The sequence below is a fragment of the Saccopteryx bilineata genome, chromosome 3 (genome assembly GCF_036850765.1).
Source record: "Saccopteryx bilineata isolate mSacBil1 chromosome 3, mSacBil1_pri_phased_curated, whole genome shotgun sequence".
NCBI lineage: Eukaryota > Metazoa > Chordata > Mammalia > Chiroptera > Emballonuridae > Saccopteryx > Saccopteryx bilineata.
Window position 1 is genome coordinate 269,892,960 of NC_089492.1, and position 129,233 is coordinate 270,022,192.

The 129,233-nt window shown below is 43.6% G+C and overlaps 3 protein-coding genes and 1 long non-coding RNA gene across 4 annotated transcripts; 2 read left to right on the plus strand and 2 right to left on the minus strand.

Moving 5' to 3' along the window:
• Positions 1-2,285: 2,285 nt before the first annotated feature.
• Positions 2,286-15,199, minus strand: LOC136331414 (uncharacterized). The gene is made up of 4 exons (XR_010730481.1): positions 14,826-15,199; positions 12,271-12,581; positions 6,720-6,783; positions 2,286-2,460 (listed from the first exon to the last, which is right to left on the minus strand). It is a non-coding gene; the product is annotated as an uncharacterized lncRNA (long non-coding RNA).
• Positions 15,200-15,279: 80 nt separating this feature from the next.
• Positions 15,280-23,078, plus strand: FABP3 (fatty acid binding protein 3). The gene is made up of 4 exons (XM_066269830.1): positions 15,280-15,437; positions 19,022-19,194; positions 21,287-21,388; positions 22,796-23,078. Exons 1-4 carry the CDS (start codon positions 15,365-15,367, stop codon positions 22,847-22,849), a joined length of 402 nt encoding a protein of 133 aa, XP_066125927.1. The 5' UTR covers positions 15,280-15,364; the 3' UTR covers positions 22,850-23,078.
• A 682-nt stretch (positions 23,079-23,760) lies between these two features.
• On the minus strand, positions 23,761-76,808 carry ZCCHC17 (zinc finger CCHC-type containing 17). Its single transcript, XM_066269829.1, has 8 exons — positions 76,718-76,808; positions 61,821-61,941; positions 53,411-53,468; positions 48,136-48,236; positions 46,788-46,879; positions 39,842-39,942; positions 37,919-38,061; positions 23,761-24,662 (listed from the first exon to the last, which is right to left on the minus strand). The coding sequence occupies exons 2-8, from the start codon at positions 61,884-61,886 to the stop codon at positions 24,501-24,503; spliced, it is 723 nt and encodes a 240-aa protein (XP_066125926.1). The 5' UTR covers positions 61,887-61,941; positions 76,718-76,808; the 3' UTR covers positions 23,761-24,500.
• Positions 76,809-76,998: 190 nt separating this feature from the next.
• Positions 76,999-119,804, plus strand: SNRNP40 (small nuclear ribonucleoprotein U5 subunit 40). The gene is made up of 10 exons (XM_066265104.1): positions 76,999-77,187; positions 81,938-82,067; positions 84,139-84,232; positions 85,878-86,043; positions 99,868-99,990; positions 110,040-110,160; positions 111,976-112,058; positions 113,845-113,906; positions 118,299-118,402; positions 119,298-119,804. Exons 1-10 carry the CDS (start codon positions 77,044-77,046, stop codon positions 119,345-119,347), a joined length of 1,077 nt encoding a protein of 358 aa, XP_066121201.1. The 5' UTR covers positions 76,999-77,043; the 3' UTR covers positions 119,348-119,804.
• Positions 119,805-129,233: the final 9,429 nt, after the last annotated feature.

Sequence of the window (129,233 nt, forward strand, 5' to 3'; positions counted from 1 at the left end):
GGGGCAACTCTGGGAGGAGGTTGGGCCTGAGCGGGACAGCGCTCCCCGGGTCTGTGATATTCAAAGAGATCACACATGAAGCCAGCTGGACGTCCAGGACTCATCGGCTGGGCGGGTTTTCTTCATTCTTATCAGTGACAAAGTCATAACCCAAATCCATGTGAACTATCCATTATCTAACCATGTCCACTGTCGTCAGTAAAAATTCCTTAATTATATATTTAATGTTTGTAAAAGATAAAGAAATGTGTCTCTCACTTAGATGTCTTCTAAATATTGAGATGATAATAAAAGACAATCGCCTCTATTACTGCAGTCTGGTGACCAGCCAGAGCCCCTGGGGCTGTTCATGGGTCTCAGTCAAGGTGATGCTGCAACATAATCATCTTTATTTTTCATTTCACAAGCAGCCCTGAGTTGTCAGGGGCAGGCCCTGGGAACCACGGGTCCCCGGTGCCTGCCACACTCCTGGTACTGAGCCACTGCAACAGCTGAGAGAGGAGGCTCTCTGGAGTAGACACTCTGGGTTCAAATTCCAGCTCCCCTACTATCTATGTGATCTCAGACAAATGATTTAACTTTTCTGTGCCTCAGGGTCCTTATCTGTAAAACAGGGATAAATTACAGTGCCAACTTCATGCCCTGGTGGGGTCAGCTGGGCCTGCCCAGCAGGGAGGGGTCAATCTCCCCTCTTCCCAGACTAGGCTGTTCCCTGAACCTCTCCATCATGACTTCCCATGAGGAAAAGTTAGTCAGGAGTCCTGGTCCTGATTCTGGCTCTGCCTTCAACCCATTCTGGGACCCTGGACAATTGATTGCTCCTCTGGGTCTCAGATTCCCCATTTGTAAACCAAAAAAATTGGATGTTATGACCCCTAAGTTCCCTTCAGCACTGTTAACCTACCTAACAGTTTCTCCCTGCCTGCTCCATACAGCGGTACCCTGGCCCTGGGCCAGCTCCAGGCCCTGCCCTACTCTCTGATTCCAGACAGTCACTGACTCCTGGAGCTGGGAGCATATTGTCCCCTTAGAGAGATGGGGAAAGTGTGGCCCTGAGAGGGGCCAACACACCCCAACTTAGGAGTAGAGCCCAGGCTCAAACAAAGTCCTCCTGCCAACCCCGCCCCACCCTAGCCCAGCCCCTCCACACCTGATGCTGTGCCCACCATCACTGCCTCTTAACTACAGGCAGGATTCTGTCTCTCTTGGGAAACTCAGCACCCACAACACAAGCTCCTCTCACCTCCCCCAACTTTCCTCCAGTCACAAATGGGAAAGGGATATCATCACTGTGCTCGTCCCTCATTGTACCGATGGGGAAACTGAGACCTGGATTGGTGCGGTGGCTGCTCCAGATCACTTAGCCAGGTGGCCAGGAGCCTTCTGACTCCAAGTCCCATGGTTTCCCTCATTTCTCCTTTTATCCTTCTACTCCAAGCTGTGCTAAGCTCCCAGGGGCCCTGGAATCTGGGGGCCTGTAGTGGGACCACTGTTTCTTCATGGGAGGTGGGTGGTACCCAGTCCAGGAATAGAAGGGCAACTGGAGAGGGACTAGGCCTGTATGCCTGCTCTTTGCCACAGCTGCTTGGATACCATCCCCCCACCACCTTGCCCCCCTGCCCCCCTAGCCTGCTGCAGAAAGAAAGGCCAGGGTGGGGCGGCCAGGTCTGTGGAGGCCCAGAGATCCGTTCAAGCCCCAGGACCACACAAGTAGATTCCAGGCTGGCTTCCACTGGCACGGCTCCCTTTTATTTGTTTCACCTCCTGGACTTGCACCTAAGAATGTGCTTGAAGACAGGATTCTCTGGTGTAAAAATAGTTCTTAAATCACAGCTCCCCCCACCCCCCATAATACTCAGATGGGGTAACAGCTCTAGAGGACAAGCTGTTTGTTGTAGGTCACAGACCAAGGCGAGGAGGGCTGCTTGCGGGGATCCGGTCTCCTGCCGCCCAGATGCATCGCCTTTTCCCCAAAGCTGCCTTTCAGGTCTTCCCCTGAGCAGGGCCAGAGTGGGGGCTTCATGAAGGCCTGGGCAGGGGGCTGACTCTGGGGTTCAACCAACAAACTCTGACAGCCAACCTGGGGGCCTATGCCATGCCCTGGGAAGGGAACAGAGGGATGAGTTAGACACCGTGCCTGCCCCCGGCAAGCTCCCCACTGGGGCCTGAACAGGAGAAGAATGGGTCTCTCCCAGTGCTGGGATTCAAATAGCTTAACAACCGGTTCTCTGCCCTAAGGACCGTTTTAAGTATAAAAAAAAACAATATGCTGAAAGGTAGCTTATTATTTCATGCATTTAATACTTAAATAAGAACAATAAAAAAGGTACACAAAACTCGATTATGTCATAAGAGTTTTAAAATATTAAATAATACCTGACAAAAAAACAGTAAAACTGTTATTTAAGATATTTCCATATTGCTTCTTGATTGGCGTCCTCACTTGCAATTTCTTTTCACCTGTGGACGGAATGAACATTACTACGGGGGCTTAGAATACGCTGTTGCGCAGATGAACGTTCAAAAAGAGCGAGGAATATTAGTTTGTGATTTCTACATTGGGTAGCTGCCAGGCGCCAACCTTAGAAAGAACCCTGATGACAAGTACCATTTTAACAACCGGTTTGCTGAACTCAACAAAAAATTAGGTATCAGTGCTGCTGAACTGGAACAAACCAGCTGAATTCCACCACTGGTCTCTCCAAATCTAACTCTAGACACCTCCTCCTGCCCTTTAAGCTTCTTGTTTCCCCCGCCAATGAGCCCTCAATCTTACCACTCTGCCCTTTTCCTGAAGTTGCTATGTCTCCCCCCTCCTCCCACCCTAATCTTTCTGGGCTCTTCTCCTCTCTTTCCCAAGTTAGCTCTATCTCACCCTAACAGCCTGGGAAAGTGCCAGATGAGGAAGACAGGACAGGGCAAGTGGCTTAGTAGGACGGTGATGCTGCCCCTCCCCCGGAGGGGTGGGCTGTCATCTTCTGCCACCCGTCCCTCCCTGGCGCTCAGCCCTGCAGGTGCAGCACCATTCCAGAGCCAGGACTAACACCTAATTTTTTAAAAAAATTTTATTGATTGATTTTAGTGAGAGAGGAAGGGTGAGAGAGATAGAAACATCAATATGTTCCCGTATGCGCCCTGACCAGGGATTGAACTGGCAACCTCTGTACTTTGGGAGGGTGCTCTAACCAGCCGAGCTATTCAGCCAGGGTCTAACACCCAATCTTTGCAGTCACGTGGAGGAAGACGGGAAAAATTGTCTCCAGCTTCCACACAGGAAGACCCAGGTTGAGAGATGGGCAATGGTGGCTGGAGGCCGGGGGTCACACAGCCGTTATCAGTCTGAGCTTGGCTTCAAGTACCCTTGACTCAAAACTAACCTCCCCTTACTGCTCCTGGGAGAGCTATTGTCCTGTGAGAGAAAGGGGTTGTGGGCTGCGCTGCCTCTGAAACGTCTAGGTCCGGGGATGTCTTTCCTCAGGCCGTTTATTCTTGAGTTTCCTCTAAAATCAACCTTTCTTTGCCCGGGACCCCCATGCCCTGCTCCCAGCACCTTCCGCCTCAGCTAAACCCTTGGTTTAAGGGATGGGGGCTGAATAGTCCCGGCTGCCCTACCCATGCACCAGCCCTCATATGGGCGCCCCAGCTCTGCCAGAGACTCAGGTAGTCACTGTCCCCAGCACACCCCCTTCTCTTGGAAAACAAAGACAGCTCTGGGCCTCAATATATGCCAGGCTCTCCTCTAAGACTTGCTGTGTTAGCTCACTGTACTCTCAGGTGAGGCCACGGAGGCACGGAGAGGGTAAGTGACCTGCCCACATAACCGGTAAGTGGTAAGGCAGGACTTAAACTCAGGAAATCTGATTTCAGAGAGAGACTGTTAACCACTGTGTCAGAGACCTCCACGCTCTCCTCTTTTCTAGACTAACGGGCAGCCCCAAATGATGACCATGTTTCCCAACCTCACTTGCAGCTAGATGTGGCCGTGTGCCGAGAGAGAGGAGGTGTGTACAGCTGCCAGGTCACGCCTTTAATTAGGACAGGTGAGCCCCTCCCCTGTTCCCCACTTCTGGCTGCAGGCATGGGCGAGCAGACTGGGACAGCTGCCACAGCCTCCTAACCGGTTTCCAGTCCAGCCTCCACACAGCGGCCAGAGAACTCTTTCCATAACATGAGTCAGATCACGGTGTTCCCCTACCCCAAGCCCTCAGTGACTCCACATTGCCTTCAAAGATGGGCAAGGTCTTTTCTTGTCTGGTCTTAAACTATCTTCCCAGTCTCTTCCCTTGACACTTTTATCCTCTGTCCTCATCCCAGATCAATCGTCAGGAAAATCGCATCTTTCCTTAACAATCCTTTCTTCCTCTGCCTTCCCAATTCCTCTTCCCACACCTGGCAGACTGCTAGGTACCCTCTGAGACCCAGCCCAAAGTGGTATCTCCTGTGTGCATTCTCTCCTGACCCCGCTAGCAGACTGAGCTGCTCTGTCCTCTGGTCCTCCATGGTCCGTGTATAGCCCTCTGGGATGGTGACAGCCTTTCTGTCCTGTCATGGTCTGGAGACGCATCCATCTCCCATCTTTACAAGGGTGAAACCAAGTCTGGGTTATCTGTTGGTTGTCAGTGCCCTGCACGGGCCCAGGCACCAAGCCAGCAGCAGTTAAGTTCAGTGAGTGATAGATAGAGAATGAATGTAAGTGTGTGTGAGTGCGTGTATGTTTCCTGGGTTGGCTGGAGGTCCAGGCAAAGGAGACAGGGAGGACATCTAGAAATAGCCTCTTCCCGGGCCCGAGACCAGACCTGCTGCCCAGATAAACTGGCCCTGAGGAGGAGGTGGGCAGAGACGGAGGTGTGGTTCAGGCAGCTGTGACCCTGATGCCCTCTGGGGTCAGCTAGCCAAGGCAGATGAGTCCTGCCTGACTTGGCAGCCAGTCCTGGCAGTCAATCCTCAATGACCTCAGTGACCAGGGAGTATTTCAGGCTGGGGCTGAGTGTCACCTGCTCCCTTGGCCTCACAGCTTATAGGGCAAAGGGGAGGCTGCCAGTCTACCCACTGAGGAGGGGGCAGGGACACTGGAAAAGTTTGTTCTCTCTCCTTTCCGGCCCCACCTCACTCTCTTCCCCACTCGGAAGTTCTCTCCCTGAACCACCAAATGCCAAAGTTTTAAGGTTTAAAAGGACCATCTGGCCCAAACCCTTCTATGGAGATGGGACCAGTGACAGGAAGAGACTGGCCCAAGGTGCAGAGCAAGGCAGGCCGAAGATGATCACAGGGAAAGGCAATGTGGAACAGCAAGTGGTAAGCCATGCAAGATCTAGAGCCAGTCTTCCTGGTTCCCATCAATAAATTGGGGATGGGGACAGTAGTGCCTACCTCACTGGGTCACTGTCAGGATTATAGGAGTTGTGAGAAAGAAAGCTGCCAAGTCTAGCCCAGCACCTTGGTAGGGGCTGTATTGATGAAAGCATTCCTTTTCTGTGCCACACGGTGCAGCATACAAAGCTTCTCAATGCCTGCGATCTCATTCGTTCCTTCTGACAACCCCGAGAGGTACATCGCTATCCCCCTCACACAGAGGAGGAGATAGGCAGAGAGACTGACTGGCCGAGTTCACGCAGCTGGTATCAGGCCTCTCAACTAGCCTGCCCGGGGTCTTTCCAGCTCCTCCCGCCTGCCAACGCCAGCTCATACACTGGATCCTCAAACGGAGACGGGGGCCAGAGAACCAAATGGAGAGCCAGCACTTGGGTCCTGATGTCGTCCTGAGCTCCTCTTATCCCTACACTGGATGACTCCATTGCAGAGAGGACAACATTACCCATCTGACATCATCCCTGCTTGACTCAGATCTCATTCTGCTGATCTCTTGGTCTTCCCACCTCCTACCCCTAGAAGGGAAAATCTCTCACCATAGGCTCCAGTCCTAGTTATCCCGGTCCTTCCTGTAAATGACTCCTTTCTTTTCCTATCTAGTGCTTCTGTTTACTACAGTGCCCAGGGGTGCTTCCCCCCACAGACCCCCAGCCACCCCCCATACCACAGGCCCCCGAAACAGCTCAAGCCAGGCCAACAGCCTTGGCTCTGCACCTGCTTCCTGGAACACACCTGGCCCCAGACTCCTGAGGCCGAGATCCACTCCCTGCCAGGCCCCTGCAGGCCTGCCAACTCGCCTCACCTAAAGACACACAGTGGCCACCTGTCCCCACCAACCAGGCTCACCAGGTCTCCTGGAAATGCCTCAATCTTTCCAGAATCTGGAGTAGGCTGCTGCTGAATGAAATGCACTCTGGCGAGTGACCATTGAATGATTTGTTCCAATCATAGTTTAGTTTAATATTATTTTTATCCTTGCACAGGCAAATTTTTCATTTGATAGAGCAGTAGTTTGGGAACGGAGCAAGAGGCAGCCCCAAGTCTAGGACTTGGTTTGAGTACTTCCTGGGAACAATCCTGTCCCCAGAGCTTGTTTGGAGATTTTAGCAGGGGAGTGCAGCCACCTGTATACCGTCCACTGAAGACCAGTCCTCTCCTCTATCTGAGAAGGCTGTCCTCTTCACACAGGGAGCGGTGAGGAAGGGGACACCTGCCTAGCCAGCCAGATCAGCCGAATCAACCCTGGCGATCAATGGGGTGACAGATACTGCAGCCAGATCGCCCTTGCATCCTGAGAGCTTCCATTGAGACTCAGGCTACACCTATGTGCCCAGAAAGGCAGCTCTCACCTGGGACTACTTGGGGCCTCACCGCACACCGGAAATGGCCCAGTCTCACGGCCCACATGGAGGACTGAAAAAGAGGACATGAGAAAGGATACTTTGTCAGGAGGAAAGCTGAGAATAGTAGCAGAATTTTCAAACAGAAAGAATACTGAAGAGGACAAGTGGCTTTCTTTGCTCTAGAAACTGTCCACTCCACAAATCCATGTGTTGGGTAAACCAAAAAAAATTTTTTTGACAGAGATAGAGAGAGAGAGTCAGAGAGAGGAACAGCTAGGGACAGATAGGAAGGGAGAAGAAAGAGAAGCATCAAATTTTCGTTGCAACTCCTTAGTTGTTCATTGATTGCTTTCTCATACATGCCTGGGGCGTGGCTATAGCAGAGCAAGTGACCCCTTGCTCAAGCCAGTGACCTTGGCCTCAAGCCAGCAACCATGGGATCATTCATGTCTATGATCTCATGCTCAAGCCAACAACCCCACGCTCAAGCTGGTGAGCCTGCGCTCAACCCAGCGACCTTGGGGTTTCAAACCTGAGTCCTCTGTGTCCCAGTCTGATGCTCTATCCACTGCACCACCGCCTGGTCAGGCAAACAAATATTTTTTTAAGTTTGTTCAGTTGTAGTGGGGCAGTGCCACGTGTGTACAGTCTATGGAAGGCTGCGGGTGCTTGCCTTCAGGGCGGCAGATTGTGCATTACAGATTGCCTTCCTGCCTCTGTGGGAGGGGTGGGAGGGGCGATTGTTTGCTGGAGAAGGGTTTTTTCCCCAGCCTGTTTTGCTTGGGAGTGCTGAGGCTGGTGGGGGCCTGTGAGGTGCTTGGGAACCCTGAGAGAAAGGGAAGCAGTCTTCCCTGCCTGTTTGCTTCTCCATCATTATGAGACTCTAATAAACAGAATGGCTCACCATCCTCTGGCTCCACAGTTCCTTTACCTTCTGCCTGAATCCAATAAGCACCTGCATTGCCACGATGGCAGTGGTCACTGACCTTACACCAAGGTCCGGGTTCAATCTCCAGACAGGACACATATCAGAATCAACCAATGAATGTATAAATAAGTGGAACAACAAATAGATGTTTCTCTCTTGACTGGGTTGCTCAGTGGATAGAGCATCATCTCAGCATGCTGTGGATGCAGGTTCAATCCCCAGTCCGGGAATGTAGGAGAAGCAATCAATGAGTGCACAACTAAATGGAACAACTCAGTGGAACAATGAGTGGATGCTTCTCTTTCTCTCCTCTCCCCTTTCCCTTTCTTCCTCTCTCTCTCAAATCAATGGAAAAAATTTTTTTAAATAGACTAAATAAACCTGACCCGGTGGTGGCACAGTAGGTTAGAGCATAGGCCTGGGACACTGAGTACTCAGGATCAAAACCCCAAGGTCGCCGGCTTGAGCGTGGGTTCACTGGCTTGAGCACAGGTTTGCCGGCTTAAGCATGAGATCATAGATATGACCCCATGGTTGCTGGCTTGAGCCCAAAGGTTGCTGGCTTGAAGCCCAAGGTCGTTGGCTTGAAGCCCAAGGTCGCTGGCTTGAGCAAGGAGTCACTGGCTCAGCTGGAGCCCCCTGGTCAAGTTACATATGCGAAAGTAATCAATAAACAACTAATGTGCCACAACCATGAGCTGATGCTTCTCATCTCTCTCCCTTCTTGTCTATCTCTGCATATTTGTCTCTTTCTCTGTCTCTTTCACAAAAAAAAAAGAAAAAAGTAACTAAAAAATGTTAACTAAAGAAGTAATGGTAGCCCTGGCCAGTTGGCTCAGTGGTAGAGCGTCGGCCTGGCGTGCGGGGGACCCGGGTTCGATTCCCGACCAGGGCACACAGGAGAAGTGCCCATTTGCTTCTCCACCCCCCCTCCTTCCTCTCTGTCTCTCTCTTCCCCTCCCGCAGCCAAGGCTCCATTGGAGCAAAGATGGCCCGGGCACTGGGGATGGCTCCTTGGCCTCTGCCCCAGGTGCTAGAGTGGCTCTGGTTGTGGCAGAGCGACGCCCCGGAGGGGCAGAGCATCGCCCCCTGGTGGGCAGAGCGTCACCCCTGGTGGGCGTTCTGGGTGGATCCCGGTCGGGCGCATGCGGGAGTCTGTCTGACTGTCTCTCCCCGTTTCCAGCTTCAGAAAAATACAAAAAAAAAAAAAAAAAAAAAAAAAAAAAAAGAAGAAGAAGTAATGGCTAGGGAGGAAGAGTATTCTAGGTAAACAGCAAGTGAGAAACATGGTGCCCCTACAAGTACTAAAGGTTGGAGTGATCTAGAGAGGTGGGCCAGAGCCAGAGGGCCATGGGGCAAGGGATGGGGGTCTTAGGCTGATGGCCCTGGGCAGGAGGCTGACAAGAGAAACAACTAACCTTTGTATTGCATGCCCAGGCTTACCTTACCTTATCTTCCAGAGGCCTTGGGAGGCCTCATGGGTATTTTGCAGATAAAATTAAGACTCAGAGAGAGATAGTGATTTGCCCAAAGACACAGCTGGTATGGAAGTAACAGAGGCAGACTAAAACCCAAAGAGTCTTACTCCAGAGGGAGGCCCTAAAGCCAGAGAGATGAATAGATCATTCATTCATTCATTCATTCAACATCCATTCATGCCTACTTTCAGCCAGGTACTCTTCTTGAAGCAGGATTTCAGTAATAAACTAGGCCAGGGGTCAGCAAACTCATTAGTCAACAGAGCCAAATATCAACAGTACGATTGATATTTCTTTTGAGAGCCAAATTTTTTAAACTTAAAGTATATAGGTAGGTACATAGTTATTAACTTAATTAGGGTACTCCTAAGCTGGTCTTTGAGTCACACTCAAGGGCCCAAAGAGCCGCATCGTGGCCACAGTTTGCCAACCACTGAACTAGACCACTGAAACAGATAAGACAAAGCTAAAGAGTTTGGGCCTTATTCTGTCAGCAACAGGAGGTCAGCTGGTTTCCAGAAGGTAGAGATGACTGTCCCTCCACCCTGAGCTGCAGCCCCTCCTCCCAGAGCAGGGAGAGCCATTGTTTTCTTTCCAGGGAGCGTTCAGCCTCAGGCAGCAGCTTCTGGGAAGCCAGGCAGTGTTGCGCACACCTTTATCTTTCACCATCTTTTGTCCTCTCAGACCCACAGTATCTAGAACTCTTGGGGAACTAGGAAGCGACTTCCTAGTGGCAGCAAGAACACTCCATTCCACCCACAGTGGCTGCAGTCCCCCTGCATTGTGAGCTCAGGGAGGTGTGGACAGAAAAGGGGTTCTCTTGAAGTAATCTCACAGGGTGATCTGATCATAAATTCCAAACTGAGCAAGTCATGTGGGTAGTCACACCCCATATCTTTGCCTTAAGCAAGCCCTATCCATTGCTGGTGTGCATCTAGGTTAATGCCTCTTTGAAATGCCCCCTTCCAGACTCCTTTTTTGTTTAATTTATTTTTTTGTGACAGAGATAGAAACAGAGAGAGGGACAAATAGGGACAGACAGAAAGGGAGAAAGATGAGAAGCATCAATTCTTCCTTGTGGCACCTTAGTTGTTCATTGATTGCTTTCTCATATGTGCCTTGATGAGTGTGTGTGGGGGGGGTTTATAGCAGAGCGAGTGACCCTTGCTCAAGCCAGTGACCTTGGGCTCAAGCTGATGAGCCTTGCTCTAACAAGATGAGCCCGCGCTCAAGCTGGCGACCTTGGGGTTTCAAACCTGGGTCCTCCACGTCCCAGTCCAATGCTCTATCCACTGTTCTACCGCCTGGTCAGGCCAGACTCCTCATTTTAATGCATAATCACCCCTCAGACCCCTATTTCCATTTTTTTTTTAATTATTATTTGTTGATTTGAGAAAGGAGAGAGAGAAAAGAGGAAGGACCAACTCATAGTAGTTGCTTCTCATATGTGCCTTGACCAAGCAAGCCCAGGGTTTCAAACCAATGACCTCAGCATTCCAGGTTGATGCTTTTTTTTTTTAAATTTATTATTATTATTATTTTTTTTTTTTTTTGCATTTTTCCGAAGCTGGAAACGGGGAGGCAGTCAGACAGATTCCCGCATGTGCCTGACCGGGATCCATCCAGCATGCCCACCAGGGGGCGATGCTCTGCCCCTCTGGGGCATCACTCTGTTGCATTCAGAGCCATTCTAGCGCCTGAGGAAGAGGCCACAGAGCCATCCTCAGCGCCCGGGCAAACTTTGCTCCAATGGAACCTTGGCTGTGGGAGGGGAAGAGAGAGACAGAGAGGAAGGAGAGGGGGAGGGGTGAAGAAGCAGATGGGCGCTTCTCCTGTGTGCCCTGGCCAGGAATCGAACCTGGGACTCCTGCACACCAGGCCGACGCTCTACCACTGAGCCAACCGCCAGGGGCCCAGGTTGATGCTTTACCCACTGCGCCACCACAGGTCAGGCAGACCCCTATTTCTAAAGCATGACAACCTTCAAGAAAGCACACAATCTGCCTGACCAGGAAGTGGCGTAGTGGATAGAGCATCAGACTGGGATGCGGAGGACCCAGGTTTGAGACCCCGAGGTCGCCAGCTTGAGCGTGGGCTCATCTGGCTTGAGCAAAAAGCTCACCAGCTTGGACCCAAGGTCACTGGTTCGAGCAAGGGGTTACTCAGTCTGCTGAAGGCCTGCGGTCAAGGCACATATGAGAAAGCAATCAAGGAACATCTAAGGTGTCACAACAAAAACTGATGATTGATGCTTCTCATCTCTCTCTGTCCCTGTCTGTCTGTCCCTATCTATCCCTCTCTCTGTCCCTGTAAAAAAAAAAAAAGAAAGAAAGAAAGCACATAATCTTGACTATTTTGTGATCCCATTCCCTCCTTCTTTCTCCCACCTCTATGTAATCTTCCTTATGTTCCCTCCTTAATCTCAAATGCACAAAAGAAGCTTCAAACTTATTCTCCAAAAGCATTTATCTCAGTCTGCTGAAATCTTGCTTCTAGGAGTAGCCTCTATTTGGCACAAGTAAATTTTTGTAAAAATTCTCTGTAGGTTTAGACATTTCTTACATTGAGAGAGGGCAGGGGTCATGGCTCTCCTGTTTATGCTGGATTGCCACTGTGCCCAGCACAGTGCCTGGGCATAGGAGGTGCTCCATTAAGATTGGTGGAATGGATAAATTATTTAAAGAGAGAAAGGGAGAGATGACGATACTCCTCTGCAGTATCTGAAGGCACTCAATGACCTCAGTGGGGAGGAGACTTACTTAGCTCAGTCTGTGCACCGCTGGGACAAATGCACTGGGAAGGAGAGCCAAAAGGGAGAAGGAGGGTTGCCATTCTTGAGTATTAGTGTATGTTAGGCTTTCTGTATGTTATCTCTTTTCATCCTCATAACAGCCCAGAGAAGTAAACGGCCTTCCTCCATCTGGAAGGAAAGGAGACTCAGAAGGGGGAAGAGACTTGCTTGGGTCTGTCGCTAGTAAGTGGCATGCTTGGGATTTAGAACCAGGCCTCATTCCAAAGATACTGCTTCTGAATACACCATGTACCAAGGGAAGATCTGGAGGATGTGGAGAAAGCTGACGATTCTGTGGCAGGCAGATACACAGAGCCCCACCACCAAAACCAATCAAAGAGAAAAATTCCCAGTACTTGCCAGAGGGGTGGGGGTGGTCAGCATTCACAGTCTCAGGCCCTGAAGGGGCAAAGGGGGTCTTCCATGTCCCTGGGTCAGTGGAGCCTCCAGCTCAGATTCTTTGGCCTTTATCTCTGGCATCTCTTCCTGTGCCAGCAGCACATCCCCCAGTGGAGGCATCCAGATGGCAGGGAGGGTCCAGGGAACAGCTGAAGATGCCGAGTAGGCCTCTCTCCCCCCTCCCTATGGCCCCATGGATCACCCGGTGCTGCCGGCCCATCTCATTGGCTCTCTCCTGGTTACTCATCTCTCCTCTTCTCCATCTTCCCAGCCTGTGGTTGCCATGGAAATGGAGAACAGTGACATCACTTTAGGGCAAGGGCTGGGAAGATGCTGCTCTTGGCAGGGATTGGTTTTGCTGCCTGCCAGATGTTACATCCACATCTGGACCTGCCAAAGGCAAGAATCGGGGACAGGGTTCATATTCCCTACCCTTGTCCCTCTTTCCCCAAATGTAGTGAGCATAACAGGGCAAGAAGGATACAAGTAACCGGAGGGATAAGAAGACTGTACATACTTAAAAAGGAAGATGAGTACCAGGTGGACAGGAGATAAAGTGTGGCTTAGGAGTCAACTTTGGTGACTCAGGTCAGCGTGTGGTGGGGACAAGGGGGTAGGACAGCAAGAATAGTGGGTCTCAGGTTTGTCTAGAGTTCCTCAAAGCACCACGCTGTCCAACACAGACAGGGCCCAAAAGAGGAGCAAAAAGACTTTCTGGCAGTATCCCCCTCAATCATCCCAGAGGTCTCTACAACCCCTTCCTCACAGCTGCAGCAGTTTCTAATTCTCTCTCAGAAGTAAGAAAACTGAGGATCAGGAAAGCAAAGCCGTCTCTCTGCCTTGGGTGGCCCAGCAGGTGAGAGACAGAGCTGTGACCACAGTCTTAGGACTCCTGTACTATCCATGGAGGTAACAGCAGCAGCAGCAGCAGGAGCAGCGCAGGAGTGAACATAACTTTTAAGTCTACCGTGCTCAGCATTTTAAAGGCATCATCTCATCTGATTCCCAAACACCTCTACGAGATAGTCATCAGCTCCATGTTCAAGATGAAATGGAGACTTGGAGTAGCTTAAGTGAACTGCCCACAGCCAAAGAGCTAGAACCCAGTGGAATCAGAATTGAACAGAGACCTCCTGCCAGCCTCAGCTCTTCACCCCTGCAGTATAAAGACATGTAGGGAGACAGCGCTGGTCCCTGTGTCTCCAGCCACTCTGAGGGAAGATGCCCTGTGTCTAAAGGCTGTGACCTTGAGTTAGAAATCATAGCACTCCTCCTCCCTGGGCACCTGCTCTGGCAGTGAGGTCACCAAGGCTCCATGCCCAGCCCTGAGGCCTGTCCCTGCAGCTTTGGCAGAAATAGGCCCCCTCGTCTTCTGGCAAGTGGACCTATCCAAAATAACTGAGACCTTGAGGGGGAGAGGGCTCTTCCTCTCTGGCCTCCTTCCCAGACAGGGAAAGGGAAGTAGGGGCAGATGTTCTCCATGAAACAGAGGCCCAACGAGGGGGGTGGGGTCCTGCCACACTGTAAATGTGTGGAAGAGCTGGCAGGCGCCCAAGACTGCTGGGCCTGCAGCTCCTGCATGTCCCCCCAGGTGGACCTGTGCTGGCTGAAGTTGTTAGGCACCACTCCCTTAGGCTGGGCCTCCTTCTATCAGGAATTTCCTTACACCTCCAGGTCTCTCGGAAGTCTCCTCTGAGCCCCCAGATCAGGCCAGGCTTCCCCTTAAAGCCACCGCATTAGTTTTGTGTCTGCGCACCCAAAGGTGAGCTCTGTGAGTGTGTGTCTTATTCGTGGTTGTCTCTCCAGAACCTAGCCCAGGACCTGGCACAAAGTAGGCGCTTTAACAACCAAAATGAGTGGCTCCTCTTAAGCTTTCGTTTGCTCCTCTGTAAAACAAGGATAATATCTACATCATGGACTTTGTTTTCAAAGTTCAGTGAGACAATGTAAATGCCCTCAGCATGCCATAAATATCAATATAACATAGGTCTTGTTAACGGTGCTTGTGAACTGTAAAGTGTCAAACAACCACGCAGCATTCTCCTTAAATGAGGTGCCTGCTTGTAGGTGTGCCGAGGTCAGAGAAGGGCAGCAGGTGGAGGTTCCAGCAGTCAGGCAGGTGAGGGACAGAATTTCTGAAGAAGGCTGAGTGGGGGAAGGACCGCAGCATTTGCCCCGCGCTGTGCGTCGAGGTCAGAAAAGCCTGGAGCATTGGCAAAGTGAATGGGGAGCTGGACTGTTGGGTGGAAAGGCGCGCGCAGGACATTCCTCGGGGAGGGGCAAGCACGTGTAGGGCGGTCATGGCGGGTCGGGCCAAGCTGTCGCCGCCGGAGCAGGCGGAGGGCACGGAGATAGCTCAGCCACCGATGGTGCCCTGGTGACTCTCCCCGTCACTGGGCAGTGGGGAGTGGTAGGAGAGCGCGGGTTCCAGAGTCAGCTAGACCAGGCTTGCATCCTGGGCTGCAATTCACTCTCATTTCCTGCGACCTTGTCAGTTCCCCTCTTAGTCTCCTCACCTGTAAAATGAGGAGCAAGATGCGTGCGCCGCGAAGAGTCAGCCTGAGCTTTCCCTTTGTAGGCATCAGACCAAGGGCGAGTTTCTTTCCTCCTCTAGTCCTCATCTCTGCTCTAACTCCAAGCTAGGGAGGAACTGGGGGGTGGAAGACGTCCGTGGCGCGCGCCCCATCTCGCGGGCACCGTGCCCCTAACAGCTTCCTCCTTAGATTCCAAAGAAGGCGTTGAGACCGGGGAAGGGAGCCGGTACTGCCAGCCCGGGCCAGGGACTCGGAGGCCAGGCACCCGCGCTGACGCAGGCTAGCCTGGCGCCACCGGCTGCCCCCTCCGCTTCAGTATGCTGGGGGATGGGCGGACAGCCCCTGAGGGGAGAGCTGCCAGCCCGGGGCTTCCTATTTCGGGAGGAGGGGGTGTGGGCCACGCCTCGTCACGTGATGCAGGAGTTATTTAAAGCGGCAGCGCGGGCTGGGAGCCTCGGATCCCGAGTCTTTCAGCGCCGGCTTTGTCGCTTCTTTTTTCCTCAGCCTAGCCCAGCCTCACCATGGTGGACGCCTTCGCAGGCACCTGGAAGCTAGTGGACAGCAAGAATTTCGATGACTACATGAAGTCAATCGGTGAGCAGAGCTGGGGATGCTGGGCTGGGGAGGGGCTGGCTGTTAGCCCAGCCCGCGCCGCGCTCGGTCCTGGCTGGTACCCTGCACGCCTGCCTGCTGCATCCCTCCTGGTCAAGACTGGGGAGTAAGGGGTCGCGGAGAAGGTGACAGCCTGGATTAGGCATGCGAGGCTTGTTGGGAGGGGGCGCTCATGGTCTGAACCTGGCGTGCAGGATTCCCAGGTAGTGAGGCTCAAGGAAGCAGATATGCCAGTTGATGTGGGGGTTGAGAAGTTCTTTCAAGGAAGGGGGGTCTGTGTTCTGGAAGGTTTGGATAAAAAGAGCATTGATCGAAGGGGTGGGAGGCCAGCTAGGGGAGGAAAAGAACAGGAGCACGAATGGTTTAGGAATTGGAAATTGTGAACACAGAAAGGAAATGGTGTGGGTAGGGAGCGCAGTATGGCCTACAAAAATAGGGAATTCCCAGGAAGAGGAAGATAGAAGAGTGGGTAACCCAGGCAGTGGGATATGAGGAGGTGAGACAGAAACCCACATGGCCATAACTTCTGCTTCTCCTTGTTGGGGTCGGGAAAAGGATTTCCCCTAACCTAGAGGATGCCCTTTCTCACCAGCCAGTCTCTGACTGTCCTGCAGTGGTGTGTAACCAGGCTTTAATCTTGTCATTGAGCCAGTGGTAAGGTAGGGTAAGAGGCCCCAGCAGCAGCTATAACCCAAGGCTTAGCCACTCACTGGGGAGTTGTCTGGTGGGAAAAGCCATTGGACTTCAGGGTGCAGCAAAGGATCTTGGAGCAAGGCCAAGACCTGTTAAAGGCAGGGAGAGGCTTAGGAGGGTGTGGTGTTGGGATGTAGAAGGGTAGAAATTCAAAGAATATTATCCGTGAGATCCTTGGAGATCCCCATACCTTGCTTAGTTCAATAGATGGAGAAACAGACCCAGAGAAAGTAGAAACTTGTCACAAAAATTCCGCAGCAGAGCAGAAAACCTAGATTTCTAGATCTGCAACCTAGATCAGTTTTCCATGTGGGTCCTATGGGTGGGAGTGGTTGGGACCGCTCATCTAATGACTGACCTCAGCCCTTCCCTTCCTGGTATGTGCTTCAATGGAGAGGGTAACACCATGACCTGAAAACCCCCAACTATGAGCTTATCCTTCATCTCCAGGCTGGGAGACAGGGAAAACTGGAATGTTGTTTGTGGCTAAGCAATGTTCCATGCCTTCGTTCCAGGGAAGGTGGGCTGGGTTATGGCAGATACCAAAGAAAGGGGGAAATAGCTGTTCCAGGCACCTCTGACCTCTGTTCCTAACCCATTCCTGAAATAGGGACTGCAAGTGTTGGCTCGAGGGCTGCCTTAATGCTGGGCACCATGTTCAGCAGCTCCTGAGCCCCTGTTGGGAAAGTTGGAATACCCAGGGTTAGTTCCTCCTCCCATGCCTCCCACAGCAGACATTCAACTGAAAACCTGGTCCCTGAAGTGACTGCTACATCCTTACCACTGCTGCTCCCTTATTTTGCCCCAACTTGGGCTAGGGGGCAGAGTCCATCCAAATTGCTTTTCTCATTGTACTGATAGACTGAGGCCCATCGGGGAGAAAGACTTCTCTTTAGCTCTCAGTAAATAGATTTAACTTCATTTCTAAGTAAAACCTACCTCTTCCCAAGTCTTCTAAATTCTGTCCGCCCAGTCATTCTCAGTTCCTCCTGGCTTAGTCCCTTTCGCCCTCTCCAGAGGATTCCTTCCTCAAACACTCCACCCTTCCAGGTAGGTCCTAATGCAAACAGAACCTGTATAGTGATAAGGCCCAGCTCTATAAGGCCCAGCTCTCTGCTGAGTGGAACTGGCCTGACTCACTGACAGCAGGGGTGAGGCCAAAGTCCCTAACTGGCCAGGCAGGGTGGGCCAGCTGCAGGGTAGCTGCAGAGGCTGTGCCCATCGGTTTGCCCAAGGGCTCTCAGGGGGGCAAAGAGGCCCAGCCTAGATAGTGCCATTGATCACAGGAGGCAGAAGGGCCTAGGAGGAATAGAAAACTGTTTTGGGGCCCTGGCCAGTTGGCTCAGTGGTAGAGCATCAGCCTGGCGTGCAGGAGTCCCAGGTTCGATTCCCAGCCAGGGCACACAGGAGAAGCGCCCATCTGCTTCTCCACCCCTCCCCGTTTCCTTCCTCTCTGTCTCTCTCTTCCCCTCCCGCAGCCAAGGCTCCATTGGAGCAAAGTTGGCCCGGGCGTTGAGGATGGCTCCGTGGCCTCTGCCTCAGGCGCTAGAATGGCTCTGATTGTGGCAGAGCGACGCCCCAAGGTGGGCAGAGCATCACCCCCTGGTGGTTGTGCCGGGTGGATCCCAGTCGGGTGCATGCGGAAGTCTGTCTGACTGCCTCCCCTGTTTCCAACTTCAGAGAAATACAAAAAAAAAAAAAAAAACCCACAAAACTGTTTTTGGAGCCTTAGATTTAAATACAGGTCAATTCCTTACTCTTTGACTTTGGGCAAATCACTTCACTCTCCAAGTCTGTTTTGTAAAATGTGGATAATAAAACCCACTGTCAGGAGCACTAAAGTACAATAACCCATGGAAGGCGTGGGCTAAGTGCCTAGCTGCCAACAAGCTCTAGTGGCCAGACACATTTGAGGACATTACACACACCACCTCGCCACACTGGGCTGTCCCTGCCTTGCCTCTGCCCTCAACATAGACTGCTGTGGGCAGAGGGGCCAGGCAGTGATGGTGGGAGGTTGGAGACAAAAGGAGAGATCACAGGGACACACTTTAGACTTTGCCTAAGAGCTTTGTTCCACACTCTTGCAGTTTGGGCACCTTGGGCTTTGCCCAGCACCGAGGGAAGCCATGCTTGGGTCAGCAGAGGTGTCCCCCTAGGGCCTTGAGCTGGGAGCCAGGAAACCTACAATCAAGTCCTAGCCCTATCACTTTAGGCCTCTCCTAAATCTGTACAATGAGACAGACATGCCCTTCTGCCTAACTCCTAGATCTCTGGGATAGGAGGCTTTGAAAATGTCTCAGTGCCATATATGGGGGACAAAAATACTACTGCATCTCTGGGTAAAACTTCCAAAGATGGAACACTCTTATCCCAAAGCCTTGGAAGGCAAAGTCCACGTTTCTTTCTTTAGCCTGCAGCTTGCAAGCTGCTCAGGTGCCAGGTAAGGGAGCCTGTGCTCCAGCCTTGCTGAGCATTTGAGCTCTGCAGTCGCAACTCAGATTTGTGACCCTAGGCTTCTGCTCTCAGATTTTGCATCTGTAAAGTGGAGATAATAAATCAACCCTTCAGGAAGACTGGAAGAATTGAATGAGATAACACATGTGTACTTCTTACCACAAATAAAGCACTTAATAACATTCTAATTTCAGCTCTGGCACCGACTTGCTGTGGCATGCCTGTCCCTTAAGTTTTCATCTATCCAATGGGATCAGTAGTATCTCTTCAGCACATAAGACTGGATTTAAAATGGCCATGCAAAATCTTGGAAAGTTCTCATTCCTTTCTGACATCCAGCCCAAGTTGTTCATTGAGTTTCTTGTACCCTGCCTCTGTGTGGGCTTATATACACATAACCCTCTCTCTGCCCTCAGGTGTGGGTTTTGCTACCAGGCAGGTGGCTAATATGACCAAGCCTACCACAATTATCGAAGTAAACGGGGACACTATCACCTTAAAAACACAAAGCACCTTCAAGAACACAGAGATCAAATTTAAGCTGGGAGTGGAGTTTGATGAGACAACCGCAGATGACAGGAAGGTCAAGGTGAGTCAAGGAATGGGACGTGGGGAATGGAGGACGTGGAGACCCTGAAGGGGAATACGCTGTTGGTGTTGCTTCCTGTTGTACCGAGGGGTAGAGTGTAATGGGGAATTGAAATGAACAAGGGCCATAAAGCCTGTACAGTGATGGAATGTTCCCGTGCTAACTGCATGTTATTCCTGTCCCCTGGTTTTCCTCCATTCCTGGGAAGCATCTACCAGCTGCCTCTGAGAGTAGGCTGCACAGAGCCAGGATGTTCTTCTGACCTCACTATCTACTCCAGCTCTAGCTGGGTGACCTTGTGCGTGGCATGTGATAACTCTTGGTTTCTTTCCCCTTCCATGGATGGGGAAGTGGTGTGGCCATAGCTGTTATACCTCAAGTGCTTTAGGAAAGATGCCCAGATGTCAGGCCCTCCACTGAGTTAGCAGGTCATCCTGGTCTTCAGCAGTAACAGAGGCAGCTGCGGACAAGAAGGTGAGACCTACTCAGATGCTTCCTCTCCTCCAACTTCCACCTTCCAGGCTTAGACAATGACCCTGAGGAAGCATTTCCTTTTTTTGAGAGAGGGAGATAAGGGGAAGAAATGGGAAGCATCCACTCATAGTAGTTGCTTCTTATATGTGCCTTGACCGGGAAAGCTCAGGGTTTCAAACCAGCAACCTCAGCGTTCCAGGTCGACACTATCCACTGCGCCACCACAGGTCAGGCTGAGGAAGCATTTCCAGTGCTGCCATCCACAGGCAGGACAAGCTATGATCTGGACAGGGTATTGTCTTGGGTATTTGTAGTGTCTCCTAAGCCTTAGTTCACCTCCTCCCAGGGAGGGAGAGGACAGCTATTCCCCAGTTTCAGGGCTTGTCACCCTGTCTTGACATCTTGCCTCAGGCCTCCCTTGGGCTAGGCATGGAAGAGAGAAAACTAAGGGGCTTTGACCTCTACAGGGTGTCCCTACAGTGGTAACCCCCACCAGACCCTATCATTCAGCTATTTCCTCTTCCTCAGCTGGTCCTAGGAAGAACAGGGGAGGGTCTGGTCTCTTCTTTGTGGAGGAAGCTGGAGCCCAGCCCAGGATCACACAGGAGGCAGGCAGGAGAGCTGGGATGGTGCCCAAGGATGGCAACCTACCTGGGAGAGAGGTGGCTGACCCTACCACATGCCTGTACCTCCTTGAGTTAGCCTACCTTCTTGAGGGACAAGAAGCGCAACTAAACACAGCATTCATTCTCTGGGATGCCTGGTTAAAAATAATTTGCTCTGAGTGGGCAAACACTAAGAGAACAGGAATAAGGGGTTAGGTAGTGGTTAGGCTGCCCCCTGCCCCCTACCCAACCCCAAACACGTGTACACGTACCCTTCTCAGATTCTTCTACTGAACTTGCTGTCAGGGTCCCTTCGTCTGGCCTCGAGCTCCCAAATTCCTAGAGGAGACCTGGGAGAGGTGCCAAGTGAGAACCAGCTGATGCAGGCTGGTAGCACCCAGAAGACTATGTGGGCATTTGGCCAAGGCCGTGGAACACTCCAAGGGCACCCAGTCCTAGGACCTGGCAGTTGCTGCCTGCGTGTCAGCTGAAGGGGTCACATGATGTGGTGTGGACCAAGAAGAGGGGCAGGAAGTCTAATTTTCTAATACTCTTAATCCCAAAGGGTCTTTTAGACATCATGCATGATCACCACTAGGCCAGAGTCTCAGGACTCTCCTTCTCACCAGTCTTCCCCAGGGATATATATATGTACATGCCCCTTACATCTTAGGGGCACTGGGGCTGTGGCATCACAGTACAGGATAAATGCCAGTCAACACTGGTGCCGCTTCTCAGAGCCAGACTGTCTGGCTCTATTACATTGCCTGCCTCTTCCAACATGCCCAACACCTGAAGGCCCCTCCCCCAGCCAGGCAGCAGTGGAGCAGAGACTGATGGTGAGCCAGACATCCTGCAGGACTAGGTTGGATGTGGGCTGCCTGAGCTCTGGGTCTAGCAGCATGATTAATTTGGACCAGAGGCTGAGGCCTCCGTGGCCCAGTGACCAGACCGCATGCTGTCCCTCAATCCTGGCTCAAATCACAGCTCAGTCCTCTACCCTCTTTCCACAGTCCCTTGTAAAGCTGGATGGAGGCAAACTTGTTCACCTGCAGAAATGGGACGGCCAGGAAACAACACTTGTGCGAGAGCTCGTTGATGGAAAGCTCATCCTGGTAAGGACAACTCTGGTGAATAGCTGCCCCTTCAGCCAAGCCTGCTGTAGAAAGCCAAGGTCTTCCCCTGGTGACACTGGAATCTGGGGCGATGGAGGGTGAACAGGTCAGGGTGGTGTTAGGTGGGGATCGTTTGTGTAGTGCTTTGGGCTCACATCTCAGGCCTAGGTTCAAATCTCAGCTTACAGACTGTGTGACTTTGGACAAGTCACCTGCAAGTCCAACTGTAAACATAGGCTCTGATAACACAACTCGGTAGGCTGCTGGGAAGTCTGAATGAGACTGGAAACAGAGCACAAAGCATTACTGACATGGGAGGAAGATGGCAGGTGCGCACAGCTGTTCCTCCGGGGTTGCGGCCCTGTCTCACCCCAGGGGTGTGGAAAGCAGGGCCAGATCTGACCCCAGTCCGTAGGAAAGGTTCCTGTTCCTGTCACAGAATTCCCTCCTCCCTCTCCTCCCTACGCCTGTACTGCCACATGTGAAGCCTTCCGGCACTGACAGGCTGGTGACTTGTGGGACACTGACTGACAGACGTTACAGTCCTTTCCACCTCATCCCAGCCCCGCCTCCTCTGTCCTTCTCACACCTGGCCTCTAGTGCAAGTTCCTGAATACAGCCTGGGTAGGAAGTGATGACCAGGGTAGCAGCTCTGTCTGTTTAGAAACAAATTTGGGGACTTGGAAAATGTAGACTGAACACCACCAGATCCAGGGGCAAAGGGGTGTCAGCTACCCGTGGTCTCTACCTCCTAAGGCCACTGGGCCTCAGGTTTCCACGTCAGCATCTTCACGGCAGACCTTGGGTCAGCGTAACCTGCTCGCCGCAGTCTTGCACTCACACAGAGCAGGGGTCCTTGTAGAGCTAAAACTGAGGTGCCTGCCTTGGGGAGAAATGTGGTACACAGGACCAAATGCTCATTGGGCAGCCAGCTGGGTGAGAACATGATGGCAGGCTGGATGGTAGTGGCTCAGGGCTCTGACCGGGGACCTCCCCAAGTTAGGGAAGGAAAGGGGAGGTAGTGGCTTGCATAGTCCTTCTCTAAGAGTCCCTGGATATTTGTATTCACCTATTTGTCTACTGTGCGCTAGGCACCATCTTGGGCATTAAGGAGGAAGGGAGAAGAATGGTGCAAGAGGAAGAGAAACTCTGGAATCTTGACCAAGATACTTCCTCTCTCAAAATTCATTTTCCTAAATCTCTAAAAAGAGGGATTATATGCATAATTTAAAGACCTGGTATAAGTATCAGGAAAAAAAATAGATGTAAAGTACTTGGCACATAGTAGGTAGTCAGTAAGTGAAGATTATACTGGGAAGAAGGTAGAGAGCTCTCCCCATCAGAATGGAGTGCTCCCAATATGCCTGTGCTCGCACCCTGCCCTAACCAGACTCTCTTTCCTTCCAGACACTCACCCATGGCAGTGCAGTTAGCACTCGCACTTATGAGAAGGAGGCATGACCTGCCCACCCTTTCACTGTCTGCTCCTCTGCCAACTGGCTACCCCCGGACTCAGCACCAGACTGCCTCATTTTTCCTCTGGAGTTTTGTATGAATCAGCTTGGCTGGGGAAATTCTTCTGGGGTCAGGTGCACCATCCTGAATACAGTTCCAGTTCCCATTGTGTTTGCTTTTTTAATTGCATCCAAAGGGTGCTCTGAGGTTAATAAAGCAGAGCCACTTGCCTTTTTGCCTTTGGTGACATAACTGTGGGAGTCTTTTTCCCTGTGTCAGAGAGTGACACAAACACCCACCTGAAGGTCACTCAGGAAGAAGCACTGGACGAGACTGAAATGACCAGTCTCGGGGGACAAATGGTAGCTGACCACCTTACGCATACAATAATACAACTGTACCTACACCTTCCTCTCCATGGCCAAATGAGCTAGTCCAACCTGGAACAATGATCAGTGGCAGGGCTTCTCCAGGCTTGGCCGCTGAACTATCACCTCTGGCCCATCTGTACTGAATGCCCTTGGGCCTGGACTTGCTCTTCTCTGCAATGCTGTGGTCTCTCTTTCTAGAATGCAGGCTCAGGACAAAGAATCCAGGCTTATGCCATGATGGTAGGAGAAAATGCCCATCAGCCAAGATGATTACTGAGCTCCCATCTATGCCCAGGGCATCACTCAGTTACAGATTCTCACTGCTTCTCTAATCAGCTCTGGGACAAGAGGTCATCTGATCATTACAGAAGGGAGGGCTTACAAGTGATCTAGGAAGGCTGCGACCTGCTAGTACATCTGACTGCACCTCAGCTGGGCCTCTCTCCACTGTCTAAGGTGACATATTAAATGTTTTTCTGTCGACGCATGTAGACGCGGTGACCTTTAAGTCTGTAAGTTACCTGGGAAGAGGCATTACAGCAGTAAGAACTTTCAGTAAGTTTAAAACCAAACACACTTCCATTTAGTGCCAGGAATTTAAGCAGAAACATGAAATATAACCGATTAACTCACAGTAGTAAACACAAAGCAATGATCTTGGCTTGAAGTGTCGTTTCGTGATCTGGCAGAATGTCACACACAAGCTCAGTCACTGCAAACAATGGTTTTTGGCTGTTACTTCTAGCATAGTAGAATCACGTTAGGGGGAATGGAAAAAGTGAGCACCACTTTTTACCATGTTCTCCCTCAGATGCCAGTCTCCCTCCACCTGCCCCTGTGTGGGATGCAACAGAGATCACCCACAAATTAGCACAGGGTAAACCAACAGGGAGAGGCCAATCTCTCAGTTCTCCAACTACAGCCAGACTCACCTCCACAGCAGTAACTGTGGCTCTAGCCTGGACTCCTGGACAGGAATCAGGCTCTGGCAGTGGCAGCTGGAGAGGGTAATAGGACCTCCTACCGAATGAAGGAAGTTGTATGAATGGATGGGTAAACTGCAGGGGTCACTTGCAAATGGACCAGGAGTGACAAGGAAACAACTCGTTCAGGCAGATGCCTTTGATATCTAACTCCCAAACCTGCCTGCTGCACGAGGGGAAGCCATCTCCCATGGGAGACAAGTCATGGGGTGGGAGGCCATAATCACTACCACGTCTGTCTAGGAGCCAGGGCCGCAAGGAGTCCTGGCTCCTCCTCTCAGCCACCCCCTCTACTCTGCACTCTCACTCCTTGTGCTTCTTCTTGTGCTTCTTCTTCTTCTTCTTCTTCTTTGCTGCCTTGCTGTCTTTTGATGAGCGCCTTGCCCTCTTGCCTGAATCACTCTCAGAATCTGAGCTGTCAGAGTCAGATGACTTCCTGTCTCTATGTTTCTTTTTCTTCTTTTCCTGAAAAGAAAATTTAAAAACTCAACATTGTATGTGTGTATTTGCTTTAGAAAAATCATGACATAATCAATAGGGGACCACTTAATAAATTATAAAACAAAAAGAATTAAATCTTCAAGCATTAACAAGAAAAAAGCCCAAAGCAAGTAAAAGGATGAAGTCTCACATAATAGTATATATCCTAGTGAGTTTAAAGTGTGTAACATATAAGCACGCATACCATACAATGTGTATGTATACATATATTTATATATACTTGTACATATCTTTTAAAATTTATTCATTGATTTTAGAGAGAGAGGAAGGGAGAGAGACAGAAACATCAATCTGCTCCTGTATGTGTCCTGACTGGGGACCAAACCTGCAACCTTTATTGGCTGGCACGCTAACCAAGCAAGCCAGCCGGCCAGGGCCTATACCTGTTCGTATTTAAAAATACACAGGAAACAATGGAAGGGACACAAAGTGGTAACAAGTATAACTTTGGGAATGTATTAAATAAGGAAAGACGGGTTTTCTCACTTTTTTACTTCACATAATTCGGTCCAGCCCTGACCAGGTACCTCAGTTAGTATTGTCCCAATTCACCAGGTTGTGGGTTTGATCCCTGGTCAAGGCAGAGCGAAGAATCAACCATTGAATGCATAAATAAGTAGAACAAATTTATGTTTCTCTCTCTTTCCCATCTCTCTCTAAAATAATTTTTTAAAGTTCTGTTCAATTTTATTATTCAACGTTTATTTATTGATTTTAGTGAGAGAGGAGGGAGAGAAAGAAATAGGAACGCTGATCTGTTCCTGTGTGTGCCCTGACCAGGGAAACCTCTGTGCTTCGGGACAATGCTCTAACCAACCAAGTTGTCCAGCCAGGGCCAGTTTGATTTGTTAAAATAAGCATTCATTACTTTTCTTTTTCTTTTTTTAGGTGAGAGGGGGGGAGATAGTATGTGCCATCAATTAATAAGGCTCTACCTGCTGCCTTTGAATATTTATCATTTCTAACTTTCACAACCCTAAGAGGTTTTATTAATAAAAAAGTTCAGAAAGAACTTCCTCAAAATTACCCACTACACCATGCTGTCAGAGTAACAGTACAAAATCATACGAAGGATGGGAGGCAGATTCCCAGGCTTCTGTGGGATGCTCTGGGCAGTTTTCAAGTTTTGCATAAACACCCTTGAATTATAAATGTCTGTATTACTTTGGTAAAGTTTCTAAGAAGAAGGAGAAATTATGGGAAGAGAAAGAAACATCAGAGAGCAGAGAGAGTGAGGCTCCTGCTCCTATAAAGCTTTCCAACCAGCATCCTGAAAGCTGCAAGTTTGTCTGAGTGATGCACCAGGCAGGTCATAGAAACTGGCTGTGAGAAATGGTGGACAGAACACCAAACCAGGTGTTAGACACAGACTGGAGTTCTGGCTTTGCCACTTATTATTCTGTAACCTTGGGCATGTTATTTCACCTTGCCAAGTTGCCTCAAATGTAAAACAGATAAGAATAGCAAAAAGAGAGAGAGAGATAGAGAGGTAAGTCACATGGCTGTGATTAAGATTTAACAAGATAGTGTCTGTGGCTGGAGAAGGTGAAGCCACTTGCCTCAGATCACACAGGCAGGGTTGGGATCTGCACGTGGATCACAGGACTGGCACTCTCCTGACTCTTCCTCTGTAGCTCACAGCCCCTCTTCCTATGCAGTGTTGGCAGGCCTCATGGTATGATGATCAGAACAACAATTTTGAAATAGGACAGAAGTTCAGATTCTAACTATACCACTTACTCACTGTGTGACTTGGAACAGGAGACTTATTAACGTTTTTGAACATTAGTTTTCTTTTCAGTAAATTGCAAATAATAAATATCTACTTCAAAAGATGCTATGAGTACTAAACAAGGTAAATTCTAAACATCATGCCTGATACAGGGTAGACACTTAGGGGTAGCCAGAAGTATTTTATTATTCTCTCATTCCAGAGAACTCCCAGAATGTTCTGACACTCTGGCTATGTATCTATGGCAGATGAGTCAAAGTTTTGAGGGAGATTAAACCAAAATTTTTTCTTGGAGTCTAATGGAATATAGAGAGAAGAAGCTTCCTAGGCCCCTATTACCAAGCTATAGTAACCATAGCTAGAAGAAGCTGAGAATTGGCAAGTCAATGGTTTGGCTTCTGGTACTGCACCTTCCTATGTGGCAAGATCACGGAAGCCCATCATAAGCTGTACGGGCCTGGGAGTGTCGCCAGGTTCTACTCCTTCAGTCAGGCAGCATCCTGGGGAAGTAAATCAGCAAATGCAGAGTCTGTCACTTTTCCCCTCAAGTCCCCCCCAGCCTGGAAAAATAAATGAGGAAAGAGGAATAATTCTTTCTTATATTCAACTAGCTCTCTAGTTTATTAAGCTCTCTGCATCCCTTATCTTATAATAACAATCTGGTAAGGTCAAAATTCAGGAATCATTAGTCCCCTTTTACAAATGAGAAAACTGCAACTCAGAAGTAAAGTGAGTTGAGCCACACTACCGTGATGAGACTGTGGTACTTTCTTACTCCAAGTCTGGTATTACTTCCACTTTGCTCTCTCTCAAAGATGCAGAAGAAGGAAAGAGAAAAATCATTTGAGAACCCGGGCATGCTGAGATGTGTACTCTACTTAGCAAGGAAGACTACCAGACCTCAATCTTGATGCAAAACCTCTTTTGCAACCAATGTAAAGAAATCTAGTCCTCCAGCAGATGGCATCATTTTCATTGTGTGTCTAACACTGAGCTAGAGAACAAAGAATCGCTTCAGAAGTTGTAGTTCAAAATGAAAGTTGGGAGCTGAGGTGGAAGAAGTTGGACAGCCAGAGGTAAAACTGGCTGCTGGCCGCTCAACTGCATCAAGGAGGAAATAGAGAAGACAAAGGGTAAAGAAATGACCCAGGGGGCGAGCCCTTGGCAGACAGGCCAGGAGGGGCACGGGAAAGAAACCACTGCTCAAAGCTGTTCTCTAGGAAAGGCACAGATCCCAAGCCACGTACGCTGGCCCACCCATTTTCTCTACAGTTCTGAAACAGCAGAGCAGCAGCCCAGCGTAAGAGAAAAATAAAACCAAACACTGAGAAAAGGGAATAATGGCAGCCAACATTTATTGAGTACAGGGGGTCCTCAGGTTACTACAGTCTTGACATACATTTTGAGTTTATGACACTCACTCTCATAAAAACTTTAAAAAATTGAGACATGAACATTTCAGCTTATGCTGTTAGCATCGTACCTACGAACTACATGGGCGAACTAGTGCGTAGGCAAGCTAGTTTGGTTGTGCGCGGTGGCGGAAGAATGCGCAGTGACGTGACATATGAGTGAGGCTTGGCACCCCCCAGTATGCCTACCTATGCCATTTTGGACTATTAAAAGCACAAATGTTCCTTCTGTTTGTGTCAGGGTGTGTTTTGACTTACACCCAAATTCGCGTTACATCACTGTCGTAGGAACAGAACTGTGTTGTAACCGAGGACCCCTGTATTTCCTTTTCTACATGCTAAGCTAGGCACTTCTCACACATTCCTCATCTAAGCTTCACAGGAAATCTATTAAGTGGGTATAATTATCCCTATGTTTTCAGGAAAGAAAATTACAACTTCAGAGAGGGTGACTGAGATTAAAGTCACTTGCCCAAGTGGCAGAACCTGTATTTGACTCAGGCTGGTCACAGCGTGAATGTTCTTTTCAGCCCTGTCTAGATTATAGGCAGTATCTAACTTAGCACTTCCCAATTAAAAGGCACTAATTTGGCCAGAAATCAAGCAAGCAAGCATTTATTATTTTTATTTAATCTTAAGAATTATTCTTGAGAAATCATTGATTATTTGTGCAAGAGAATTTATTATTTATTTATTTATTTATTTATTACAGAGACAGAGTCAGAGAGAGGTATAGATAGGGACAGACAGACAGGAACGAAGAGAGATGAGAAGCACCAATCATCAGTTTTTCGTTGCAACACCTTAGTTGTTCATTGATTGCTTTCTCATGTGTGCCTTGACTGTGGGCCTTCCGAGTAACCCCGAGTAACCCCTTGCTCAAGCAGACCGAGTAACCCCTTGCTCAAGCCAGCGACCTTGGGTCCAAGCTGGTGAGCTTTGCTCAAACCAGATGAGCCCGCACTCAAATTGGCGACCTCAGGGTCTTGAACCTGGGTCCTTGGCATCCCAGTCCGATGCTCTATCCACTGCACCATCACCAGGTCAGGCGAGAAAATTTGACTCTCAAATTGATTTTCTAGAGTAAACTTTTGGTAAATAGGCTAGAAGGTGATCCTTGATAGAAATGGCCTATAAAAGGCAACAGCTTATCGTAAACTAGAAAAGGTAAGACCAGAAGAAAAAGTTTTATTAATCTCACATTTTAATTAATTAATTAAACTCACAAATGTTTACTGAACTTTACTCCCTACAAAACACTTTAGAGACTCATAATTACATACAGTGTTGCTTAGGAGATGAGAACACACAGATTTTTTAATAGAATTCACATAAACAGAGAGTAATGTTTGCATTAGTAGGAGATGCAAAGTAAACACAGTTATTGAGTGGAACCTGGCACCATTTCTCCAAACCTAAGCCAACCTAACCGGGCAAGGGAAGTAATAACTCCTTACAATCATATGGTACACTAAGTAAATACTTATTGAGCACCTTCTATGAGCCAGAAATACCTAATAATTAATTTGTCTTTTCATAAATTAGGGACCAGGAGCCTTCAAGAAACAAATGATTTAATCAAGGAAAGACTAATTAAGATACTAGGCAGTGCATGGAAGTTATGTAAGAGAAGTACAAAAAATAGGCCACTGACACAAGGGAAAGAAATCAGTTATATCCAGGGAACTTGAGGACGGCTTCATTGAGGATATGGATGTGTTGCGTTCTCAAAGGATGAATATGGCTTTGGCAGGTAGACGGTGGTGGTAGTGCTGATGGAAGATGGGAAGCGAGAGCCTTCCAGCCAAAGGAGACCGAATGTGGCAAATGCTTGAAAGATCTTTCGAGTGACAAATTATCCTGTGTGGCTTATTATGCACTGGATCCCATCCCTTCTCTTTTACTCAGTGTTGGTCCAGGAATTGTCCCCTCTCTTTTGCATTAATTTCCCCCTCTTTACTGGCTCATTCCCAAACAATAAACAAACAAAACCTTCCTGAACAACTATTTTAACCAGGTTGTTACCCCATCACCATTCTACCGAAACAGCTCTTGTCAAAGTTATCAATGACCTCCACAAGGCCAAATCCATGGTCAATTCTTGGGCCTCATTTACTTGATGAGTTGCATTTGACACAGCCCATTTCTCACTTCACTTCCACCACATTCTCTTACTTTTCCACTGACTTCCCTGGCTGTTCCTTTTCGGTCTTCTCTGCTGGTTTATCCTCCCTCATCGCCATATTTAAAAGTTGAAACTCTCTGTGGCTCAAGTCCTCACACTCCTTCTCTTTCCTATATTTACTCTCCAGGTGATCTTATATATGAACTTAAATACCATCTATATGTAGATGACTCAAAATTTCTGTCACTTTTTTTTTAACTGAAGTATAATTGATTTACAGTGTTACATTTGTTTCAGATGTACAATATAGTGATTGAATATTTATATACATTATAAAATTATAACTATGATAAGTCTAGTTACCTTCTGTCACCATACAAAGTTGTTCCATTTTTATTGACTATATTTCTTCTATTTTATAACTCTGACCTGGGCCTCTCCTTTAACTCTAAACTATACATTTAACTGCCTACTCTTCACTCCATGTGGACATCTGACAGGCATCAACTCCTATGCCCTGCCTCCTCCCAAACCTACTCCCCTCCAGCTTTCTTTCCCATCTTCATAGATAGCATCTCAAAGTAAACCCCACCCCTATACTTGCTTCTACAATCCTTCTCCTTTTAACTCAAATCTTCCAGTCAGTCATCTTTATTGTTCTCTCTCCTGCCTCACATCCAATCACTCAACAAGTCCTGTCAGCTTCAAAATAGAGCCATACTTCAATTACCTTTTCAACACCCCTACCACTACCATTCTAGCCTAAGCCATCACCTCACCTGAATTATTAACACTGGCCATCAACTGCTCCCACCCTTGCTTTCTGACCATCTAGTTTACATATAGCAGCCAAAATAATTCTCTTAAAAGGTAAGTTAGAGTCTGACCAGGCAGTGACACAGTGGATACGGTGTCAGACTGAGATGCGGAGGACCCAGATATGAAAACCCGAGGTCACCGGCTTGAGTGCAGGCTCATCCAGCTTGAGCGTGGGATCACAGACATGACCCTATGGTTGCTGGCTTGAAGTCCAAGGTTGCTAACCCCCCCCCCCCCCATCAAGGCACATAGACGAAAACAATCAATGAGCAACTAAGGAGACTAAGGAGCTGCAACAAAGGATTGATGCTTCTCATCTCTCTCCTTCTTGTTTGTCTCTATCTATCCCTCTCTCTGTCATAAACACACACACACAAAAAGGTAACTCAGACTAAGTCTTCCTTCTATTCAAAAACTCTAATGACATCCATCTCACTGGAAGTGAAAGCTGAAGTCCTCATATTCTCCTAGAGTTTCCTCTAACTTCCTCTTTTCTCACTCCACTCCAGCTATGCTCCAGCTACACCTTACTGTTCCTTAAACACGCCTAGCTCACTTGAACATCCAGCTATTGTACTTGCTGAAATGCTCTCTTCACTTATGAACAGCTTGCTTTCTCATTTCCTTCAAATATCCACTCAAATGACACTTTATGAGAAAGGCCTGCCCTTACCCACCCTATCTAAAATGTCACGTCATCTATCTCTCCTGCCCCCATTCCAGTACTCCCTATCTCTCATAACCAAATTAATTTTTCTCCATAAAACTTATCACTACTTGACATATTAGTATTATTTTGTATTTGGTTTACCAGTTTACCCTCTGTGACCCAATAAGTATATAGGTACGTGGAGATTGGGATTGTACCTGTTTTGTTCACTATTGTACCTGCAGTGACTAGAACAGAGCTGGGCACACAGTAAACACTCTTTTAATGATTCAGGTTGGAATTCAGTGAGTGTGGGAAGGGACTGTGAGAGATGACACTGGGAAGTTGGACAGACTGTGAAGAATCTTAAAGGAACAAGACTTTATTCTACAAAAGAGGAATCACTGAAGGCTTTTGCACAGACACTGGACAACTCTCTGTGCTTGAGCAAAATGGGCTCAGGACTGCCAATCTCTCTCAGCTAGGCACCAGAAGTGGCTCTGGAAAGAGCCAGCACTGTAGCCAAGAGATGACATTCCTATTTCTGTTCTTCTAATTATAGTTCAGCAGAAAGTAATTATAGTAGTCACATCAAAAGAAAAAAATTATATTCTGGATCAAATATACCTAACTTCACTATAATCAGTGGTCAGCCTGATGCCCAAGGCACATGCTTCCTCATAATATAGCACTGCTTCAGAAAGACTCATGACAGCATATGGTAAGTGAAAGAAGCCAGCAAAGCACAGACCACAGGTTCATGGAAAAATGATCCAGGGCTTCACTTCAAAAACCTCTACTCCTATTTTGCCAACCGCTTCCTATTCCATTTCCATTTGCAACACAGTTTCCTCTTGTTCTAATTATACCCAACAAAAATGACTTACAATTTTCAGACACTGGAACAAAAACTGTCATGGTACCAAATCTGTACATAGAACTAAACTAAATGCATACTCTAGAGTTTTGGGCAAGGGCATATATTCAATACATGTATAGTTAATAAAAAAAGTTGAGGGGCTCAGGGCTAGAAGATCTCTCACTCCTGCCCCTGCTCCCTTCATTATCACCTACCAGCAGCAGTGGAGTCACTCCCTATTACTCTTCAAACCGAGGGCAGGTCTCACTGAGCAATGGAACCTGAGGAGCTCCAGACAGCAGAGATTTTTGGATTCTATCTATTCAAAGGTAGCTAGCACATGCCTATTATGTGCCAAGCATTATTTGGACCAGGTGACATACTTTCTTTATCCTGGGCCATTTCCTGGTCCCGCAACATGCCTAGCAACTTCTCCTGCCTTTGAGGCTTTATGTTAGACATCCCCTTCCACCAGACTGCAGAAACAAGTAGGACATGAAACCGTTATGTGAAGAAACAAGGATGAGAATCCAGTAGCCCATTCCTTCTGATTCCAGTTCTGTATGGCCCAGTCATACTTCACTTCCTATCGTTGGATTTCTATGATTTCTATGAGGTCCAATAACCCTTTAGAGTGTCTGTCCTATGCCACCAGATATACTTTGGCTGTTTATCATTCTCCCTGTGCTTGAGTGTAGGTGCTATATACAACCTTTATTTCATTGTAAGTCAGTTGTCCATCATATATGCCTTCCACACACTAGGCATTCCTGCTACCCACTATCCTATTTGGCAACATGGGATGTGGAAGCAAATCCCTTCAGACGAACCTACTTGGTTCCACATCTGGCTCCCAGAGTCAACTAATGCTGGGAACAGGTATCCGAATCTGCCACTCTTATACGCTCCAAAACATCCATCTCAGGGAGAAGTTCTTACTGTTAAGGAAAGCCTAGCTCATGCTGGAATCAAAGATTTAGTGGATAAAAGAAAACAGACAGGGGCTTAGAATCTTGATTTACGGTTGTGAACAGAATTAGGGCAAAAGATAACAAGGGTAGCTGCTGATGGTGCAAACACTAGCAAAAAAAGTGCCTTATTTGTCCTGATAACTCAGGCACCTAACACAATACACAACAGATTCGTATAAAGCATACAAGTAAATAAATAATTGAAAAGCTAAAAGAATTAGTGAAGTGAGGTAAAACTGTGAGATAATACCTGCTCTGACTATCTTACAGAATTATATAAGGATAAAACAAATTAAAAATATGAAAATATTTTATAAATTGTAAATGCTAAACAAAGATAAGGCATAAAAGATAATGACAAGATTAAAAATATAAGGTGAAAAGATAACGCTAGATGATATCTTGGGAGAAAAGAGTACAAACCAGAATCCTAGAACATTTTTTAAATAAAGTGAACTCATGAGTCAGAAGTTCACATACATGCAGGCATTTTAAAAAATAATTAAGTTATGATGATTATTACTGCCATTGTTCATAGACCATTCTTCTACTAAGTGAAGAGTGATGGAGGGTAGGATAATGACTAAGCAGCTCATAAAGAGATTTATACCTAGCAGATGCTTAATAATTATTTTGGTAAACTGAAATAAGTATCTGAAAGCAGTTAGAAACAAAGCAATAATGAACTGTACCAGGTGTGTTAAGCAATGCAAAAACAACTTAATCAAAGACCAAGTGAGATATCCACAGAATCACTTTAGGTTACCATTTAGATCCTAAAAGGTTAAGAGAAAGAAAAATCCCTGGAATATATAAATAGAATCACAGTTAAAAATCTAGTTCTACTAAAGAATTAAAATCACCTGTTTGCAGACATGATCTTATACACAGAAAACCCTAAAGATTCCACAAGAAAAACCTGTTAGAACTAATAAATAAATTCAGCAAAGCTGCAGGATTCAAAATCTATAGCCCCAACCAAATCAGCTGCATTTCTATACATGAACAATGAACAATCCAAAAAGGATATTAAGAAAACAATTTCATTTACAAAGCATCAAAAAGAGTAAAATATACTTAGGAATAAACTTAATCAAGGAGGCAAAAAGACTTGTACTCTGAAAACTACAAAATGCTGCAGAATGAAAGGCAATATAAATAAATGAAAAAACATCTGTGTTCATGAATTGGTTAAGATGTCAATAATGCACAAAGCAATCTATAGATTTGATATGACCCTATCAAAATCCCAATGACACTTTTGCAGAAATAGAAAATACATCCCAAATTTCATATGGAACCTCAAGGGACTTCCAAATGCCAAAAATAATCTTAAAAAAAAAAAAAACAAAGTTGGAGGACTCCCATTTCCTGATTTCAAAACTTACTACAAAGTAAGAATAATCAAAACAGTGTTGCACTAGCATAAAGACAGACATTAGATCAATGGAATAGAGAGCCAGAAATAAACCCAGGTATAAGATCAAATGATTTTTAACAAGAATATCAAGACCATTCAATAGGGAAAGAACAGTCTTTTCAACAGTGTCCTGGGAAAACTGGATAGCCACAGGTAAAAAATAAGAAGTTGGAACCTTATTTATTATCACACACACACACACACACACACACACACACCCAAGACAACAAAAACCCCTCAAAATAGATTAAAAAAAAAAGAACTAAATGTAAAGAATTAAAACTACTATAACACTCTCTCTCTCTTTTTTTTTTTTTTTTACAGAGACAGAAAGAGAGAGAGAGAGAGAGAGAGAGAGAGAGAGAGAAACAGACAGACAGACAGGAACACAGAGAGATGAGAAGCATCAATCATTAGTTTTTTGTGGCAACACCTTAGTTGTTCATTGATTGCTTTCTCACATGTGCCTTGACCGTGGGGCTACAGCAGAGCGAGTGACCCCTTGCTTGAGCCAGCGACCTTGGGTCCAAGCTGGTGAGCTTTGCTCAAAGCATATGAGCCCATGCTCAAATTGGAGACCTCAGGGTCTTGAACCTGGGTCCTCTGCATCCCAGTCTGATGCTCTATCCACTGCGCCACCGCCTGGTCAGGCTACTATAACACTCTTAAGCTTTGCCTGACCAGGCGGTGGTGCAGTGGATGGAGCGTCGTTGACTTGGAATGCTGAGGAGCCCCCAGGTTCAAAACTCCAAGGTCGCCAGCTTGAGCACTGGCTTACCAGCTTGAGCCGGGGGTTGCTGGCTTGAACATGGGATCACTGACATGACCCCATGGTCACTGGCTTGAGCAAGGGGCTTGGCTGGAGCTCCCTAGTCAAGGTATGTATAGGCATGTATGAGAAACAATCAATGAACAACTAAAAGTGCCACAATTACGAGTTGATGCTTCTCATCTTTCTTCCTCTCTGTCTCTGTTTCTTGCAAAAACAAACAAAAAAGAAAACACACTACAGATCAGCACAATCCCATTTTGAAAATTAAGAAAACAAGTGAGAGCCCAAAGTTACATAGCTGGTAAGTAGCACTAAGGGCCTCAAAACCACATTTGATGGACTCCAAGGCAGTGTGAGGTACCTGTGGGATACCAGTTAGAGATGTGGAAGTCATCAAGGCAGCTAAAGTCTTAAAAAGGATGTGATCACCCAAGGAAGGAACTTTCAGATTAACAAATTATTATTAATATACTTGGCTAATTCCTATAATGTTAAAACAGGCCTTTCTCTTCACCTATAAAATGAAGATAATACTTAATTTGTAGGTAACGCACACCTAGGGAAAGGACTTTATCAGTTTTTGTATTCCTAGGTTTGTATGTCTGTAACAAGTTGACAGCAACAAAAGTTTGCTGAAGCGTTAAACAAAACAAAATAAAACAAAAACCCCAAAACTTAGTAACTGGCCACATTTAGAAAAATACTACACAACATGAGAACCATATTTCCTGACCAAACTATAGCACAGTATTTTCATTTCATGCACTGTTTTTCTGCACCACAATGTCTTTTTTATGAATTATTCTGCTCTAAGTAGTAGAAAGGAGAAAAACTCAGTGAGACAGACGCTCTTATCCACCGCTGGGTATAGATGAGGACCTTCCTGAAATGACAACTTGATAAAATGTATCAAGAGTCTTAAAACACTAAATCAGTGATCTTATCTAGGAATTTATCCAAAGAAAACAATAGGATACATGGCCAAAAATTTAGGTAGGAAGTTATCAAAATATCCAACAATAAAAAAAATTATTAGCCCTGGCTGGTTGGCTCAGTGGTAGAGTGTCAGCCTGGATTTGATTCCCAGTCAGGGCACACTGGAAAAGCACCCCTCTGCTTCTCCACCCTCCCCCCCTCTCCCCTCCCACTTCTCTCTCTCTCTCTCTCTCTCTCTCTCTTCCCCTCCTGCAGCCATGGCTTGATTGAAGTTGGCCCCAGGCACTGAGGATGGCTCATGGCCCCCACCTCAGGCACTAAGAACTGTTTGGTTGCTGAGAGCAATGGAGCAATGCCCCAGATGGGCAGAGCATCGCCCCTTGGTGGGCTTGCCAGGTGGATCCCAGTCAGGGTGCATGAAGGAGTCTGTCTCTGCCTCCCCTCCTCTCACTGAATTAAAAAAAAAAAAGAAAAAGAAAAGAAAGAAAAATTATTAAATAAAACATCATACAGCCTGACAAGGCAGTGGCACAGTGGTTGGAGCGTTGGACTGGGACGTGGAGGACCCAGGTTTGAGACCCCGAGGTTGCCAGCTTGAGTGCGGGCTCATCTGGGTTCACCAGCTTGGACCTAAGGTTGCTGGCTCGAGCAAGGGGTTACTCGGTCTGCTGAAGGCCCGCGGTCAGGGCACATATGAGAAAGCAATCAATGAACAACTAAGGTGTCAAAACAAAAAGCTGATGATTGATACTTCTCATCTCTCTCGTTCCTGTCTGTCTGTCCCTATCTATCCCTCTCGCTGACTCTATCTCTGTCCCTGTATAAAAAAAGAAAAAATCATACAGCCAAATTGGGTAGAATATCATATGCTGCTGTTAGGTTTTTGAAGAACACTTAAAGATACCAGAAAATGCTTTTAAAAAGTACAATAGAAAAAGAAGGATATAAATTATACCTAATATGACCATAATTTTGTATTTATATATGTATATGTAGTGTTATATGTATATGTGTCTGTAGATATATTACTACCTAAAAAGATTAGAATATACCAGATACTATAAGAGTTTCCCTAGATGGTAAGATTACAGGAAGATCCTAATAAGCTTTATGTTTTTTAGTATTTCTAACATATCTACAAAAAAAGTTCTTCATTTTTTTATACCTTATACTATCTATTTTCTTTTATTTTTATTTTTTATTTTTTTGACTGATTGAGAGTGAGCAAGAGAAGAAGGGAAGAAAAAGATGAGAAGCATCAACTCATAGTTACTTCACTTTAGTTTTTCATCGATTGCTTCTTATACGTGCCTTGCCCAGGGAGAGGGGCTACTCAAGCCAAGCCAGTGACTTTGGGATCATGTCAATGATCTCTCACTCAAGCGGCCACCTTGGAGTTTCAAACTAGGGACCCCAGCATTCCGGGTCGATGCTCTATTCACTACGCCACCACTGGTTAAGTTCATTTTCACTTTAAAACAAAACAACAAAAAATATGACAAAATAAAAGCAAGATAGTACTCACCTTCTTTCTTTTTCTAGAATTCTTAGTGGGGTCAGGCTTCTCAAACTCTGCTGACTTTGCCTCTTCCTTCTCCTCATCCTCATCAGGTATCAGAGAATATCTGGTCCCACCTGGTTGCATGAAACAATCCTTTGCAAAGTGGCCTGCAGAAGAGAGGTGGAAAAGGTAGAGAAGGAAGAAGCAGTCTTTCCACTCAGCACATGGATCCTCCCCAGTGGCTCCTGGAAGTGGCTAGCTGGTTCAGGAAGTATTACTAAGGTCATTCAGAGCAACTATTGGATTCAGAGCAGATTTTCTGTCCCCTCAAGATGGCATTGCTTACTCAACCAGAGCCAGACTAGCAGCTGGCCCTAAACACTGCTGTGGAAACACTGGCACTGCTCTGGTAATGGCAGAAGATATGAGGATGCAGGTTGGTGCTGCCCTCTATTAGCAATGGAGCTTAATAATTTTTCAAGATTTGTAATTTATTCCTGACAACAAATGGCTGCTCCAGAGAGCAGAATGCTTCACAATAGGAGCCAAGTGGCGGGCCAAGGCCCTAAAGGAAGATAGCTGTTAGGCAGCTGGCAGGAAGGCAGCCCAAGCTAACACACAGAGACAGGCACAGTCAGTCACCTAGGGGCACTCAACAGTCAGACTGTCAGGTCTGCCAAGGGCCTTAGAGATCATCAAATCCAGTAATGCATTTGCAGAGGACAGGAAGGCACAGAGTACAGAAGTAGCTCAGGAACAGCAGCAGAACTAAAACTTACCTGGGGGTCTTGTGCCTTCCTGACCTGCACTCTTTCTGCTGCATCAAAACCAACCACCTTTGGCCCAGCCTTTGCTCACTGGGCCAAAATCCATCTCTCACTATTCTTCTCTGCCTCAGGTAATACCAGCTGTACACAGATGAAGGTAAGAAGTCCCCCCCCCCCAACTGAGCCTGCAGTGCTATTGAGGGCCCCTTTATCAGATGCTACAGGGCTGGTTGTGTCTGAGCTTGCTGTAGATCCTATCTCAGGGACACAGAGAACTGGAAAAAATCATCAAAAGTAACACCTAAACTACTATGTAAGTCTGAGTCCAGAAGCTGGATGGTGCCTGGATGAGCAATGCAACATGGAGTTTTCTAAATATCTGGAATGCTCCCACAATTCCCTTGAGGAGGGAATTTTATTTTTTATTTTCCCTTCCTCCCTCTACATTAGTAATAAATAGGGGTTTAAACACCACTACCTCAAGCAGGGCAAAAGTATGCAGCAAGGCAATGTGGAAAAATCAACAAGGCTAGGGAAATGGAAGGCTAGGGAGAAGTGGTGACAAATTGAGGTCACTCTGAAAACGAGAAGTTGGCAATCCCTCTCATTATAGCTCCAATAAGGAAGTCAGGCTGAAAGAGCTCTTTAATATTTGAGTAAGACTAGAAGAAACCTGAGGAAACACAGCTAAAAGGAAATGACTAGCTTGTGTTCTTTATTACTAAAAGGATATTGTATTCAGAGCTCTGAAGTTAAAGAGATGAGCAAGAGTTTAACTTCAATCTTTATGGAATACATTTCTAAGTTGCTTAATTCTTGCAGCAGAATAATGGTTCTTGGAGATATAAAACTTAGAGTGCTAATCATAATCCAACACTCTTACCTTACTGGCCTAGAACCAGGGGCCGTGCTTAGATAGGGCACCAGCTGCAGAGATGCAGGGAAAAGTGGTGATGATATATATAGTATCACCACCAGGGCCAGCAGTAGGGCTAGCATTCAGAGAAGGAAACAGAAAAAATAGCAAGCCATGAACTCTGATGTAAGTCTAGTAGGAATAACAGCATGAGGCCATCACTTGGCTTAAAGGCAGGATGAATTAAACTCACTAGGCTGCTCATCCAGTCAAGGGTCCATCCACAAGGAGAGAAAGACTGAAGTGGTAGAGGCTGCACCTTACCTTTACAGCCACACTTCTTGCAGGTAGTGTTCAGGACAGCCTCGAGGGTGATCTTCTGCCCTGTGTAATCCTGGAAGGACCGCCTCCGCCTCTCTTCTTGCCTATAACGAAAAGGATACTGTGACTGTTGGCCTTCTTAAAGATATGGCCAGAGATACTACAAGGTAATGGTGTATGTTGGTTTTTTGTTTTACTTTTGGCAGGTAGAAGGAAGAAAGAAGGCGAAGTGTTGGGCATAAGGAGATGGGCATTAAAGGTAATGGTGTGAAATACACAATTTTTTCATTCAGGATCAGGCTCTGAATAATTATAAATGAAATAACTTCATTTCACTGATACACAGGAAATAAAGATATAATTCCCACTTATTAAGTCCTCTACAAACCTCACAAGGTCACTCCTGGGTTTAAAAAACCTTCAAAGACTTCCTGGAAAGTCAAATCCAAATTCCTTACTTTGGTGCTCGAGTCCTTTCAGTCTGCCTCTAACCTACTTTTCCAGCGACATCTATACTTGTACAATATGTTCTAGTCAAACCAGACTATTTTACCTTCTCCAGATGGTTCACTACTTTTGCTCATGCAGTTCTCTCTGAAATGCTCTGCTTCTCCTCTTCCCTCCCACCTCCCCGCCCCCAAACACTGCCAGGCTCAACTGCTCAACTCTCCTTCAAGTCTTCTTTCCTGAGCCGCTCAGTGAGAATTCACCCGTTTGCATTCCTACAGCACTTTTAAAATTTTTTAAACTTTTGACCAAGGTATAATATACATAAAGAAAAGTGTTCATAGCATACAGCTTTACTGATTTTCACAATTTGAACATACCCAAGTAACCAGTACTCAGAAAAAGAAACAGAACATTATCAGTACCTCAGAAGTCCCTCTAGTTACTATGCCTCCCCAATGGTAACCACTGTTCTCATTGCTAACAGCACAGATTAGTTTTACCTATTTTTTGTAAATTATATAAATGGAATCAGAGACTATAGACCCTCCTGTGTTCAGCTTTTTTAACTTGTTTGTGAGATCCATCCATATTGTTGTGTGTAGATTGTTCCAATTTGCTATATCTTCTTGCTGTTGATGTAAAGTAGTTGAATAATTTCTATTATGAACAGTGCTCCTAAGAACTTTCTAGCACACATCTTTTGGAAAAAAGCCTAGCCCCAGGTAGGAGTGGAACTACTAGGTTGCAGGGCATCAGCTTTAGTAGACACTTCCAGACAGTTTTCCATAGTTTTCTACAGTGATACTCCTATTAGCAGAGCCTGAGCGCCCCAGTTGTCTTAGCTCTTACTTTTTACTTTTACCTGCACAGAGAATATACTCAAAAAATGTTGAATTGAAGAGTATCACCTCGATCACTCACTCTTTCAAGCTTTAACTGTATCCTATATACACTTCAATCCCAGCACAGATCACACTTTATTGCACCATATATTTGTGTTTCTGCTCTATATCATGAGCCTTTTTTACAATATTTTCCTTGTGACTGTTTTCCCGGCACCTTACCCCAAGGTGTGGCAAGCAATAGCCAGTAATAAATATTTATTGAAATTCTTTTGCTCTTCACCTAAAGTGTTTTTCTTTTTAAAAAAAGATGTTTTTTTATTGATTGATGAGCAAGCAAGCGAGAGAGAGAAAGAAACATCAATATGCCGTTGCACCCATTCAAGCATTCATTGGTTGACTCCTGCATGTGCCCCGACCAGGGATTGAACCTGCAACCTTGGTGTATGTGGACAATGTTCCAACCAACTAAGCCATCCAGCCAGGGCTAAAATATATTTTATTTTTATTTATTAATTTATTTAGCAAGAGAGGAAGAGAAAGAAAGAGAGAGACAGGAAGGAAAAGATGAGAAGCATTAACTCGTAGTTGTGGCAACTCAGTTGTTCATTGATTGCTTTCTCATATGTGCCTTGACTGGGGGACCTCCAGCTGAGCCAGTGACCCCTTGCTCAAGCCAGTGACCTTGGGTTTCAAGTCAGCAACCACTGGGCTCAAGCCAACAACCATGGGATCACGTTGATGACCCCACACTCAAGCTGGAAACCCCGCAATCAAGCTGGTGAGCTTGCACTCAAGCTGGATGAACCCGCACTCAGGCCGGCAACCTTGGGGATTCAAATCTGGGACCTCAGCGTCCTGGGTCGAAACTCTATCCACTGTGCCACTACCAGTCAGGCTAAAATATATTTCATTTACCTGAATCTCTTTAACTTTAAATTCCGACTTCACCTAAGATTTTCTAACCATTTGCCAGGTCTCTACAGAATCCAGCAAAAACAAAGAACTACTTTGCCAAAACAGCCAAATTACCCAGAGAAATGCAGGATAACAATATTAAAGCAGAACAAAGCTGCCCACTTCACATTATCTTAGCCAACATTTTTATGGGACATGCAGGCTCAAGAGAGGAAATGGAAAGGACAAAGATATTCCATATTCTTATCCAGTTCATTCTTTAAAGTATAACTCAAATATCAATCTTCTATAAAATGCTTCCTGCTACCACAGGCAGAGTTCATTACTCATTTTGTTCAATTTGTCTTCATTTTGCCTCACTCCTTGTGCCAAGTACAAGACTTCAAAGGTAAAGTCCATATCTTATTCTTTTCTATATCTAAGCAGAGGGCATATTGTCTAGCACAACATGTTCAAACAATGAAAGTGTTCTACAAAGCTATGCCTGTACTATTTACTGTTACGTCTGCAGCTACTAAGCACTTCAAATGTAGTGATTGAGGAACTAGATATTAAATTTATTTAATTTCAATTAATTTACCTTTAAATACTGGTAGCCATGTGGAGGCTACTCAGTTGGACAATAAAGACAAGCATTGATTTAGATCCTGAAAATGTCTGCTCTAATCTCTAGCTTTTGCCCCAGAAGAATCTTATTCAAATGATTGGGGTCTGGTATGAGTCATGTGAGACGGTCCTTTCAAAGAGTGAAGCTTGAGTAACAAAAAACAAAGGCAAGGGGAGTGGAAAGGGAAATGGGGAGTTCCTTATCAACGGACATAAACTCTAAGCAAGATGAGCAAGCTCTAGAGATCTAACGTACAACATTTTACATATAATCAACAGTACTGCATGGCACACTTAAACATTTGTTAAGTGCATAGCTCTTATATTAAGTGCTCTCACCACAATAACAAAATGTAAAAAAAGAAAAATGGCAGGATCTTAAAGACGTAACTTGAGCAGTCACAAATTCAATAGCTTTCAGATGTCCTTATTTGTAGAGCTGCGTTTCAAGTGGTTGTGAGTTGCAGCTTAAGCAAAACCTCATTAAAATTTATTCCAATACTCTGTATGTAGATTCTAATATACTACAAGTCAAATCATACTTTGCACATAACAAATATGTCATTCACCACATGTCTCCCTTTCTGTCCTCACTGCCATCGTGCTATTTTAGGCTTCATTACATTTCACCAAAATAGCAATAATCCCTTCACTGGTCTCCCTGCCTCCAATTTTCCTCTTCCAATCCATACAGCACACATAGTTGAATTAATCTTTCTTTTATCAGTTCAGCTAATAAGTTGAACCGGTGTTAGTACTAGTGATATGGGTAAGTATATTAAAATGATAGGACCTGATCCTTTTCCTCAAGAAGCTTACAGTCTAGCAGCAGAGGGAGACATCTAAACAGATAATAGTGTGGTGAATCATAAATGCTCTTTTTAAAGACTATGATATGCTGTCTAACTTAATTAGAAATTGACTTTAGCCCCTTTGCATTTGCAGAATCACTTATTAGATGACCTTGTTAATTCCTTGGGGCCTGAGGAGATGAAATATAAGAGGACGATATTTTGATGGAAAACGAAAGGCAGCTAACAAACAGGTGGCTAGCCAGCCTGAAGACAGTGAGCGTAACAGAGTAAGGCCAGAGAACGGGGTACCTAGAGGGAAGAGTCTGACCAGAAGCCTCTCCCACTCAAAGGCTTTACACAAATTCACATTCTCTGACTGATCTACAAAGCGCTCCACAATTTTACCCCCAATGTATCTTTCAAGGCTTACATTCTACCCTCTTCTTTCCTTAAACAAGATTCCTGAATGGTCCATGTGCTTTTCTGCCTCATGTCTTTCACCAGACCATTTCTTCTACCTGGAATAGCACTCCTTCCCCTGCTGCCTGACAAAAAGTTTATCCATTCTTCAAGACTCAATGCTGCTGCTTCTCTGATCATCAAGGCCTTAAATCAACTCCTCCTCTTCAAGCTAATTCCTAGAACCCTTTTTAAAAACCATTCTTTTAGCATTTATTATTTGTTGCCTTGTAGTCAAGTTATTTGCATAATTATGTCATTATACTACACAATAATGTCCTAAGGCAGAAACTCTGATATTGCCATTATACCTCAAACACAGAATATGAACCCAATAAAACACTTGTTGAATAAAGGAATAAATGGATGCACTAACTAAATGACTGTTACACATCAGGCACTATGGGAGATAAGAAGTGGCCCCTGTTCTCCTGGGCCTTATACATTCTTTCAAAAGAAGATAATCTCAGATATTAAAAGAAAAACAAAGAGATTTTAGAACAATAACTACAAGTAGCTATTGTAAGTTAAGTTTCTATTATAGACTAGACAATATGCTAGGTTCTTTACAAACAAGATTTTATTGTAATCATTCTATCATTTCTGGGATGTAGGTGTCATTATCTCCATTTTATAGTGAAGAAGTTATGGTTCAGAGAGGGTAGGTAATCTGCTCAAAGTCATATACAGTACCACTTTGGGGCAGAACTAGGACTCTCTTTGATTCAAGTCTGACTCTAAAAGCTGTTATCATTCTACTATGCCATGATTCTTTCCTGAATGCAGCTCTAGAAGCAGTCTACAACAAAAGTTCCTCTTCAGCCATTTGGTTATTACTAGAAACAGACTATGTATGGAAACATGTACAGCATAAACCCAGGGAGCCCCTTCCCTTCTCTACCATTGTTTTGAGAAAGAAAGGTAGCTCTTTTACCTTACTTTGTATTTTACCCATATGAGGGTGCTTTGGAAAATTTCAATGCTTTTTAATAACTCTGAATAGCTTAGAATTATTTGAAGTAGAAACAATTTATCTCAATGCAATCGGTAAGTACCAGAATTAAATAACATTTCTAAGCTGTTATAAAAGATTTCTACTGTAAATGGAAAGTGTTTTGTCAATAATCAGCCCTACAAACATGTCAATAGAGACTAAACTACAGAAATTCAAAAAACTCTGTAAGTCACATGCAACAGCTAGAAGTACCATGTGGTGAAAGGGCAATAGCTTTAATGTCAGGAAGACCAAGATCAAAGATCCTAACCCACTATAATTTGCTATGTAACCACAGGCAAGTTGTTACCAAGCATCAAGCCAGAAACTAGGGATATAAAGTAAAATAGAACACCTACTTTCACAGGTTGTTACGAGAATTAAATGCATTAATGTTGCATAATACCTTGCACATACTATGTATTCTAACTTCCCTTCCTTTTAAGTAAAATTCCTTCATATCCACAGTGATTTCACTAAGAATAAATGTGGGGTTTGCTTGACCTACAGTGGCACAGTGGATAAAGTGTTGACCTGGAACACTGAGGTCGCCAGTTTGAAACCCCAGGCCTGCCCAGTCAAGGCACATACAGGAAGCAGCTGCTATGAGTTTGATGCTTCCTGCTCCTCACCCACTTCTATTTGTCTCTTTCCTCTCTCTAAAATCAATAAATAAAATCTTTTAAAAAATTTATTTAAATGAATAAATAGCCTGACCTGTGGTGGTGCAGTGCATAAAGCATCGACCTGGAATGCTGAGTTCAAATCCTTGGGCTTGCCTAAGGCACATATGAGAAGCTACTGCTACGGGTTGAAGCTCCCGCTCCTCCCTCCCTTCTTTCTCTCTATCCTCTCTCTAAAAACAAACAAACAAACAAACAAACAAATGTGGGGTTTCCAAACTCTTCACCATCAAGATCCCATCAAATAACATTTACTTTTTTTTCTTGTTTTTTAAAATTAATCAATAACATAACAGCCACTGAGTTACCTGCTTAGTATGAGCTAAATTTGCATGATATTTTTACCATCAAAAGCAACAAAATAATGTCATGGTTAACCTGAGGATAAATGTATGATTTTGGCTGGCTTTTTGAAACTGGAAACAGTTCATAAACCCCCAAGATTCCTTTTCAAGCAATTTTAAGGATCTGGCAATGCCTAGTTAGAAATCGCTGGTGTATATTTTCTCAAAGAAATACTTTGAGACAGATGGTAAATTCCCTGTATTACCAGACATTATCCTACATAATTAGAAAATCTTCCACTCCTAAATTAAAGGTCAGAAGAACCAATGAAAGAAGGTGGTATATTCAGAATACAGTTATCTTAAACTACAAGCATCTAAACCTCACTGGAACTGCTGCCCCTGCTTACCTTACCCTCCCATTCGAGCTCTACCTTTTTCAGTCCCAGTGCTAGGAGAGAGGCAAATAGCAGGTGCTTCATGAATGCTGTTGGCTCACCGGTTAACGGGCAGAAGCAGAAAAAGAGTAAGAATAAGGGGAAGGAAACAAAACCAGCAATGGAGCATTTCAAGTATCTTTAAGGTTATATAACTCATTAATATAACAATCTATAAATGGCAGGGTTCCCAGGTCAGCCTGATTCACTAGCAGTGGTCGGCAAACTCATTAGTCAACAGAGCCAAATATCAACAGTACAATGATTAAAATTTCTTTTGAGAGACAAATTTTTTAAACTTAACCTATATAGGTAGGTACATTGTTATTAACTTAATTAGGGTACTCCTAAGCTGGCCAAAGAGCCACACTCAAGGGGCCAAAGAGCCACATGTGGCTCACGAGCCGTGGTTTGCTGACCACTGAACTACAGCATTCTCTGGTTTAAGAGTAGAATTTTAGTCTTTCCGAACCTTTACCTACTCAATGATAACGTTGTTGGGGTCGAGGTCCTTCCCAGTCCCTTGGTTGACAACTTTCATGGAGAGGGATACTTTTATTCTATCATTTTTTATCTGAAAAAGATAAAAGCAAAGTCACCAAAGTTTACAGTACATCATTTAGACTTCTGGTCTAGGATTATCTAAGAATCCAACTTTTTTCATCATATTTCCTTTTCCTTTGGGTCTCAGCTCACACACCACCTCGTTCTTGACTACTTTACCTAAATTTATCACTCATATTGTTTGACTCCATTACAGTACTTACCATAATTTATAATTATTTTTAATTTATATAAGCTCTATAACAGCTGGAGTCATCTGTGTCTGGTTTGCCCTTGTATCCCTCAAACCTAGTGCATATTAAGCTCTCAAATATTGTTGAATAATATTTTTCAGGCCTGTCTCCCCTGCCACCCTCTGGCCGAAGAGCAGGCCTCAGTGCATGTACATATTTGTACATATTTCTCCTGTGGTCTGCCCACACCCACAGCCCACATGCCCTCAAGTGAGATGTTAACAGGGTCTTTCGGAGCTTTCTCACTTCCCTAAGGGTGCATTGTGCCAGGTATTAGGAAACATGACTGTAAATTCTATGCTCTTTTTGCTTTGGTTCAAACTGAAGTGTACCTGGCAAGAATTCTCTAAAGTTTATGAGAAAACTATTAAAGACTAGTCCCATAGATTATTTCCTTTTCTCCTTTTAGTTCTTTAAATTTTTTTGTTGTTGTTGTTTTGTTTTTCTTCATATCCACCATTTGGGTAGACTTCAGGGAGGGAATTTTTTTTCTTTTTTAGTTGATTTGAGAAGGTGGGAGGGAGAGAGAGAGAGAGACAGACAGACAGACAGAGACAGATAGGAAGATAGATCTGTTCCTGTACGTGCCCTGACCTGGGATCGAACCAGCAACCTCTGTGCTCTGAAACAACGTTCTAACCCCATAATGGCAAACCTTTTTATAAAAACCGCCCACTTTTGCAGTGCTGGTCAACCTGGTCCCTCCCGCCCACTAGTGGGCATTTCAGCTTTCATGGTGGGCGGGAGAAGAATAACCAAATGGCACCACGACTGGCCCACCTTGAAAGCTGGACAGCTAGTACTTGTTGCACTACACCCCTTGTATTTCACACCATTCCTTTTGAGTTTGCAGGAGAGGCAGCCAGAAGGTTTAAACTAAGGTTAGACTATGATGGCAGGATTCAAAATAAGGTTCTCAACCACAGTAAACATATACACATTCACCACCATGAAATACCAAAAAAAAAAAAAAAAAAAAATCCCAGCTTTTCCTAATCCTTTCTAACCAGACAGAAGTTGCACAGAACTTTACCTCACGACCAATAAGCTTCACCCATACTTTGTCTCCAACATCTACTATCTCAGAGGGCTTATCCACACGACAGGATGACATGTGAGTTCGATGAACCAGACCTGGGGAAAAGAAAAATAAATAAAATAAAGCACAAGATGTGTCTGGTATTATACTCTATGTCTGCTATATATACTCTACATAAGAAGGTAACAGTAAGATGCGAGTTGGGGATTCACTGAAAAAAAATGTTCATTAATTTAAAATTGCAAATTAAAACAATTTGAGATCATTTTTTATACCTAATAACTAACAAGTAATCTTTTTTCAAATTATAAGAGAAAGTTTACAGAGGTGGTAGGGGTGAGCCAGCTGGGTATGAGCTCAGGAAACAAGTCACAGGTGCAGAAGGAGGGCCCTTGGAGCTTAGATGAGAGAAAGGCAAAGGGAACGCCCCAGGGGGAAGAGGAGGGGAGGGAAAGGCAAGGGCACGCTTCCCAGAGGCAGAGCACATGAGCAGTCCCTAACAAATATTCTTTAAAATAATGCTTAATGTTAGTAAAATGTTATACAATAACTATATTATACTTATATAATATGGTAAAAATACAAGTTGGTAAAAATTTTTAGAGCAAAGGGCATAAAGATGATTATACCTTTGATGCAAAAATATCATTGAAATTTTTCCAAAAGAAAAAAACCTCATAGGGGCAAAATCTCATGGGCATTATAAAAATACTGGCAGTATTATTACCTACAAAGGTTAAAAATAAAAATTAAAAAATAATCTAAATTACCAATAATTGAAAAATAGCTTGGTAAACTGGTAAATCTATCAAAAGCAAGAGTAAGCAGCTATTTAAGTGACAGTTACAGAAGATAAGTATGATAGATGTTAACTGAAAAAGAAATATAAATAAGGTACAATTTTTAACCTATTAACTTAGCAAAATATTTAGGAAATAATACCAAAAGTTGATAAGAGTATATTAAAATAAGAAATATTACTAAGGCTAGTATAGATTTTCAGAAATCATTTAGCAACGGCTATCAAAAGGAATAAAATATTTAATAAAATCAATTTTAGAAGAATTAAAATATGTAATAACTATTAAATAACTTAATAAGGACACTTAATAAAATATTTATAACATATCTGCCAAGGTCCTTTCCTAGGAGAATACCTTCATTACATTCTAAAGTAATCTGGTCAGTCCGCGTAATTTGGTTGGAGCTGATCAAACCCCCAACCGTGGACACATGACACAGGCTTAGTCAGTCAATGTACTTTACCTCCTGGCCACAGTAATTGATTGGTTCAAGGACAGATAGACACAGGACACCAGCTAAACCAAATCATCTTTCTCAAGATTTGTCAGGATTATAAACCACAAGAAGTTACCAATGCCCATCTTTACCACCAGGTGGCAAGAGTCAGCCAGAGGGAAGCAAAGAAGAGCATCAGCAATCAAGAGACAAAGCCTTGAAGGTGTAAATAAAACTTGCTGGAAGCTGTGTTTATCCTGCACTCCCAGCAAAATTCACAAAACAGTCTGATGGGGCGGTGGCGCAGTGGATGGAGCGTCGGACTGGGATGCGGAGGGCCCAGGTTCAAGACTCCAAGCTCGCCAGCTTGAGCGCGGGCTCATCTGGCTTGAGCAAAAAAAAAAGCTCACCAGCTTGGACCCAGGGTCGCTGGTTCGAGCAGGGGGTTACTCGGTCTGCTAAAGGCCCGCGGTCAAGGCACATATGAGAAAGCAATCCATGAACAGCTAGGGTGTCGCAACAAAAAACTGATGATTGATGCTTCTCATCTCTCTCCATTCCTGTCTGTCCCTATCTATCCCTCTTCTCTGACTCTCTCTCTGTCTCTGTAAAAAGAAAAAATAAAATAAATAAAAAATAAATAAAAATTCACAAAACATTTCTCAATTGTTTATGTCCCTGCACCAAGAGTTCTGACTAGTAATTAATTTGATATACAATCACTTCCGGGACTCTGTCCTAAAAAAATAATCTTATTGTACACAGAAAAAGCTATATGCATCTGGGAAAACAATCTACATCAAAATATGCAAGGTAGGAGGGGCACAAAGAAAACCAGTTAGAAGGTGATGGAATACAATTGGGCTTTGGGTAATGAGAATGCAGCATAATCAAATGTCAAAATAACCTAGAGATGTTTTCTCTGAACATATGTACCCTGATTTATCAATGTCACCCCATTAAAATTAACAAAAAAAATATGCAAGGTAATTTTAAGAAATAAAAAATTAAAAACAACCTACTATCCAGCAAGTGTAATAGTTAAATGAACTATAGTATAGCCACTTGATAGTCCATCAAAAACGATGTTCAAAAGATTAAATAAAAATATGTCAATGATTCAGTTTTAGTTCATCTTTATTAAATGCCTACTATGTGCCAAGAACTACAGGCAATTAGCATTTTTCCATGTAAATAACAAAATACAATGCAAAATTGTATAATGTGATCATAAATGCTTAAAATAACTTTTATTTTTATAATTTCATTTAAAAATTAAATTTAACAGGGTGACATTGATCAATGAGTACACAGGTTTCAGGTAAACATTCCTATAGCATTTGAACTGTTGATTGTGTTTGTGTACCCATCATTTTCCATCACATTTGTCCTTCTTGCTTAAAACAGATTTTCAAAAATTACAAAGAAATGATCCAAAATGTTAAACAAGGGTATAGAATTGCAGGTTTTTTTCTTTTGCTTATTTTCAAATGTTTTATTAATCATAGAGAAAACTACATCTATTCTGAGGAAATCAAATATAATTAATAATTATTTTAAATGAATATATACCAGGAATCAAACTAAGAAAAAAAAACTGATAAAGCAAACAAAGATTTATATTTAAAATAATCGTCCTCCCTTAGAGTTCTTGGCAAAATTATTAACACTTATTGGCCGGTCAAGGCACACACAAGCAACAAGCAAGCAGTGAACAATTGAAGTGAAGCAGCTATGACTGATACTTCTCGCTGTCCACAACCCTCTGTTAAATCAATAAATAAAATCTTTTAAAAATAAAATAAATGAAAGATGGAAAAATGTTTATAAGTCATTAAGTATAAAAATTGACAAAAGTGAATGTATAATCTTAATCTCAGTGTTAAACTTTATGTGGATATGTAATTATAAAGAAACACACTAAGCCTGTCTGGTAGTGGCATAGTGGGTAGAGCACAGAGCTGGGATACTGAGGTCCCAGGTTCAAAACACTGAGGTTGCTAGCTTGAGTGCAGGCTCATCAGGCTTGGGTGCAGGATCATCAATGTGATCCCAAGGTTGCTGGCTTGAGCAAGGGGTTGCTGGCTTGAGCAAGGGGTCACTGGCATGGCTTGAGCCCCCCAGTCAAGGCACATATGAGAAGTGATCAATGAACAACTAAAATGATGCAACTACGAGTTGATGCTTCTCATCTCTCTTCTTTCCTCTCTCTTTCAAAAAAAACACAAAAAACAGAATACCAAAATGCTATCAGTGCCTATCTCTGTGTGGTCATTTATTCCCCTTATTTTTTCATAAGCATGCAATCATAATGTAAAATGATATGTACACATTGATTGAAATTATGTAAAACTATGTCTCATATGGACACAGACAAAAGGAAATATAAAAATAGGTATACTAGAGTGTAGGAGTTTTATAATAAGGCATTAATGGCTTATTATGAAAAAGCCTTGATTTATAGGGTGAATTAAACAAGGGAAATGGTCCAGTGCTCAGTTTTTAATGTAAAAGTCAGGTGCACAGCTATACATCTAAGTCTGTAGCTCAGAGGAGGCATGTGAAATGGAGATGTAAGTGGAGGAGTCTTTCAGCATGTAGATGCTTATATACTAAAATATATTAACCAGCCTGACCAGGCGGTGGCGCAGTAGATGGACTCGGATGCCAAAAACCCAGGTTCAAGACCCCGAGGTCGCCAGCTTGAGCGCGGGCTCATCTGGTTTGAGCAAAAGCTCACGAGCTTAAACCCAAGGTCTCTGGTTCGTGCAAGGGGTTACTCGGTCTGCTGAAGGTCCGCGGTCAAGGCACATATGAGAAAGCAATCAATGAACAACTAAGGTGTCGCAATGCGCAACAAAAAATTAATGATTGATGCTTCTCATCTCTCCAGTCCTGTTTGTCTGTCCCTGTCTAGCCCTCTCTCTGACTGTCCCTCTGTCTCTGTAAAAAATAAATAAATAAATAAAAATAATTAAAAAAAAAAAATATATATATATATTAACCAGATTGTCAGTTTAGTGATTGGTTCAGGGACAGACACGTTCACCAACTTAGTACTGTACCTAGCTAAATCTCTTTGAGCAGGCTGCCAGTCTCTAAAACTTGCCTTTTCTACTTACTACAATTGTTTTTTTTGGGTTTTTTTTTGCATTTTTCTGAAGCTGGAAACAGGGAGAGACAGTCAGACAGACTCCCGCATGCGCCCAACCGGGATCCACCCGGCACGCCCACCAGGGGCGACGCTCTGCCCACCAGGGGGCGATGCTCTGCCCATCCTGGGCATCGCCATGTTGCGACCAGAGCCACTCTAGCACCTGAGGCAGGGGCCACAGAGCCATCCCCAGCGCCCGGGCCATCTTTGCTCCAATGGAGCCTTGGCTGCGGGAGGGGAAGAGAGAGACAGAGAGGAAGGTGCGGCAGAGGGGTGGAGAAGCAAATGGGTGCTTCTCCTGTGTGCCCTGGCTGGGAATTGAACCCGGGTCCTCCGCACGCTAGGCCGACGCTCTACCGCTGAGCCAACCGGCCAGGGCACTACAATTGTTTTGAGAAACAAATAAGATTATAGATGTGAAAGAGATACTCCAAAAATGTTCAACAAATGCCTAGCAACATATGAAGAAAACTTAAAGCATTATATATTATATAGATAGATTATACTACTATTTCCTTTCCATGTGCCATAACTAGAAAACTCACAATGTTAGCCTTAGAGAGTAACTTGCCCTCCCCCAAATCCTAAGACCAAAGGTCAAGTGACTTGCCTAGGGTCACAGGTAAAATCTGGGGAAGACCTGGTTCCATAAGTGAACCCAAGAAGCTATACCCCAACCCTCCCTCCAAGTCAGAAAGCACCATTCTTCTGAGGTAAGGCCTGCTAAAAATCAACTGTCATTGCTTGTCTATATTCATATCACTAAACAAAAACAAACCTTCTGCCTAAAATGTAGAGCCTGTAATTAGGATGTGGTGGGGGTGATAGCAAAGACAATGTAATGGGAAGGCTGAATTTCATGTTATAGGTTCCCACCTTGCTTCCGACAGCCTGGAATTTTGATAAAGGCTCCATAGTCTGTCACCATAGCAACCTACAAAGACAAAAAAAAGAGAAAAAAATCAATGTCACAGAAATGAGACTCTCTTCTGTAACAGTTAACCTAGTCTTCCTGAATTTCCACTTGATATTGACTGCCTCTGTCTATCTGCTGCAAAACTGCCTAACAGTAATATTCTGTCAAATATTCTTTCTATTCTTTTAAAAATTTACACTGACAGGCATGTGTGAACCCATTAAAAACACTAGTGAGATTGGACTATTGTCAGATGGTATGACAGTACCTAGGAATGCCTACATCCCATGCCTATTAAAATCTCCAGGCCCTGGCCGGTTTGGCTCAGTGGTAGAATGTCAGCCTGGCATATGGATGGCCCAATTCAATTCCTGGTCAGGGCACACAGAAGAAGCACCCATCTGCTTCTTTACCTCTCCCCCTCTTCTCTCTCTCTCTCTCTTGCTCTTCCCCAACTGCAGCCATGGCTTGACTAGAGCGAGTTGGCCCCAGGTGCTAAGAATGGCTCCATGGCTTCTACCTTGGCACTGAGAATAGCTTGGTTGCTGAGCAACGGAGCAAAGCCCCAGATGGGCAGAGCATCACTCCCCAGTGGGCTTGCCAGTTGGATCCCAGTCGGGGTGCATGCGGGAGTCTCTCTCTGCCTCCCCTCCTCTCACCAAATAAAAAAAAAAAAGAGAGATCTCCAGAGAAGTATATGAATAAAAGGAATAAAGAGCAGAAAATCAGGTACTAAAGTTACATTTTATACTAGCTGGACTGAGACCTCCAATCTCAATACAGAGAACTTTAAAATTTGGGAAACATGATGTAGGACACACCCCTTTTTCCTAAACTTCAAATCATACCAGACCAGCTTGGGCCTTGTGGCTATTTTGGTTGAAGCATCATCCTGATATGCCAAAGTTGTGGATTTGATCCCTGATTGGGGCATATGCAAGAGTCAGCCAATGAATGCATGAATGGGTAGAACAACAAAAATTGATGCTTCTCTCTCTCTCTCTAAAATCAATCAATAAATTTTTTTTAAAATCAAAGCAGACCACATAGCCTGCTCTAGTTTACTTTAAACCAGAGTGTGAGTTTTATCAAGATAATCAGAGAAAAAGCCAATACATAGATATCTGACAGAAACTGAAAAGATACAATAAGAGAGAGAAAGAGTTGCCCTAAAGTCTTATACAGTCCTAAAATGGAGGGAATAGATGTTTGACCAGTCTGTATGTACTATGTAATATGTAACAGTAATAAAAGGCCCCAATCCCTGGCCAGATAAATCATTACTCCTGACTACCTCTCTCTCCTCCCCTCTCTTCTCTAGCCCACCCCCCTCACCTATGGATTGGGATTAAAGTTGTCACTACATACGATGTTTATCGTAAATTCATTATTATTTTCGTAAGGTGTTCAATAAAATCTTACATATATAAACTTTACTCTTTTCAGTGAGTTTAATTAGTTGTTCACTGTTTCAGCTTCACCACAGCTACAAGGGGATGTAATAAGATTACCCCTGCTGTACTGTTATTTATTAATATATACTGAATACCCACTACATGTAAAACACTATTCCAAGTGCTTTACATAATCCTCATGACAACACAGGATTTGGTACTATTATTATGCTCATCTGATAGGTGACAAAACTGATGCATTGGAGAAACAAAGCAATCTGACCAATATTCAAAGCTAGTGAGTAGCAGTGCCATGACCCAAACCCAGAGAATTCCAACTACACTAGAGCTGCTCATGGGTTCTCTTTAACTACAAATTTCTAGCAGGCAAAAGCAACATGACAGTTGGTATCTGCTCCTGGCAACAACTTTAGGAAGCATAAATGGTGGGTTCCCATGTTGCAGATGAGGTGAAACAGCATAGGTATAAAAAGAGCACAGGCTTTGGAGTGAAAGATGTGACTTCTAATCCTAGCTCTCCACTTCTTACCCGTGGGATCTTGGACACAATTGCCTTTCAGGGCCTAAGTCCCCATTGAACTCACCTCGCTTCTGCAGATAACAAGTGATGATGTACGTAAAGCGCCAGGCACTGGTATCTGGCACCCAACGTACATTTAATAAATGTTCGATTCTAATAACTTACAGTCCAAGACACTGAAGCACAGAAAGTAGTGACTACTGAAAAGGCATACAACTAACTATATACAAGGTAGGCACAGATCCTAGGTCCCTTGACTCCTACCTAGTCCAGTGCCCCCTCTTCACCAAATAGCATCATTACTCACTTAAATGTTAGGATAAAAATAGATTTAAATTTCCATTCTCATTTGTTAATGAGGATATTGAGACAGAGCACTTGAACCAACTCTCCAAGACAGAGGATTATAAATGGGTTAAGAACCAAAAGTTCGGCCCTGGCCGGTTGGCTCAGTGGTAGAGCGTCGGCCTGGCGTGCAGAAGTCCCGGGTTCAATTCCCAGCCAGGGCACACAGGAGAAGCGCCCATTTGCTTCTCCACCCCCCCTCCCCCTCTCCTTCCTCTCTGTCTCTCTCTTCCCCTCCTGCAGCCGAGGCTCCATTGGAGCAAAAAATGGCCCGAGTGCTGGGGATGGCTCCTTGGCCTCTGCCCCAGGCGCTAGAGTGGCTCTGGTCGCAACAGAGCGACGCCCCGGAGGGGCAGAGCGTCGCCCTTGGTGGGCATGCTAAATTCACAAAGCAATTTGTTTTCTGGAAGACAGGACCACATAGATAAAAAAGATGACTTTAAAATTTTAATTATAATAAAAGTCCCTTCTTTCTGAACCACTTTGGCTCCAGGGTTCTAAAAAGAGGGCAAAGATGTCTCATATTGTGTAACAACATTATTGTAACAACATTATTAAAAGATATAACAATCTAGCCGGTTCGAAACCCTGGGCTTGCCTGGTCAGGGCACATATGGGAGTTGATGCTTCCAGCTCCTTCCCCCCTTCTCTCTCTCTCCCTCTCCTCTCTAAAATGAATAAAATAAATAAATAAATAAATAAAATAAAAAAAATAAAAGATATAACAATCTAATAAACTTAAAAGTAGCATCTGGAAATTGAAGCCCAAATCACATTGCTGTTGTAAATTAAGACAATCTCACTTTTCAATCCTGAAGTTCCAGTGTCACATTATGATCTTTTGAGGAAATATTTTAACAGACCTTAATTTGGCCTCTCCCAAAAGGAAAGGTTAATGTGCTCCAGAATGGATGCACTCAACTACTCAGTTAGGAAAAGGCATTCGTGACTATTTCCAGCACCAGGTGTTTCCTTCACTGTGTCTCCCAGGGTACAGTCACAGTTAAAATGAACAGAACAGCACCTGCTGTAGATGATCACAGTCTGCCCTTGTGTCCCCAGATTTAGTCAAACAGCTCAGGGGGAAAAAATTCAGTAATTAATTATCTCAACTAAACTCAGGGCTTGGCTAAAATGAATTTACCATCTTCAGATTAGAGGTTGCTTCACCCTTGAAACTAGTTATCTCCATAAAGTATATGAGAAAATGAGGCTCAAAGACATAAGTTACTTCTGCAAAGTCACAAAGTTAGAAGGTAGCATGGCCAGGCAGAGAACAAAAGGATTTTTCCTTTCAGACCAATGCAATTTCTACCTTACCAACAGTAATCTCCCCACATCATTTATTTTCAAACACAAGGAAAGTTAATTTACAAAGCCACAGAGATAGAAAAAGTGAGCCAGCTGGGCTGCATGGGCTCAGGAAATAGTTAAAGGCAAAAGAAGGGCCCTTACTGCTTAGGAGGAAGAAAGAGAGCAAAAGTACAGGTCTTGAGGGGAAAGACACCTGTGTGCTCTAAGCACACACCCTGGGGAAGAAGAGAGTGGGAAGGCCAAACCCCAATTGCCAGTGCTATGCCTGTATCCCCAACCATGCTTAATGGACAAGAGAAAGGTGAATACTGGCCTCTCAGCTATTTGGTCACTGGGCCCCTCAGCTCTTCTCAGCTCGCTAAAGGGAAGAACTGCTAGAATATGAACTGCACCACCAATTTCTTCAATGATAATAGGACCTAAGAGACTTGGGATCAATTTAAATCAAATGTTTACTGAGTACCTATATGCAAGGTGCCATGTCACGGACTTTGAAATAAAAACAACTTAAAAGCCTGACCAGGCCCTGGCCGGTTGGCTCAGCGGTAGAGCGTCGGCCTTCCGTGTGGGGGACCCAGGTTTGATTCCCGGCCGGGGCACATAGGAGAGGCGCCCATTTGCTTCTCCACCCCCCCCCCCCTCTTTCCTCTCTGTCTCTTTCTTCTCCTCCTGCAGCCAAGGCTCCATTGGAGCAAAGATGGCCCGGGCGCTGGGGATGGCTCCTTGGCCTCTGCCCCAGGCGCTAGAGTGGCTCTGGTCTCGGCAGAGCGACGCCCCGCAGGGGCAGAGCATCACCCCCTGGTGGGCAGAGCGTCGCCCCCTGGTGGGCGTGCTCGGTGGATCCCGGTTGGGCACATGCGGGAGTCTGTCTGACTGTCTCTCCCCGTTTCCAGCTTCAGAAAAATACAAAAATACAAAAAAAAAAAAAAAAAAGCCTGACCAGTGATGGCACAGTGGATTAAGCGTCAACCTGGAATGCTGAGGTGGCCAGTTCGAAGCCCTGAGGTCTCTGGTTCTGAGTGCAGACTCATCAGTGCAGGGTTGCTGGCTTGAGCAGAGGATCATCCACACAATCCCAAAACTCGCCAACTTAAGCCCAAAGGTCACTGGCTTGAGAAGGGGACACTGGCTCAGCCCCAGTCAAGGTATGTACAAAAAACAATCAATGCACAACTAAAGTAAAAGGAACTATCATATATGTTGATGCTTCTCACCCTCTCTCCCTTCCTGTCTCTCTCTTTCTCAAAAAAATAAAGACACCCAGCCTATATTAAAATGAATTTGAAGTAGCTGCCAAGATACATGAGACAACCATGACCTCTGATCTCCAGTAACTCACTCTTGGGACATACACATATATAAGTAACAATACAAGACAGACTATAATTAATGTCATCATAGGGAAAAAATGACTGTGGAATAACCTCATTTACCATCTAGCTTCCTCCTATGCCTCAATTCGGTCAAGAGTTCTCAGGTGGGTCTTTCAGTTTCCCCAATGCACTTATGTACAGTTAAACAATCCCAGCTACAGTGGAGCAGAAAGTAGACTTGGAGAGAGAACTTTAAAATCCCAGCTTCACCATTCATTAACCATTTGGACATTACCTAACTTCTGAGAATAGTTTCCTTACCCATAAATAGAGTTAACAATTTCTTTGAAGAGAGTAAATTACAGAATGTGTGAAAGTGCTGATTTATATTAGGCTTGCATTTTTTAAAAAAATTTTAATGTAACCAGATTTTCTTTATAAATATTAGGCACTCATAGCCCTAGCCGGATAGCTCAGTTGGTTAGAGCCTTGTCCCAAAGTGCAGAGGTTGCTGGTTCGATCCCTGGCTAGGCACATACAGGAACAGATGTTTCTGTCTCTTTCCTGCTCTCTCCTTTCCCCTCTCTAAAATCAATAAAATAAACTATATATATATAATCCAACAAACACTCATGAAATGTTTGTTGGATCAATAATTTGAAAAAGTTTACTTCCAATTTATCACGAAATTTCTCTATCCTTAATTCTAGTCACTTCTAAACCATCATTTTTCAAAATGTGCTCCTGAAATACTAAGCTAGAACAATAATAAAGTTCTCTTGCTACATTATCTAGCCCATCCATCCTGATAGTAAGATATAAAACCTACACTAATACATCCTTATCTCATATAAGAATAAAAAGCTATAGGTCAGGAGTCACTTGATTAGAAATCTGAGTCAGTCTGTGGAGGGCAGAGAATTCTTTCTTTTGTGCAATACCTGACAATCAGGGCTTCATGATCAGAAAAATCCATTTCATCTCCAATATTACCACTTCCTTTTCCTGAGCCTTGTTACTTTGACCTATAGGAGTTCTACAGGCTTTAAAAGACAAAGGTTCTAGCCTGCCTAGGCGGTGGCGCAGTGGATAGAGAGTTGGACTGGGACGCAGAGGACCCAGGTTCCAGACCCCAAGGTCGCCAGCTTGAGCCCAAGGTCGCTGGCTCGAGCAAGGGGTCATTTGCTCTGCTATAGCCCCCGGGTCAAGGCACATATGAGAAAGCAATCAATGAACAACTAAGGTGCCGCAACAAAGAATTGATGCTTCTCGTCTCTCTCCCTTCTTGTCTGTCTGTTCCTATCTGTCCCTCTCTCTGACTCTCTCTCTCTCTGTCACAAAAAAAAAAAAAAAAAAAAAAAAAGACAAAGGCTCTAAGAGCAGAACTGTTTACTATCTGTTAGAATTTATCACCCTTGGTATCTTGACTGTTATATTACAAGTTGGGATCAACTTAACAGAAGCTAAGAGCCACAGTTATCTATAAACAACTGAGTCATAAAATGTGTCTTCAAAGGCTTCACATTATTAGCAGGTAAAAAACATTTGTTTTACCACAAAAAAAACACAAAGTAAATATCAATGCTTTAAAAATGATATAGTTAAGCCTGACCAGGCAGTGGCACAGTGGACAGAGTGTCGGACTGGGATGCAGAAAACCCAGGTTCAAAACTCCAAGGTCGCCGGCTTGAGCACAGGCTCACCAGCTTGAGCGTCACCAGCTTGAAGCCCAAGGTTGCTGGCTTGAGCAAGGGGTCACTCACTCTGCTGTAGCCACCTGGTCAAGGTACATATGAGAAAGCAATCAATGAACTAAGGTGCCACAACGAAGAATTGATGTTTCTCTTCTCTCTCCCTTCCTGTCTGTCTATCCCTACCTGTCCCTCTAACTCTGTCACAAAAAAAAAAAAAGATACAGTTAATACTATAGGCTCTCATTAGACTTTGAAAACAGTTTTTTGGCTGTATTTCTGCTTCAAGAGAGGAAAGATGATGTTAATGAATTACTGCCATGTCTCCAGCACTGTATTTTTATAGATGACAGCTTATTTAACCATCATGGCAATCCTATGGAAGTAGTTCTCTTAATTTAATAAATAAAAAAGCTTAGACTCAAACATTTAAGTGACGGTATCAAGGATCACACAGTAAGTAAAAGAGCTAGGGCTGGAATCCAGGTTTTGTCTTGTTCAAAAGCCTCTACTTCAAAAACAAATAAAATGCTTTCCTCCTCAAAGTTTGTTCATTCATTCATTCATTCATTCAGTAATCAAAGATATATTGAGAACCTATTATTTTCTACCGACATACCTAGGATTAAGATAGACAACGCTGAACAAAAGAAGCAGAGCTCCTCATGGAGCTTAGTGTCATGTGAAGAAGAGAGACATCAAACAATGGCACAAATAAATGCAGGATGAGTTTATTTACTTATGATGAAAAAAGATCTGAGGAAATGACATTAGATCTAAGACCCAAAAGAAAGAGAAGTTAGTGGGAAAGTAGGGTTAGAAGCAACAATATGTGCAAAAGTCCTGAGAAGGAAGGAAGCTTAGAATGTTCACAGAGAAAGGAAGACAGTGGCTGGGGAACAAGTAGAGTAGGACAAAACAACACTGTCAGATTAGATAAGGGCTAAGTCACGCAAGGGTCATGAAATCAAGTTTGAATGTATTCAAGTATAATGAGAAGCTTAGAAAAGTTGTGAGAAAGCTACATAGTCCAATCTTTTAAAAATGATATTTTGGCCATGATACAGAGAACAGATTAGAGAGGAATGACAACAGAAGTAGAGATCCCAGTAAGGGCCAAAGAAGAGATGAAGAGCTTGAATTAATGAGGTGCCACACAGAGTGACACCCTGGAGGGGCAGAGCATCGTCCCCTGGTGGGCAGAGCGTCGCCCCTGGTGGGCGTGCCGGGTGGATCCCAGTCGGGCGCATGCGGGAGTCTGTCTGACTGTCTCTCCCCGTTTCCAGCTTCAGAAAAATACAAAAAAAAAAAAAAAAATTAGGTGCCACAATAAAAAAGTATACAGACCACAGATATATCTAGGAGGTAGAGATGATAGGACTTGCTAATGAACTGAAAAGGAGGGAAAATCAAAATCAAATCAAGAGGAAATATCAAAAATGATGCCAATTTTTAGCACAGGTACCTGAATAGACAGTAGTTCCATTTGCTGATAAGGAAAAGACTAGGACAGATTTGATAAGAAAATAAAAAATTCAGTTTAAAACATAAACCAGAGGTGCTATAAGATATCCAAATGAAGATGTCAAGTTTACAGCCAGAAGTCTGGAGCATAGAAGGGGTACAGGTGCTAGCCACATGCTCCACTAGCCCTTTCCATTTAAACGGTAATGCTCAAGATATTCTCAAGCGGACAGGTGCTCCAAACCCAGCTGCTCTCACCTCAATATATACTTAACAAACGCTAAGTTTTCAAAGCCAAAAGAATATACCTCTCCTTGGAAAATAGTGTATAGAGCAGGCAAGTTCTCCATGGTCTCGGGTCTTCCTGAATTCATCCTTAATGTCCTATGGTTCCTCCATATCTCTTCTGCTAAAGCTAATTCAAGTGTCCTGTCACAAAGAAATAAAACAAACAATAATTTGAGAAACATGTGACTTAAGGAAGAAAAGTGTAGACAATCCAAAGCTAGCTGCTACAAAGTAATAACACAGATTTAACACCATGTACTTTTACTCAAACCTCTTTTGTCTACTTTAATTGTGGGGAGTTTTGGAAAATTTAATCTTATTTCTTTTTAATTTGATACTTACTCAAGGCTATTAGTTTACTGTTTTCATTTTTATTTTAGTGAGAGAAAAAGAGAGAGACAGGAAAGGAGAGAAATGAGAAACATCAACTCGTAGTTACAGCACTTTAGTTGTTCACTGCTTCTAATACATGCCTTGACCAGGGCTCCAACTGAGCCAGTAACGCCTTGCTCAATCAAGCCAGAGACCTTGGGCTTCAAGCCAGCAACCAGGGGATCATATCAATGATCCCACACTCAAGCCAGCAACCCCATGCTTAAGCTGGTGAGCCTGCGCTCAAGCCAGATGAGCCTGCACTCAAGCCAGTGACCTCGAGGTTTCAAACCTGGGACCTCGGCATCCCAGGTCGATGTTCTATCTACTGTGCCACCACCAGTCAGGCTGTTTCTTGTTTTTTTATTGCTATTGTTGGTATTCTTTTGCCAAGGGAAGGTTTTAGGGATAAATGTATATGGATCTTTTTAAAAAAAGAAACAATAATAGTAAAAAAAGCCAACAACTATCAAGCACTTACCATGTCCAGGCACTGTGCTAACTAAGTAAGCACTCAACATGCAATATCTCACTGAATCTTCAAGTCTCAAGATGTAGGTTCTGATATTATCATATTATATAGATGAGAAAACCAAGGCTTCCAGAAGGCAAATTTCTATGCCTATGTCAAAAAGCCAGGAAATGGTGGAGTCAAACTATTGCTGTCACCAGAGTCCACGCTTTTAATCATTATATTAGGTGTTAAATTTAAAGGGGCTTCAAAAGACAAATAGGTTACTTTTCTCCTGATAAAATTAAAAATACACATGCTCCTTTTAAAAGTTCAATTTTTACCCTGGCCAGTTGGCTCAGTGGTAGAGCGTCAGCCTGGCGTGCAGAAGTCCCGGGTTCGATTCCCGGCCAGGGCACACAGGAGAAGCGCCCATCTGCTTCTCCATCCATCCCCCTCTCCTTCCTCTCTGTCTCTCTCTTCCCCTCCTGCAGCCAAGGCTCCATTGGAGCAAAGATGGCCCGGACGCTGGGGATGGCTCCGTGGCCTCTGCCTCAGGCACTAGAATGGCTCTGGTCACGACAGAGCGACACCCCGGATGGGCAGAGCATCGCCCCCTGGTGGGCGTGCCGGGTGGATCCCAGTCGGGCGCATGCGGGTGTCTGTCTGTCTCCCCGTTTCCAGCTTCAGAAAAGTACAAAAAAAAAAAAAAAGTTCAATTTTTATTTTAATTGTTTATATCTCTTTTATGTTCAGTGGTCTTTTAATGGAATCATGAAATCATTAATTGCCATTTTCTTAATATATTTTAGCAATTCTTACATATATACATATATACCCATATCTTTTTTTAATGCTTACATTATAACTCATTGTTTTTTTATACCAAATTTATATAACTATTGATATTTATGAATCATGTTAAAATACAGATTACAATTCTGAGGTGATGCCTTTACAGTTTCCACAAGCTGCCAAGTGATACTGATGCTGCCTTAGTAACAAGTCTTACTGCCTTGGAGTTGAATGGAACCTTCCTTAGAGGTACTCTTGTTCAGCCTACTGGGTTGTTGCTCTTTTTTACTTCAAAAGATATTTTATTTGAGTAACGCATATTCAATATGAAAAATATGAATGCAGAAAAATAGAAAGAAAAATTTTAATCAATGAACTTCTCTATCACTCAAAGACAATGTGTTAACTGTGAGGTCAGTTGGCAATGGGAGAAGATCACATAAGGAACCAGGTCCAGGACTTTGGCTGGAACCACCCACACCCATGTCCGCCAAAAGAAACTTCCCAGAAACACTTTGGAAAAGAACGATTGTCTGTCAGCCAATGATATTTCACCATGTCATATCAACCCGACCACCCTACCGACGCTATAAATTACCCCCCCCCCAAGTGGGAGAATCTGTGTGACTTCTCTAGCCCATCTCTCGGACCAGAGAACCTCGTCTGGGATATGCTCTACTAAATAAAGCTTTTGTTATTCCACATTTGGTGGCTACGCCCTTTCTTCCTCAGTGGGGAAATACCTTACATTTGGTGCTGAAACCCAGGAGGAGCTTGAAGTCTGCAAGGGACAGCTCCGCTCCTCTCCCCTTCCCTTCTGAGGAAGAACAGGATCTCCGACCTCCCACTCACTTTGGCACGTGGTACAGTCAGTCCCCTGCCTCCAGCCTCCCCTCAGTTCTTTCCACGGAGACTCCCTGTCCATAATCGCAGCTATTTCAGGGACCTCTTATTCCTTCCAAGTGTGTGTGTGCCTGTGGAGACGTCCCGGACACTCCTACTCTACCTGACTGTCCGGTGGCCAGAGCTTGAGTTGCGGGGCGCGAATTCTCATCTCTGACCACTCTGAGACTGGGGGGGGCAGCCATGGGGGCAAAGGAATCTAAACCTGACTCTAAAACACCCCTGGGGTGCCTTATCCGGAATATCTCAAACATTGATCCCTCCCTAAAGAAGAAGAAACTAATATTCTTCCGCAATGTGGCCTGGCCACCACATACCCACTGGATAACCAGACCAGGTGGTCTCCTGAAGGGACTTTCGATTTTAACACCCTTACTGATTTACGAAACTATTGCCAAAAAACTGGGAAATGGTCAGAGATCCCTTATATTCAGGGCTCCTGGCATTTGCGCTTCCATCCTAATCTCTGTGCTGGCTGCTCTACAGCGCATGTCTTTTTTGGCCAGAGAAACTTCAGCTAAACCCTCCACTCCTGATCTTTCCTCCTTCACTGATCTCCAACTATCTCTCCCTTCTGCACAACCCCCGGGGGCGCCCCTCTCTGGCCCCTCTGTGGACCTCTTCTGCTCAGGTCTCTTCCCTCCAGGAAGCCCCCTCCCCTGCCGGCCAGGAGCCCCTCCTTTCTCCGCTGTTCTTAAGCCCCTCGTCCATCAGGCCCTTCTCCACTGGACATTGGCCCTCACGCGGGTTTACAGGGCTCCTGACCCCATGGCCCAACCCCGGTCTTCTTGCAGGAAGGCCTGGCCCTGTCCTGACTCCAGCTCCAGTGTTTCCGGCTGGATCTGGGTGCCAGGCTCCCCAGGAGCCCCCCTCCTCTTATTCTCAACCCAAGATCTGATGAACATGGCATTTAAGGGTTTTTTGGGGTTTTTTTTTTATATTTTTCTGAAGCTGGAAACGGGGAGAAACAGTCAGACAGACTCCCACATGCGCCTGACCGAGATCCACCCAGCACGCCCACCAGGGGGCGATGCTCTGCCCCTCTGGGGCGTCGCTCTGCCGCGACCAGAGCCACTCTAGCGCCTGGGGCAGAGGCCAAGGAGCCATCCCCAGCGCCCGGGCCATCTTTGCTCCAATGGAGCCTTGGCTGCAGGAGGGGAAGAGAGAGACAGAGAGGAAGGAGAGGGGGAGGGGTGGAGAAGCAGATGGGCGCTTCTCCCGTGTGCCCTGGCCGGGAATCGAACCCGGGACTTCTGCACGCCAGGCCGATGCTCCACCACTGAGCCAACCGGCCAGGGCCGCATTTAAGGTTTTTAATGGTCAGGAGAAACAGGCCGATGCTACTCGCCAGGCCCGCGTGCAGCAGAAGGCGACACTCTAAACCCAGGTTCTTGTGGCAGCCCTGAGGCCAGCAGAGCAACAGGGGCAAGGCATAGAAGGTGACCGACCCAAGTCCGGGCCGCAAAGAGGAACCCCACCAGGAGCTCGCTTTAAAAACAGCAAAGAGGGTCACTGGGTCTGACAGTGCCCTGCCTGAGGCTGCTCACTAAGCCCTGCCCTGACTGCAAGCAGCTCAGTCACTGGCAGAGTGATTGCCCCCTTTGGGCAACAGGCTCTTCCTTGGCGCCTCTACATGGAGGACAAGCCACCCAAATGGGAGGCCAAGCCAGCCAGGCGGGCCCATTGCTCGAACTTCTTGGCCTCATGGACGACTGCCGTGACCCGGACTCGGAGACCCCCATCACCCTCGCTGAGCCCAGAGTAACACTGCAGGTAGCAGGTAAGTCCATCTCATTTCTTGTGGACATGGGGGCTACCTTTTCTGTTTTGCCATCATACTCTGGACTTCTAGTTCCCTCACAGGTCTCGATTATAGGAATGGATGGGACCCTGTCCTTTCCTCTTCCCACACGACCCCTGACATGCAGTTCCCCTTTTCGCACTTGTTCTTAGTTATGCCCTCATGCCCTGTACCCCTTCTGGGATGGGACATTCTACAAAGTCTCGAAGCCACTATCCAGCTGACAGCATCTTCCCACCTACTCCTACCACTCCTGACTGAAGGCTCCCCCACTACTACAGATCACCCTAACCTGGTCACACCCCGTATTCCACCAGATATTGCCAACCCTCAATTCTGGGACACTTCTACCCCTGTGGTAGCAACTCACCACCCACTTGTACACATCCACTTGAAGAATTCTTCCCAATTCCCATCTAGACCCCAATTCCCTATTTCAGCAAGTCACCACCAGGGCCTTAAACCAATAATTACCCGCCTCTTAAACCAAGACTTACTCATCCCCATGGACTCTCCCTGCAATACCCCCCCCCCCATCCTTTCTGTTCAAAAACCTTCAGGGGCTTATCGCCTCCTACAAGACTTACACCTAATCAACAAGGCGGTAGATCCCCTTCATCCAGTAGTCCCTAATCCCTACACATTACTGTCACACATTCCCTCAGACACCACTCACTTCACGGTCCTAGACCTCAAGGATGCCTTCTTTACCATTCCTCTACATCAGTGGTAGTCAACCTGGTCCCTACCACCCTCTAGTGGGCATTACAGCTTTTATGGTGGGCGGTAGTGGAGCAACCAAAGTATAAATAAAAAGATAGATTTAACTATAGTAAGTGGTTTTATAAAGATTTATTCTGCCAAACTTAGTGAAAATCCGACATAAAGTACTTAGTAAGTATTATTATATGCTTTAACTTGCTGTAACCCTGCTTTATAAATTTTATAAAGTTACTTCCCTACTTTATAAATCACCATTACTGTGGAACTGGTGGGTGGTCAGAAAATTTACTACTAACAGAGATACAAAAGTGGGCGGTAGGTATAAAAAGGTTGACTACCCCTGCCTTACATGAACAATTCTATGAATATTCCAAACCACATTTTCCAGAGCTCTTCCTTTTTACGTTGCTGTGGATTTTTTAACTGAATTTATTGGGATGACATTGGTTCACAAAACCATACAGACTTCAAGTGTACAACCCAATAAACATCATCTGCACAATGCATCATGTGCCCATCACTCCAAGTAAAGTCTCTTTCTATTCCTATTCTCCCACCTTTGCCCACCTTCACCTACCCACCCCCAGTCCCCTTTCCCTCTGGCTGTCACCACACTGCTGTCTGCGTCTCTGTGTTATAGGTACTGTACATGTTTTTCTGCTTAATCCCTTCACCTTCTTTCATCCAGCCCCCCAAACCCCTACTCCCTGACAACTGTCAATCTGTTCCTGTATCCATGCCTGTTTCTATCTTGTTCATCCGTTTATTAGATTCCACATATAAATGAGACATATGGTATTTGTCTTTCTTTTACTGGCTTATTTCACTTAGCGTAATAATCTCCAGGTCCATCCATGCTGTTGTAAAAGGTAAATTTTCTGTTTGTTCTTTTTTTCTTTACAGCCAAATAGTATTCCATTGTGTACCACAGCTTTATAATCTACTCATCTCGTCTACTGATGGGCACTTGGGCTATTCCCATATCTTGCCTATTATAAATAACGCTGCAATGAACAAAGAGGTATATATATTCTTTTGAATTAACATTTCGAATTTCTTTGGATATACTCCTAGAAGTGGAATCACTAGGTCAGAAGGCAGTTCCATTTTTAAGTTTCTGAAAAAACTCCATACCGTTTTCCAGGGACTGCACCAATATGCATTCCGACTGTGGATGTTGTAGACCCTGGGGTGGTGGGTAGGTATCCCTGTGATGAGGTAGGGGTAGGGCGGTGGCGGGGATGGCGCCGTAGCCATGTGGGCCCACGCGAAGTCGCCCTGGCCGGCCTCCAGGTTGTAGGTGGGCGGCCCCTCCGCCTACAACAGTTCATGAGGGTAAGTCCCTTTTCTCCACATCCTGGCCAGCACTCGTCTTTTGTTGATTTTTTGATGATAGCCATTCTGACAGGTGTGAGGTGATATTTCATTGTGGTTTTAATTTGCATCTCTCCGATAAGTTATGTTGAGCATTTTTTCATGTCTATTGGCCATACGTTACATCCGCTTTGGAAAGGTGTCCATTCAGGTTCTTTGCCTATTTTTTAATTGTATTGTTTGGGTTTTTTTGGTGTTGAGTTTTATAAGTTCTTTATATATTTTGGATATTAGCCCCTTATCAGATGTATTATTGGCAAATATGTTGTCCCATTTAGTGGGTTCCCTTTTCAATTTGTTGGTTTCTTTTATTATGCAAAAGCTTTTTAGTTTGATGTAGTCATGTAATTTTTTTTCTTTGCTTCCCTTGCCCAAGGAGGACATATCAGCAAAAATATTGCTATGAGAAATGTCTAAAATTTTACTGCCTATGTTTTCTTCTAGGATTTCTATGGTTTTATTAATTACATTTAAGACATATCCATTTTGAGTTTATTCTTATGTATGGTGTAAGTTGGTGGTCTAGTTTAATTTTTTTGCACTTATCTTTCCAATTTTCCCAACACTATTTACTGAAGATTCTCCTTACACCTACCCCATATGTTCTTGCCTCCTTTGTCAATTATTAATTGACCATAAAGGTGTGCATTTATTTCTGTGCTCTCTATTCTGTTACATTGCCTGTTGTTATAGCAATACCATATTGTTTTGATTATGACAGATTTGTAGTATAGTTTAATATCAGGCAGTGTGATCCCTACAGCTTTGTTTTTCTTTCTCAAAATAGCTGAGACTATTTGGGGTCTTTTGTGGTTCCATAAAACTTTTTGGAATATTTGTTCTATACCTGTGAGATATGCCATTGGCATTTTAACAGGAATTGTGTTGAACCTGTAGATTGCTTTGGGTAGCATGGACATTTTAATGACATTAATTTTTCCTATCCACGAATGCAGTATATGCTTCCAGTTATTTGTATCTTCCTCAATTTCTTTCTTCAGTATCTTATCATTTTCTGAGTACAGGTCTTTTACCTCCTTGGTTAAGTTTATTCCTATGTAGCTTATTTTTGTTTGTTGCAATGGTAAATGGGATTGTCTTCTTAATTGCTCTTTCTGATAGTTCATCATTGGTGCAGAAAAATGCCATTGATGCCTTGCCTGTGGTGGTGCAATGGATTCAATTGTTGACCTGTAATGCTGAGGTCATTGGTTTGAAACCCTGAGCTTGCCTGGTCAAGGCACATATGACAAGCAATCAGTCAACAACTAAAGTGAAACAATTGAGTTGATACTTCTCGCTCCATTCCTCCCCCCCCCCCCGTAAAATCAATAAATAAAATCTTTTTAAACAATGCAACTGATTTGTGAATATTAATTTTTGTATGCTGCTACTTTGCCAAATTCATTTATTAGATCTAGTAGTTTTTTGGTGGACTCTAGAATTTTCTATATATGGTATCATGTCATCTGCACATATGACAATTTTACTTCCTTCTTTCCAACTTAGATGCCTTTTCTATCTTTTTATTGTCCAACTGCTATTGCTAGTACTTCTAGCACTTGGTTGAACAGAGAGTAAAAGCAAACATCCCTGTCTTATTCCTGATCTAAAGGGAAAGAAACACTTTTAGTTTTTGTCTATTGAGTACAATGTTGGCTGTGGGTTTGTCATATATGGCCTTTACTATGTTGAGGTATGATCCTTCTATTCCCACTTTGCTGATTTTTTATCATAAATGGGTGCTGAATTTTATCAAATGCTTTTTCTGCATCTACTGATATGATACTGTGATTTTTATCCTTCATTTTGTTTATGTCATATATCATGTTTATTGATTTGCAAATATTGTACCAACCTTGCATCCCTGGAATAAATCTCACTTGATCATGGTACATGACCTTTTTAATGTATTGCTGGATTCAGTTTGTTAAAATCCTGAGATTTTTTAGCATCTGTGTTCATCAGGGATATTGACCTATAATTTTCTTTCTTTGTAGGGTCTTTATCTGGTTTTTTGGAATTAAGATAATGCCAGCCTCATAAAAAGAAGTTGGAATCTTTTGTCATCTTGAATTTTCTGAAACAGTTTGACAAGGACAGATGTTAGTTCTTTGAATGTTTGGTAAAATTTGCCTGTGAAGCCATTTGCTCCAGGACTTTTGTTTGCTGGGAGTTTTTTGATTACTGCTTCAATTTTACTAGTTGTAATCAGTCTCTTCAGATTTTCTGATTCTTCCTGATTCAGTTTTAGAAGATGGTATGTTTCTAGGAATTTGTCTGATTTGTTGGCATACACTGTAGCTGTTCATAGTATTTTCTTACACTCATTTGTATTTCTGTGATGTCAGTTATTTCTTTTCTTTCATTTCTGATTTTATCAGTTTGGGTCCTCTTTTTTTCTTGATAAGTCTGGTTAAAGGTTCATCAATCCTGTTTATCTTTTCATTGGTTTCATTGATCTTTTAGGTTTTTTTTTTTTAGTCTCTGTGTCATTTATTTCCACTCTGATCTTTATTACTTCCTTCCTTCTACTTATTCTGGCTTTGTTTGTTATTCTTTTGCGAGTTCTTTAGGTGTAGGGTTAGATTATTTTCTTGCTTCTTTAGGTAGGTCTGTAATGCTAAGAACTTTTTTCTCAGGACTTCTTTCACTGTGTCCCATAGATTTTGGGTTGTTATGTGTTCATTTTCATTTGTTTCCAGGTAACTTTGATTCCTTCTTTGATCTCACTGTGAACCCATTCATTGTTTAATAACATGTTATTTAGCATGTGTTTGAATGTTTCTCAGGTTTTTAAAATTGTAATTAATATCTAATTTCATACCATGTGGTCAGAGAAGATACTTGATGATTTCAATATCTTGAACTTAATTTTTATTTTCTGTCCTAACATACAGTCTCTCTTTGAGAATGTTCTATGTGCACTTGAAAAGAATGTATAATATACTCTGCTGCTTCAAGATAAAATCAGTCTCCTGGTTTGGAACAGAGAGGAAACTAGCAATCTAGTGGCTCTCAACCGTGTCCCTTTACTCTACTGGGTAAATCACTGCTACATAAAAATTAAGCTACCAGTACTGTCCTCAGCTCTTTTTTCCTCCCCATTACACTTGACATCATTAAAACTAGAAACTGTTTCCCTAGGTTTTTTCCATCTCTCTGTCTCTCTCTCTCTGCCTCTGTCACAAAAAGAAAAAGAAAAAAAGAAAACAAAACAAAAAAATGGATTCATAAAATATGAAAGCTGAAAGGAATTATGGAGATTATTCAGTTCATTATTCCTATTTAACTAAAAATAAATTAACAGAGATCAAGCCATGCTGGTACTAAATGCCAAGACTAGTACTTACTCTACTATCCTATATTGTTCTTTCAGTCAATAATCCTGAAGGTCCCTTCCTAGTCCTCTAATAAAAATTGCTAATATTTGAATACTTACTATTTGCCATGTATTAACCTAAAAGCTTTACATGTTTTAACTAATTTAATTCCCTTTTGACCACCTTATATAAGATAGAAAATTTTCATTGCCATTTTACAGATAAAGAAACTAAGACACAGAATCTAAGTAACTTCTCAAAATCACAAAACTATGAATGATACAGATGACATTGAAATCCTATTTACAAACTTTTTTTTCTTCCCATTTTAGACTATGATTCTTCTGAATATGCCCTTATTTTGAATATCAGCATATCCTTCAAATCTCCAGGGCCTAGACCAATGTAAACCACATATAAATTCATAACTGTCTACTCCAGGGGTCTCAAACTTGCGGCCCACGGGCCGCATGCAGCCCGCCGAACAATTTTGTGCGGCCCGCAGACTAATCCACGAAGTTCAAAATATTTTGGATAAAATTAAACAAGTCTAGGGGCCTACTTGTATTTTTCATTTCTCTAGCATCCTAGCTAGATATTAGCTTAGTTAACAGCAGTTGTGATGCGAACTACAGTTTCTGGTCGTTTTGTGACACTGAGTAAACTGCATGTATGATTGTGCTTGTTGTACTGATTTTTTTTTGTTTTCAACTGCAGTGAGAAAAGTGTTGCGTAACAGTTGCCTTTTGTAGACCTAGTGCGGCCCGCTGAACGGCTGTGATCTTGCTCTGCGGCCCACATGCTGAGTTGAGTTTGAGACCCCTGGTCTACTCAAATACAGAAGTACTTATTTTACCCTATTCTAAATTATTAAATTCATCAATTCAGCACATTTATTAAGTTTATATATCAGGCCCTTTGCTAGCACTTCAAAAACCTCCTTTCAATCCTTAAAACAATTGTACAAATAGGTAACCCTGTATATACGAATGAAGTTACTTGTCTCTTTCATAGCTAGAAAGAGACAAGCTTATGTTGTTCCAAAGGCCATATACACTTACCACTAAACCATCAACACAGTTCCCTGTCCTCATATACTTCATAGTCAGGTAGGGATAATAGTGACCAATTAAATGCAGTATTATCAGAGCTAAAATAGTGAGATTGAAATTACTAAGAAAACAAAAAAGAGAAGAGCTGGGGGAAGCAGGGAAGTTTAAAAGGTGAAACTTTTCATTAATAATAAATGGAGCCTGACTGGGTGGTGGCGCAGTGGATAGAGCGTTGAACTGGGATGCGGAAGACCCAGGTTCGATACCCTGAGGTCGCCAGCTTGAGCACGGGCTCATCTGGATAGAGCAAAAGCTCACCATTGGACACAAGGTCACTGGACACAAGGTCGCTGGTTACTCGGTCTGCTGAAGGCCCACGGTCAAGGCACATATGAGAAAGCAATCAATGAACAACTAAGGTGTTGCAACGAAAAACTGATGATTGATGCTTCTCATCTCTCTCGCTGTTCCTGTCTGTCTTTCCCTGTCTATCCCTCTCTCTGACTCTCTCTCTGTAAAAAATAAAAATAAAAAATAATAATAATGGAAGTTCTCGCCTGACCAGGTGGTGATACAGTGGACAGAACGTTGAACTGGGATGCTGATGTTTGAAACCCCAAGGTCAGCCCTGGCTGGTTGGCTCAGTGGTAATCAACCCAGTTTGTGGATTTCCCGGGTTCAATTCCCAGTCAGGGCACACAGGAGAAGCACCTATCTGCTTCTCCACTCCTCCCCCTTATTTCTCATTCTCTCTCTCTCTCTCTCTCTCTCTCTCTCTCTTCCCCTCCTGCAGCCATGGCTTGACTGGAGTGAGTTGGCCCCAGGTACTGAGGATAGCTCCATGGCCTTCACCTCAGGCACTAAAGAGAGCTCAATTGCTGAGCAACAGAGCAACACCCCAGATGGGCTTGCCAGGTGGATCCTGGCCAGGGCATAAGTGTGAGTCTGTTTCTGCCTCCCCTCCTCTCACTGAGTTAAGGAAGGAAGGAAGGAAAGAAGGGGAGGGAGGGGAGGGGAGGAAAGAGGAAGGAAGGAAAGAAGGGAGGGAGGGAGGGAGGGAGGAGAAAAGAAGGGAGGGGAGGAGAGAGGAAGAGAGGAGAGGGGAAGGGAGGAGAGGGAAGAAGAAGGGAGGGAGGGAGGGAGGGAGGGAGGCTTAGCTGGAGCTCCTGACCCCCCAACCCTGGCATATATGAGAAAGCAATCAATGAACAACTAAAGTGATGCAACTACAAGCTGATGCTTCTCATGTCTCTCTCCCTCACTTGAAAAAATAAATAAATAAATGGAAATCCTCTAGCAGAGAATACTGCTCTTTTACCTCACTAGAACACTGATCTATTGTCTATTTTCTTCCAAACTATCAGTCCTCTCCATTTTCTTCACTTTCCTCCCTATCCAGCTTAGATTCCATAGTATATCATCCAAGCAATACTGTAATCTCCTTTAATTTTGTCTTTATAGTTCACCTATATGACAAAATTCTTATATTGGTGGAGTACAGTTGTAAGCATCAGAAGCCAATCTAGCTAAGTAAAGCAGAAAGAAACATATTGCTAGGCATTATGTGGCTTAAAAAATTATTAAAAGGGCTATCAAAGCAAGCTCTGGCAGAACTTCCAGGAACTGCTAATCCAGAAAGCAACAGTCTTTGCCACAATCAGGAAAGTCGTGGCTATCATTACAGAAAGTCACTAAACCAGAAAGCTGTTGAATAAAGAAACTCACTGCCTCTGCTATGATATCTGCCAGCAAAACTGGATGCCTCTCACCCTCCTCTCCACACTTAACTCAGTTCCACATCCAATGCCCATCTCAGGTGCAAAGGAGTCCTAGAAATCATTTTTAGTGTCCCATAAATTTCAGTAAGAGAAGGCACATTAGAGATGGGAATGTTTATTAAGCAAACCAAATACACAGTTCTTGCCATAAATGGGTATGCTTTCTCCAGGATGGCACAAAATAGCCTGATATTGCTGGGGGGGGGGGGAATATGATGTCCAACCTCAAATGGGTTCTTAATTCTGTAATGTCTACATTTTCTCTGGTGAACTCATTCTCCCACACTCTATGATGACTTCCAAATCTTCTGCAATCTTCTCAAATCTCTGACCTCTCAATCTAAGTATATGATTCCACCTCCTACTTTACAGAGAAAATAAGCTATGAGAAAAAAAAACCTCATTTTACCAATACCAAATATACAAACAACTTATATCTATTGCCTTCATGTCCTTCCTTTCTGTTAAATGGAAAAAAGTGTTCATCTTCCTAAGGCTACTCCCTCCCTTTAACTATACTTTGGATCTCATCCAATTTCATGTTCTCAGAACACTACCAATGCCCCAATTTCTCTCTTGTATATTCAATTTTTTCATCACTCTTTCAACTGGATCTTCGGTGACCTCTCACCTCCTTTAGCTCCCATGTCTTCTCCTCTTCTTTACAATCACATGTATGGAAAATACTTAGACTCACTGCCTCTACTTCCTTGCCTAAATCTTTGTCTCACATCTGGTTTCTGGCCCATCACACCAACAAAATAACTCTCACTAAGGATACCGTGAACTCCATGATAATAAAACCAATACATTTTATTTTTCAATTCTCATGTTATTTAAATTCCATGAGTTTCTGACACAGACCATTTCCTAGCTTCTGAGACAGCATTCCTCTGATCCTGCTCTCTAGCTCTTTCTTCTCTCTCTCCGATAGGTGCATGCTCCTATTCTTGGCCATTAAATGTTGGAACTACTCAAGGTTCTGACTTAGGTGATCTTACTCACACCCAGGGCTCAATTACCACCAAACACAAATTATTCCCAATTTTGTATTTCCAACAAAAATCTCTTTTCTGACTTCCAAAGCCTATTTCAAACTGCCTCCTGGATGTCAATATGACTCCTTCCTTCTCCTGCCCCAAAAAAAGAATCACCCCCATTGCCATAAGCCAGAAACCTAGGAGTTACATTGAAGCCCTCTCTTTTCATTTTCTGAACCCATCCACCACCAAGTCCTACTGATCTTACCTCCCACATATCTCTAGAATCTGTCCAACTCTCCGCAGTTCCACCAATACCTCAGTCCTGTCAACAGCTCTCACCTAAGTGCATCTATCTCTCCGCCATCTAGTCACACTACTGAGCCTCTGAGGGATCAAGCCCTCTCCCCCACCACACAATTCACTCCCCATCAAAAATAAACCAACAACAACAACAAAACTCAGGAGTCTTCCAGTAAAAGCTACAAAGTTTTGCAAGGTCGGATCTCTACCGCCTCCAGCTTCATCTTGTACCATACTCCCCCTCATTCTCTTTGTAATGGACACACTGGCCTCTGTGCTTTTCAGTCATTTTCCTTCCTTTATCACAGGGCCTCTGCACACGTTACTGTGGAGTAGTCTGCCTTCCTCTCTTCAACCCCTCCCCCCATCAGAATTCTTCCTTCAGTATCAGTTCAGCATCTTTTCCTCAGAGGAGCCTTCCTGCTTATTTCAGGCATTCAACACACCCGGTGCCTCTCCTGGGTACCACTTATTTTACATTCCTTAGTGACATATTTTGTTCAACACTTGTTTTCCCCACCAGGCTCGAACCCTTGAGGTCAGCGACCACGTGTGGTTCGCAATGCATTCTTAATAAATATCAGTTGTACCATTAAGGAGAAGGCCTCGTTCACAGGTACGAGTCCAAATTTCTCAGTAAGACTGTGCTCTGCAGAGGCAGGCGTCGGACATTTCCTTCGTCTCTGTCTTTCACCGGGACATAGAGCAGTCCCTAGAAAAAGATCGGCAGATACAAGTGGGCCTCCTCAGACAGGGCCCTAGTGCAGGTAGAGGGAAAGGCCTTTTCTCCTGGGGCAGAGGGACGGGGGTAGTGACACAGGACTGCACACGGCAGGCGATCGCTTAAGTCCGCCGTCGAGGGCCCCCGGCAACCACAGAGACCCCAGAGCTCTGCTCGAGAAAGAGAACCCAGGTTACCGCATCCCCAAGCTGGGATGTCTGGGGCCGCCCTTGCCCTCTGTAATAAATACTTCAGCTGAGAAGGGCCAGGCTCACACCACACAACCGAGGCACCACCTCCAGATTCCGCAGTTGCCCGCCCCCGACCTGCCCCATACTCACTCAGCGTCAGCTCCAGGTCTCCGGACCGCCGCAGCATTGCGCGAAAAGCCAAAACCCAGTCAGCGCGCTATCACCCACAAGACACAGCGTGACCAGGCGGGACTCCAGCTCCATCCACCAATCCTGGAATCGTACTCCCGTGGCATCGGAAAAGAGCTGGCCAATAACAGGAGATCATCCAGGGGGCATTGCAGAGGGGAGTATTGGGAGCCGATTGGTTTCTCCAAGCCGGAAGTTCTAGGGGAAGGACTAAGTCGGAACCAATCGTGTGGTGCCTGAGGGTGTCAGCGCGGTCCGTGGCAGCGTTGGGGACAGTGGCTACCGCCATGATAGAACAACAGAAGCGTAAGGGTCCAGAGTTGCCGGTGGTTCCTGTCAAGAGGCAGCGACATGAGTTACTATTGGGAGCGGCGGGGTCGGGCCCCGGAGCGGGACAGCAGCAGGCAGCTCCGGGAGCTTTGCTGCAAGCGGTGAGTGAAGTAGCCCGCGGCCTTCGGCCCTCAGTTCATCTTCCTCCTCTGAGCGCTGCACCGGGTAATCCCGCACCGGCCCTTTCTCCGCACTGCGCGACAGAACGGAAATCTCTGCCTGTAGTTAAGGCAGAAAACCTCTGTAAAAGCAGCCGATACCCTGCGGAAGTGGCGTTAGAATTAAATTGAAGGATAAACTCCACGTAGAGGCTGGGGTTTTCGCATTCTAAATCTTCCAGGAATTCGGCATGGAATAAACGTTAAGAAAAGTTTGGGCCCTGGCCGGTTGGCTCAGCGGTAGAGCGTCGGCCTAGCGTGCGGAGGACCCGGGTTTGATTCCCGGCCAGGGCACACAGGAGAAGCGCCCATTTGCTTCTCCACCCCTCCGCCGCGCTTTCCTCTCTGTCTCTCTCTTCCCCTCCCGCAGCCAAGGCTCCATTGGAGCAGAGATGGCCCGGGCGCTGGGCATGGCTCTGTGGCCTCTGCCTCAGGTGCTAGAGTGGCTCTGGTCGCAATATGGCGACGCCCAGGATGGGCAGAGCATCGCCCCCTGGTGGGCAGAGCGTCGCCCCTGGTGGGCGTGCCGGGTGGATCCCGGTCGGGCGCATGCGGGAGTCTGTCTGACTGTCTCTCCCCGTTTCCAGCTTCAGAAAAATGAAAAAAAGAGAAAAAAGAAAAGTTTGGAGTGTGGGTGGATGGATGATGAATGAATGGATAAATTAGGGAGAGAAGGAAGAAGATTAATGATACTGGCTCGCTTTGGGATTTTGGGCAAGTTGCTTTTTCATTTCTCTGCACTGTCATTAAAACAACTGAAAAATAGTTAACATTCATTAAGCCCTTGTATTAAGGTTTTTTTTTAACATTGACTATTAATGTAGAGTAGAGTATTCATTTGTTGTTCCACTTAGTTGTGCGTTCATTGGTCGCTTTTTATGTGTGCGCTGACAGGGAATCGAACCCACAAGCTTGCTGTTTCCCGACCATGCTCAAGTAACTGGTCAGGGCCTCTAAGTGCCCTTTTTTTTTTCTTTTTTATGAAAACTCCATTAATCTTGGTACCAACCTTAGAGTTAGGAACTGTTGTCCCATTTTGCAGATGGGAAAACAAACACTAGTAGTGATAGAAACAGATTTTAAACCTAGAACTTATGTTCTTTTCTACATTTCTTGTAGGATAGAGGTAGTGATCACCCTTCCGGGCTATTAGGCTCAGATAAAGAAATAGTGCCCTCGCTCTCAACTCAAGTCAGCAAATCTGGCTGGCACTGTTTCAAAATATATCTACAGTTGCTACCAATTCTACCACTTCCATCACTAGCTCCTGATCTAAGCTATGACATTGCTCACAAAAATTAGGGGATCAAGAAATGTGCAGCCCTGACCGGTTGGCTCAGTGGTAGAGCGTCAGCCTGGCGTGCAGGAGTCCCGGGTTCGATTCCCCCCAGGGCACACAGGAGAAGCGCCCATCTGCTTCTCCACCCTCCCCCTCTCCTTCCTCTCTGTCTCTCTCTTCTCCTCCCGCAGCCAAGGCTCCATTGGAGCAAAGTTGGCCTGGGCGCTGAGGATGGCTCTGTGGCCTCTGCCTCAGGCGCTAGAATGGCTCTGATTGCAACAGAGTGACACCCCCTGGTGGGCATGCAGGGTGGATCCGGGTTGGGCGCATGCGGGAGTCTGTCTGACTGCCTCCCCGTTTCCAACTTCAGAAAAATACAAAAAAAAAAGAAAAGAAAAGAAATGTGCAGACACTCCAGTACTTTCAGCCTTCTGTATAGTGCTTTTTTTTTTTTTTTTTTTTTAACAGAGAGAGGGATAGACAGACAGGAACAAAGAGAGATGAGAAACATCAATCATCAATTTTTTTTGTTGTTGTGACACCTTAGTTGTTCATTGATTGCTTTCTCATATGTGCCCTGATAGGGGGGGTGGCCTACAGCCTACTGAGTAACCCCTTGCTCAAGCCAGCAACCTTGGGTCCAAGCTGGTGAGCTTTGCTCAAACCAGATGAGCCCACGCTCAAGCTGGCGACCTCGGGCTCTCGAACCTGGGTCCTCTGCATCCCAGTCCAATGCTCTGTCCACTGTGCCACCGCCTGGTCAGGCTGTATAGTGCATTTTCACCAATGAAATAAAAGTTGGGTTTGCATAATCAAACAACTTTCTTTGATTTGTCATTTCTTTTCTGATATTCTTGTGTAATTTAAAAAATCAAATGCTTTTTTTATCACTTCATATTCATTATGAGATACCCCCTAATTTTTGTGAGCAGTGTATTATTTCACCTGGCATTAATGCAGGACCTAACTAGTATTCCTGTTTCCGCTCTTGTATGGTCAGTCTATTCTCAATCTAGCAGCCAGAGGAATCTTTCTAAATGTCAGATTACTGAAAACTTGGTGACTTTCCACTTCACTCACTGTAAAACTCAAATTTAAGAACCTTTTGGCCTTTTTGGCTTTACTTCTCTGGTCTATCAATTTTCTGTTGCTCACAGTTGATCCAGTCACGCTGGTTTCCATGCTCTTGCCTGAAAGCCTTTGCATTTGCTCTTCCCTCTACTACATAGAATACTCTTCCAAATGATCATATCATATGGTTGACACAATGAGCTCCTCCAAATCTTTGCTCAAATATCACTTTTTCAGTGAGGGTTTTCCTGATCCCCTTTAAATTACGATACCCCATACTCACTAGCCTACATTGCTGCTTTTTTTCTTCTTCATAGCATATACCACCATCTATATGTTTTACTTGTTTTCTCTCCCTTCTTTTCTCCCTGCTTCCCACTAAAACACAAACTTCATTTATTTTCCCAGTGCCTAGAACAGTGCCTGGCTCATAGTCTTTTTTAAATAAGTTAATAAGCAAGAAACTACTGAAGAGATTTGGGGATTATTGATAATGTACTTGTTCATTTATCTGACAAGTAAGAATATTAGCCCAGGTTCCTGTGTATTGCCTAAACCTAGATTTAATGTCAAGACCATAATCAAAAGGACTCTTTCCCCAAATAATTGTACCCTACAAGGTTGTTGGAAGCTCAGTTCAATCATTTATTCATTAAAGGAGCTAGAGATATAGTGTTGAATGACACAGGCAGAATCTCTTCATTCACAGAGTTTCTCTTCTAGTGAGGTAAAAGAAAATATGTAAACAGGCCTGACCTGTGGTGGCGCAGTGGGATAAAGCATCGACCTGGAACACTGAGGTCGCCAGTTCGAAACCTTGGGCTTGCCTGGTCAAGGCACATATGGGAGTTGATGCTTCCTGCTCCTCCCCCTTTTCTCTCTCTCTGTCTCTCTCTCTCACTCCTCTCTCTCTAAAAAAAAAATCAATAAATAAAATATTTTAAAAAAAAGAAAGAAAGAAAATATGTAAACAAATACCTAAGGAAGGTAATAGTAAGTAATAAGTGCTGTGAGGAGATACAGAGGGGAGGTTGGGGGCTGCTTGGGTTTGAATGATCAAGGAAAGACTTACTGAACAGAGCACATTTGAAAGGAGCCAAACACAGGACAAATCTAGGGAAAGGAAATTTCTGTCAGGGGCAAGAAGTGTAAAAATCTTGAGGCCAGGCCTGACCAGGTGGTGGCGCAGTGGATAAGAGCGTCGGACTGGGACGCAGAGGACCCAGGTTCAAAACCTTAAGGTCATCAGCTTGAGCACAGGCTCATCTGGTTTGAGCAGGCCTCACCAGCTTAAGCCTAAGGTCACTTCTGGAGGCCCCCCCCCCATCAAGGCACATATGAGAAAGCAATCAATGAACAACTAAGGTGCCACAGTGAAGAGTTGATGCTTCTCATCTCTCTCCTTCCTGTCTGTCGCTATCTGTCCCTCTTTGTGTCTGTCACACACAAAAAAAATCTTGAGGCCAGAATGAGTTTAGCATGTTTGAGGAATTAAAGGTTGGCTATGGGACAGGAGCAGAGTGAGGGAGGACGAAATACAGTGTGTCTATAAAGTCATGGTGCACTTTTGGCCGGTCATAGGAAAGCAACAAAAGACGATAGAAATGTGAAATCTGCACCAAATAAAAGGAAAACCTTCCCAGTTTCTGTAGGATGATGTGGCAGCATGTGTGCATGCGCAGATATTGATGTAACACCGTGTATACAGCGGAGCAGCCCACGGCCATGCCAGTCGAGATGTGGACGGTACAGAGGAAAGTTTAGTGTGTTCTGTGGCTCTCTAAATTTGAATCCGTGACCAAAGTGCAACGTGAATATCGGCGCGTTTATAACAAAGCGCCACCACATAGGAATAACATTACTCGGTGGGATAAGCAGTTGAAGGAAACTGGCAGTTTGGTGGAGAAACCCCATTCTGGTAGGCCATCAGTCAGTGACGAGTCTGTAGAGGCTATATGGGATAGCTACCTAAGTAGCGCTAAAAAATCTATGTGTGAGCCCACATCGAACTGCACTGAATAGGTATGAAACTGGGCGAGTTTTCCTTTTATTTGGTGCAGATTTCACATTTCTATTGTCTTTTGTTGCTTTCCTGTGACAGGTCAAAAGTGCACCATGACTTTACAGACACACTGTATTAGTGTAACAGGCAGACACTGGAAGCTTCACCAGGAGAGTATCAGGTTGGAGGCATAGTTATGTGAGAAGAGTTGCAGTTCTCTAAATCAGAATTCCATTGAGTCAGTTTTCCTTTCCTTGTCTTTTCCCTCTGTTCCCACTCCCCAATATTTCATCTTCCTTTGCTGGTATACAATGACTACCCTGTGTGTCTCTTTTGTTTAGGGGCCTCCAAGATGTTCCTCTCTTCAAGCTCCAATCATGCTTCTCTCAGGACATGAAGGAGAAGTGTACTGCTGCAAGTTTCACCCCAATGGATCCACTTTAGCCTCTGCAGGATTTGACAGACTGATATGTAAGGCATAGTTTTTGAATTTGGAGTAATTATTCTCTGCCAAATAGTGGTTATTTATTTATTTATTTATTTGTATTTTTCTGAAGTTGGAAACAGGGAGGCAGTCAGACAGACTTCCGCATGTGCCTGACTGGGATCCACTCGGCACGCCCACCAGGGGGTGATGCACTGTTGCAACCAGAGCCATTCTAGCACCTCAGGCAGAGGCCATGGAACCATCCTCAGTGCCCGGGCAAACTTTGCTCCAATGGAGCCTTGGCTGCAGGAGGGGAAGAGAGAGACAGAGAGGAAGGAGAGGGGGAGGGGTGGAGAAGCAGATAGGCACTTCTCCTGTGTGCCCTGGCCGGGAATCAAACCCGGGACTCCTGCACGCCAGGCCGACGCTCTACCACTAGAGCCACTATGGCCAGGGCCATAGTGGTTATTTTTTAAAACCTTTGATGCCGTGGGAGGTATCAGTCTTAGTTAGTCACATAATAAATTATATGACTAACATGTTAAAATAGGCTCATGAAAATGCTCAATGATCTTGGTTGTAGAACTTGGTGTCCATGTGGTAAATACAGAGGAATTATGTTACTAGTTGAAAAGTGAGTTGATCTAGTTTGAGAGTATCTTCCTCATGGAGGTAAATCTTCACCTGATTTAGCAAGAGAATTCTAGGAGTAATGAGGAAAGAGGTAACTTCTTTTCCCCAAAGGTGAGAGGCTCTCCTCTTCATTCACTTCCAGAATCTTAGCCATATAGCAGGAAGGTTGGGGGGCCTTAAAGTGGCAACTCACTTGGATAATCTGCCTGTACATTATTAGGATCTGCTACCAGATTCTCAGCTACTAGTCAGGAACATCCATTTTTGAGAAATAAGTAGAAAAAACTCACTTTGGGGGAGTCATGAGGAAAAGTGAGAAAGGTAACAATACCCTTTGGTTTTTTCTTCTGGCATCATTTGCTGCATTGTGAGGTGAAATGAGTCCTGTGGCTCTTTGCTTATAACTCTGTACCTCAGGGTGGGTGATAACTGTTTTGATTTAGGTGTTCCAGTTCTATGAACTTTCTAGTGGCCAAGCATCTGGCTGGCTTAGGTATCTTTTCTTTTTTTTCTTTTTTTTTTTCTGAAGCTGGAAACGGGGAGAGACAGTCAGACAGACTCCCGCATGCGCCCGACCAGGATCCACCGGGCACGCCCACCAGGGGCGCTGCTCTGCCCACCAGGGGGTGATGCTCTGCCCCTCCAGGGCGTCGCTCTGCCATGACCAGAGCCACTCTAGCGCCTGGGGCAGAGGCCAAGGAGCCATCCCCAGCACCCGGGCCATCTTTCCTCCAATAGAGCCTTGGCTGCGGGAGGGGAAGAGAGAGACAGAGAGCAAATGGGCGCTTCTCCTATGTGCCCTGGCCGGGAATCGAACCCGGGTCCCCCACACGCCAGGCCGACGCTCTACCGCTGAGCCAACCGGCCAGGGCCTTAGGTATCTTTTCAAAACATCCTTGAATTATTGCTATGCTTCATTTTATCAGCGGGAAAAAAAGTAATAATAATAACTACTGTGTACATGTAGCTTATTATATAGAGAGGTGCTGCTTAATAATTCTCATTAATCTTTACTCCTTCTAGACTAGAGCAAGCTCCCTGAGGATAGGAACTTTGTCTATTCATTTACTTTATTTGACCCTAGCACCTGGCATCTTATTGGTATTTGCTGCATGTGGGTTGAGTAAATGTAATTAAAAGTGTTTGCCATGTGACTTTCAAATCATTTGCAGCTTCCTAGGTTTTCCATAAGCGCTGACTTTTTGCAGTCTGCTTATATTCATAGGAGGTGAGCAAGTGTCAACTTTTTAAATATTATAGGAAAAAAACTAAAGATTTAAAAAATTATTTTCATTAACTATTTTACCTTACAATATGTGAAAATACTACATTATTTCTGTTACAGTGTCAGGAAAATTTGTCCACCTATTGGAACCAGTAGTATTCCAAGGGAGCATCATAAATCATAAGCATCCTTTCCATGGCCAGTAGTAAACTTCTGTTTGCCTTGTAACACTCACTGAACCCCTGTCTTCCTAACAGTGCTGTGGAATGTCTATGGTGACTGTGATAACTATGCAACATTGAAAGGACACAGTGGAGCAGTGATGGAACTGCATTATAACACAGATGGCAGGTAAGTATTCTGCACAGTGAAATGACAGCTGCTTCTTATACTAATTCTTCTTGGCATCCGTGCACACTTCATCCTTGAGTTGTCTCTCTCAGGAGACTGTGCTATCAAAAACTGCTGCATTTGGGCAATTGCTTTATTCAATCACTGTCACTCCAAGAAAGGTGTTTATTATTTCATGTAAGCATTTATAAATATATCATCTCTATCATCTAACATATCAACATCTCAGAGAAATTTTTCTTTCTCAAGACAAAACAAAATAATTTTTATATGTAGAAATTATTTTTATTATAGAAGTAATAAAATATTATTTTTAGAAACTCAAAAAAAACCCCAGAACAATGAAAAAATATCCCATATTCCTAGCAATCTGAAGATGTTAATACTACGATATATTTTTTTCAAGCCTTTTTTCTACTCAAAATATTTGGTTTTTACATAAATGTTAGAGCTACATTTACAACCTTGCCTGCTGCTCTTTTCCATTAATGTTATTCACCTAATGTACCTGTTTGTTGTAATAATACTGTTTATCATAAACATTTTAATATAATTTTAGAAGAACTATAGCGAAAATAGAAATGTGTTTATACAAAGGTAATAAATCCCCATTAGGTTTCTCTGTAAACATTGATTGTTTTATACCTTAGGGTTCCCTGATTAGCCTTGTATACACTTTTTTTTGGGGGGGGGGGAGAAACATCGATTTGTTGTTTCACTTATTTATTAATTGGTATAAAAGTATGTGCCCTGACTGGGAATTGAGCCCACAACCTTGGCATATAGGGATGACACTAACCAACTGACCAGCCAGGGCACACTTTTTCTATTAATAGTTGAGGAAAGAAAGCCTTATAAAATAATTATAACTTAGAAATTATCCTCAGAGACAAAATAAATTCTTCGATTTTTAGAGAAATGGTCAGAATTGCTGAGCCACTGGGTTAGGAATTGCTACTCTCTCTCTTCTGCAGCAAGAAGTGACTAAACATTTCCAAGTAGGAGGATGTCTTATGTATAAAGTGTGGTTTATCACAAAGGAGAAAAAGATTGAGAAAACTGTATTAAATATGTATATCTAGCCCTGGCCAGTTGGCTCAGGCCAGTTGGCCTGGCGTGTGGAAGTCCTGGGTTCAATTCCTGGTTAGGGCACACAGGAGAAGCAACCAGACCATCTGCTTCTGTTCCATTTCTCCCCCCCCCCCCCCCAGCTCCTCCCACAGCCATGGCTCTAATGAGCAAGTTAGCCCCAGGCTCTCAGGAGGGCTCCATGGCCTCTTCTCAGGTGCTAAAATAGCTCGGTTGCTGAGTAACAGAACAGTGGCCCCAGATGGACTGGACATCAGCCCCCAACGGGTGTTGCTGGGTGGATCCCAGTCAGGGCACATATGGTAGTCTGTCTTTCTGCCTCCCTGCCTCTTGCTTGTTTTAAAAGAAAAATGTATATATCTTGGGGAATGACAGAAGGATAATTTTTTTTACTAGGGTATACCTTATAACTGGGGTCTAAAGCACCAGTAGGATTTTGGTAGGTAAGGTGAGACAGGCATTCCACCATCATGTGAGTTTGGCACATTTTGGTAAGTAGGAAAGATAGATTGCTGGTGTATTCACTTAATTCTTTTTTTGTTCTTTTACCTTCTAGTATGCTCTTCTCAGCATCTACAGATAAAACTGTGGCAGTGTGGGATAGTGAAACAGGCGAGAGGGTTAAGAGGCTAAAGGGACATACTTCCTTTGTGAATTCCTGTTATCCAGCCAGGCGAGGCCCCCAGCTTGTCTGCACTGGCAGTGATGATGGTACAGTGAAGGTGAGTGTTGTTTCTCTGAGTGTTGCAGCTTCTAAGGTGACATACTGTAAATCTTATCTTAATTTACTTTCCTCATCACAACTTGGTTTTAGCAGACATTTCCCAAAACAGACACTTTACGTATCCTATGGAATAATATTAGAACCAAATCAAATCACTGTGACTTGAAATAAAATACATTGCCTGAATTGGATTCTTGGCTTAGCTGTTACTTAGTTATGTGATCTTAGTTTACTTTTCTTATCCTCAGTTTTTCAATCTTTATTTATTTATTTTTTCCCCCAAAGTTAGAAGCAGGGAGGTAGTCAGACAGACTCCCACATGTGCCTGACCGGGATCCACCCAGCATGCCCACCAGGGGGCGATGCTGTTGTGGCTGGAACCATTCTAGCGCCTGAGGCAGAGGCCATAGAGCCATCCTCAGTGCCAGGGCCAACTTTGCTCCAATGGAGCCTTGGCTGTGGGAGGGGAAGAGAGAAACAGAGAGGAAGGAGAGGGGGAGGGGTGGAGAAGCAAATGGGCGCTTCTCCTGTGTGCCCTGGCCGGGAATCGAACCCGGGATTTCCACATGCCAGGCCGATGCTCTACCACTGAGCCAACCGGCCAGGGCCAGTTTTTCAATCTTTAGAATGGTAACAGTAATATATGTGTCTTACAAGGATGTCATGAAATTAGTGTATAAAAAAGTCAGTACATGGGTTAGTAATACAGTTTGGAATCCTAAAGGTCATTCAGTCCAGTGATTTCAGACCTGTGTGCATATCAGAATCAACCAAAAAACCTGTTTAAAAAAAATACCAAATTCTGATTTACTAGGTCTGAAATGAGATTTTCTTTTTAATTGAAACTTTAATTTTAGAGCAGTTTTAGGTTCAGACAAAATTGAAAGGAAGGCACAGAGATTTTCCACATACCCACTGTCCCACTAGTCAGAGCCTCCCTCACCAGAGTGATAGATCTGTACGATTGATGAACCTACATTGACAAATAATTTCCCAAACCTATAGTTTATATTAGAGTTCAGTTTTAGTGCATTCAGTGGGTTTGGACAAATGTATTCATCTCTGGTATTATATAGAGTATTTTCATTGCCCTAAAAATTCTCTGTGCTCTGCCTATTCATCCCTTCTAAGCCCTGGCAACCACTGGTCATTTTACTATTTCCATAATTTTGTCTTTTCCAGAGTATCATAGTTAGAACCATATGATATGTAGGTTTTTCAGATAGGCTTCTTTCTTTTAGTAATATGCATTTAAGATTCACCTATATCTTTTCATGGCTTGATAGTTTGTTGTTGTTTTTTTCTACAGAGAGAGTCAGAGAGAGGGATAGACAGGGACGGACAGACAGGAACAAAGAGATGAGAAGCATCAATCATTAGTTTTTCGTTGTGCATTGCAACACCTTAATTGTTCATTGATTGCTTTCTCATGCGTGCCTTGACCTCGGGCCTTCAGCAGACCAAGTAACCCCTTGCTCGAGCCAGTGACCTTGGGCTCAAACTGGTGAGCTTTTTGCTCAAACCAGATGAGCCCTCGCTCAAACTGGCAACCTCGGGGTTTCGAACCTGGGTCTTCCGCATCCCAGTCAGACGCTCTATCCACTGCGCCACCACCCAGTTAGGCGATATTCATTTTTTTCAGTGCTGAATAATTTCCCATTATTTATGTATTCGCCTACTGGAGGACATCTTGGTTGCTTCTAAGAAATGGCAGTTATGAACAAAGCTGCTATAAACATTTGTTTGTGGGCTTTGTGGACCTATATTTTCAGCTCCTGTGGGTAAAAGTCAAGGAGTACAGTTGCTGGAACATATGATAAAAGTATGGTTGTAAGAAGCTGCCAATCTGTCTTCCAAAGTGACTACTCTTGCATTCCCATCAGCAATGAGGGAGAGTCCTTGCTCCACATCCTCATCAGCATTTGGTGTTCACTTCGTAGTATCTCATTGTTGGTTTAATTTGAATTTCCCTGATAACTTATGATGTGGAGTATATCTTTTCATATGCTTACTTGTCGTCTGTACATCTTTTTAGAAGTGTCTCTTAAGTCCTTTAAGCTCATTTTTTATATTAGGTTGTTATCATTCAGTTTTAAGAGTTTGTATACTTTGGATAACAGTCGTTTATCAGATGTATCTTTTGCAACTATTTTCTCCCAGTCTGTGGCTTGTCTTCTCATTCTCTTGATATTGTCTTTTGTAGGGCAGAAGTTTTTAGTTTTTAGGGAAGTCCAGCCTGTCAATTATTTCTTTCATTGTATAGTATTAAAAAGTCATTGCCATACCCAAGGTCCCCTAGGTTTTCTCCCATGGTACATTCTAGGAGTTCATATTTTATGTTTTAAAATTTGATCTGTGATCTATTTTGAATTAATTTTTGTGAAGGCTGTAAGGTGTTTAGATTCATTTTTTTGACATTTAGATGTCTAGTTGTTATAGCACTATTTGTTGAAGGAACTATCTTTGCTCCATTGTATTGCCATTGCTCCTTTATCGAAGATCAGTTGACTGTTTATGGCGTCTATTTCTGGGCTCTATTCTTTTCCACTGATCTGTTTGTCTGTTTTTCACCAGTACCACACTGTCTTGATTCCTGTAGCTTTATAGTAAGTCTTAAAGTCAAGTAGTATGTCAGTCCTCCAACTTTGTTGTTCTCCTTCAATATTGCCATGACAGTTTGGGGTCTTTGTCTCTCCAAATAAACTTTAGAATTGGTTAGTTGAGTTCTACAAATAACTGCTGGAATTTTGAGTTGAATTGCATTTAGTCAATAGATTACATTGGGAAGAACTGACATCTTAACAGTATCGAATCTTTTGGTCCATGAACATGAAATATCTCTCCATTTATTTAGTTCTTTGACTGCAAAGTTTTGAAGTTTTCCTCTTATAGATTTTGTACATATTTTGTTAAATTTATGCCTAAGTATTTTTCTTTTTTTGGATTCTAATGTAAGTGGTATTGTGTTTTTAAGGATCAGAATTTTTTTTTTTTTTTTTGTATTTTTCTGAAGCTGGAAATAGGGAGAGACAGTCAGACAGACTCCCACATGCGCCCATTCGGGATCCACCCAGCACACCCACCAGGGGGCGACGCTCTGCCCACCAGGGGGCGATGCTCTGCCGCGACTAGAGCCACTCTAGCTCCTGGGGCAGAGGCCAAGGAGCCATCCCCAGCGCCCGGGCCATCTTTGCTCCAATGGAGCCTTGGCTGCGGGAGGGGAAGAGAGAGACAGAGAGGAAGGAGGGCGGGGGGTGGAGAAGCAAATGGGCGCTTCTCCTATGTGCCCTGGCTGGGAATCGAACCCGGGTCCCCCGCACGCCAGGCCAACGCTCTACCGCTGAGCCAACCGGCCAGCGCCATTTATTTTTCTTTTATTTTTTGGATTTTTCTGAAGTTGGAAACGGGGCGGCAGTCAGACAGACTCCTGCATGCACCCAACCGGGATCCACCCGGCATGCCTACCAGGGGGCAATGCTCTGCCCATCTGGGGCGTCGCTCTGTTGCAACCAGAGTCATTCTAGCGCCTGAGGCAGAGGCCATAGAGCCATCCTCAGTGCCCGGGCCAACTTTGCTCCAATGGAGCCTTGGCTGCGGGAGGGGAAGACAGAGACAGAAAGGAAGGAGAGGGGGAGGTGTGGAGAAGCAGATGGGCGATTCTCCTGTGTGCCCCGGCCGGGAATCGAACCTGGGACTCCTGCACGCCAGGCCAACGCTCTACCATTGAGCGAACCGGCCAGGGCAGAATTTTTTTTTTTTTAAGGTGAGAGGAGGGGAGGTAGTGAGGCAGACTCCCACATGCGCCCCATCGAGGATCCACCTGGCAACCTTGTATAGGGCCAATGCTCAAATACTGAGCTATTTTTAATGCTTGAGCCTAATACACTTGGACCAACCAAGCTACCAACCAGGACCATGGTTGAACCAGTCAAGCCACTGGCTGCGGGAGGTGAAGAGAGAGAAAAAGGGAGAAGGAGCAGGAAAGAGGCAGATGGTCGCTTCTGGGTGCCCTGACTGGGAATCAAACCCAGAATGTTCATACACTGGGCCGATGTGCTATCTACAGAGCCACTAGCCAGGGTCAGAACCAGAATTTTAAGTATGTTCTTCACATGATTTAATGTAACAGATCTGACATTGTGGGAGCCATTGATCTCATTCAGAATCTTCATTTTACAATGAGGAAAATGAAACCTAGAAACAGTAGCTTCATTTTTTTTAACATGTTTATTAAGAAGGTTTACTTTTTATTTAATGTTTATTAATTTTAGAAGGAAGAAGGGAAAAAGTGAGAGACAGACAGGTACATCGATCTGTTCCTCTGTGTGCCCTGACCAGGGATCAAAGCAGTAATCGCTGAGCTTTGGGACAGTGCTCTAACCAACCAAGCTATCTGGTCAGGGCAAGAGGAGCTTATTTCAAGGGCACAGAAAAGTACACTGCTTTAGGCCCTGGCTGGTTGGCTCAGCAGTAGAGCGTCGGCCTGGTGTGTGGGGGACCTGGGTTCGATTCCCGGCCAGGGCACACAGGAGAAGCGCCCATTTGCTTCTCCACCCCCACCCCCTCCTTCCTCTCTGTCTCTCTCTTCCCCTCCCGCAGCCAAGGCTCCATTGGAGCAAAGATGGCCCAGGCGCTGGGGATGGCTCCTTAGCCTCTGCCCCAGGCGCTGGAGTGGCTCTGGTCGTGGCAGAGCGACGCCCCGGAGGGGCAGAGCATCGCCCCCTGGTGGGCAGAGCGTGGCCCCTGGTGGGCGTGCTGGGTGGATCCCGGTCGGGCGCATGTGGGAGTCTGTCTGACTGTCTCTCCCCGTTTCCAGCTTCAGAAAAAAAGAGAAAGAAAAAAAAAAAAAGAGGGGAAAAAAAAAAAAGTACACTGCTTTATGGTACCCACCATTTTTTTTTTTTGTCACTAATTTTGGACTCTGGCATTTAATTAATTAAACAGGGAGGGACTTCAACTGAAATACCACACTAAACTTGTGATTGTTGCTTCTTTAAATGAATTTTCTTTTTCTTTTATTTTTTTCATAATTAAACGTGCTTGCACTGATACTCTGAATTATCTGCTTTGAGGTATTTTTCTACTAAATGGTTTTTATGATAAACCCAGTCATTTGGCGCCCCTTGGTTCTTGACTAGGAGGATCTGGCTTAAGAATGGTTCCAAAAGCCAGAGCTCTTAACCTGGGTGTATTATACTTGGAGAGTCATGACGGTAGCTGATCTGATAATTGGCATTTCAAAAGGGGGTTAGAGATAAGAATGCCATAATGAATTTTGTTAAACATTTGTTGAGAGCCTACTGTAATAAACATCTAGGAACTTAACTCTGTTTATTCCACCTTTCCTTCCTTTGCCTTTCTCTCACTTTCTTTCACTTTGTCTTCTTTATCTCTGTCCTCACATTTATCTTCCTGTCTCCTTAGCTTACTTGTTTTCTACAACCCTCTATTGTGAATGTGTCTTTTCTAGCCTTCTTTTGGTTTCTTCTCTCCCTTAATTAAACGTGATTGAAGTAATACTTTAACTTTATTTTTTTTTAAACTTTTTTTTAAATTCATTTTAGAGAGGAGAGGGAGAGAGAGAGAGGAGAGACAGAGAGAGAGAGAAGGGGGGAGGAGCTAGAAGCATCAACTCCCATATGTGCCTTGACCAGGCAAGCCCAGGGTTTCGAACCGGTGACCTCGGCATTTCCAGGTCGACGCTTTATCCACTGCACCACCACAGGTCAGGCTATTTTAACTTTATTATTCAAGGTAACATTTTTTTAAAATATGCAATATGTCACATTACCTAAAAGTAACTGCTTTTTAACCAGTTCCTTAATTTTAAATTTCAACATGTTTATAATTAATGCTTCATTGAACACCCTTTAATATAGGCCTTTTACTTCTCAAGTTGGAATGCTTTGGTGTTACTAGGTTTATAAATATAGGAATTTAATAAACTATTAACCTACAGGGCAAAAACAGCATGTTGCTTTTTACTTGGGAGAGTTCTGATAGAAAGTGAAGATTTCAGTAACTTGCATTTTTAGTCTAGAAGTGGTATGCTGGGCATTATCTATACTAGTAGTTTTCAAGCTGTTTTTTAGCCATTCATTCTTCTAATAAAGCAGTCAAGTGAAATCATGTGTATAAGTGTGAGTGTGTAAATTGCTCCTTTCACAAATAATTCAGTTCTGGCATCATTATGTAGACAAAGCAAGGAAGGAGTTTGGGTAGAGGGGGCGTGGGCCAGAGTGGCGCAGAGTAGCATGTTGGAGCCAAGTGTGGTGAGGAGAGCAGAGACTCCACACAGGACAGGGCAGTCCAGTGTAGGGCAATGGAGACTGAGCAGAGTAAGGAGGGAATCCATGCAACAAAGTGTAAGTAGCCCAGTGTGGGGAATTGGAGGGTGAGGAAGTGGGTGCTGCTTAGCATGGAGAATCCGTGCCCGAGTGGGGTAAGAATTATCTGTACGTTGATGGTGGAGACAATGTAGGTGTCAGAGCCTGAACTGAGGGTGCCCACGCAGGGTGGGAACAATTCAGGTAGGGAGTCAGACTGAGCAGTATGAAAATGGCATCCCTGGGGAAGAGCAGCCTAGAGAGAGGTTCTCAGTTTGAGCAGAGTGAAGAGGGTGTTTGTTCACACGAAGAATGACACAAATGGGGTGAGAAGGGGGTCCACATAGAGTCATCTGAGAATGGGAATCCAGTTTAAGCAGGAAAAGGAGGACATCCATGCAGGGCAAAGGTAGGAGAGGATATGGGAAGTTGGTTACATACAGGAAGCTTGATCAAATAAGATAATATGATATAATGGGAGACAGATTTTTCACTGTCAGAGAAAAGAGTTACCAATACTGAAAGAGAGAAAACTAAAATGCATCTTATGTTGTTGGTGTCCAATTAGAAGCATCAAGTGCATGACACTCAATATATGAACAGAAAGGTCTAGGAAAAAAAATAGATGGTAGATATAGATGTATACCTATGTATACGTATATTTTCTAACTGTCCACTGATGGTTTAGGAATAACACTCCAATAGCAATGAGCATGTCTACTGTCCAGGTCTTGCCTTTAGACGCCCATGTCCATTAAAAGGAATCAGGCTTCCTTATTTCAGTACTGGGCAGGGAAAATACTAGATGAGCCTTGAACATCTTATGCAAGAAAATTTGTCAAAAGAACATCTTAGTCAAATCATCAAATTGAACTTTATTAGTAATAGGACAAATCAAAATTGTGAGTCACTCAGTAGAGTACAAGGAAAATGCAACATCACTTCAGTGATATTTCTGGCCAAAGATGCATAACTTGAATCTAATCATGAGTAAACATCAGATAAACCCAGATTGAAGGACATTCTTCAAAATAACTGCCCATAATTTTGATGTGTCAAGAACATGAAACTCAAGGAAAGTTTGAAAAACTTAGGATGAAGGAAACTAAAGAACCATGACAGCTAAATTGCACACGAGTTTGAAGTGAATCCTTTTGCAGTAAAAGACATTATTGGGACAAGTGGTGAATGAAACTAGAGTGACATCTGAAGATCAGATGGCACTAATGTATCAGTGTTAATTTCTTAATTCTGATAGTTGTACTGATATTGTATGGGAGAACATTTTTGTAGGATAAACATTTAAGTATTGTATTTAGAAGTGATTGGTGGTGCGTCATGTTAGCAATTCTTAAATGATTTTGGCAAAAAAAATTCTCTTCCAACTTTTTTGTAAGTTGGTGAATATTTCAAAATAAAATAATTTTTAATGATTATCTGGAACTAAAATTTTAAAATACTTTAATCAGATTTACCATAGTTTTTAGATAAAGATTGACTTGACCTGAGTAGAGACTGTCTAAGACAAAGATTTAGAAAGTCTGGTAAAATATGGGGTGGCCAGATTATCAATGCGTTCATTGATTTCTAAACTAAGAGATTTGGACTTTACAAGCAGGGGCTAGCTGTCAGGTCTCTGGAAGAGAAGTGAAACACTTTTTTTAGACCATTTATATGAATAGCAACAACCTAAACCTTTTTAATCATGAAACTACTTACAGTCCTAACTCATGAGAATTGGGATGAAGAGGTATCTTAGAAAACTCAGACTCGTTTACCATAGGATTGAATTGAAACCCATGGCCTTTACTAAGATTTTGTGGCTGGCTCATTTCTTTTGTGATAATCCTTTAAAAGCTGGAACAGTCACATCAAAGGCTTTCTCTTTTTTTTTTTTAATTTTTTTAAATTTTATTTTAGAGGGGGGGGAGAGAGAGAGAGAGAAAGAGAAGGGGGAGGAGCAGGAAGCATCAACTCCCATATGTGCCTTGACCAGGCAAGCCAGGGTTTTGAACTGGCAACCTCAGTGTTTCCAGGTTGATGCTTTATCCACTGCACCACCACAGGTCAGGCCAAAGGCTTTCTCTTTTGAATGAAATGACTTACACTCCTAACACATTTCTTCATGGTTCATCTTCTCAAATCTTTCAATCATTTATAGAAACATCTGTAGATCCTCTTTATTATCCCCACTTTAAAACTGTAGTCCAGGGGTAGTCAACCTTTTTATACCTACCGCCCACTTTTGTATCTCTGTTAGTAGTAAAATTTTCTAACCGCCCACCGGTTCCACAGTAATGGTGATTTATAAAGTAGGGAAGTAACTTTACTTTATAAAGTTTATAAAGCAGAGTTATAGCAAGTTAAAGCATATAATAATTACTTACCAAGTACTTTATATTGGGTTTCTGCTAAGTTTGGCAGAATAAATCTTTAAAACAACTTACTATAGTTAAATCTATCTTTTTATTTATACTTTGGTTGCTCCGCTACTGCCCACCATGAAAGCTGGAATGCCCACTAGTGGGCGGTAGGGACCAGGTTGACTACTACTGCTGTAGTCCCATGTTTTATTACAAGTATTTTTTTTAACAGAACCAAATTGTAGAGTATGGGGTTCTAGATTGTTATACCTAATCTTCATCTTCCTTCCTCACCCATTATTAATAAATCAAGCACCCATTAAAAATAAATGCTTGGCCTGAACAGGCAGTGGCGCAGTGGATAGAGTGTCGGACTGGGATGCAGAGGACCCAGGTTCGAAACCCTGAGGTCACCAGTTTGAGTGTGGGTTCATCTGGTTTGAGCAAAAGCTCACCAGCTTGGATCCAAGGTCTCTGGCTCGAGCAAGGGGTTACTAGGTCTGCTGAAGACCCACGGTCAAAGCACATAAGAGAAACCAATCAATGAACAACTAAGGTGTCGCAACAAAAAACTGATGATTAATGCTTCTCGTCTCTCTCCATTCCTGTCTATCCCTCTCTCTGACTCTCTCTGTTTCTGTAAAATAAATAAATGTTTGCCTAACCAGTGGTAGCACAGTGGATAGAGCATCGATCTGGGAAACTAAGGTCTCAGGTTGAAAACCCTGAGGTCACTGGCCTGAGTGCAGATTTATTGGCTTGAGCCCAGAGATTGCGTCTTAAAGCTCAAGGTCACTAGCTCGTGCAAAGGGTCACTGGCTTGGCTGGATGCCCCCCCCCCCCCATCAAGGCACATATGAAAAGCAATCAGTGCCTGACCGGGCGGTGGCCCAATGGATAGAGCATCGGACTGGGATGCGGAGGACCCAGGTTTGAGACCCCGAGGTCGCCAACTTGAGCGCGGGCTTATCTGGCTTGAGCAGAGCTCACCAGCTTGGACCCAAGGCCGCTGGCTTGAGCAAGGGCTTACTCAGTTTGCTGAAGGCCCATGGTCAAGGCACATATGAGAAAGCAATCAATGAACAGCTAAGGTGCCACAATGAAAAACTGATGATTGATGCTTATCTCTCTTCGTTCCTGTCTGTCTGTCCCTCTCTCTGACTCACTCTGTCTCTAAAAAAAAAAAAGAAAATCAGTGAACAACTAAAGTGACGCAACTACTAGTTGATGCTTCTCATCTTTCTCCTTCTCTCTCTCTCTCTCTTACTCTCTTCCCCTCCCCCTCAATTAAAAAAAATAAATGTTTAACTTTAAAATAAGTATATATTATTTTGGTAATTGTAAGAAATTAACACACATTCTAATACTTTTAAGTTAATATAATATTAATAGAATCAGACATTTCTAAATTCTAGTCCTTTGCCCTTGACTTGCTTGGTGTTCTATAAATCAGCTTTTTCTTTGAGCTTTAGTTTCCTCATCTATGAAAGTTGGAGTTAAACAAGATAGTGTAAGCACAGTAACTTTAAACATTTTTAGTCACAATCCACTTTAAGAAATACCTTTTATACTGTGGCCCCGTATGTATCTCCCTCAACATGTCTATTCAGTATGTCATTCTGTCATATCTTCTTTTCTATCACTTTTTTATTGATTGATTTTACAGAGAGAGAGAGGTGGAAGGGAGCAAGAAGTATCAACTCATAGTTGCTTCACTTAGTTGATCATTGACTGCTTGTTGTATATGCCATGACTGAGCAAGCCCGGGTTTCGAACCAGTGACCTCAACATTCCAGGTCCATGCCCTATCCACTGTGTCACCACAGGCCAGGCTCATTCTTTTAAATTGAGGTAAAATTCACATAAAGTTTACCATTTTTAAAAAATTTTTTTTATTTATTTTTAGAGAGGAGAGAGAGAAACAGAGAGAGAGAAGGGGGGAGGAGCTGGAAGCATCAACTCCCATATGTGCCTTGACCAGGCAAGCCCAGGGTTTCGAACCAGCGACCTCAGTATTTCCAGGTCGACACTTTATCCACTGCGCCACCACAGGTCAGACCATTTTTACTATTTTTAAAAGTGTACAATTTAGTGGCTTTTAGTACATTCACAATGGTGTGCAGCTATCACCACAATCCAATGCTAGAACATTTTAATCACCCCCAAAAGTAAACCCATACATATTATACAATCAGTACTTTCCCCTACTTTCTAGCCCCTGGCTACCACTGATCTACTTCCTGTCTCTGGAGTTGCCTATTCTGGACATTTCACATATATACAAGTTTTTGTTTGAAGACCTGTTTTTGTTTTTCTAGGGCATATACCTAGGAGTGGGATTGCTGGGCTATATGGTAATTCTATGTTTAACATTTTGAGAAATGTCCAAAGTTTTTCATAGCAGCCACTTTATTTTATAGTCTCACCAGCAATGTATAAGTGTTTTAATTTCTCTCCATCTTGGCCAATACTTGATATTTTCTGTGTGGGTTTATTATTATTGTTATTGTTATTACTATTATCATCCTAGTGAGTGTGAGGTGGTACCTAATTATTGTTTTTATTTGCATTTCCCAAATGATTTGTCATGTTAAGCATCTTTTCATGGACCTATTGGTCATTATTACATCTTCTGAAGAGAAATACTTACTTACTTAATCAAGTCCTTGGCCCCATTTATTAACTGGGCCCTTTGTATTTCTATATTACTGAGTAATAAGAGTTCTTTATTCTGGATACTAGACCTTTATCAGATATATGATTTGCAAATATGATCGCCCATCGCTAGTTATCGTCTCATTTTCTTGATACTATCCTTTGAAATAAACATAAAAAATAGTTTATTTTTATTAAGTCTAATTTACCTATTTTTTCTTTTGTCACTTGTGCTTTTGGTGTCATATCTATAATTCATTTATCCATAGGCAGGAAGATTTACCCCATGTTTTCTTTTAAGAATTTTGTAGTGTTAGCTTTTACATTTAGGTGAAGTTAAGTTTTACATATAGTGTGAGCTAAGAGTCTGTCTAGCTTCATTCTTTTGCATGTGGTTATCCAGTTGTCCCACACCATTTATTGAAAAGACTGTTCATTTCTTCTGTATGGTCCATAATTTTTCACTTTTCATGCCTCATAATTTTTTTGTTGAAAACCAGACATTTAAATATTATAATGTGGTAACTCTAGAAATTAAATTCTCCTTAAGGTTTGTTGTTGCTGCTGCTTGTGGCTATTGTTTGTTTAGTGCATTTTCTGATATAATTTTGTAAAGTTGTATATGAACACTGAAGTCTCTGTTTCATTATCTTAGTAGTTTGCTAATGGTTCAGCAGAGATTTCCTTAATCACCTGGGGAAAAAGAAACTCTCCTAGTCTTGGCAGATTGGCTGTGCGTATGTGTTGGGGCCTATCTTCACCTCTCAGACAGGCTGTGTACAACTCTGCATTAACCTTCACTCCCTGCTTGTACAGAACCTGAAGATGAGAGTGTAGGGCCTTCTCAGGTTTTTTTGAGCATGTGCCAGCCATGGGCATGCAAATGACCTTCAAGAGTTCCAGGAATGGGTCAGAGTTTCCCAAAACCTCCCTTGTTTTCCAGGTTGTCTCATTCCCCCACCTATCGTCCCCAGGAAAGGTGGTTGTCTTTTGTTTGCCCCAACTGTTACCCCATGCCTTAGTCAGGAAAGGCTAATGCATTTGCCCGGAAATGCCTTGGACAAATATCTCTACCCTGGGAGAGTCCCAGGTGAGGCAAAGTAAAGGAGAATCCTTTGAGTTCATCCTTTAGGGAGCCATTAGGCATATAAAAACAACCACAATTATTTAAGAATAAGCAGTAAGGTTCATTCTGTTCCCTCCTGTACTAGGAATCTATACAAGGAATATAGGCTGTTATCATCAAAGGTATTGCTGAGGTAGGGGATGGAACTCAGAGTAAGTTAAAACACTACAGAGCTCATGCCTAACCAGGCAGTGGCACAGTGGATGGAGCATCGGACTGGGACACAGAGGACCCAGGTTTGAAACCCCGAGTCGCCAGCTTGGACGTGGGCTCACCAGCTTGAGTTCGGGATTGCTGGCTTGAGTATGGGATCATGGGCATGACCCTGTGGTCGCTGGTTTAAGGAGTCACTCGCTCTGCTCTAGCCCCTCGGTCAGGGCACATATGAGACAGCGGTCCATGAACAACTAAGGTGCTACAATGAAGAATTGATTCTTCTCATCTCTCTTCTTTCCTGTCTGTTGCTATCCCCCTTTCTGTCTCTCTACCTGTCACCAAAATAATAATAATAATAATAACAAAGAAAACACTACAGAACTCTTTCTAAGAATCAGGTGGTGTTTTCTCATTTAGAGTTTGCCTGGTTGCTGTAAACTTTTGATTACTTCCCAGAGTTCTGATAAAGTTGGTTCCGCTAATTTTTTTGCTAGGTAATTCTCTGCTTTTGTATAGAGACAATCTTTTAGCATTCCCTATTCTGCATTTTTAGCTGCTGTAACTTCCTCTCTCTACATATATGTTTTTAAATGTAAGTTGCAGTCTACTTACTAATAAGGTAGGATCTACTGTTTTGTTTTTTGGGTTTTTTTAAAATTTTTTCTATTATTCATTTTAGAGAGGAGAGAGAGGGGGAGAGAGAGAGAGAGAGAGAGAGAGAGACGGGGAGGAGCTGGAAGCATCAACTCCCATATGTGCCTTGACCAGGCAAGCCCAGGGTTTCGAACCGGCGACCTCAGCATTTCAAGGTCGATGCTTTATCCACTGCGCCACCACAGGTCAGGCAGGATCTATTGTTTGAAACACTGGTCTAATATCCTTGCTATGGTAAGGACATATGAACTAATCAAGTAGAGGATTTCCACCCTAAGGGCATGTTGATTAACTATATATATTTAAATTTTAACAAAGGACTCTGAAAATATAACAAAAGCAATTTCTTTCACCAACCTTCATACACACTGGTAAAAGTGTGGATACTTCTCACCTTGTTAGTAGGATACCCAGAGAAGTTTCTGAATGGGGCTCCTATTAGAGATGGGTTCACCTCCACAAAGTCCTTGGACTAAGGGATGTACTATGCAGTTACTTCCTAGAAGGCTCTTACTATAGACTCTCCTGTTCTTCTGTTTCAGCTTTGGGACATCCGAAAGAAAGCAGCCATCCAGACGTTTCAAAATACCTACCAGGTGTTAGCTGTGACCTTCAATGACACAAGTGACCAAATTATTTCTGGTGGAATAGACAATGATATCAAGGTATGTTTGGTGCTTATATTGCATTCCCTTTCACTATCTATACACAGAGGTGAATCTTTTTAAATTTCTGAGATTGTGGTAGCTTGCACTTAATACCAATGTAAAGGAAAGTAGTAATTTAGATCTTGTTTTCTTTCCTATTCTCACTGACTTTCTAAATCAAAGATTGCTGGTATAAATGCTGTTGGCGGCCTGTTAGTTAATATGAATGAAGTCCCTATATGGTGACTCGGTGAAAATTCAGAGTGCATTTCCTGACTAAGATGTGCAAAACCTTGCACAGTGGCTAGAGCCTCGACCTGGATTGCTGAGGACCCAGGTTCAAACCCAAGGTCACTGGCTTGATTGCGGGCTTGCCAGCTTGAGTGTGGCATCATCAACATGGTCCCAGGGTTGCTAGCTTGAGCCCAAGGTTACTGGCTTGAACAAGGGGTCACTGGCTGGGCTTGAGCCCCCTAGTCAAGGCACATATGAGAAAGCAATCAGTGAACAACTAAAGTGACTCAACTATGAGTTGATGTTTCTCATCTTTCTCTCTTCCTGCCCCTCTCTCAAAAGAAAGACATGTAAAATGTTTTTTTATAAAAACTTTTTTTTAACTGTTGGCCTAATGAGATAGCAATGAATCAATTAGGGTGATTCTTTTCCTTAATCTCTCAATGTATCTTTTTTATTTTGAGACTATGGAAAGGAAGTTGTAGGCTCTAGAGAGTCTGTAAGAATGAGAGGAGGTAATGATGGAGAAAGGGGCAATAGACTGAATGGCAGGACAGCGTAACTGAAGCATTCAAGACTTGGGTTCCAGCCTGATTAGGCGGTGGTGCAGTGAGTGTTGGACTGAGACGTGGAGGACCCAGATTCAAAACCCTGAGGTCTCCAACTTGAGCGCAGGCTCATCAGCTTGAGCGCCGGGTCGCTGCCTTGAGCATGGGATTATAGACATGACCCCATGGTCACTGGCTTGAGCCAGGGGTCACTCACTCTGCTTTAGTCCCCCCTCCTCCCAGTCAAGGCATATATGAGAAAGCAATCAGTGAACAACTAAGGTGCTGCAACGAAAAATTGATGCTTCTCATCTCTCTCCCTTCCTGTCTCTCTCTCTCTCTCTCTCTCTCTCTCTCTCTCTCACACACACACACACACACACACACACACACCAGACGGCTTGGGTTCTACTTCCAGTTCCACCATTTTCTAGTATTTTGTGACTTCAAGCAAGTCCTTTTAATATCTTTAAGCCTTCATTTTTTTCATGTGTACATCAGGAGTAGTAATAACAAATCTTCCTCAGGGTTGTGAGAATTTTTCTTCAACTCTACATTCTCTTGTTGCTGCTCTGTCCATCTTCCCCTTCCTAACTAAGCTTCTTGAAATGTGACAATGGTGGTAATGATAATAATATCATCCTTTAACACTTGCATAGTGCTTACTTGGTGTCAGGCATTGTTCTTAGAGATTTATGTTATTAATTTATTTAATTAATAATTCACAACAACCCTATGAAGTAAGTATATTAATGCTATTTTATAGATGAAGAAACCGAGCCAAGAGAGACAGCAACTTAACCCAAGGGTATAGAGCTAATAGCGATCGAACCTCAGAGAGTTTGGTTCCAGAGTCATGCTCTTAATACCTCCCTGAAGACTTTTTCGCATTTACTGTCTTTTAATTTCTCCCTTCCTTTCATTCCTTAACTCTGTACCTCCTTATCACTCTTTCATAGTTTGGCTTCTGCCTCCATTGTTTGTCACTGTTCTCTTCAAGGTACCAATGATCTCTAAACTCAGTAAGTCCGTTTAGTCTCTTTTTTTCTTACTGACAACATACTCTTCTACCCCTCTAGCATATTTAAATATCTCTGAACCATTCCCTGTGTGCATTATTTTTATTTTTATTTATTTATTTATTTTATGTGAGAGGCAGGGAGGCAGAGACAGACTCACACATGCACATGACTGGGATCCACCCAGCCAGCTCCCTAAGGGCAATGCTCTGCCCATCTGGGGCAGCTGCTCTGTTGCTGGGCAACGAGCTATTTTAGTGCCTGAGGTGAAGCCACAGAGCCATCCTCAGCGCCCAAGGTCAACTTGCTCAAAATGAGCCATGGCTGAAGGAGGGGAAGAAAGAGAAAAAGGAGGGAGGGGTAGAGAAACAGTTGGTCGTTCCTCCTGTGTGCCCTGACCGGGAATTGACTCTGGGACTTCTACACACCGGACCGATGTCTGCTGCTAAGCCAGTGGGCCAGGGCCAGTGTGCATTGTTTAAATACCATTCTTCATGGTTATTTCCTAGGTGTTCTTTTCACTATGTATCTTTTCCCTGGAAAATTCTTACCCACTGCCAGGACTTGGTCATCTCTATGCTGATGACTCTGTATTCCCAGACTAGATCTTTAGCTTTAGACCCCTGTGTGCAACCAGCTACTCAGCATCCCCCACTTGGATGTGTCATAAGTACTTCAAAATTCACCATTTCAAAAATTCAATTTCCTATCCCTTTTCTACCATAAAAATACATGGAAAATATAGAATTAGAACATGGGAACTTAATTAGATCAGCTTAATAGCTAATACAGTATTTCCCAGAGTGAGGTTTGGGAGCCCACTAGCATTAGAATCACCAGAGGCCTTCTTATACACATGAAAATAGGTTAGTGTCATTAAGTTATGACAATTTTTGTACTTTTAAAGTTATTACTAATATAAGTATTAGTGTTAGTATTTTTTTTTTATTTCTTATTGATTTAAATTTATTGCGTTTACATAGATTCAAGTGTCCCACCGAATACATCCTCCCGCACCCCCGAATTCCACTCAACATCCTTCCTGCCCCCTCCCCCAACACCCTCTCCGCTTTCCTCCAGGATTTGCTGTCCTGCTCTCTATAATGCTGTTATGTATATATAATTTCACCAAGCTCTTTCCCTTCTCTGATCTCATCCTCTCATCCCCTTTCCCTCTGTCCGCTTGCCCACTGGTCCCTTTGATCCCTCCTCTGCCTCTATTCTGTTCCTCAGTTCACATTGTTCATTGGATTCCTCATATGAGTGAAGTCATATAGTATTTTTATTTCTTGTCTGGCTTATGTCACTTAACATAATAGTTTCCAGGTCCATCCCTGTTGTTGCAAAAGGTATTTTCTTCTTTTTCATAGCCCCATAGTACTCCATGTGTATATGTAGTACAATTTTTTAATCCACTCATCCACTGAAGGACACTTGGGCTGTATCCAGATCTTCATTATTGTAAACAATGCTGCCATAAACATGGGGATGCATTTCTTCTTTTGAACCAGTGATTTGGTGTCCTTGGGATATATTCCTAAAAGTGGGATGGCTGGATCAAAAGGCAGTTCCATTTTTAATTTTTTGAGGAATCTCCATACCATTTTCCACAGTGGTTGCACCAGTCTGCATTCCCACCAGCAGTGCAGGATTCCCTTTATTCCACATCCTCACCAGCACTTATTATGTTTTGTTTTGTTAAGGTGTCATTCTGACTGGTGTGAGGTGATATCTCATTGTGGTTTTAATTTGCATTTCTCTAATGATTAGTGATGTTGAACATTTTTTCTTTTGCCTATTGGCCATCTGAATGTCCTCTTTGAAATGTCTATTCATTTCTTTTGCCCATTTTTGATTCGATTATGTTCCTTGATTTCTCTTATCAATGTTTTATAATTTTCTGAGTACAAGTCTTTAACCTCCTTGGATAAATTTACAGCCAGGTACTTTCTTTGTTGTTGTTGCAGTAGTGAAGGGGATTGTTTTCTTAATTTCTCTTTTGGACACTTCATTGTTGGTGTATAAAAATGCCACTGGTTTTTGAATATTAATGTTATATCCTGCCACCTTGCTGAATTCATTTATTAGATCCAGTAGTTATTTTACTGAGACTTGAGGGTTTTCTATGTACAATATCATATCATCAGCAAATAATGATAGTTTTACTTCTTCTTTTTCAATTTGGATGCATTTCTAAAATCTTAAATCTACATTCCTCTTTACCCTTGTTTTGTTTACAACAAGATCGTTAACACTTTTTACATCATTGGTTTGGTTGTAATAAATTCCTTGAGGGTTTTTTTGTACGGGAAGCTTTTTATTTCTCCTTCTATTTTAAACGATAGCCTTGATGGATAAAGAAGTCTTGGTTGTAGAAAATTGTTCTGCATTAATTTGAATATCTCTTGCCATTCCCTTCTTGCCTCAAGTGTTTTTGTTGAGAAGTCGGATGTCATCCTTTTGGGGTCTCCTTTGTAGATGATTGACTGCTTTTCTCTTGCAGCTTTTAGTATTCTTTATTTCTTAGCTTTGATTTTTTAATTATGATGTGTCTTCGTTTAGGTTTATTTGGGTTCCTTTTTAATGGGATTCTCTGTGCTTCTTGAACGTGTGTGACTTTTTCCTGCATCAATTTCAGGACATTTTCAGCTATGATTTCTTCAATCAGGTTCTCCATCCCTTGTTCTTTCTCTTCTCCTTCAGGAACCCCTATGATGCAGATGTTGTTTCTCTTCCTATTGTAACAGAGCTGTCTTAGAGTTTTCTCAGACATTTTGATCCTCTTTTTCTTTTGCTGTTCTGCTTCCATGCTTTTGCTTATCTTGTCCTCTAAATTGCTGATTCTATCCTCTTTTTCATCCCGCCTGCTTTTCATTCCTTGTAGTGTAGTCTTCATTTCTGATACTGTGTTTATCATTTCTGTCTGATCCATTTTTATGATTTCAATGTCCTTTTTGATGCCAGATATCTCATTATTTAGGTGCTCATGTTGTCTATCTATGGTTGCTCTAAGATCCTTGAGCATCCTCACAATCATTATTCTAAACTCTGCATCCGGCATCTTATTTCCATTTCATTCAATTCTTTTTCTGGGCATTCCTCTAGTTGATTCATTTGAATTGCACTTCCCTGTCTTCCCATTTTGTCTCAATATAGACTGCTCCTTCAAATATGTTGTTTGTGTAGCTGAGTATAGGGTTGGTGTTGTCTGACTCCAGCTTTCAGTTGTGTAATTTCTAAACCTTCCTGGGATGAATTCAGCTGTTTGTAATCCGCTGTGGGCTACTTGTCTAATGCTACTGCTCTTTTTGCTGTTTGTGACAACGTTTTCTTTGCCTTAGCTGGGTCAGGTGTGAGGAGCCTTCCTTAAGATACCACTCTAACTATGGTTGTTAGGTCTTGAGCTGATGCTCTGTATCTGTCCGCTGGATGTATACCAGCCCTGGAACTCACAGGCCGGAATCACCACTTTTAACTGGCCCTCAGCAACCTTCTTGGAGCTACAGGCGATCCAGAATCATCTTCTCCTCATCCGACACCCAATCCTCCAAGTCGGCCATCTTGGGCTGCTCTGGCCCAGCCCCAGTATTTAAATTTATATACAGTGAAATTAACTTTTTTTAGTGTATAGTTCTATGAATTTTAATGCTTGTATAAATTTGTGTAACTCTGCAACAGGGTATAGAACAATTTTCATCACCTCCCAAAATTTCCCAGTGCTCCCTTCTGTCAAACCTTCTCCACACCCCTAATCCCTACCAGCCACTAAACTGTTCTTTGTCCTATGGGTCCTTTTCTAGAACATGTGATAAATGGAATTGTGTCATATGTAACATTTGGTATCAGTCTTGAGCACTTGTTTGGCAAATCACTATACTCCCACACTGCATTCGGAGGTGATCCTAAAAGAGCTTGGTTTTTGTTTGCTTCATAGTCTCTTAGCTAGCTCCACCTATTCTAAGAAAGGGGGAACAGATAGGAAATCGAAGCCCCTTTTAAAATCTGAGGGGAACAAGTTTTCTGTGTGTTTATGAACAAGTGTGCTGTTCCTGCCAACCTCTTGGGATTGTCTTTCTGGGTCTAGAGTTGGAGAGTTGGGAAAATGAGTAAAAGAAGACAGTGCCTCTGCTTGATGGCTTAAAGGTCCAGCTGCAGTCCTTGGGCATTTCTTCTAATCTTGAGCTCTAGAGTAGAGTTTAGTTGATAGGTTTTTTTGTTATTGTTGTTTTTAATGTAGTAAGTGAGGGGTTAGAATAGATCCTTACTGATTTCCCAGCTCTCATCCTTTCAGTTATCTGGGTCAGAAGGATTTTTCTGGAATGCAAAACTGACCAACTTTTTTCACTACTCTGAACCCTCTGTGGCTCCCAAGGGAGGAAGATAAAACCCAAGCCAGGCATTGAAACCTTGCATGGTCTGGCTTCTGCCTGCCTACCTACCTCTCAGGCATTGTCTGTTGCTTTTCTTTGCCAAGTTCCCTATAGTTCCACGATTTTTTCATGCTTTTCTGCTTTCACACATTATTTTTGCCTGGGAATACCCTTCTACTTTTTCTAAGTGAAAAATATTCTTTCTTCTTTCACACCCTTCCCAAGTGCTTCATTCTCTGTGAGACCTTCTATTTCTCTATTTCTCACTCCCATCTTGTGCCGTAAGAGAGCTCAACCCTCTGCCCTCTTTGCTGTTGCACCTTGTACAGGCCTCTCACACCACTTCTTTACATGTCTGTTTTCTCTACTGGGCTGAAGATTCTTTGAGAGCAGAGAATACGTCTTCTTTCTTCTTTCTTTTTTTTTTTTTTCATCTTCAAGTGCCTGCCACTAATGAGATGCCCAGACATTCAATGAACAGTTGATTAGGAATTTGCAAAATATTTTGCTTAAATAAGTGCCCTGTTCACTCTGTCGCAAATCTTAAATACATTTTGGCCCTGAACAAACACCTTGTGCAGGCCTTAAGGAGGGAAGTCTGGAAATAGCACCCAAATGCTATGAGAGATGACGGTTTGCCTTCTTGCTTAGTTGTTACAAAGCTAAAGATTTCAACAGTGCCTTCCCCCCCCCCCTTTTTTTTTAAATGAAAGGAGGAGAGATAGTGAGACAGACTCCTGCAGGCACCCCAGTGGGATCCCTGGCAGCCCCGCCCCCCTTTGTCTGGGTGATGCTTGAATCACACTCAGTGCCTGAGGCCAATGCTCAAACCCTTGAAGCCACTGGCTGAGAGAACAGGAGAGCGTGAAACGGGAGAGGGAGGGGAAGAGAAGAAGTTGGTCACTTCTCATGTGTGCCCTGACTGGGGATCAAACCCTGAATGTCCACATGCTGGACCAACGCACTATCCACTGAGCCAGTCAGCCAAGGCCAACAGTACCTTCTCTGAAGAAGAGAAGCAATGGCTTGAATTTTAAAATGCCAGCCATTTCAAGTTTTCCTGATTGTTGAGCCAGCATACATCTTTACAGAAAAACTGTATGTAAAACGTGTTGGATTCCACACATGTATGAGCTATGATGGGCAAGTAGAGTTGTCTGCCTTAGGTATTGCTTTGACATTAAACACTGAACTCCTTTCTGGATGAGGAAAGTGCCTTGCTTAAAGAGACAGCAATTTTTCTTTTCACTTAAAAACACTGCCTGGCAATATTAAAACAATTTTGGAGGAAATTTTGTATAATACCGATGACCTTAACAAAATTGCTATTCTTTTTCTATTTGATATTCCAGACCATTTCTGTTAACTTTAATATATTTTTCACATAGTTACAGTCTCTATAAATATAAATACTGTTTTGTATTTTCTATATTTGCTTAATAGCTCACTATGTAAACAATTTTACACTTGGTCTTCAGAGTTATTTTTAGGAGCTGCTTAATGATAGCTACCAGTTATTCAGGGCCTTCTGTGTGATAGACATGTGTATGCTAAGCATTCTATTTGTCATTCTCATAACACCATGAAAAGTAAATGTTATTATTCCCATCTTACAGACCAGAAACAGGCTCAGGAAAAGTTAGTGGCCAATAACACGTAACTCTTAAATAGCAAAGACTGGTTCAGTCTGACCCTAAACTCTTTCCACTCTGCTATCCTACCTCTTACATAAGGACACAGTGTTACAATGTATTTATGAGCCATAACTTAATGAACCATGTATTTTTTCTGTTGGACATTAGGTTATTTTTGGCTGAAATGTTTCTGTTACCTTGCCTACCCAGGCAACAGTGAATATGCTCTTTTTTTTTGTATTTTTCCGAAGTTAGAAGCTGGGAGGCAGTCAGACTCCCACATGCACCCAACCGGGATCCACCAGGCACGCCCACCAGGGGGCGATGCTCTGCCTATCTGGGTCTTTGCTCCAGTGGAGCCTTGGTTGCAGGAGGGGAAGAGAAAGACAGAGAAGAAGGAGAGGGGGAGGAGTGAAGCAGATGGGTGCCTCTCCTGTGTGCCCTGACCAGTAATTGAACCCGGGACTTCCACACTTTGGGCTGATGCTCTACTACTGAGCCAACCAGCCAGGGCCAAATATGCATTTTTTAAAACTAAATGTGCTGTTCCATAGTGTGTGTGTGTGTGTGTGTGTGTGTGTGTGTGTGTGTGGCTTCCCTCCTTCCTTCCTTCTCTCCCTCCCTCCCTCTTCCTCTCTCTAAAATCAATAAATTTTTTAAAAGTTTTAAAATTTAAGCTTCTCTATCTTTGCATATTACCTTGTTATATACATTTCACATGCAATCATAATGTCTTTTATACATAACCTATTTACTTGTTTTATATATTTATAATAGTTTATTTTTAATTGCTAAGAATCATAGTTTAAGTGTTTTAAATGCTACTTAGGGCCAAGGATAGGTAGCTCAATTGGTTAGAGTATTGTTCTGATATGCCAAGATTGTGGGTTCAATTCCTGGTCAGGGCACATACAAGAATCAACCAATGAATGCATAAAATAGAACAACAAATCAGTGTTCTTCACTTCCTCCCTTTCTCTCTTTCTCTCCTTTTCCCTTTCTCTCTCTCTCTCCCTCTGCCTCCCCTTTCTCTCTAAAATCAATAAATAAAAATTTTTTAATGAAATAAATAGCCCTGGCCAGATAGCTCAGTTGGTTGGAATGTCATCCCAAAACACAGAGGTTGCCAGTTCAATCCTGGGTCAGGGCACATACAGGAACAGATTGATGTTCCTCTCTGTCACTCTCTCCCCGCCTCTCTCTAAAAATAAAAAATAAAGTAAAATAAATGCTAGTTTTTTTAAGTTCTAATTTATTTTTTTATGATTTGAAAATAACCTCTATAAATTTCATTATTTTTTGTTAAACTTTATCTTAATGTAAAGCCAGTATCCAAGGCCAGCATCACAGCCGCCTGGCCCATGCAGGTTCGCATTAGATTGGGACAGTCGGTAAAGAAACAACGGAGCCAAAAACTGATGGGCCATCATCTTTAATCCTAGCTTGCACCCGGCGGGCAAGTAAATACACACACTGGGCTCCAAAACCCACTCCTTCAGTGCTCACAAAGCTACTGACTTATCTGAGTTTCCTAGAATCAAAGGTTTCTAGCTCACCAGACTTATTCACCTCTGTTCCCCATCTCTTTCCTTCTCTCTGCACAAACTGGCTTCTCCTTCAGCACTCTGCCATCTTGGCTGCTTCTCCAGGCCTCCTCCACGTGGCCTTTCTCTGCTCTCTAATGCTAATCTCAGGAACCAAGAGAGCAAACTTCCGTTCTGCCCCCATTTTATAGTGTAGAAATTAAAACCTTTAATCCAATATACAAAATAGGGAAGTCTCTAATACAAAGTCACTTATCTGGGGCATGATGGGATTGTACCACACCACATCAAAAAGGCTTAGTCCTAGAACCAAGCCCCGGGCTACAAGGATCCTGTCTGCCCACAGCTCGCCCCTAACACACATTAATATCACCTGAGCGACAGGCTTCCATGTGGGCAGCACCATCTTTAACAAAGTGAGCATAATATATTTTATCTGCCCAACACTTAATATTTGACATTTGTAGCTATCTAGTCAAATGTAGTAATTGTGACTTCATTTTTAGAAAGAGAAAAGTTTTTTCCTCTTGGATAGAAATTTTTATATATTTATTTTTTCAAATTTATTGAGGTGACAAATCTATATTTTGTAATAACGTAATTCTTGATCCAGACCCAGACTAAGAAGGGATAACAATTCCTTTGGGTAATTGACTCGTTAGTAATTCTATTTCTTTGTTATTCATTTGAGTTTTGAAAGCACCTTTTTGTTTTGCAGGTCTGGGACCTGCGCCAAAACAAGCTCACCTACACTATGAGAGGCCATGCTGATTCAGTGACTGGCTTGAGTTTAAGTTCTGAAGGCTCTTACCTTCTGTCCAATGCAATGGACAATACAGGTAACTTTGGAAAGGAAAGCACTCCAAATGCCCAGTCACTGCGACCCTAAACAAAATGAGCATTGGATGCTAGAATTGTGTGTTGGAATAAATGAGGGTGCAAGGAAAGAGTCAGGACAGTTCTCAGATTTTCTCCAGGGCAATTAGGAGAGCTTGTAATAGAAAAAGCTTCAGAAGATATGGTCAAGAAGTGAGGGTTCTAGTCCCGGATCTGCCATCTAATTCCAGAGCAACTTTGCACATAACATCTCTCCTCTCTGAGCATCAGTTTCTTCACAGTAAAAAAAGGAGGGCTGGACTTTACTTTTAAGGCCCATTTTTGCTCAGGTAGGCTTGAATCCAAGGTTATGGATTCCAGTGGGATATAAGAAACTTGATAATTCATTTATTTAAAAAGATAAGAGTCTAGAGATCTATCCAAGGCAGTTCTCAGGCATTTTCAGAGGGCACCAACCTTGGATGATCTACAGACCTATGAATCTCAGCTGTGCTCTTTCTGCCATAATGTCTTCCTTCCCCGCTCCAAACTCTTGGTGTGACAAGAAATCCTCACTAAAACAGCTCAACATTCTGAATTTCCACAAACACACGCTCTTGTCTTATCTCTGCTTGTTTTTGAGGTGTAAGATGGGTATAGCAGAAAAGGAGGGTGGCTTGTTGGATTACGTGCTTACTACTGTATTTTTGGAACTGCTCCTCTGGTATACAAGTTTATAGGCTCGTCAAAGCTAAAGTGTTTTCACTGACATTTTATAATGAAACAGTGCCTAACACTCAATGTGTGTTCAATAAATATTTGTTGAATAAATGAACATTTTTACCTCTGACTAGATTGTCGGCTCTGTAGCAGACTTTTTATGAATAGCTTTGTCTTTTTATGCCTCTCTGACTTCAAGGATTGTTGTTGTTTTGGGGGGTTTTTACACTCAAAATTTCAGGTATAGTCACTGCTCACTGTGGGATTGACACATATATCCTGATTTGAGTGGATTTGCCATTGACTAATTCTAGCATTATTCATAGTAAGGAAATATAAGATTCCCTAAATGGTTATTAAAATTTAAAAAAAAATTGTTATGGCTATATAATAAAATTACAAATTTTTTATTTTTATTTATTGCCTCTGATCTTTTAGAGACCTTTATATCATCTTACTTTATCCTTAAAATAGTCTTGCTAATAAAAAGAGAAAAAGAACAAATGGTATTCTCTTTTTACAAAGAAAACCAAAAAACAAAGACTCTTGCAGTTTACCTTATACCACCTATAATATATTATAGAGCTAAAATTAGAACCAAAGTTCACTTTTCTGATTCTTGGTACGGTGCTCTTTTGTTTTAAATATTTGACCTTATTCAAGTTTAGATTGTTGGGTGCCCCTTTGTGCAAAATTAGAAAAGATTAGTCCTCAGCTTGATTTTTATGGATTGACTGTCACAGTAATCAGTGGTGGTTAGATAGTTATAACATAGCTCTGCTAGATGTGACTCTTTGGAATGGCAGAGGAGTCATTTGCAAAATGTTTTGTTGAAATTAGTGTCACACCCAACTACTCTGTTGCAGTTCCCCAGCAGTGTGTTTGACATTTCTCCTTTCTATCCCCTCAGCTTTCCTCTGTGCCCCTAGGCCTAGTTAATGGCATTTAAATGCATTTTTATTCCTCTTGGAAAAAGAACCTTACCAGGTAGCAATGTACCATGCCGACCTCCTTCCCCTAGGAAATAGCTGCTGTTGTTGACCCGATATGGATTTTAGCTGGGTTCTCAGGAGGCCTCTGGCTGATAATTGTTGTGCTTGTTTTATTTGAATTTGCAGTGCGGGTCTGGGATGTCCGGCCATTTGCTCCCAAAGAGAGATGTGTAAAGATATTTCAGGGAAATGTGCACAACTTTGAAAAGGTGAGCTCTGCACAGCAAAGCAGTTCTGTTCATTTGATTCAAAGAAACGGTTACGGTGGTGCTAAGGTGCCGTATCTACATATACCAAATCATTATATGTTGTACACCTAAAAATAATGCAATGTTATGTCAGTTTTGTCTCAGTTTAAATTAAGAAAGAAGAGATGGTGCTGAGGATAGAGATCAGAAGCTCTACTAAGAAGACACTGCATTCTAGTAACACTGTTCTCCATCAAAACTGTTCTTGCCAGAAATAAAAGTAATACAAGGATAGGGTAGAAGGCAGTCTCACAGATCAGTGGTAATGGAATCAACCCTCCAATTTAGGACTTCCAGCTTCAACAAGACACTCCCATCCTTTTAATTCCTCGGTAACCTTGACCCTCTTAGGTTAGTGTTCCAATGGGACCTAGGCTCCCATGGCTATTACCCAAATGACCTCCCTCACCCTCCCAGTGACCAGTTTAGAGCCCTAAGAAAAGCATCTCTCTTCCTCAGTAAGCACCGTGGCCCAAGTTCTGATACACAGAAATTCTTTCTAAACTCTCAAACCCCAGGTCATCTTTTGAAAGCAGTTTTCCCCCAGATACTTTATTGATAATAGAGACTAATGGTTTTCTTTTGTGATCCCACTGAGATTCAGTTTCATTTTATAAATCAAATCTTATTTTTTGTTGAATTTGGTTTTTTCTTTTCCTTCAAGATAAACAGTTTTTAATGAGGATCAAGGTAAATGGAGTAGGGTGGGCAGCATTTGTAGGTAGAACAAAATTCTGTTGTCAGGTCCACTAATTTACTATAAATTAAGCGTTTTCTACAGTTGGTTAGGGTTTTTTTGTTTTGGGGAGTTTTTTTGTATTTTTTTGAAGTTGGAAACGGGGAGGCAGTCAGACTCCCGCATGCGCCCGACCAGGATCCACCCGGCATGCCCACCAGGGGGCGATGCTCTGTTGCAACCACCAGAGCCATTCTAGCGCCTGAGGCCGAGGCCACAGAGCCATCCTCAGCCCCCCGGGCCAACTTTGCTCCAATGGAGCCTTGGCTGCGGGAAGGGAAGAGAGAGACAGAGAGGAAGGAGAGGGGGAGGGATTGAGAAGCAGATGGGCGCTTCTCCTGTGTGCCCTGGCCAGGAATTGAACCTGGGACTCCTGCACACCAGGCTGACACTCCACCACTGAGCCAACCGGCCAGGGCTTCTACAGTTGGTTTTTTGTTTTTGTTTTTGTTTTTTTTCTGAAATCGGAAACGGGGAGAGACAGTCAGACAGACTCCCTCATGAGCCCAACCGGGATCCACCCGGCACGCCCACCAGGGGGCGACGCTCTGCCCCTCCAGGGTGTCTCTCTGTTGTGACCAGAGCCTCTCTAGCGCCTGAGGCAGAGGCCACAGAGCCATCCCCAGCGCCGGGCCATCTTTGCTCCAGTGGAGCCTCAGCTGCGGGAGGGAAGAGAGAGACAGAGAGGAAGGAGAGGGGAGGGGTGGAGAAGCAGATGGGCACTTTTCCTGTGTGCCCTGGCCGGGAATTGAACCCAGGACTTCTGCATGCCAGGCCGACGCTCTACCACTGAGCCAACCGGCCAGGGCCTACAGTTGGTTTTTATATAGTGTAAAATTATAAAGTGTGCTGCCTTGGGCCACAGAATATAAAATAATTGCTGATCATCTTTCTGGGGAAAATAATTAAAACTCTACTTAAGAAATGTACAGTCAGTGATTCTATAGTCTAATAAAGAGGGATTTGGTGCATTACTGTATTCATTGAATTCCTGCGTATTCATCATTTTAGAATCTTCTGAGATGTTCTTGGTCACCTGATGGAAGCAAGATAGCAGCTGGCTCAGCCGACAGGTGAGGATTACTGGGCGTATGCTAAAGAATGATGGAACTATGCAGGTATCTTCTCATGTTTAATACATTAGATGCAGATACCAAGCTAGAGTAGACATCGAATTATAGCTATACTCAGAGATGATGCCATGTGCGCTATGTAGAGTTTAAAGATCATGTCAGACAAACCCATCATTTCTGTCAGATTCTTTGGATACATTTTAGACCTGGGTTGTAAAGAATTTCTTTGATTCTGTTGCATTCCCTTTGCCATCATAATATATACAATTCAGACTCATAATCTGACTGCAGGTTTTTTTCATCAGAGTCTTCTGCTGTGATTTAGTTTATTTATTTATTTAGATTTTATTTATTGATTTTGGAGAGAGAGAGAAAGGGGGGAGGAGCAGGAAGCATCAACTAGTAGTTACTTCTCATTTATGTTTGATCGGACAGGATTTTTAACCAGTGTCCTCAGCATTCCAGGTTGATGCCATACTGTGCCACCACAGGTCAGGCGTGATTTTCAGTCTTTTTAAATATATATTGTGTTCTCTCCTCACCCACCATCACCACAAGACTTCACCCACGTGGAACTTTCCCTGTTCTATATCCCTTGTGTCTCCAGGCTTCTCATGTATCCTCTTCATTCAAACTCCTGTATCTTTCTAGTAATCACCTCTTTCTTTAATGCCTATAAACTTTTCCTGGCCCTCTCTCTCTCTTACCTCTCAGGCATAACTAATCTCTCTCTGTTTTGTGCCGTAGTCACACTTTTTACACCTCACTTTCTTTTTTTTTAGAATTTAAAATTTTTTTTTTAAGATTTTATTCATTCATTATGGGGGGGGGAGAGAAGGGGAGGAGCAAGAAGCATCAACTCCCATATGTGCCTTGACCAGGCAAGCCTGGGGTTTTGAACCAGCAACCTCAGCGTTTCCAGGTTGACACTTTATCCACTGCGCCACCACAGATCAGGCCAACACCTCACTTTTATTAAAATTTGTCGCCTGACCTGTGGTGGCGCAGTGGATAAAGCATCGACCTGGAAATGCTGAGGTTGCCGGTTCGAAACCCTGGGCTTGCCTGGTCAAGGCACATATGGGAGTTGATGCTTCCAGCTCCTCCCCCCTTCTCCCTCTCTGTCTCTCTCTCTCTCTCCTCTCTAAAAATGAATAAATAAAATAAATTATAAAATAAAATAAAATCCTATTTGTTAAAAAAAAAAAAAAAATTTGTCACAGCTTACAGTCAGACAAACAGTGGGGCGCCCTCAATACATTATTTGCTCCTAAAGGCCAGGGAATGAGTCTCAGTCATCTCTGAACCCAGGGCTGTGTTTTACCCACTCCAAGCACTTAGAATATGATATGAATGAATTCCTAGCTTAAGGATGGCAGTCAGATTTTACCATGTATATACTGACCTATCCTTGGGAAGGAGACAGGTGGAACAAGGATGTCCAGGAACGAGGCCGTTGGGCCACAGTTGTAGGATGGCAAAGAATGAGGAAGCCCTTTGGTGCCTCACACTGGGTTTAGTTCCCATCTTTCTCCCCCTTTAGAGATTTTTGTGTAACCCTGCTGAAACAGGCGCCTTCTATAAACATGAAGCCTTTTCTTGGCTGGCTTGGGCTTAAACGTGTTCTGGGATCTTCTCCCATTCCGGGCCCTAGCACAGCCATACTGAAGCCTCACTTGGTCTATCCCACACCTTTCTATTTGTGCACATACCTAAAGAGTCCAGAGTTTGCTTACTTTTTTTCCCATGACAAGTTTAATGCCAAGAAAAATGAACATTTATTCGGCTATTTTCTGAGGGGCGGGGTCCAGGTGAAACTCACATTGATGGCTTGAGTCCTGGTGATTTAGAGAGCTGCTGTAAAGAAGGAATTTAAGAGATTTTCAGTTGTCAGGTTACTAAAGGAGGTTTGGAGCAGGTCCACAGCATAAGGTGTCTTTCATTCTGACAGAGTGAGAACCATTCTAAGTATTCTTACATTATTTTTAGCAGAAATACTGTGTCTTTCCTATGTAGTCAAGCTTTTAAATGATATTTGCCTAAGCTTTTTTTCTGAACAGTTCATTTGTACATTGACCCTGATTTTCAATGTCCTGTCTTCCTTCTTTCCCTCCCCACTGTTTCTTTAAACCTTACATGTGGAAGCGTGGCTCTAGTCTGGGGGTGTCTGCCTGTCTACCTGCTGGGGGTTGGCCAGATTTCACAGGCCTCCTCACCAATTAGCCCAAAGTCAGCAAGCAAGCTCTGTTACATAAAGAGCCTGGTTCCTGCTGGTTGTTACCATGCTAAAGTAAGGAGAGGACATGGAACCTCTCTAAATTTAACATCTAATTGGCAGCCATGGAGAGTGAGGCCTTGAACTAAACCTGTGGAGACCTGGGGTTCTGCTGGCCTTTATATACCTGGGAAATGTAACCTTCTCAGAAAACTGTTCAGCCAGGCCTGGATCTGGCACAGTTTCCCTCTCCACTTGCAAATCACCAACCTCACATTTCAACTAGAAACCCTTCAAAAGTTCTACCACAGGCTATGGGAAGATTAGCCAGTCTTTCTGCTATGAGTGCTTTATTCAGCCACTTGATGTCATTTTATCTTTTTTCATTGAATTTATTGGGTGGCACTGGTTCATGTGATTCTGTTTTGATAATGTATCTGTCATAGCAATAGCTATCATTGATTATATTTGCCAGGTATTTAGCATACATTGTCTTATTATTGCTCTCATCCAAGCTGTGACATAGTATTGTCTGCATCCTACAGCCTAAAGAAAGAGCTGCTCAGAGAAGTGAAATAAATAATTGTTTAAGGTTACATAGCTATTAAATAGTTGCATTGAGACTTCAGCCCGGATCTTTCTGACTGCAGAGGGCGTATATATTTTTCACCATGCCACATCACCCTTAGCTGCAATCATGAGGACAGTTATTTGTGCATGGAGGGAACAAGACAGTAGGGATAGCACGAGCATCAGAGCCGAAGAGTCTGGACAGATGGGGTTCCTGCTTCTTGTCCATCTTGCTTAGAACTTTTAGTTAGTTCCTATGGAGCCTAGCTCTTGAGAACTAAATGATATAATTATGAAGCTCTTGTTTATTTGTATTTTAGACTAAAAGTGTTTAATGTCACATCAGAACTAGGCATTTATAAAGGGTGCTTGAGGTATTGAACAAACAAAATGTGTAAATAATTTGTATAACCTGTTTGAAAACCATGAGCCCTTTAAATTTACCAACAGATTATTTCTGCGTGGTCATATGAAGATAATATCTCTTTATCTTACCTTCAGCTTAAAACTTCTTTTTTAGTGTGGGGGGACACAGTGTTTGAGGGTGGTAAGAGAAAGAAGAATACTGGAGTATATTAAAAGTTCTAATTTTAGTTCTACCACTGACGAACTGTATCACATTAAAAAGTCACTGTATTATACTTTTCTTTTTTTTTTTTCCTGAAGCTTGAAACGGGGAGAGACAGACTCCTGCATGCGCCCGACCGGGATCCACCCGGCACGCCCACCAGGGGCGACGCTCTGCTGTGACCAGAGCCACTCTAGCGCCTGGGGCAGAGGCCAAGGAGCCATCCCCAGCGCCTGGGCCATCTTTGCTCCAATGGAGCCTTGGCTGCGGGAGGGGAAGAGAGAGAGACAGAGAGGAAAGAGGTGGGGGGGGGGGGGGGAGAAGCAAATGGGCGCGTCTCCTATGTGCCCTGGCCGGGAATCGAACCCGGGTCCCCCGCACGCCAGGCTGACACTCTACCGCTGAGCCAACCGGTATTGTACAGGGCCTGTATTATACTTCTGTTGTCTGTAAAATGAGTTTATACTAGCTGTTAACTGTTGGCCCCTTCCCATGTTAGAATTGAGTATTCTTTCTGCCCATGAATTCAGTGCAAAATTTGGATCCTGTTTATATAGCACAAATTTCCCATTCCTTCTCTGGCTCTGTGATTTGAATATTATACTACAAATTCAGGTGCCTCTACAACCTAAGCTCCCAACCTACCATGAATTGGGTTACATTTAAAGACATTCCTGGATACATATGATGTTACCTACAGCCTAATTATATGGGGTGATATTTGAGGAACATTTCTCTATGGTGTCTGTAGAGAAATCTGTCTTTCTTCTCCATGTTCTTTCCTATTTCATAAGTTTGTGTTTGAAAATTCCAGTAATGCTTATATTTTTTACTATTCCTATTTATTCACTCCATCGCTCAAGGGCAGATTTATGCCATATTCAAAATCTGTATTCCTAGTTTCTAGAAGTCAGAATACAGTCTAATAAATATGGGGTGATTAAATATATTGTTGCTTCCATTTCCCTTAAAAAGCCATGCTTCCACCCTACCCTCAGCTCTGAAAGGCTTTAGCTTTGTTCTCTGTGATACCTTGCAGGTTCGTGTATGTGTGGGATACCACAAGCAGAAGGATTTTGTATAAGCTGCCCGGCCACGCTGGCTCCATCAATGAAGTGGCTTTCCACCCCGACGAGCCCATCAGTAAGTCTGTCCTGGCTGTGGGGAAAGGGAAACTGGGAATCTCCCAAAGGAGCCCTGAGAATGCAGAGTCAGAGTTTGGACGTCTGTTTGCTGTGAATGTCCATGCAGGTGTTCTTTACGGGTACCATTGACAATCTCGCCATTGTTCTAAGGGGTGAGGGTAGAAGCAGTGTTTCATTTTCTCAGTCTCAGAGGGAGCATGGTTACTCTAGTTCTTTTGAGTTACTTGCTTCAAGTCTGTTTCAATGAAGTATTTGGATTAAAGAATGATATTTCTTTGGATAGTTTTTAAATGTTTGTTTTATTGATTTTAGAGAGAGGAAGGGAAAGATAGACAGAAACGGGAACATCAGTCTGTTTCTGTTTGTGCTTTGACCAGCAATGCCTGCGCTTCCGGACGATGCTAACCAACCGATCTATCTGGCCAGGGCAGAAATGATATTTCTTAATATTCAGATTTAAATTATAACTTAACTCACATTTTATTTGCTACCTAGTCATTTTGTAAACTAAGTAGTGGGCCTTGAATTTAAGGAGAAAATGTAACTTTTCTAGTGCTAATAAGCACATTTCCAAAATGACTAGCACAGATACTGATTCTTCTTTTCTAGAATGACTGGAAAGGTATTTTTCTTAGGGTTTGACTGACAGGAGACATCAGGATTTAGAGCCTGATCATGTATCCATAATACCATTCACCCTCATGGTTTTGAGAGGGCGTGGATTGAAAAGCAAGGCTACAGTTTGCTGTGAATGGTGTTCAGGAAGAGGGGAATTTAAGCTAAATCCAGTTGCTCTGTTATACCAAAAATTGGCTCTTGAAATAGAGCTCTTGAGTGCAAGCCTCCTTGACCTTCCATTATTGCCGTTACCTTTCTCTGTTCTCTTGCCCTAGTTCTCTCAGCATCCAGTGACAAGAGACTGTACATGGGGGAGATTCAGTGAAGATAAGAGGTTGAAGACTCCAAGGCTGCTTGACCTCAGACAGCACCAGTGGCATCAAATGATGCCCAGGCCAGCGTCCTCCCTTCAGATGAAGATCAAAAAACTAGCAGGAGGTGGCCATATTCCAACAGCCACGTGTGTATCATTTCATCAGGATGAGTAAGGCAAGCTGACGTTGGCTCTCAAAACCACCTGCCAGACTTCAGGGACTGTTTAGTTTTTTCTTCTTCACTTTTTTTATTTTTTTATTTTATTTTTTCTAAAAAAGAAGTTTCTTCAAAGGGACAGACATTGGTTAGTGTGTTTTTTATTATCTAATCCAAGCTGAAGACAGGGAATGTGACTGAAATTTGTTGGGAATTTTTTTTTTAATTCAGTAACTGGCTTGTATATTTTGTTTTCTGTGTTCCTCTGAGTCATTTTGTATTAAAAGCCAAATAGATGCCTTTTTACAAGAGCCGTGTAGATTGGATTTATTGCTGTCCTTTCTTTGATGTATGGTCACTGTAAAGCTGAGCAGGACGTGATGTGGACTGGTGATGCAGTCCAGTTAAACTTCTGGCGACTGCAGTGTTCGGGGCTTTTTTTCCCCTTCTGTGTGTTTTTAGATTTATTCACTCCCATGAAAGTGACAGAGAATAATTGTCAGTAACAAATACAGCTCTCCTCTTAGAAACATAGCAGTAAAGAGGTGATAACTAAGGTCTGAAAGCACCTTGTTTACTTTTACATGATTTTAATGAACAAGATCTGTGTCTACTCTGCCTCCTGCCAAAAAATAAACAGAAAGCACACAGAAGAACACCACTTTTCTGAGCAGGGTTCCTACACTCAGGGTTCCTACATTGGGCAGATTTGGGGCACTCTCAGATGGCAGAAATGACACAGGCTGGAAGGCTGCATCGAATCCAACTTAAATGTAATATGAGAAAGTTTAGTATAACTGGGCCATGACATTGAGACTTCTTTATGATCCTGCTTACTTGTCTCTCTTTCTTAAATCGACAGTGGTATTAAGAAATGCTGTTAATTGTCTTCTGCCCCCAAGACAGGGTACTGTCTCTCTGAATCACTGGGAGACTGTGCCAAGCACACAAAGCTGCACTGATGGATTCCATCTGACACCTGGGAGTGGAATGTGTCCTTTCTGAATCTCCTATCTCAACACAGAAGTCTTCATGCTGCCAACCTCTTCTAAATATGTTTGCTTTTATACTTTTAGCTCACACACCTGAATCATCTGTGTATCTTAAGTTATAAGAGAGAGAAGATGGTTTTAATTGAGCACATGTTCAATATTTAACTCATTAATGAAGGAACCAGCAAGATGGTAAAGCTGTCAAATCAATTACTTTTAATACAGGGGATGAAATTTTAATACGTACCACTGGGGAGAGCCGTTTAGTGTGCCTGGGAGAGTTGAGGAAGTTTTACAGATTATGTTATTATGCTTAGATCAGGACTGAAAAAATGAGGGGCGCTTTGCCAGGTGGACAAAGAACATGCACATTGAACCTCAGTGTCGTTAGAACGGGAACAGCAGTTAGTAAAGTTGCAGGCTTAAGTTGGAGCCGAATCCTGCAGAGCTTGTACTCCATGAACTTGATCTTACAGGTTAAGGTTTCCTCGAGTATATTCCACAAAGTACTGTTTCCCAGCTGTGTTGGAAACGAGCATAGAGATGCCATGCTCAAATAAACTTGGAAAAGCCCGGGTTAAATAAAGTGTAACAGGTTTCTTTACTGCAGGACTGCTTACAGCCTTTAGTGGGATCTTCGAAGGCAGTGGTGACTCAACTTTCAGGCCTGAGCAGTAATTATCTATATGGTTATGCCTTTAACCAAGAAAGTTTGGCCAAAGATGTTTGCAAGCTGCTCTTCACACCTCTCACACTATCACGGGTCACTCCCGAGGTCACATAGCTCACACTCAGTCCAGTACCCTCCGCTCACCCACCTCTTACGACTTGGAGTAAAACAAGGCTTCACCCTTGACACTGCACTTTTTAAAGCCCCCAAATCCCTCAAGTTGGCAAGTGATTGGGTAGAGTGAGGGCCTTGGAGACTGCAAGGGCTTTCCTCTAACCCAGGAGTCCCCAAACTTTTTACACAGGGGGCCAGTTCACTGTCCCTCAGACTGTTGGGAGGGCCGTACTATAAAAAAAACAATGAACAAATCCCTATGCACACTGCACATATCTTATTTTAAAGTAAAAAAACAAAACGGGAACAAATACAATATTTAAAATAAAGAACAAGTAAATTTAAATCAACAAACTGACCAGTATTTCAGTGGGAACTATGCTCCTCTCACTGACCACCAATGAAAGAGGTGCCCCTTCCAGAAGTGCAACGGGGCCGGATAAATGGCCTCAGGGGGCTGCATGCCCGCTGGCTGTAGTTTGGGGACCCCTGCTCTAACCTTAGCCTCTTCACTCCTCCCCACTGCCTTCAAGGGCTGGGTAGAAGCCATTAGCACCACTTAGAATTTGAAGGAAATAGAGGCCCTAGCCTGGGGAATAAAGATTTGAGTATAAAATATCCCCAGAGGGTGCAAATTGTATTCTCACTTTGGGAGAGAGAGATTGCTCCCGAATGAGTAATGGCATCTCTGGTTTTCAGTTAATTTCCTTTTATGACTTCCACAGTCTCTAGCACTTAATACTATTGGCATTTAAAAGAGCCAAATCTGCCCCACCCCCACCCCCACAGAGTGGTTGAGTTTTATGGACTGAATTGTCAGGGAGGTGGGTTTGGACAGGTCAGGGCTTTTGTCAGAGTTGCTTCTTCACAGTGACATTACAATACGGGTACTTGCCCTAACATCTGCTGCTTGTTACTATCTCAAGGTGTGTGCATGGGAAACTGAGGTGTGCAAGAGCTGTGAGCAATTTGGGGCTTCAGGCAGTTGAGCCTGAGGGAAGAGCTGTCAGGCCAGTTGAGTTAGGACAGGAAGGCTTCTTCCCAGCGAGTAGGGCTTGACAGCTGTGTCCCAGAACAGAGGGAGGGGCCAGATTTTAAAGAGCCCCTATTCCTGTGGGACCAAATGAAGCCAAGTCAGTTTTGAGCCTTCCCTCTGGTTATTTGTCTCTGTATCCTAGAGCCATAATAATCTTTTTCCAAAAAAGCTCAGGGTGGGCACCCACCAGCTCTGCATCAAGCCCTGAGCTGTCCCAAACTCCCCTCCTCGCCTCTAGGCTTCCCCTTCTTCCCTTGCCTCTGAAACCCACTTCAACTTATGTCCTCTACAGCAGTCGTTCTTAACTGGGTGATTTTGACCCCCAAGGGGCATCTGTCCATGTCTGGAGACATTTTTGATTGTCACACCTGGAGAGAGGTTGTGCCCATTAGTGGGTAGAGGCCAAAGGTGCTCAAAGAATTAGCTGCTCCCTAATGCCGTTAGTGCTGCTGTTGAGAAATTCTGCTCGGGAACAGGGGTTCTCAAAGTGTGGTCTCTGGAACAGCAACAGCAGCACCTCGAAACTTACTAGAAATGCATATTTTAGAGCCACACACACACACACATCCTCCAGGTGATTTTTTTTTTTATCCAGGTGATTTTGATGCAAGTTTGAGAACCACTGCTCTTCAGACTCAGTTTGCGTCTTTCATAGGATAACCACAGAGACTCCTCCTGTTTACTACCATATGTATTTAGCTGTACTTTTTGGCTTAGTGCTATGTGCATTATCTCACTGATTGTCACATATGGGTCAACAGGTTCACCAAGATCCACCAGTTGGGAAGTGGCAAAGCCAGGATATAAACCCAGGTAGAGCTCTTATCACCAGGATGTAGGACTTGGAGACTTCTAGCCTTAGAATGCGCATAGGATCACCTTGGGAACCTTTGAAACTCCAGGTGCTTAGATCATACCCCAGACCAATTAAAAGCCAGAATTCCTGAGATGAAAATCAGTCTATTTTAAAGCTTCCTTAAGTGCTGACAATGCGCAATCCAGGTTGAGGGCAGTATAAAGCTAAGCTGATATCCCCTACACCCCTTGGCTATCAAGGAAACCACTGCGCTCCATCGCAGGTTCTGTGTGAGCTTAAGAACACTTCTCCCAAAGCCCATGGCTGAGCTAAAACTTAGGAGCATGACAAGAGAGCAGCAGCTGTCACTGTGGTCAACTATACCTGGTGGGTCTGTGGGGTTTTGTGTAGAAAAAAGATCACTGCCCCACGGTGGGGCGCGGGAAATGTGGCGTAAGGAAGACCCACTCCCCGGCGCCGCTCGTGGGGGGCCCAAGTCCTTCTGATCAAGACCCAAAAAAAAAAAAAAGATCACTGATCTTCCTTCAAAGCCCCAAGTATGACATCCAAAGGTGCTAGGGTTGGAAAAGACCTTAGGTCATCTACTCCAACCTGCTTTTACAGAAGGGAGACTGAGCATCGATACAGTTTCCCAAGGTCACGTGCATGTGAGTTAGTGGTTTTGCTTATTCACCATCCCTCTGTGGCAGGCCCTGTGCTGGGCTCTGAGAACACAGAAATGACAGTTCTCACCTCTTCGGGGCTCACAGGGTAGAACGGTGGCAAGAAAAACAAAAGTCAGGGCTTCTCAAGCTTTAATGTCCTTAATGGCAGAAGAGAATGATCTGGAGCAGGAGAGACTCCTGAAATTAATAACTTGGAAATTTTACCATGAATTTGTAAAATGTATGATTCCCCCTCTCCCCAACTTTATTTTGAAGTATCTCAAACATACATATTTCAAACAATTCTCTGTATACAGAACTAAACAACAATTTGACTTAACCATTTTTTTTACTTTACAGTGGTACAAAAGCAATACACATTTAGTGGAAACTATACTTCAGATTTTGAGTTTCAATCTTTGCCTGGCCTAGCGCTATGTGGTACAATTCTCTCAAGATGCTGGGCAGGGCAGCGAGCCGCAGCTCCCAGCCAGGCACATGATTACGAGGGCGGACAACTGACGCTCCACAGTGTAGTATTAAATGCATTTTTTACTTGTGATATTTTCTTTTTTTTTTTCTTTTTAAGATTTTATTGACTTTTAGAGAGTGATGGAGGGGAACGGAGTGGGAAGCATCAACTCGTAGTAGTTGCTTCTGGTATGTGCCTTGACCAGGCAAGCCCAGGGTTTTGAACCAGCAATCTCAAAATTCCAGGTCAATGCTTTATCCACTGCGCCACCACAGGTCAGGCCACTAGTGATATTTTCACCTTATAAAGATAAGTCAAGAAGCATCTGTAGGTTCCACCTAGATTCAATAAACACTAGCTCACATGCACACATATATATAATTTTCAATGACTTGAAATTACAATGGTGACATAATTCTTTATTAATATTTCAGCAGATATTTCCTAAGACCATTCTCTTTTGTAACGGCAACACCATTACCACACCTAAGGAAATTAACAGCGATTTCATAAAACCATCTTAACGATCATATTAAAATTTCCTCAGTATCAAAAATGTCTTTTATAGCTTTTTTTTCAATCTGGAATCAATCAAGTTTTATGCATTTGGCTATTCTGTCTCTCTGGTGTCTCTTAATCTAAAATAGCCCCCCTACCTTTTTTTTTTCCAAGTGAAATTGAGTGTTTAAATGAATGTGGCTTTGTGTGCTGCTTCATAAAATAGTTGTGCTTGTTTTACATTAATAAATGTTTTAAATCACTGAGCACCAGGTAGAATAGACACTCCAGGAAAATGTTCCACATTTATTTGTGCTTTGTGTCTTGTCATGTACAACATGTTTTAGTAACATATAAATAAGCAATTCAAATATGATGGAATACATACTTTCTGAGGTATCCCTATAAACTAGGAGGCAGTGCCGGAGGAGCAATTGGAGAAAATTTTACTAAGGAAATAACACAGTGAATCTAAGAGAGGATTGAAAATTGGGGAGAAGAGAGGAAGCTGGGAGGAGGTAAGAAGAGTCTAGATTGTGGGAAAAACATGGATGTTCCCTGGCTGCATAGCTCAGTTAGTTGGAGCGTTGTCCTGATACGCCAAGGTTGTGGGTTCGGTTGCTGGCCAGGGCACATGCAAGAGTCAACCAATGAATGCATAAATAAGTGGAACAATAAATCAATGTTTCTCAAATCAATTTAAAAAAATTTTTTAAGTGTTTATAAAAAGAAAAGAAATTACTTGGAACAGTGCCTGGCACATAATACTTAGTGTTAGCAATTGTGATATAATACAAAAATATATTTGGTCTGTATTTCCATTCCTGGTCCAGAGTTCCTAAAACTCTTGGAGTGTCCTCAGTGATAGGAGTGTCTCTTGTTATTCATAAGTCCCTTTTGATCACAACTGAGTGTGTTCTAATGAGGTGACTTGGAATGGGACCCCTAGATAGACTCAGGAGCAGCTGGTCACCAGAAAAACCATGTCATTAGAGTGGAAACTTTCAGCCTGGAGATTGAGCTTTATAAAAACTCTTGAGCAATGAGATCGAGAGCAGCTTCTAGGTTGGTGAACCTGCTGGGAGGGGGGCTCATCCCAACTTTACAAGGACAGAAGCACCCAGGACCTTCCCAAACCTTGCTCTGTGTACCTCTTCTGTTCATTTGTATCTTTTATAATAAACCAGTTAACATAAACAAAGTACCTTCCTGCATTCTGAGAACTCTTCACAAGCAAATTATGGAACCTAAGGAAGGGGTTGTGGGAACCCTTGATTTATAGCTGATCAGAAGTAGGGTTGGCCGGAGACTGGCATCTAAAGTGGAGGCAGTCTTGTCTGACCAGGCAGTGGCACAGTGGATAGAGTGTCAAACTGGGATGCAGAGGACCCAGGTTCGAAACCCCAAGGTTGCCAGTTTGAGCACGGGCTCATCTGGTTTAAGCAAGACTCACTAGCTTGGATCCAAGGTCGCTGGCTTGAGCAAGGGCTTACTCTGTCTGCTGTAGCCCCACCCCACCCTCCCACCCCCGGTCAAGGCACATATGAAAAAATAATCACTGAGAAACTAAGGTGCTACAACAAAGAATTGATGCTTCTCATCTCTCCATTCCTGTATGTCTGTTCTTCTGTCTCTGTCACCAAAAATAAATAAATAAATAAATAAATAAATAAATAAATAAATAAATAAATAAATAAAGTGGAGGCAGTCTTGTGGGACTGAACCTTTAAGCTGTGGCTCTATGCTAACTCCAAGTAGTTAGCATCAGAATTGAATTGAATTGTTGGACAACCAGCTGGTATTGAAGAATTGGTTGGCTTCAGAAAGCACTCAGAAACTATAATTAGTGAGCACGTTCAGTCCTCTAACTTGGAAGAAGGAGAAATCGGTTTAACATTTCGGCCATCTTAGGAGTGAACTTTCTCAGCGGTTTTCAGTGTTTTAACCCACAGAGGGACCAAGATCAGGCACTGATTAGCCTTGGTTTAGGCCAAGGGAGAAACTTATTAACACCCCACAAATCTCATCACTTCAGCAGCTTCTACTGTGCCTCTTTAGGGCTGACCATGACTCTGCCTTCCCACTCAGGAAGTGTGGGTATGTTCTGAATCATCTCTGTCCTGTATTACTGAATTCTGCTTCATTTTCCCCACAACCTTTCCCTAGTTGAGGGGTTAGTCATCCTTCACATCACCTAGTGCAAGCCCCTCCTGGTGTCATCCCCAGCTCCTAACCCCCTCCCACTTCCTGCCAAAGATGATGATTCCATCTGTGCCTTGAATTAGCTCCCCCCCCCCTTAGAGCCCCTGACTTTCAGGTGGTATAGAGGGCATGAGATACACTGGGGCCTGAGGCTGGGAAGATCATTCATTCACCACATATTTGCTGACTCCTGACATGATTCAAGCCCTGTGGAATATAGAGATAGTTTATAACATCGTCGCTGTCCTCATAGAGTTCACACTCTATTGAGGGAAATAAAGTCGGACAAGTACAGTAAGTCTCAGTAAAGGCTGTATAATAAAGGGATCACAGACCACATGTGAGCCCAAGGGAAGGGCACTTTCTCCAGATCACAGTGTTAAGGAAGGCCTCCGGGAAGAAGTGACAGTTGAGCTGAGATTTGGAATTTAAATAGGAATTCTTCAGGCAAGAATTTGGATGGGACTTGCAGTTTAGACAGAAAGAAGACAAGGCAAAGTATGGTGTGTGCTTGGTTCATCAGGGCAAGACTTGTAGTAGGTAGTAATGACCCAGGGGCAGAAGCTAGTTCTGCTAAGGTCAGACAGGTCATCCCTGGTCCCATAGAATAGACTTAAGAATGAGTCAGCCAGGCCTCAAACAGGTGTCACAGGCATGACATGATAGACCCAAAAACCTGGCAAGGGCTTGTCACAGCCCCAGCAGAATCCACTGTTATTACAAGGATTAAATGAGATAATGTATGTTAAGTACCTGACTTGGAGAGAGCTCCTAATAAATGGTAGCTATTATTATCAGTGTTATTGAATTATATTGATAGCCTCACAGAGGCTCTACCTGGAAGAGGCCCCAACGAGGATCTAGTAGAGCACAGTTACATCCTTTGTGGGCTGGTTGTTACTCTTTTATGGGAAATGGACTCTTTGGAGAATCTGATGAAAGCTATGGACCATCTCCCCAGAAAAAGGCACATCTGCTCAGGTGAAGTTTTGCATATTATTTCAGAGACTTCACAGTCTCCTGGAAAGCCTGTCTAGTCATAGAACCTGAATGGACACAGCTGTGACTCACACAAGCATAGCTGAGAAAAGTTCCCACTATCATCTCAGTTTGTATTCCAAGTAAAAACCTCAACACAGGTTGTTTTAATTCCATGAGTATCCTGTGTGCTTTAAAATACCAAGTGGCATGCTAAGGAATGGGTGGAGGAGGGAGAGCAGTGAAAAGACCGTTTTAACAGTCCAGGGAGAAGACAGGGCTGGCTTTAGTCACACAAGGCTCTCCCTGTATTTGATTTAATGCTCTGCTGTGTCATCATCTTTAATTTTTTAACAAGAAGCTTTGTATTTTTATTTTACACTGGACCCCACAAATCAAGTAGCCGGTCCTAGGAATAGATAATGCATTTGAGTGCTTACTGTGTAAGCAGCTTACAAGCGGCAGTGTGAGACTGGATCCCAGGCTGTTCTGGTCCAAACAGTGGTCTTAAATCTGTATTATGCTGCCTCTCCTTCCCTCCTGTTGTCTCTCCGTATCAATATCATTTCCTCTGGAGCCTGGTCTCCAAACCTAAATTATGCCCCTTTTTCTCTTTTACTCCTTATTATCCTTTAAGGCACTCATCAGAATTTGTCATTATGTATTTATTTGTGTTTTCTTGTTTTAATGACAGTTTCTTACTAGACTGTTCTCTCAGTGAATGCAAAGACTGGTGCAACCCCTTATGCCCAGAGGAGAGCCTGGCACATAGTAGGTATTTCATAGATACTAGCTGCAAGGTACAGTTCACAGGAGGTAATGACAGGTCAGATAGGATGGAGAAGCCTGGAGGGAGGATGAGGGATTCCCACCTGAGTGATGCTAATCACCAAGTTGACTACAAGAAGTAAGGTGTGAGGCAGGGATGATTAAATGGGTTAAATGGATATGTTTGAAAGGTGAGTGCTTTTGGGGGGCATCCTGGAGAAGGCAGTCAGTCATCTTCCGGCAAGCCCTTCCTGACTTCCTTGCCCACTGCAGCCTGGTTTAGGGGCTGGTCAAACTCCCCTGGGCAGATCTGCTCTTGGGAGCCTGACTGGGAAGCTCAGTGGGTTCTGGAACAGCAAGGCTCATCTCTGGATTCCAGGGCTCCCAGGGGTGTGTATGCAAGTCCGGGCTCAATCAATGCCAGTAGGAGAAAAGAGGGAAGGAATAAAAACGTGACCAGGCATTCAGGAGGGAAATAGGGATGAGGAGCAGATCTGGGAACTGTAGTGGAAATAGAGGGCCATGGTTTGGACCCCCAAAACCCTAAAG

Excerpts from the sequence above, each read along its gene's own strand:
- FABP3 (XM_066269830.1), top strand. The coding sequence starts at position 15,365 with ATGGTGGACGCCTTCGCAGGCACCTGGAAGCTAGTGGACAGCAAGAAT. Across the intron at positions 15,438-19,021 it reads TGACTACATGAAGTCAATCG|GTGTGGGTTTTGCTACCAGG; the intron begins GTGAGCAGAGCT and ends CTCTGCCCTCAG. Across the intron at positions 21,389-22,795 it reads TTGATGGAAAGCTCATCCTG|ACACTCACCCATGGCAGTGC; the intron begins GTAAGGACAACT and ends CTTTCCTTCCAG.
- ZCCHC17 (XM_066269829.1), bottom strand. The coding sequence starts at position 61,886 with ATGAATTCAGGAAGACCCGAGACCATGGAGAACTTGCCTGCTCTATAC. Across the intron at positions 53,469-61,820 it reads ACACTATTTTCCAAGGAGAG|GTTGCTATGGTGACAGACTA; the intron begins GTATATTCTTTT and ends TTGTCTTTGTAG. Across the intron at positions 46,880-48,135 it reads TGAAGCTTATTGGTCGTGAG|ATAAAAAATGATAGAATAAA; the intron begins GTAAAGTTCTGT and ends TATCTTTTTCAG.
- SNRNP40 (XM_066265104.1), top strand. The coding sequence starts at position 77,044 with ATGATAGAACAACAGAAGCGTAAGGGTCCAGAGTTGCCGGTGGTTCCT. Across the intron at positions 84,233-85,877 it reads CATTATAACACAGATGGCAG|TATGCTCTTCTCAGCATCTA; the intron begins GTAAGTATTCTG and ends TTTACCTTCTAG. Across the intron at positions 113,907-118,298 it reads GCAGCTGGCTCAGCCGACAG|GTTCGTGTATGTGTGGGATA; the intron begins GTGAGGATTACT and ends GATACCTTGCAG.